The sequence below is a fragment of the Podarcis gaigeae genome (genome assembly GCF_964106915.1).
Source record: "Podarcis gaigeae genome assembly, chromosome: 11".
Classification (NCBI taxonomy): domain Eukaryota; kingdom Metazoa; phylum Chordata; class Lepidosauria; order Squamata; family Lacertidae; genus Podarcis; species Podarcis gaigeae.
This window is the reverse complement of record NC_139687.1, coordinates 50,543,439-50,651,544: the sequence shown is the minus strand read 5'-3', so window position 1 is coordinate 50,651,544 and position 108,106 is coordinate 50,543,439. Positions and strand designations below refer to the sequence as shown.

General features: G+C 45.3%; 1 protein-coding gene and 2 long non-coding RNA genes across 3 annotated transcripts; 2 read left to right on the top strand and 1 right to left on the bottom strand.

Moving 5' to 3' along the window:
- Positions 1-16,343: 16,343 nt before the first annotated feature.
- Positions 16,344-18,495, bottom strand: LOC310827232. The gene is made up of 2 exons (XR_014556239.1): positions 18,067-18,495; positions 16,344-17,314 (listed from the first exon to the last, which is right to left on the bottom strand). It is a non-coding gene; the product is annotated as an uncharacterized lncRNA (long non-coding RNA).
- A 3,932-nt stretch (positions 18,496-22,427) lies between these two features.
- On the top strand, positions 22,428-95,054 carry ONECUT2 (one cut homeobox 2). Its single transcript, XM_083702835.1, has 2 exons — positions 22,428-24,150; positions 92,497-95,054. Exons 1-2 carry the CDS (start codon positions 22,923-22,925, stop codon positions 92,781-92,783), a joined length of 1,515 nt encoding a protein of 504 aa, XP_083558961.1. The 5' UTR covers positions 22,428-22,922; the 3' UTR covers positions 92,784-95,054.
- Positions 95,055-97,742: 2,688 nt separating this feature from the next.
- On the top strand, positions 97,743-107,869 carry LOC310827244. The gene is made up of 2 exons (XR_014556251.1): positions 97,743-98,684; positions 98,715-107,869. It is a non-coding gene; the product is annotated as an uncharacterized lncRNA (long non-coding RNA).
- Positions 107,870-108,106: the final 237 nt, after the last annotated feature.

The window sequence follows — 108,106 nt, the reverse complement described above, 5'->3', positions numbered from 1 at the left end:
AGAAGTGTGACTGGCCCAAGGTCACCCAGCAGCTGCATGTGGAGGAGCGGGGAATCAAACCCGGTTCACCAGATTACAAGTCCACCGCTCTTAACCACTAAACCACACAATGGCTCATGAGTGAGTTTGGAGTTGCCTAGCTTAGATGCCTTTCCCCTATTTGACAGAGAGGTGGCCCTGATATATGAGTCTGCTTGCCCTGTTTTGTGCTCTTGTCTTTCAAATAATAATAATAATAATTTATTTATTTATACCCCAGCCACTCTGGGTGGCTCCCAAAAGAATATTAAAAACACGATAAAACATCAAACATTAAAAACTTCGCCACAAGTTCCTAGGACAGGTTACAATAAAAAAACTCTAAAATTATAAAACAAATAAAGCAATTTTTTTTAGGGGGAGAAAGGTGCCAGTACTCGCCATGAAGATGTTGAAATAAGTGCCATATTTTTAACATTTGAGTACCCAAAGAAAAAAGCACTGGTTGCAACCATAAAACAAGTGGGGAGGGGATTACAAGTATAGAGACAATTCTGTCCAGTGCTATTTTTCTCGAAAAAGAGGTGCCGGAACTCACCACGAACTTCTTCCTTGTTGTATTAGAACAACTATGGCGCCCACCTGAGAGGACTGGGGCTGGGGGGAAAGCCCTGGTTATGTCACACCCTTACAGCAGCCATTTTGTGCTATAACACAGACTCCCCCGCCCCAGCAGCCATCTTCTAGCAGGCAACCACGGTAGTGTGCAGGCCAAAAAAAATATCAGTGGCTCTGGTTAGGTCTTGCTGGCTACTTTTGAGAGAAGTGGTGCTGTTATTAAGACTTGACACCATTGGTCTGGGTGCTCTCCCATGCCATACTATCTCATATCACAAAAGCACAATCTGTTATAGTACAGTATATCCTGAAAGTATCTGCACCACATAGCAAACATTTTTATTTAAATATTTCTACTCCAGCATTCCAAAATTGTGTAAGCAGATTATATATATATATATATATATATATATATATATATATATGTATATGTATATATATATATATATATGCAGGTTTTGGTGTCCTCGGGTGTCTTCCCGTGTAAAAGTTGGGGTGTCTAGGCGACGTTTCGACGAGGTCTCACTCGTCATCTTCAGGCTGGTGCTTTCGGCTTCTTGTTACTGGAACAGAGTAACTCTGTTACTCTGTTCCAGTAACAAGAAGCCGAAAGCACCAGCCTGAAGATGACGAGTGAGACCTCGTCGAAACGTCGCCTAGACACCCCAACTTTTACACGGGAAGACACCCGAGGACACCAAAACCTGCATTCCTGTACCCGTGAAAATCTACGAAAGCAATATATATATATATATATATATATATATATATATATATATATATATATAAACTGTAAGACAGAGCTATTCCACCTGGCCTTTAATTTGAATTCAGCCTGATCCTTTATTCCCCTTCTCCTCCCCTTTTATGAAGATCACCTGCTCTGAGACCCCACAGCTAATTCTCCCCTGGCCTCCTCGCTGGCCCAAATAGGACTAATTCAGCCAGCTAGCCCTGGTGACTATCTGATGCTTATTAGATGGATTTCCCCCAAATTGATTTCTGAACTTTGAATTTCATTGTTATTCATGTTTTTATACTGTATTTTATGCTGCTTCTACTATTAGGTGTTTTAAATTTGTTGTTCGCAGCCCTGAGCCCAGTTTTCTGAACCGGGAAGGGCGGGGTATAAATTAAAAAATATTTTTATTTATTTATTTATTTATTTATTATTATTATTATTATTATTATTATTATTATTATTATTATTATTATTATTATTATTATCCCTCAAATATTCCACAATCCAATTTCCAAGAGGCCAGTCCAAAATCAATGAATCTGTAAGCAAGCGGCTTCACACATTTTCACCCCATTTTCTGCAGGTGCTTCCTCATAGGCTGGGTAGATAACTCATGTTGCCTGGAACAGATCCACTTCCATAAAGAAAAGAGGGTAAGTGTCAAAGACAGGTGGTGAGGTAGATTGTCCTTCACAGGAGGACAAAAAGGAGACTATGAGGAAGGTGTGGATGGAAGGCCAACCCAAGACCTTCCAGCTCTGAAGCATTCTTCCCTAACCCAGTATTGCTACCCAAAGACAGAAGCGTTCCTATGTGGAAAAAGGCCTGCCTGCATATTGACTCGACTCTACTAAAGAAAAGCTCTGTGAATATGCTGATGACACAGTTTTACCTGCACTTTGCCTGGTTTTATCGTGATTCCCTTTCCCACAAGAATTGCAAGCAGGCTAGCAAATCCCTACACCCCAAACTACCCACAATTCTTCAGGGGAAACCACATCTGGAGACAGACAGTTAAGTCATGTATCCACATCAATGTCCAGAGGAGAAATGACCACTGGGAGGAGCGCAGAGAGAAGAAACGTTGTGGTGCATCTCTAACAGCAAAACTGGATGTCTTCATCTTCCCCATTTGCAATAACTAAAACATATCTTCCCCATATAAGTCCCCATGGCCACAGCAGTCACTGTAATTCTCCTACGCTACAACTTTACCTCTGATGGCACACTCTTCCATTATCTCTCGAGACAGACAGATGCCAACAAGGACGACTAGAACCACAGTGGCAAGACCTCCATGCTTCTCCCATCTTGGAGGTGCCTAAGCCATTTGAACTATTTGAAAAGCAATTGTAATAAACAGATTACGCTAGTAGGATTGCAAGAAGTTTTGTCAGGAGGAATATTGCAGAGAAGATTATGAAGAGAATTGTTAGTTAAGGATAATTAAAAGTAATAAGGAAATTATGAAATGTAGATTAAGTGATAATGACTGAAGAAATCTTCAGAAGTGGTTGATGGAAGTCCAAAACACTGTGTAAGATAAGAAACTGTGTTATATGATTGTTGGGAATGATATGTAAAAAATAATGAAAATATATATTTAAAAAATGAAATAAAAACTATTGGTTGTTATTCTGTTTTATTTATGCACCTGCGGATCAGAAAAACCTCAGGGAGCTTTTTCTAGTGGAGGAAGACAAACTAAACAAGATTGCAATTACTTATTTTTCTCTTTACCCCAACCCGTTCCTAAATTCCTTTGCACAGCCCTATTTATTTCTTCATTAATATAAGACGGAGAACACCTGGCTTACCAGTGGTACATGGGAAAAGCTTAACATGAGTCAACAGTGTGATGCAACAGCATAAAAAAAAGCTAGTGCTATTCTGGGCTGCACCAGCAGAAGTATAGTGTCCAGGTCAAGGGAAGGAATGGTTCCTCACCATCCTGGCAAAAAATGACAAGTGGAGTGCCACAGGGTTCTGTCCTGGGCCAGTTGTTGTTCAAAGTCTTTATAAATGTCTTGGATGAAAGAATTGAGGGGATGCTCATCAAATTTGCAGATGACACCAAACTGGGAGGGGTAGCTAATGCTGCAGAAGACAGAATCAGAATTCAAAATGACCTTAACAGATTGGAGAACTGGGCACAAGCTAACAAAATGAATTTCAATAGGGACAAATGTAAGGTTCTGCACTTAGACAGGAAGAGCCAGATGCACAAATATAGGATGGGGGACACCTGGCTTACAAGCAGTACATGTGAAAAGGATCTAGGAGTCTTGGTGGACCATAAGCTTAACGTGTGGTGCAGCAAAAGAAAGCTAATGCTCTTCTAGGCTGCATCAACAGAAGTAGTGTCCAGATCAAGGGAAGTAATAGTACCATTCTATTCTGCCTTGGTCAGACCACACCTGGAATACTGTGTCCAATTCTGGGTATCACAATTTAAGAAGGATGTTGACAAGCTGGAACATGTGCAGAGGAGGGCAACCAAGATGATCAAGAGTCTAGAAACTAATCCTTATGAGGAGCGCTTGAAGGAGCTGGATATGCTTAGCCTGGAAAAGAGGAGACTGAGAGGAGATATGACAGCCATCTTCAAATATCTTAAGGGCTGTTACATGGAAGATGGAGCAAGCTTGTTTTCTCCGGCTCTGGAGGGTAGGACTCGAGGCAATGGCCCCAAGTTACAAAAAAGAAGATTCCGACTAAAGATCAGGAAGAACTTTCTGACAGTAAGAACTGCTTGACAGAGAGGAACTACCTCAGAAGATGGTGGACTCTCCTTTCTTTGAGTTTTTTTAAGCAGAGTTTGGATGACCATCTGTCATGGATGTGTTAGTGAAGATTTCTGCGCTGCAAGTTGGGCTAGATGACCCAAAAACACAAGGTCCAAGGTTTTGCCAGCCCTTCAACCAGTTCTGATTACTGCAGTCTTCTCTTACACAAAGAATCTTTTCCAGGTGCTTTTTCAGAGCATGTCCCAACCACATTTTAGCCTTTTCAAAGTGGTCCCATATTGGAACAATATATGGCAGGCTTCCTCAGCCCTCCAGATGTTTTGAGACTACAATTCCCATCGTCCCTGACCACTGGTCCTGCTAGCTAGGGATCATGGGAGTTGTAGGCCAAAAACATCTGGAGGGCCAACGTTGAGGAAGCCTGATATATGGTCTATAGAGGGGGGAATCTTTTCTGCTGGTGATTTAGGGCATTATCTTGGACCAGTCACGAAACATAGATCCTATTCTGTAAAAATTTCAAGCAGTAACCTACTTTGCAGGACCGTTGTGAAGATGAAACACAAAAAAACCTTTGTACATATTAAAACTGCTAGCTTTTTCTTGCGTCTCTGATGGTTTCAGTCACAGTTTTATATTTCTGTATATCTTGAAAGTCAACACTACTTGTTCTCTCTTAATTCTTATGACTGTACTCTCCACTTACCTGTTTGTAGCTCATCACAAATATCCATATAACCAGCTATATTATTTCCCCTTGTGAATGTGATATCCCATGCCAGCCTTGGTTTTCTTTGGTTTGGTTTTTATGTGTTAGTCTCATGGTGTTCTATTTTGTCATCGGGGTTATATGGTTAAGTTCAATAAAAATAAAAATAAAGAATTTCCCCAATGAACAAGTGCAAGAATTGCTGAGTTTGGCCATAAATGTGTGAATTTTAAAGGAGTTGTATTTTGCTACAAAAGAAGAGGTCGTTCATGAGGACTGTGATATGAAGAAAAACATTAAAGCTATATGGAAGAAATGAATGGAGATGCAGCATTGTAAAATAGAACAGATTGTGATCAAGGAGAGATCATCCCATGTAGATCATTCAGTCCCCCCCCCCCCTTTTTGTATAGTTGTTTGGTATAATACAGTGCACAACTTCCAAAACTGAATATCTTACAGATTAACTTTGTAATAAAGTGGTACCCCAGGTTAAGTACTTAATTCGTTCTGGAGGTCCGTACTTAACCTGAAACTGTTCTTAACCTGAAGCACCACTTTAGCTAATGAGGCCTCCTGCTGCCACCGCGCCGCCGCCGCACGATTTCTGTTCTCATCCTGAATCAAAGTTCTTAACCCGAGGTAATATTTCTGGGTTGGCGGAGTCTGTAACCTGAAGCGTATGTAACCTGAAGCGTATGTAACCCAAGGTACCACTGTACAAGAATACGCTGTTCTTTTCCATGTATAAGACTAGGTTTTATTCTTTAAAAATTATGCTTAAAAGTGGGGGTCGTAGTATACATGGATAGTACACAGGGTGGACATTTGATTGGTTGCTGCCATGGCTGTCGGTGGCTATTGTGTGTGTTATTGGTTGCTGTGTCAAGGGCTGCTGTTGATTTGCTGATGTTGCGGCAATTGGGTGAGGGGACATATGAGAGGCGGATTTTGTGCTGTGTGCCACTGAGCGATTTTTGGCAATCCCCCTTTAAAAAGCTCAATAGGGGGCATATTATACATGGGGGCATCTTATACACAGAAAAGTATGGTATTTTTACTCTAGGGTTGGTGCGATTATAATGAACAGCATGCATCAACACAGACAAATGGGCACTTTTGCACAGAGACATAGGGAACCCACACAATCCACAACGGATTTCAGTTACTGCCCCGTCGATATGGAGAATTACAGTACCAACTGATAGCAGACAATGTGAAGACTGAAGAAGTTTCGTGCATCACATGACCAGTATGCATACTCCCGAAGTCGGGGATCCAAACAGTGACCAGACCATATACACATGCGCCAATTTTTGTTGTTAACTTGTGCACATTCTTCAACATCACATGGAAACTCTGCATTTTATCATTAGTTATTGTGTTTATTTGTGTCCCAGTATGTTTCCGAGCACAATTCAAAGTGTTGGTGCTGACCTTTAAAGCCCTAAATAGCCTCAGCCCAGTATGCCTGAAGGAGCATCTCCATCCCCATCGTTCTGCCTGGACACTGAGGTCCAGCACTGAGGGCCTTCTGGTGGTTCCCTCACTGCAAGAAGTCAAGTTACAGGGAACCAGGCAGAGGGCCTTCTCTGTAGTGGCACCTGCACTGTGGAACGCCCTCCCACCAGATGTCAAAGAGAACAACAACTACCAGACTTTTAGAAGACATCTAAAGGCAGCCCTGTTTAGGGAATCTTTTAATGTTTGATGTATTACATTATTTTAATGTTTTTGGAAGCCGCCCAGAGTGGCTGGGGAAACCCAGCCAGATGGGCGGGGTATAAATAATAAAATTATTATTATTATTATTATTATTATTATTATTATTATTATTATTATTGAACCACTGTGCAACAGAGTCCTCTGAGCAAATCACAAATAATATATCGGTTTAGCAAAATTATAGAATGCAATCAAACAAGCACTGAATGCCAATGACCAAGGCAGCTTCGTGACCAGGAAGTGTGCAAAATTCTCCGTTTGTGCTGTCAGTTTGTGTGCGTTCTCTGTTCCTTCAATAGAACGCACACCACTATTAGTGTCCTTTTACCATTGATTGCAATGCGTGCATGAATGTGCATGCGTCCAGGAGAATCCCTGCCTTAGCTCGCCCTGAATTAGATCACACCATTTCCTTTCTTTCGACCCACTGCTCTTTGAAACGAAAAGGCCTATGCTAATAGAAAGGACCTCGCTTGGCCAGGCCTGAAGGTGCTGACCTTTGCTTGCCTGTGCCCTGGGAGGCAAAGGGTGGGGTGAAATCAGGCTGTCTATGGATAAAGGCAGCTCATTAGATCATCACCTCTGAGATGCTGCATTGAAAGTGCAGTAGGCTGTATCGAGGACTTCCTAATGCCAGTCTCCTTAAGGCAGAAGCCATTTGTATCCTGTGACAGTGGGGCAATCTCATATAAAAGGTCAGCCTCAAGTAGAGTTACCAAGTGACCAGGAAGTCAGAGGAGGGGGGCGGCATCCTGAGCCCTTAACTGCAGAAATAAGCAGGTGAATCCTTTTTTTCCTAGCAGGAAGAAATAGACACAACCCATTGTTAATACTTGCCTGTTGAAGTCGCAAGTACCATAGGGCCGCAGAAAAATTGGCAATTCTCAAACTGTCATCTGTGCAGCATAAGTCCAGTTCTGCTGGGAAGATTTTTGAACAGTGAAGAATATCTGTATTTGGTCTTGTGATTTTCTGATAGTGGCAGTTTTAACGAGAGGCAGATGATCAAACAGACTAGCAAAACTCTGGGCCTAGGAACCATGGTTTTCATAATATGTCACTGGTTTTGATGAAATGCACCCAAAAAAGTATGGGATTTCTCTTTTGGAATCATAGGAACAAAATCCAAAAACTAATGTACAGGATACTTTTGAAAAAGGAAGCCAGGTGGATTCTGAGGTTGACATCGTGGCCCTTTTAGGCTTTAATAAGACTCTGAGGTGATTACCATAACTTTGAGATACAGCTATTTTGAATTTGGAGTAGTTGGGGTGGTATATTTGGCCCTAGTTGCTTGATTTAGCATAACATAAAGATACAACACATTTAAATGTCGAATCATTATTTCACCAAGCAAGTAATCAGTCTTAACATTCATTTTCAATCTAGTATAATAAGTATTAGAATACTTTTTCTTGATCACTGTGTATTTCGCTTTCTGAAAAAGATCAATGTAGGGTGTTAGTTGCTCATGTGCTCCTTTTAAAGTCAATTATGGTTTTATATACTTTACATCGTATCTATAGACTTATATCATAGGACACTATTCAGCTCTGAAGTTTAATATAGATTCTTAAAACAGTTTGGATTTCCCTGTCAAAGAACCAGCGGGGTCTGAAACATGCTAAATTAGCATGTTTTGTCTACCTGCTGGTTTTTGTTCCTGCTTCCAACTGGTTTTGGTGATGATGATGATGATGATGATGATGATGATGATGATGATGGAAAAACAAGTTTATTAAATGCTAAACCAAGACCCACAGCAATTCTCAAGGAATACAGACACAAACCACTTGAGGACCCCTGCTTTGGTTTGAAGGAACAGGGGCTGGGCAGGGAGCAGGAGATAGCATGTATGGGGACAACCTTTTTCAAATATCTCACATTGGCACACCACAGAAAATGCCCATGTACAGACACATAGGTTTTGGGTGATTTCTTCCACTGTAAGAAAACAGTCAGATATGAAATGGTTATAGCTTTCTCCTCAACCAGCTCCTGGAAATCTTGCGGAATCAATCAGGAAATAACCCTTGCAGGACACCCTGTTCCAGGACTTCAACTGGGTGAATGTACAGAATGGGAGGGAAGTAATCTGACCAGACTGTTGCGATCAGTTCAATAAACCAATAGAGAAAAATCTGGATTCACACAAGCCAGCACCAGATAGATGGCAACAGCATTCCACATTTACACAGCAAGCTTGGAGTGTTGTAATCATTTCACATATATTATCTTGGCTAAACTTATGACAGTCCCATAAATTGGGCCAGTATTGTTGCCTACATATGGGTAACTCGCAACTTACCCGCATTTAACTTGCATGCATTCAGCTTTACATCCTTGGCAATCAAAATTTTAATAGGGGTCAGAAGAGGGGTGGGCATCAGGGGGAAAAGACTTCGGCAACCCCACTCACCATAGACCCCAATGCTTTTTGACACTGTGTGTTAATGGCTTTACGCACTAACCCTGGAAAATAACCCCAGCATAAGTTGAGCGTTGCCTCTATTGCAAGTGAGGACTGAGGGACAGTGACTTATCCACAGCCCTCCTCTTTAAATTCCTGGCATGGGCAATAAATAAAAATAACAAATTGTAAAGTTGGCATGGGCAAAATTCAACCTAAGATCTTCCTGGCCATTGTGCTCTAGATAAACTGATTGTTTGGAAGTAACATAGGTTTTAATTGAGGGCCATGCTGTATCTCAACAACAACAGCTGCGTCTAGTCCACAACTGGATCTTAGTTAGGTTGGGATATTTCATTCCAGTGGACAACTCCACTTCTCTTTGGAACGTATTACGGACAGTGTGGTTCCATGGAGAGCAAGCTGCCTCAAAGCCATTGCTATCTGCAGCTTCTCACAAAGAAAGCCTTGGGAAGACCAAATATAAACCTGCAGTCCAGAAAGTTTTAGGTTATCTCTCTGTAACTCAACATACTTATATGTACCTACCCAACTGAAGTGTTTGGTGATATTATCTACCAGGGCAGAAAAAAGACTAAGATAAAAGTTCAAACTATGTAGAAACATTTAGGCAGTCATTCTACTCCATTGAAACCAAGGGGGAGTTTTGCTGATGACTCCAGCAGTAAAAGGATTTCAGCACTGCAACACACCACCTGTTTATACTCTGAAGCAGGCAGGGCTCAGTGCAAGAGGGACTCTGAACCCTACCTGAGTGCAGAAAGGAGGCCTAATGCTGTTTGCTCAGAAGTAAATTCTACTGAGTTCAGCTTGGCTTAGTCCAGGAAAAGTATGCAGAGGAGGACTCTGCATCTTCCATTATGGGAACAGGGAGGGATATGAAAGTGTTTTCAGATGTTTGCCAGAGTGTGTTTATTGCACTGACCTAAACTGCCTGCTAGATTCTTCCTCCTTCAGTTGAAAAGCTAAAACAGCCAAGAACCTTAAATAAACAGATTTATTGTGGCATTCGCTTTCCTGGACTGCGGTTTCTCCTCCTTTCTGAGTTTCTCCCGAAGCCGCTTGTCAGAGAATCCCAAACCAGCCAAGGATGAAGAATCTTCCGCAGGGAGGGTCTCCTTTTCCGTGGCTGCTTCAAGGGGCGGGGGCTCCGCGGGAAGAGAGAAAGAGGTGGGACTTGGGGTCCCAAATTTGTCCTCTGGTCTCCTTCGCCCACTGCTTGCAGCCGAGATGAAAACCTTTCCTTGGGAAATGCCAATTGTGTACTGTTGGCGGGGGGGGGGTCCTTATTTGGCACGGGAGCCCTCCTTCTGCCTGGCCGATTCCGGGTATTCCTGAAAAGTTTTAAACTATACATTTGCCTACAAAAATAGCATCTTCCGAACGGATGGGAGGGCGCCCACAAAAATCACAATTCTGGATGGGTTGTTTCTTTTTTGACACCCCTCCTCCATTTTTCCTTTCAGCTTCCCATCTCCAGGACACGTCTTTTCTAACATTTCTGACACTCTTAGTAGACAGCTAGATCTCTCTTAAAACCAGAAATTTCCAGGAAAAGTTGGGACAGCCATATATATATTTATATGGCTAGTCTTTTGTGCAATTAATAAATGTCTGAGAGATAGATATACACATTTTAATCTATGTGTAAACATAAAGCATGCATGAATTATATTTCTAATTATTCATATTGCACCCTCCTCAACGCAGGCTGGCAGATTTAAATATATCTATATATCTATATATCTATAGCTATATATATATATATATATATATATATATATATATATTTAAAGTCAGCGAATGGAAAACGAAGAATTAGACTCAGCTAAGTCACCGCATCAAAAATAAAAAAATAAAAAGTTTTCCATATCGCCGACCACACCGAGGTCCAAATCCAGCCGGAATTGCCGAGTAGGTTTTCCTTGTGCGTTGGATTTAGATGGATCTCTGAGCCGATTTGAACTGAATTCCGCTCGAGTGCTTTCCGGATCGAGCTGCAGGAAAGCTCACGAGCCGGTTTACAAGGCTTTGATTTGCTCGATTAATTGGAAGTTTACTGCTTTCAGCAAAAGTTACTACCGAGGAGTTGAGGGAAGTGCTTTCGTGATCTTGGGCAGGTGTTTGCGTGGAGCGCGAGGCCGTGAAGAAATTGGTTGGATGTCAGGAAAACTCTTCAAGCAAACACCCGGGAGTTTAAAAAATATATATACAAATTTCCTTTGTTCCCATACCGGCTTAGAAAGATATTTCCAAAAATATAGTTTTTCGGGCACCTTCCACCGTAAAGAGCTGAAACCTAGTAAATTTTTCATGCTATTCTTAAAGTTTCCGAAGACCTCAGATCCAAGCAGGCTTTCCTATAGCTCAGAACAGTCTCTGCCTGTAGATTTCTCGTTTCCAACAAGTGGGAAACTTTCCCCTAAAGTAAAAAAGAAAGAAAGGAAATTATTTATAGCTCAAACTTCTCGGGTTTAAAATTCATATGTCCTCCTCTCCCTCTCCTTCCCTTAAACTTCAGAAAGAGAGACGTCGGCTGGATTTCTCTTTTGGATTTCTCACAAGTAAACGTGAAATGTCCTCGACGAGCGAGAGAGTCCGCCCCAAAGTGGCGATAAATTAAAAAAACGCGGCCCGAGTTTCTCCTCCGAAGCCAGCTTCCGCTTTCGGAGAGTTAAATTTGTCCCTTTGACAATCAACAGCAACTTTTGCCTTCCTTTTGAAAGCGCAACAAAAAGATTTCACGCCCAACTTGAGCGGAACAAAGAGACCTCGCGCCGCTTTGCTTCGGGACCCCCCTGCCGCCCCGCCCGCCTCCTCCTCCCGTGTTAAACGGAGGGTGAGTCGCTTGTTAGGGGGGATGAGAGGAGAAGACTCAATTTTATACATACTTTCTTATTTGAGGGAAGGGTGTCCCTGAGTTGTAATCAGGAGAGGACTGCGGGCTTGAAAGGAAAAGGAAAATTCGGGATCTCTCCATAAAGTACGTTAAAAGCTTTCAGTCTCATTGGATTTTTTATTTAATTTTTTTTTTTTTACTAAAATGTTCAGAAAGAAAGAAAGAAAGAAAGAAAGAAAGAAAGAAAGAAAGAAAGAAAGAAAGGTTATAAAATAAGCCACGTAGATAAATAAAGTATAATTAAACAATCCATATGCAGAAAGTATATAGAAATAAAATGTAGACAGAGGTATGTATAAGAATTTATAAAAGGACGTACACATATAAAGTCTAGTTGTACAGTCTCACAAATAAAGCATGCAGAAGATAAAATTGGGTATGTTTAAGAAAGGTACTGCGTAAGATGTAAGAATGGGAAGGTTCTGTAGCTGGGTTAAAGTGGCCTTTGAATTTAAATAACTAAAACGTATCGTATTGTATTGTATTGTATTGCTACCACCAACTTGCGTGTGCTCCTCGGGAGTCTGGTGTATGAATGCATACATGCAGGTCAGCACAGGGGTACACACACCTCGCGTACACAAGCCTCACACGGTGGGGTCAGCATCCCAGTTAAACCAAATTCTTTGGCGTTCAGCCGGATGGAGTCCTCTTGGAAATACAAACAGCACCGGAATCGAATCAAGAGGACGATGGAAACGGCAGCCTGCTGAACTCCTGGGGTGTCTTCAGTTTAATGGGAGGGACAGGGGCAAAATGTCGCCTCTCTTTCACCATACACCCCCTCCCATTTCCCCCTTTGAGGCTTTCAATTGGGAAGTTTTCCTCTGTTCAAAAAGGGAGTCCGCTGCCCGCCCCCCTGCTCTTGCGCCCAAAAGCGGCAATCGTATTAGCCACCAGTACTGTACTGTAAATCGCATTTTTCCCTTTCCAAAGGTCTACGGGGTTGACGCCAGACTTAAGGTCATACTTCGAGTTAGACTCGTGGGTTTTAATGGGACTTAAGTAAGCCATGCCTAACTTACTTTATGTGCGATTAAGTCTGGATCCAGCCCTAGAGCTTTCCTCTGCTTTCAAAGAAACCTGTGGCCTTTTCTTTTCTTTTTCTCCTTCCACGCTCAAAACCCAAAATAGTATAATTGAGCTATCTTGATGCAAGGATTTGGAAGGCTGCGCGCTCTCCCCTCTTTCTTTTCCCCTTCTTTATTTCTTTTCTGTCGAATTTGAAACTCTCCCTGATGTCCTCCTCGGTGGGTTAGAATAGAAACAGGATTAACTTTCTCTGACCTTAAAAGAAGGTGACGTTTCCATCTAGCGATTCCCAGCAGCAAGAAACAGATTCCTGGAGGAGGGGGGGGCCGGGTTGGTGGGGTTGGTTGAAGGGGTTGAAAGGGGTGGAGAGGGTGAATTGAAAAGAGGGCAGCTTTAACAAAACAAAAGATGGCCACAGGGTTGCCAGAGATAAGATTGTCCCGCCAAACAAGTAGAGAGAGAGACACACAGAGAGAACTCCTTTCGAAGTTACTGATTAAAACTGGGAGGTGGGAAATAAGGGGGTGTTGGACGGAGAGAAAGAAGACCCTCACACACATACGAAAAAATAAGCCCTTTAAACCTCGAAGTGAAAAACGTGGTAAATTCAACAGTGGTTGCTATGTTAGTCTGTGGCAATTATTATATCATCATTATCAATTGGTCAACTGTACGGACGTTTTCCTGGACTGGAGCGTCAGCTTCCTTATAGGAAAAGCTGGTGGTGACTGACACCACAATAATGGGTTAGCCTTGCAGGTGTCACAGGACTCTTGGGTTGAGTTTCATCCCCCGAAATGTGCGATCTTTCCTGGCTAACTGACTTGACTTGCCAGCCTGTGAGTCAAGGAACTTCGAAGCTTTTGGGGGAGGTGGCTCTGTCCTCCCTTTTCTCTTGCGCCCATCTTGGTTCTTTGCACGCCCTCTTCTTTCCCACATCCATTTATTCCTCCCCCCCACCCCACCCAAGCTTTTTGGCGTGGAGAGAGAGGGGGGGAGATGGAGAGAGGAGGGCACCGTGCCCCAAATCCCGACAGGTGGCCAGTCTTAAGACTCACCAGTTTCAAGGCCACCATTGCCTTGATCATACCTTGAGGCCAGATTTGCAAACCACCTCATTTTGCACCAAGAAAAAAAGCTCCACCCAGAAAAGCGTTTCGCACTTCCAATCCTGCCTCCCTCTCTCCAACCCCAACTGCATTCGCCTTCAGTAGGAGCAGGATCCCTCCCTTGCCCAATCGCTTTCTTCCTTTCCTTTCTCCTTTTTGTTCCTCTGGCATTTACAGCCGCATAAATCTTGCAATTCGCACCCAACTCTTTCTGCCCCCATCTCCCCGCCTTTCTCCAACCAAGAAAGCTATGAAACTCTCAAACTCCACTTCGGGCACATTGCAAAACTTCTCCCTCTTGCCAGAAGAAGCGAGGATCTTCCTCACTTCCTTACCTAGATCATCTCCTAACGTTGACCCCTGGGGTGGTGGGCGGAAGTAATAGGATTTTAAAATTCATTCACTTTGAATTGGCACCCAAGATCTCAGCGCCTCTTTTGAGCCTTTCTAAAGGGGCGAGCTCGTTTCACCAGCCAAGAAACCCTTCTCCCCTTCGCGTTCACCGTCCGGACATTTCCCTGAGGTGCCTCTGCTTTAAATACAACCACAGAGAAAGCGAGTCCACCTCCTCTTCCAGATGTTAAACGCAGCGCCAGTATCTGGGCGGCATCACCCTAGGCCTTCCTGCAAAACTCCTTCCTGCTCTTAATTCGCCAGTATTATGATTATTATTCATGTTCCACGAAGTCAAATCGGAGAAGCTCGCCAAATGCAGGAAAGCCTGGTCTACGGCATTTCGGTCCTTTGTCGCCCCGCCAGCCCCCAGCTCCCCAAAACAAAATGTGAAGAAAAGGAGAGAGAGAGAGAGAGAGAGAGAGAGAGAGAGAGAGAGAGAGAGAGAGAGAGAGAGCGAGCATGACTTACCCCTGAATGGAGGTTGGAGTTGGGGCAAAGGGGAACCTGAAGGAAGAATCATAGGACTGTTTGGGAGCGGATCAGGGCAGGCAGATGCGCTTCCTAAGCAAAACTGATGGCCAGCAACGCTATAGATTAGCATGGGGTCACCAGCACACACGGATTTGATCAATACCCCCGCACTCACGTGCCAGATGGTTTTGGAAGAGGAGAAAGAAAAGGAAGAGAAGGAGGGGAGGGGGACAGGGGAAAAACCTTCCAAACTAAAAAAGAGAGAGAGAGTTCAGGTCCACCCCAACGCCTGCCTCCCTAGTATCCCACAGACCTGTGGAAGGGTTTTAAAAATAAATAAAAAGACATTTCAACCAACAAAAAATATCAGTGACACGTTATTCTTTGCTTCTTCACCTCCTAGAAAAAAATACTGCCTCTGCCCCCGGATTAAATGTTGAGATTTCACTCTCCCCCTCTGCAGCAAATACAAACTCGCTTAAAATATCTATTGCATGCGTGTATCTATTGGGCGGCGTGTTTAAACACGTGTACCCGAGGATTTAGTTTGTTTCAAAGGAGACCAAGGGGTTAAAAAAAAAATCAGAGGGCACCGATGGACCTTCACAGAGAATCATCAAGCACACCGTGTACAATTACCGGTAGGTTGTTCCCAACAGGAATGAAGGCTTTGCACACGAGGACACAGCCATTCGTGCTGCACACGTGCACACGTGTGTGTGTGAGAGAAAGCGGGGGGTGGGGTTCAGCCTGTGATCTTTCCACAAACCTCGCTCAGGACGCGAGCAAAAATACTACTAGATGCCTGAATGCCTATCAGATAAAAACATATACAATGTATGTCAACACATTCATCGAATAGCGTTAAATTGTGTGTGTGTGTTTAAACATTTCATTGTTTTCATTGGGGAGGGGGGGATGATGAATTGGTGGTTAAATCTCCCTCACTGGAATGAATGGGACTTGAGTGCTCAAATCTGACTTCAATCTGCCCACGATTGCTCCTCGAATATTGCACGCTGGTGTCATGATGACATAGATTTTTTAAGAGAGAGAGAGAGAGGTTAAGTATATTTGGAGAACACACACACACACCTTTTAATATAAAGGACTGAAGAGGAGAAAGGTTAAATTCTGGCACAAGCATGCAGGATTCCTCTTACAATTATAGAAAGACGCTGAAAATATTTGATATCAAAACAGTATTCGATATCCTTCCTCACGCTTGCTATTGGATGCGTAAAAACAGCTCCCTGCAAACCCACGTCTCCTATCATTGGTGTGCGTGCAATTTTTCTCAAATATTAATAAGGGGGGCAATTCCTGAGTCACTCTTATTTACTGCTTTTTTGGGGGGGGGAGAAAGAAATTAAAATAGCACGGTAAAAAGCAAAACACTTATGCAGGTCCAAGAGCATGTTTCCTTTTTTTAAACGAATAGTATTATTGCTGATAATAAAGGCATATATATATGGTGACGCTTACAGCTGAGGTTCCCAGGACTCCTGTGAGCAAGGCGTTTTATGTGTGTTTGTCAGTCATTTAATGCCCTGGATAGGAAACGATCCTAATCTGAAATAATCCTGTGTCGTGTGCCTCTTTCCCTACAAAAGGGGTGTTGGAGACTGTTTTCATTTCGCCTTCGAGATGCTCAGCGTGGAAATCCAGAGCCGAGTCAAAGGCATATTCAGTACACAAAGAGCCGCTTGTCTGCCTGATTCCATACAGAAAGCAGAGTATTGATCTGGAGGTGGGAACATGCAACACCTCACCTTTAAACTCTGGCCCACGTGACCAGGGAGCTCAGCAGCCAGAAAACAGGTTTATTTTTCCAGGTTGATTTTCTCCCACCCTAGAGAACCTCAACCCGCCATGCCCACCCCACCCCCCAGGTTAAGAGAATAGGGGCACTCACTGCTCCCCTTTTTCCCTACAGGAAAATGTAGATGAAAAAGGCCGCAGAGATCTTCAAAAAGTCAGCCTTGGGGGTTCCTGGGTGCCGCATGTTTACGCTTTGCTCCAAACAGGGGTTCTCTTCCCCCTCAAGCCTTACAAACGGATGGATCCTGATTTTGAGAGATTGGAAGCTGGCAGCGCTGTCTAATTCGTGCCTACTTAGAAGTAAGTCCTATTGAATGCAGTGGAGCTTACTCCCGGGTAAATTGGCGTTGCGGCCTGAGTAGCACAAAAGAGCAGGTGGAGCGATCTGCTGGGGCTTCGTCCGATTTAGCGCAGCGTCACGTGTGAATGGAAGCACCTTTTCGAGTAAGTCGGCTGGAGATCAGTTGGACTTAACTTTCCGGGAAAGGGGTTTAGAAGAGCGGAGTGCTGCTAATCCTAGTTAATCGTTTCGATGTGCGGTGGATCCCCCTGTTCTGAGGCGAGTCAGAGAGGCTTTCTTTCAGGAGCAAAGCGGATTCGCGCCCAGGAATTGCGATTGGCTCCTCTGGAGTCAGCTGTAAAAACACCTCCTTCTTAGTTTAAAACTGACACGTGGGTGGATTTCTCTATTTCTACCAAACAGGAGATTCTCCCTCTCAAGCCCCAAACTGAGCACGTTTCAAAAGTGTTCCTCCCACCCCCACCCCTTTTTATAGGATTTATTTTGTTGTCAGGATTAAGATTTTAATGGGGAGGGAGCTGAAATAATTCTAATGGCTTTTTATTCTGCTGTGACATACCAAAAACCAAACAAAAAATTTAGATTTTTTTTGCAAGAAATGTAGATGCGTGCCCATAAATTAATACACATTCCCTATCTAAAATGTGCATGGTGACGTTTCTATTCTTTCCTCGCTCCTTGGAGAAATCCCCGTTCCACCCTCTGTTTAACCTCATAATAACCGTGTGAGGTAGACTGGGCTGTGAGACGGTGCTCCACCAACAATTAAAAAATGCAGCAGGATGATTGGGTAAGGAACTGGACTCCTGACCCCCTGAACCCAACTCAGAAAGGTTGCATCTCAAAGTGACTTCCTTCAGTTTAATCCCTATTATTATTATTATTATTATTATTAATGGAAGGGGTTATACTACCCACATCAAGATACAGGTAATATTAGAGAGATTTATTTTAGCACAAAATATAATGTGTTTGTTTGTTTGCAAGCCTAATCCTATTTGATCATTTAATACCACAGAAATTTTAAAAAGGCTATCCGGAAGGACTGATACCCCAACGTCTATTGAGTTAACCTTGTTGCTTTACCTGAGAAGCTGGGACTTTCCTTCCCACCGCTGTCTAGGACTCTTGCACCCACGTAGGGCTTCAATTCTGAAAGCGACTGAACCTCTCTATCCTCAAATTATCCACTTATCATCATCTTCATTATTCCTATCACTACCGTTGTTAGCCTACGTTCAAGAGGACTACTCCAGAAGCGAGTGGTTTGAGAATTTACCGCTCCCGAGGCCAATACTGAATCAATTTCAGGTCCTTGCAGTCTTGATCCAAGGCATGTTTACTCAGGAATTAACCTCGTTGGGTTCAGTGGAGCCGCCTCCTAAGTAAGCGTGCATAGACTTGCAGCCTATGGCTTCCATTTCCAGCGAATTTAAGTGGGAGACACAGTCCCAACCCACGCAGGGTTTACTTCAGAATAAACACGCTTGGGTTCAGGCCATATGTATTCATACTAAGGGCTTTACGTACGAGTAACCCGCCCTCTCCCATACTAAACCTTACTTAGGGGCAAGTCCCATTCAAATAACAATCCCAGTGAAATCTTATTGAGTTCAATGGCCATTATTATTATTATTATTATTATTATTATTATTATTATTACTTTTGAGTAATCACGTCTCGTTCGAAGCCCTGTTTTTTGTTTTAGCATGAGTGTCTCAAGCGTCCTCGAGATTTGGGGGAGGGGCGCTACTATTCCCCCCCCCCTCCGTGTGTCCCCCCCCCTCAAAAGCCCCACAAGTCCATGTCACTGGTCCAAAGATTTATTTTGCAAGCTTTTCTCAAGTTTTTTTGTGTTTTTTTAAAGTGGGGCTTCTCTTTCTCCGCCCCCCCCCAAAACCACAATTGTTTTCCGAGCCAAGTTTTCTCTAACAGCTGGAAGTGGTTGGAAGGGACTGTCTTAAGAGACCCCCCGCTCTTCTTTTGACAGCTGATCAAAAGAAAATAGGTCACGCTTTTCAAACTTATGTCCCTCCTGCCCTTAATTACTGTCTCTTTAAACAAAGGCAACATCTGCGCAGCCTCAACCTGCTCTCTCCCCCCCCCCCCCCCGGAGAAGCTGTTACTTCTGGAAGGGGCTGCGCGCGCTCTCGTTCTCGCTCTCTCGGCGGCTGGCTAGTGCAAGGAGGCTGGCACAGAAAATGCGAGGGATGGATGTGTACTAGTGGGCGGGCGGGCAAGGGCTCTGGGAGGACCCCAAAGCTGCAATCCTAAATAAGCATCGCGACTGGAGCAGAAATACCAGGGCACTGAATGGGGTCTTAACTGGTGGGTCAATGCGCGTGGGATGTGACTGCAAGCAGCCTTGCTAGGGAGTAACCCTCGCCATGTCCAGCGAGGGAGGAAACATACATAGGATCCCACTGCGACGACGCTAGCTAGCCGAGCTGGATAGGGTTTACTTCCGAGTAAGCACGCTTAGGGCTGCACCTTCTCAGGTCCGGAATTGGCCCAACCCAATTCAGCGGAAGCCCTCAATTTCTGAATTTTTGGGGGGGAATGATTTGGGGCTGGGCCGCTTTCAAGATCGACTCCTTACTCAGGAGTAAATTCCTTAGACATCAATTTTACTTGATGTGGGTGATCTACAGGAACACTTCCCTTGGGTCAGCTTGCAAGCGCCATCCTATATGTTTACTCAGAAGTAAGTCCGACTGAGTCCAATGGGCCTTACAGGAGGTATACAGTATAGGACTGAAGTCTTCATTTATGTTTGAGTCTCGGTCCTTTCAATTGCCTTTTATTTTTCTTGTTTGAAGGCTTGCTTACTCAAAAACTGAGTTCAGTGAGGCTTACTCGCAAGTGAATGTACATTGGACGGTATTTTTTTAAAAAAAAAAAAAAAGTTCGGTGTAGAACGCGCAGAGGGATCTTAGACATATTTGCACTCAGAAAGGCAACCCACGAGCTTATTAGGGCTTACTCCAAAGTAAATCTGTAAAGGATTTGCTTGCACGAAGTACCGTAAATTTCCTCCTTGCAACCCTGGGCGAAGTGACCAGAGGAGGAAGCTCTGTCGAACTTAGGGAGAATTTGCCTGGGAGTAAATAAGCTAAGGTAAAGGTTCCATGTCTTGATATGAATCGGGCCAACTGCATCTCTTGGGGTTAATCTTCCGGAGTCTCTGTGTTTCTGGTTATTATGAGCTGTTTGGAAAATAACCACCAAAAGCACAGGTTTGTAATAATCATAATCACCATAAATTTGTATTTTCTTTATTACCTGCTAATTAAACTCGAAGGTGTTCAAGAGCAGGCCTTTGGCATTTGTTTTGACTCTCTCTCTCTCTCACACACACACACACACACACGAAATCTCATTAAGGTTCCTGAAGGCGCAGCTACTGCAAAGCTTCTGCCATGTTGAGGGTCCCTAACACAAGACAGCCAAGCGTCTTCTTGGATTTTCTCACATTAGTGAGGTTTACATTCGAGGAAACCGTGCTTTTTATAAGCTTGCCATCCTATCCTACGTCCGAAGTAGCTCCACTAAAATCAAGGCTCTTGCTTCCAAGGACAGCTAAGCGCATTGGCCACGATCCAGCCTAAATTAAATGCCTTGTAAGTCCCCATTGCAGGCGCTGATCTTTCCCATTGAAACCAATGGGCGTCTAAGCAGCGGCGCTTAGCTGCGGATGAATCTTGGCCGTTGGCTTCGCGACTGGATTGCCCTTGCAATACACGTCGATGTAAGAGCGCAGCTCCGACGCGTTCAGGAGCCGGTGTGCATGCATAGGATTGCGATACTTGCGCGCAAAAAGGCGACCTGGAAAATTTGTAAATTTAATGTTTCGTGCCCCCGGGGCAGAGACCTCTCTATTCCTTGCGTCAGTCTGCTTAAGCTCCATGCGCCCTAACAGTTTAAGGATCGAGATGCCAGTTTCATAGTCCATAATTGCAGGGCTCATTCGGCGCAGACTTCCACCGAAGCCTCTTTTTGGAAAGAGGCGAGGAGGAGGAGGAGACTGGGATGGAATGGCGAAGCAGCCCAGCTAGAGGCATTCTTGGGACTGCCGAGATCTCCATAAAGGGCCATCCCCTCTCCATAAATAGCGCATATATTATGCATATTCACACACACACCCCTTGTTGTTGTTTGTGGTTGCAACGAGGCAGGCGCCGCCGCTGCCGTCTACCTCGCGGGGAGCTGCAGCCTCGGCCGCCACGCTCCTCAGCGAAGATCAACCCGCCGCTAATGAGCGTGGCTGCTGCATAATGAAGCCAAGTTTGGCTAAGTTCTGTGGCGCTCCAGGAAGGCGGCGCGGGGTGAGGGGAGAAAGAAGGCTGAAAGATTCTCCGGATCCAAAGGCGATCGGCTAGGATCACAAGCTCTGTTCTCTTCCTCCCCAAGAGACAGCCGGTTTTATGCATTTATTATTATTGACGATTTTAATTTTTTTCTAAAAACCAGCCATCCAGCAAAGCCAGCCCAAATATTCCCAGTAAAAAAAAACCACAACCAGAACATCACCTTTGACGGACTTTGAGCTGCTGTAGAAAGGCAATGCTTGGGGAGGGGGCTGGGTGTTTGGTGACGAAGAGCCGGATCCTCTGGCTGTCTTACTCGAAGGAAACCCCCTAGGACTCCAGGGAGGCTCGCTTTCAGGCAGGCGCGCAGAGGCGTTGCAGCCCTGGATACCTGGGTTGGCGGTGGACGGGCTCCCTAAATAAAGACCGACCATAAAAATGGGGGGGGGGGGAGCAATCACTAACAGCGGGGAGCTACATAGACATTTCTGTGTGTCTTTGTGTGTGTGTGTGTGTGTGTGTGTGTGTGTGTGTGTTGTAGCCTTTAACGTTGACTAGCTGGTGCCTGTGCCTAACAGAAAGGAGAGCTGGAAAAGAGATTTCTGCCGGGCATCGCCACCCCTTTTAGGTACCCACTTAACCGCCTCTGATTAGTGTCTTGGCGGTACCCCGTTATTTTATTTTTATTTCCGAGAAGGGAGGCAGCTCCCGGGCGTGGCTCTCCTCTCCACCCCCCCCCCCAGCCATCTTCACAAGCTCCCTCTCCCGCGTTCCCTTTGTGCGCGCCGTGCGCCCTGCTTGCGCCTGGGCGCGGAGAGAGAGAAAGAGAAAAGCAGGGCTGGCCAGCTCCGTCTCGATACCCAAGGCAGGAGGACGCTGCATCTTTAAATTCTCTCTCTCTTTCATTCTCTCTCTCTGCCTCTCTCCTTGGCGTTTGATTCCAGTGCCTGGGAATCTTCAGGCAAGCTTGAAGCCTCCCGGCGCGTCGCTCCTCCTCCTCGCCTCTGCCATTGGCCGGGCTCCCGCAGACCTTGAGCCGGCTGGCTCGACGAGGCGTCCTGAGTGGGCGATCGCCTCGTCCATCCGCCCGCAGAGCCCGCCTTTTCCCCGGGGCTGGGCTAGGTTGATGGGAGGCGAGCCTCGATCGCAACTCTGGACAGCTCCAGCTACCCAAACAGACGACGTAAGAGCAGGAAAGGGCTCGGACATGGCGAGGCGGCTGCAGCGGCGCTGGCCAGGCTGACGGAGAGGCTGGTGGCTGCCCTCCCTTCTCTCTCTCTCTCTTTCTCTCCCCCACCCCCCCTTCTCTCTCTCTCGGCTCCCCTCCCGCCCCCCACACGCACTCACCACACAATTCACACACGCACACAACTGAGAGGCCTTATATCGACACCCCCCCGTCCAAAAAAAAAGAAAGGAAAGGAAAACCCAACACAGCAGGAGCGGCAGCAGCAGCAGCAGCATCCAGCATCTTCCTCTGGCGAAGCGCCGCGGCTGGAGCTTTTGATCCCCCCCACCTCCTCCCCTTCCCCAGAGCCAAGCGACCCCCGGAGCTCCGTCTGCCTGCCTGCCTTCCCCCTCTGCACCCAGCCCCGCGAAGCCCCCTGGTGCCGACCACCCCTCTCCATGGACTGAATGAAGACTGCGTGCACCTCCTATCGATGCCTAACCAAAGAGCTGGACAGCTGCGCCATGAACCCGGAGATGACAATGGAGACGCTGGGCCCCTTGCACGGGCCCTCGAGCCATGAGCAGGAGCTGATGGGCAGCCCCAGCCCCCACCACCACCCCAGCAGCCGGAGCGCCGGATCGCTCCGGGTCCACCCGCCGCCGCCGCCTCCGCCGCCTCCAGGCCCTCCGCCGCCGCCTTCCCACCAGGACTTGGCGTCCGCCTCGTCGCGTTCAGCCATGGTGACCAGCATGGCCTCGTTGCTGGACGGCGCGGGGGACTACCGCGCGGAGCTGTCCATCCCGTTGCACCACGCCATGAGCATGCCGTGCGACTCGTCTCCTCCGGGCATGAGCATGACCAGCACCTACACCACGCTGACGCCGCTGCAGCCCTTGCCCCCCATCTCCACCGTGTCGGATAAGTTCCACCACCCGCACGCGCACCACCACCCGCACCACCACCACCACCACCCGCACCACCACCCGCACGCGCACCACCACCACCACCAGCGCCTGTCGGGCAACGTGAGCGGCAGCTTCACCCTCATGCGCGACGAGAGGGGCCTCCCGGCCATGAACAACCTCTACAGCCCTTACAAGGAGATGCCCGGCATGGGCCAGAGCTTGTCCCCCTTGGGCGGCAGCCCTCTGGGCAACGGGCTGGGCTCCATCCACAACACCCAGCAGGGCCTGCAGAGCTACGGCCCCGCGGGCCACGAGAAGATGCTGAGCCCTAACTTCGACGCGCACACTGCCATGCTGGCCCGCGGGGAGCAGCACCTGTCGCGGGGCCTGGGCACCCCTCCGGCGCCTATGATGTCTCACCTCAACGGGATGCACCACCCCAGCCACCCCGGAGGCCACCCTCAGTCTCACGGGCCGGTCTTGGCCTCCGGCAGGGAGAGACCCCCGTCTTCTTCCTCGGGAACCCAGGTCAACAACTCCGGGCAGCTGGAAGAGATCAACACCAAAGAAGTGGCGCAGAGAATCACGGCCGAGCTGAAGCGCTACAGCATCCCCCAGGCCATTTTCGCCCAGAGGGTGCTGTGCCGTTCTCAGGGGACCCTTTCAGACCTTCTAAGGAACCCTAAACCTTGGAGTAAACTGAAATCGGGCAGGGAGACCTTCAGGAGAATGTGGAAATGGCTGCAGGAACCCGAGTTCCAGAGGATGTCAGCCTTAAGACTTGCTGGTAAGCCCTCCCACCCGTCCCTCTCGCTCTTCCCGGGTCTTTCCTTGTGTCACGGTGGGTCACCAGAATATTCGCTCTCCCAGGGAGACAGCGGCCAAGTCTGTTGGTCCTCGGGTCAAAACAGGTTGGAGGCTAGGGAGAGAGGTTACTTCGCCTGTGTGCGTGTGCGTGTGTGTGCATGTGTGTGTGTGTGTAGGGCCTGAGTGCTGCACAGGCTTTTGAACTTGGCTGATGGGTTGTCCCAAGAACCAGCCGCCTTGGTTTTCGGGAGAGGATGCTCGGGAGACAATGCCCAGGCCCTTTGCTCTCCTTCCCGCCTCCCTCCGCGCCCTTGCCGCCTTATTATTATTATTATTATTATTATTATTATTATTATTATTATTATTATTTTGGTGGTCTCGGTTTGGGTCTCTGTGGTTCTTCTAGATGGCGACACCTATAAACAGTCCCCGAGGTTTCAATCTTCTGGGCAGGAATGCTCCAAAATTAGACATCTTCTTTGGAGAGGGTTGTGTTGTTGTTGTTGTGGTGGTGGTTGTGTTGTGCCCCTTCTCTCTCAGGAAAGTTGCCTGGAAGATGGAGAAAAGGGAGCAGCTCTTCTCCCCTGACCAGCTTTTAGGATGCGCGGGGAGCGGGCGCGGGAGAAGGCAGCTACAGCTTTGTGTATGCTGTGAAACAGGGGTCGCCAACCTAGTGTCCCTTCGCCAGGTGATGCTGGACTTCATTGCTGACCCACTGACCATGCTGTCTGGGGCCAAGGGGAGTGCAAAAAGCATCTGGCGAGCGCCACGTTGACTATCCCAGCTTTGGGAAAGGACCGTGCCTTTCTCAGCTCCAATCACTGAGTGCTGTTTGTGAATTAATTCGTCTATTTATTACATTCGAAATGGAGCACAAAACCAAAGCCTTTCTTTTTGGAGTCTGCTAAGGTGTCTGCAAGATAAATAAAAGCGTGTGTGGTTGTGTCGAGGTGGAAATCTTCCATCCTCGCCTACCCCCACCCCCACCTTTCCCTTCAGATATGTGTGTGTATCATTTAAAAGTCATCATGAGTGGAAATGGAGAATTAAAACCCGGGTTCGCTCTGCGAAAAATGAGGCGCTGATATTGAAAGCTACCAGATGAACGCATCAGAAAGCTTGGGGACTCTTTTGGGAGGGAGGGAAAAAAGCAGGGAAAAGGGCGCTATTTTCTGCAGAACAGATTGGATATATTTGAGCGTGGGGGGAGGGGGAAGGAGAGAGAACAATCACATTTTTTTGGTATATTGTTCTTTTGATGTGTGCCGAGTTGTTTGCGGGCGCCCTCTAGTGGTCGTTAAGGGAAGCCTTCTACCCCTTCTATTGTTCTAAAGATGGCAAGGAATTTCGTCCATTTGTGCGTAATGAAAAAAATATTACAGTACGGATTGTTGACAAATGAATCAGCTGGATAAAGGTGGGCAGGGGGATCTGGTCGGCAGATCTTACTATGCAAACCACGCTGAATGGGCTGAAACTGGGAGACGCCAGAAGGGAATGTGTATAAATATATATATATTTCCATCCCATATAATGTATGCATCAGAAAGGGAAACTGATTGCACCATGGTTTTGACAGCTATTTTGCGGTGCAGCCTCGGGTATGAAAAGATAACCCTGCGCGGGGATTCGCCTCTCATCCTTTCATCACCCTTCATCACAAGGTAGTTAGATGCCCAAGGTTAGAGTCACAGAGGAGAGTGTTGAGTTCTGGTACATTGAGATCTATTGTTTCCTAGGCTTGCTCCAGCTGGGCATATTTAAACATTCTCACACATCTAACGCCCCCGTCCAATGTTTACAACCGCGTTTAATAAGAGGAATCCCTCCTCCTCCTCTATCCTTGACAATTGCCTCATTCACCTGTAGTTTGATTGATTCTGGACTGTTGCAATTAATCGTTGGCTGGTATTGATTAGCAGAGGGGAAAACTACTACACAGGGATACCTCCCCCCCCCCCAGGAGATGACTTCGCTTCCAAATTCTCCTCACCTCACCCCAATTTCCCACCCCACTCCATCCCCAAAATTACCCTCGCCTTTTACTATAGATATACCAAAGGACTGATCGATCCTTTGCAGGAGATTTCAAATCCATCTCCTTTGGGGAAGGGGCTCTAGGAGGGTGGGGAGTGGGTTTTTTTTCCCCTAACGCGTCTCCGGTGATTTATTAATAATTAGCATTCCTCCTCTCTTAATTATGAGCCGCGTTACCAGCTCGTGGGACACTAAGGCAGGAGAGGAAATTGAGTGTGTGAATGTTTTGCTTTCCTGGCGAGGCTGGGTGTGTGGCTACATCCTTTGTTCGTGTGTGTGTGTGTTGTCACGTCACTCTTTCCCTAACAAGACAGTTTGTGAACACCTCGTCTCCAAAGATGAGCTCCGCTTCCACCCGCTCCTTCCCTCCCTCTCGGCCCCCCTCCCCTTCCTCATTGGGTCTTACTGATGATAATTAACGTGAGAACCGTCTGAATTGGTCTATCGACCCGCCTTTTGCATGGTATTCCCCCTTTTAATAGCAAGGTTGTTTGCGGTAATAAAGCAAAGCGTTGGGAACGAAGGGAGGGGGGCAGAGAGAGTATTACGGTGGTGTTTTCCTCTTGGTTTAACGCGGCGTTATTTTAGACTGGGGTGCTGAGGGGGTCCCATATTTCTTTCTGGGTTTTTTGAGAAGAGATTTACGCAGAGCCGAAGGAATTTCAGGATGGGAGGAAAGCGCTGGAATGCACCCCCGAATCTCTTGCTTTTTAGGATTCAAGTCCTCAACGCCCTTCTTTGGAAGTAAACCCTATGGATTCCAATGGGACCGCACGCACATCTTGTGTCTAGAAGCTCATATTTCAAAGCATTAAAAAATATGCTGACCTTCAAAGCTGCCCGATTATAATCCAAAATCAGAGGTGCAAGGGTGACAATAGGTAGGAAATACATTCCTGTCCTGCCTATTAAATATCAGTAGGTTAAGATACTATTATGAACATTTTTGGCGTCGCGATCCCATTTAGGTTGCACTTTTAACTCCACAGCGACACTTACTTCCGAGTAAACATATAGAGGCTTGTGCTCTTAGGCTGCTTCCTTGCAGCTCCCCTCTGAATACACTACGCGAAAGTAGGGCTCATTGAAATCAACGAGCTTTCCTTCCATCAGGTGCGTTGAAGGTGCGGCTAGGAGTCAGTTTAAGAGGAGGAAAAACTTGATTGCTTGATAAGGTTTCTAGAACAGCCACAATCTCGTTCCCTTGTTACTTTCAACAGTATGCGGGTTGCACCTTTCGAAAAACCGCGTGTAGATACGCGCCGGCTACGTTTTGGATGTTGATCCGCCGTTTTATTCCGAGTAGCCCTGGCACACTTGTTGCAACGCAGCCTAAGGAGTTCTCCAAGGTGCGGGGATGGCCAATATTGCCATATTCACCACCGCAGCTTGTCTATTGGAGAAGTTGCTGGCATTGCTCGAAGAATCCAACGGAGGGAGGAGATATTACCACGGACTTTACGCGTAGCTGCAGACACCAGCAAAAGCGCGGGGGACGTGCGCAGAAGAAAAAGAACAAAAGCCCTCTTTCTATGAATTATTAAACTAAATCTGGGTGCTTATGGAGAGCCGGGGAAAATGGGGAATGCTTGGGGGTGGGGGGTGGATTGCGAAGCGCACTCCGGTTTGGGTTGGGGAGTCACAGAACCGGAGCCTTGGCAGCAAACCGAGGATGGAGGTTTCGGCGTATTTCAAGGGAGTGACAACGCACCGTTTGGTCCAGTCAATTTCACAGCTGCAACAGCAGCGACCTGTGCAGAGGGGTGGGGGAAGGTCTGGTCAATTTCAAGAGCCGCGTTTGAGTGATGATGGAAGGTGACTTGGTATAGTCTCTCCATCTTTCTCTCTCTGAGCTATTAAAAATTCATGCTCAAGCCCCACAGGGCGAGATGGGTCGCTGTGCCGGGGTGATTTCTTTACATATTTAATGTCTTTTTAGGCTGTTTGCTCAAGCAGAAAGCAGCCTGTAATAAAATAATAATAATAATAATAATAATAATAATAATAATAATAATAATAATAATAATAATAATAATATAGGCAGCCACTCGAAAAGAAGCGGCAGGAAGAGCCGACGGGTTTCACTGGTTCGAATCTTACCATTACAATTTATCCACACAGAGAGAAAAAGAAAGATGCAGAAGGCAGGCGTTTCTCCTATCAGCCTTTTCTGGGCTGGGCTGGTAGTGGTGCTCTCTCCCTTTAGCCGCGCGTAACCATCGCCAGGCCGGCCTGCCCTCTCTGGCAGAAGATCTGAACACGCTAGTTAATTGTTTTCACCTTTGCGATAAATATCACTTATGCAAAAGTCGCCCCGCCACTCTCTCCATCCACTTCCTCGGCGCCCCCTCCCCACCCCTAAATTTAACGATTTTCAATTAAGAGGAAGAAACATAACAGGAAGAGGGAGGGAGGGAGGGAGGGAGGGACAGAGGGGGAGAGAGGCCAGATAATCACTATAACGCATGCATTGATTATATTTGTGTATCTGTGTGTATCTACGCATATAACACACGCACACATTGCACTGGCTGGCCAGCAGTGCAAGCGGGAGACATTCCAAGGGATTTTATTTGCTCCACGCATATATATATTCCTTTTCCATTGCTGTGCGGCGCTGGTTATTAATGAGCGCCCACATTTTCCTCGAACGGCTAATATTAGTGCTATCAGGAAGCTATCGTTTCGATTAACACCCGGTGTTCCTTTAATTACCATTCGCTCATTTGCCCTCCCCGCCTTCCTCTGGGGAGGATTGCGGGGGGGAGAGAGAGACCTTCAGCCCCCGGCTGACATTTTCTCCTCTTGTTATGGCGAGTTCTGAATGCGCAATGGCCGTTGCGCAATTCCAGAGCATCAGATGTGCGCCTAATTGGCACAGGAGCACATGGTCAGGTTCCCACTCAGATCAATGCAAATGTTTCTGTTTGCAAACAGGAGGACTCTGTCCTCCGCAGCCTCGCCTCCCTTCCCAGAAGACACCTATTTCGTACAGAACATTTCCCTCCTTTAAAAAAAACCCAACAGCATTTATTTGTGTGAGCGTTTTAGGTTTTAGATTTCCCTTGCTGTCCTAAAGACATGTTAAATGATAATTTGTGGCTAGGGTAAGTAAGCACACTCATGGAGGGAAAACAAAACAAAAAACAATGGAATTTTGACTTCTGCCAGATGTTCTAAGCCACCCTAATGCCAAAGGAATAAGGGCATTGGCAGATGATTTGAGGGTGGTTAATTGTGGGATATGCAGATCGTGGAGTAATAGAGGGCACAATTATAGTGGCAATTAAGCACCTCTGAAGTCTCACTGAAATCGGTGAAAGCCTTTGTGTGCTTCAGTATCGCACTTAGGAATCAATGGGATCTGAGAGTGCTTAACAGTGGCTGAATCAGCCCTGTGTCTGCTTCGTTGAACACATGCTTGTTTATAGATCACTGCTATTTGCTTTATTCATTCATTTGTTTTGCTTGCTTGCTTTAATTGCAATTTTTGTGTTGCCTTGCGATTTCATGCCATGAGCTGGCTGAAGAGTCTTTGGCATCTGAATATGGGGTGTATATATTATATAAGAGAGGAGAGGCAGAGCAGACTGGGATTTTCTCCAGTGCAGACTGGGAACTGCACAAGAGTGGTGCAAGCATATTCATTATGAACCATACAGATTAGTGAATACAGCTGTAAGAGGTCAGGGAAATGGGGAACAACTTCGGCCTAATCACCATTGAAATAATTACACACCCCTTACACAGCTCTGACTTATATCTATGGAGCTTTTGCAGGACCATCTACCAGTGGATTATGTTCGTACATTGTGCATGATAGTTACAAAATAGGCTTACTCCCAATAATATATACCTGATTTCTGCAACCTGATTGAATTATCCCCCCCTCCAATTTAAACTGCAATGTACACACTACCAAAACCAGTGACCAAAACCCCCATTAAATTGTTGTGAAATTCACCCTGTACTAAGGAAACAGACCTAAACAGACTTGCTTTGGAGTCACCCCTGTTAAATTCATTGATACTTATTTCTGAGCAATTTTTAATTTTCCTTAAATACTCCTTAAACTTGTATCAATGGACACAACTCAAGAGAGTTTGGAGCATATTTAAAACCAGTGAACTTAAGCATGTGTAAGAGTTATAGTTCAGCAATATGTTTAGAATCAGAGTGCTATTATAATATACCAAAGCCAAAAGAATACAGTGTCAGCAATAATAAGCCAAGAATAATGTAATGCAAACCACTCTGTTAGTTGAATACTGCACGTTTTGGCTAATCTTTTAAAAACAAATTTATTCATCACAGTGTGCACATGTGTTGTGCTATCCTGGTGTAAAAATGGTGATGCGCATGTGAAAAGAATATTCTGCAAACAAATAATCATTTTGGATCCTGAGCATGAAATAGTGTGTTGTGCCGAAGGAGGGGGATAAACACTAAGTCATATTGCCATTGTCGAACAGATCATCAGTACTAATCTCCAGGACTGGTAAAGACATTTGTTTGGTCATGCCTATGGAATGAACACTTCCCAAACAAACTGAAATACATATTTTCTTCAATATTTGCTCGCATCCAAACTTAGCAATGCAGCTCTCCACCCCAAAAGTGCATACAAATTTGTACATATTAAGGGGAGATTGCACCAAAAATACCTATATTCACAAAAATAACAGACAAAAATGATGGGTGTGTATCTAAGTGGAAACTACTAGCAAAAATATCTATATTAGACAAGGTTGCATACAATAATGTGCGCAAGTGTTCATGCAAACTATTTTTTAAAGATAATAATAAAAAAATTGCAAATGGATATGGAAATGGAGAGACGTGACCTTAAGGCTGAAGAAATGAGAAATAGAAATTGACCAATCCATCCATTTTTACTTATCACATATAGATTCTATCTCTAGACTCAGAAGGTGGTGAGACCTGTCCAAAATACAGAACATAGTTTTGAATGCTATGGTTTGAGGGATTTTGAATGCTATGGTTTATACAGTCTTCAATTCTATGGTTTGTGCAATATGGTTTGTGGGGAGACAGGGGTGTCAGTACTTATATATAAAGCACTGCTTTGTGGCGGACTTTTTGAGTTCAGCAGTGTGTATGCAATATCTCTGATTGGTGCCTGCATGTATATTACATGTATTTTGCTTTATGCATTCATATTCCCACCCTTTTTAGCAATTCCAATGAGTACCTTCCAAAATTTGCCTGGGTTTGTTTACACATCACTCTCTGTTTATTCTGTAGCCTGTCACTGCAACATGCAGATATAATTAACGAAAACATGAGAGAGAGAGAGAAAAGATTTGGAGCACCTATTCATATCAAAGCCTTTATAACAAAACACACAGTTTCCCCTCTTCCAAAACAAAGCATCTTGCAATACCATAACATTCAATACTATGTTTTGTATTTTAGACAGGTTGTCACAATGCAATCTCTTTTTATTCATAGATATTGGTGGGCAAAATATTTGCGTGCACAGATACATTACGGAATATGCAGCAGTAGAGAATATGCAGCCAAGAATCATTTGACCTAAATCAAGATGCAAAATTCTGTCCCACACCTTTTCCCTCCATTTCCCTCCAGCCTAGCACACAAAGCCACCTCTGTCCCTGGAGTGTATGGGAAGTTTTACTTCTAGCCAGACCAACAATTTCTTGTTCCCTTACAGAAGCTGGACGGGGACTGTAAACATTCTGACAGTTTTTGAATGACTGGAACAGTGGCGTAGTGTGGGGGGTGCAGGGGGGCGGCCACACCGGGCGCAACATCTGGGGGTTAGGGTTAGGGGGCGCAAATCCACGGGTTAGGGGGTGCAAATTACTTGCCTTGCCCCGGGTGCTGACAACCCACGCTATGCCACTGGACTGGAATGCTTATGAGCATTCTTTGTCATAATAACAACCCAATCAACTGGTGTTAGAAAATTCCCGGTCACAAGTGGAATAATGATACTTAGCCACTGCTGTGTTTGAAACACGTGCATACACGATAACGATCATGTATTAATAATCTGCCTTTTAACCAATTCGTTGAATAAAATTTAAATAACTTACATACTACAAAAAAATGGAATATGTGGTTATTTTTCAGACCTTGAATAACTTGCAATTTACAGGGCAATCTATACACATCTACTCAACTAAACTCCACCAATTTCAGTAGGAATTACTCTTAGGTAAGTGTGTGCAGCGTTGCAGCCTTGAGAAACGAAAGCTACTTCCCATTGTTAGTACCATGGACATACTTACAGTACATGGTACCTTGGGTTAAGTACTTAATTCGTTCCGGAGGTCTGTACTTAACCTGAAACTGTTCTTAACCTGAAGCACCACTTTAGCTAATGGGGCCTCCCGCTGCCGCCGCGCCGCCAGAGCACGATTTCTGTTCTCATCCTGAAGTGAAGTTCTTAACCCAAGGTACTATTTCTGGGTTGGCGGAGTCTGTAACCTGAAGTGTATGTAACCCGAGGTGCCACTGTAATGTTATAATGTCCTTTGCTTGTTGCAGTAACACAGCAGAATTTTAAAAAAGGTGTATGGAGGGATAAACAGACACACCAACTCAAAAATTGGCTTCACCCTTTGAAATTAGCCCATTCCCAATCAATCAACTAGGGTCCAATCCAAGCACACTCGCTTGCAGAGAAATTATTACACTTAAGGCTTACTTCTGACTAAATATGCTTAGAACTGGTCTATAAAGGCTTGGTTGATTAATCTAATGATCAGACTGATTAAAGCTCGCTGTCCTTATATTACCAACATTTTAGCTAATTGAAAAAGTTTTGATCTACTGCATGTTGTTATCCGTCTTTCTTTGGAGGCAATGGAAAAGTGTCTCCCTTTGGGGGGTGAAGTCAAACTGTTGGAAGGTTGCAGCGTTTGCTGTGGCTGCAGAGACTGATACAGGAGAGACATGTGTTGTTGCAGCTGGGGCAGCTGAAGTTTCTCCTCTGGTCATGGCTATAAATGAATGACTTTGCTGTCTGTCTCCAGGCACTATAACCAAATCATATGTGTATACATTACAGTGGTACCTCGAGTTAAGTACTTAATTCGTTCCGGAGGTCCGTACTTAACCTGAAACTGTTCTTAACCTGAAGCACCACTTTAGCTAATGGAGCCTCCTGCTGCCGCCGCACTGCCAGAGCACAATTTCTGTTCTCATCCTGAAGCAAAGTTCTTAACCTGAAGCACTATTTCTGGGTTAGCGGAGTCTGTAACTTGAAGCGTATGTAACCGGAGGTACCACTGTATTCCATCTTGCCTACCACTGTGAGTACTTTCTGAAATGCAGTCTCTTGAGTCTCTGGTATGTTTCTGCATCAGGCTATGCCATGACATGTATGTGCACAGAACTACAGAGGGGCTATAACTTAGCAGGTATTTTGCATACAGGAAGTCTGAATTTTTATGCTTGGCATGTTCACTTAGAAAGGTCAGAAGTGTGGTAAGACTCAGAACAACTTATCCCTGAGATCTTGGAAAGCCATAGGCAGCAGTAGGCTTAGAAGAACCAATAGTCTAATTTGATTTTTTTTTTTACAAAGTTTTATGTTACACTCCTGTATTATGATAAGTCATGACATGCTGCACTAAATATTGCTTCCATAAAATTCACTCTAAAAATATGAGCATCCTAAGCTCAAGAGAGTGTGGTTCAGAAAAAAAAATGAGTATTCTAGATTCTAATTCTAATTCAGGAACTTGTTAGTCAGGACTGGGCCTGTTATTGTTTATAGGTTTGGGCAAGTTGTTCTTTTGACTTGCCCATCTGTAAAATGGGACCAATAATGAACTACCTAGAAGAGTCGTTGTGTGGCTCAAGAAGCTGTGTTTGTGTGTGTGTATCATGCTTGCTTTAATATGAATTTTCTTTCAAATAAAATAGTGTCACTTGGCTTGTTCTAAATTCATGTCCTCGTTGAACCCCTTACATGCCACCAAATTTTACACTGGGACCACAACATGAATGATTTCAATGTGTGGGGCTCAGCCCAGACAAATCTAAGCACATTTAATCCTCAGTTGCTTTAAATGGAAGAGATTTAAGCACATGTAACAGGTAAGGACGCGGGTGACGCTGTGGTCTAAACCACTGAGCCTAGGGCTTGCTGATCAGAAGGTTGGCGGTTCAAATCCCCGTGACGGGGTGAGCTCCCATTGTTCGGTCCCTGCTCCTACCCACCTAGCAGTTCAAAAGCATGTCAAAGTGCAAGTAGATAAATAGGTACTACTCCAGCGGGAAGGTAAACAGCGTTTCCGTGTGCTGCTCTGGTTCACCAGAAGCGGCTTAGTCATGCTGGCCACATGACCCGGAAGCTGTACACCGGCTCCCTCGGCCAGTAAAGCGAGATGAGCGCCGCAACCCCAGAGTCATCCGCCACTGGACCTAATGGTCAGGGGTCCCTTTACCTTTAACAGGTAAGGACTCTACTCTGCACCCCATGTACAAAAAAAGCAATCAAGACACATGTAGTAGGAACAGACCTTATCCTATAGCAGTGCCCATGTAACTTCCTTAAAAGGAATATGAACGAAGTGGCTCTAACACCACAGTTCTCTGGAAGTAAGTTTATGCATGGCATAAGCTCTGTCATTATGCTCTGTCATTCACTGCATGAGCAGAAGTCTCAGATCCCAAACAGTAATGGCACTGCTTCATTCTGTTTTGGTTAGATACCTCCTTGTTTGGAGATCTCCAGTCCTGGGCCCTTCAGTTTAAAGGCGAAGTGTCTCTGGAGGAGGACAACAGTGCATTGCAGGGGAATGGATCGGATGACCCTCAGAGCTAACAATCCTGTCATTCTTTTTCCTTGGAAGGAAAGCAGCTATTGTGGTTATTTTATGCCAAAGAATCCAGATAAGGCAGTCTCCAGTCTCATAAAACCAGAGGGGACAGGCGACCTAATTGAGTGGTATGGAACCAGGTGTTCTTGGGCTACAGCTCCCTGCCCACTGGCCATTCCAGCTGGGGCTGATGGGAGATGGAACCCAAGAACAGCTTGGGCACCAGAGGCTTCCCCCCACCCCCCTGATCCCTGTGCCTTGAGTTACTCCAAGTCCCACGGCCAAAGGAAAGGATGGAGCTCAGCGCTAGAGTATCTGGTGGCGAGAGCTCCTGCCAGTCCGTGCAGGAAGTACTGAACTAGATGGGCCAATGGTCTGACTTCATAGGAAGCAGCTTTCTATGTTCAGTTCGACTGTTCCCCTCACCCTCTGGACTGAATGTTGGAAAGTTGGGTAATAAATTGGTGGGGGTCTCATCTGACCAAAAGGCTTTCAGTTCTTGATCCATGTGCTATGAACCATAGAGTCATAGAATCAGAGAGTTGGAAGGGATCACAAGGAATCCTCTCAAGGAATCTCAATTAAAGCATCTATGACAGGTGACCATCCAACCTCTGCTTAAAAAGCTCCAAGGATGGAGAGTCCACCACCTCCTGAAGGAGACCATTCCACTGTCAAACAGCTCTTAATTTCAGAAAGTTCCTCCTGATGTTTAGTCGGAATCTCCTTTCTTGTAACTTGAAGCCATTGGTTCGAGTCCTACCCTCCAGAGTGGGAGAAAACAAGCTTGCTCCATCTCCCATGTGACAGCCCTTTAGATATTTGAAGAATATGATGCACTCACTGCTCTCCATGTTTCCTTTTTAGAGGAAATTCAGGCCCTTCTTCCACATTCTTTAGTGTGGTATACAACCAACCAGTCATGCTAGCATGTGGAATTTAACCTCCCTACCCTATCCCACCCTTGTACCCCCAGTGCCCCCTCTGCTCCAGAGGACTGAGGAGAAACACAGAGCAGATCTAGAGGGGACAGGGCAGTGTGGGGAGAAGAGGGAGGAGGAAGTTTCATTGCACAACTCAAAGGCATTGCACTAACATAACAGCCCAGTCTGTCATTCTTGTGTTTGCTTTATTCCCTGGGCCTTTGTCCCTCAACATAAATTTACTGGTTTGAAGTATCTGCATGCATTACTATATTATACTCAAACGAATGACCAGGAGGGCTGCCTTATGACAGTTTGATACAGTGGTACCTCGGGTTACATACGCTTCAGGTTACAGACTCCACTAACCCAGAAATAGTACCTTGGGTTAAGAACTTTGCTTCAGGATGAGAACAGAAATTGTGCTCTGGCGGTGCGGCGGCAGCAGCGGGAGACCCCATTAACTACAGAGGTGCTTCAGGTTAAGAACAATTTCAGGTTAAGAATGGACCTCCAGAACGAATTAAGTACTTAACCCGAGGTACCACTGTATTAGTGAAGTGATACACATGGTTCTCTGTAGAGGACAGAGGCCCTGTTAAGACCGTTTGGTCCAAAGTCTAAAATTACCTAACTTCACCTCTAAAGCAAATGGCCAAAAAACAACCACCACATCCTTCTCCATGCCAGTTTCATCCTTCGGTGTGACTGCCACTTCTGTCCCCTCAGTCTGTTCGCAGGTGGCTCTTGTAATAGCAGAGGGGCATGTGGGAACTGGAAAATGAGGCCCCGGCGAATTGCTCCATACATGTTTCCAGGAAAAGCTGTGGTCTGAATGCAGGCCATAGGTCGGTGGCAGAACACATCTGTACACAGAAGGCCCCCGTGATCCAGCTGTGCAGGGAAGGGCCTTAGCTCAGTGGTAGAGCAGCCGCTTTGCATACAGAAGGTCCCAGGTTCAATCCCCGGCAACTCCTGATATGGCTGGGAATGATTCCCAGTCCGGAAACCTGGAGAGCTGCTGCCAGTCAGTGTACGCAGTGCTGGGCAAGATGGGCCAGTGGTCAAAAGCAATTTCATATGAGTGTGTTAATTGCATGTTTTAAGTATGTTATTTCCCCAGTGGGAAACATCTTATCTGGAAGTAAATCTGGCTGTTTGCAGTAGGACTTTGCTTTTGTATAACTTAACCTGACCCAGCCAAGAGTGTTTGTATTGGCTCCTGTTCTTGCCTGGTTTTTCTGGATGCTGTTTAGAAGCCATAAACCACTTTCAGTTCTGAACTCATTACAGTACCTGGCCTTAGGCAAGCTGTTAGATCTTGGCTTGCAGCAACACGGGGTAGGGGGAAAACAGCAATGACCCGCCCCACAAGATCCTAGAAAGGACAAATAGAAGCATTTCATTTGGGCACTTAATGAAAGCCGTCTACAAATACCAGAGCATGAATGGGAATGACTGGGACTGATGGAAGTCCAACCACAGAGTAGCCATAGCTGGTGCGCAGGGTTGTAGCCTTATTGACTAAGAAACCCTCTTAGATCTGAGTAAGCATGCACAAGACTGGGTTGAAAATTTAATGGAACATACCTAACACCCATGAACTTTTGATTGCTTAGCAGCAATTGGTGCAGCAATTAAACTGCTAGCACATTTGCAAAGCTAAGCATGATTTCAAATTGGATGGGGGACACCGTGTCCTGGACTGGTTGGACGCAGAGGAACAGTGGGAAGAACCATCAAAGCAGCTTGGCGAGTGGTGGTGGGTTGACAATGAGTGGTCAGAGGGAGATGACTGGGAAGACCAGGTGGTGAGCTGGGAGAGTCCGTGGCAGAGAGAATTCAAGAATCAGAAGCTGGCGAGTGGGAGGAGAGAGACCGAGAGGCAGAGATTATTCAGGCCGGTGAAGAATCATGGGTATCTCTCCCTCCGGCTGTGACAATCTCCTCTCCCCACTGTATTCCAGAACCAGGAGAGGCATGCAAAGGGCGGAGGAGAGATTGACTGCCCCTATGTAGGCATAGTCTCCGATTGCTTGGAAAAAAGGAGATATAGACAGCTGTGGGGAGGGGAGGGATCTTCAGTCCCAGTAACTGATTTCCTGGAGGAAGACCCACCAGGAATGAACTGCTGTGCTAATAAAAGGTTAGCTCCAGCTTTGGACTGTGATTACTGACCAGCGCACTTTGTGACACCTCGTGTTGAGATTCCTGCATTGCAGGGGGTTGGACTAGATGACCCTTGGGATCCCTTCCAACTCTGAAATTCTGGGATTCTATGATTCATCAGTCCAGCCAAAGTTAAGCCTCCTAAGGATGCACCCTTATGAGCTTCCTAGTACGTGTGTACCAAATGGGGCAGCACTCCATTGATTTTATTGGCTGATATTTTTAGAAGTGTGTTTTTAATTCTCCCTTTGGAGTCAATGAGACCAGGTGGGTTGTGCTCACCATTTATTCTGATTCTCCACATTCCCAGTGCTTTGGCAGCCTTGAGACGGGAGCTAGGAGAGGAGAATGTAACTCAGTGATAGAGCACTAAGGTCCTGGGTTCAGTCCTTGCCTTCTATAGTTGGAAAAAGCCTGGTGATGTGAAAGACCTCTATGCTTGTGACCTGTCCTCTGATCTTTGTGTGTGCCAGTCTGCAGGCTGCATTAAGACTTTCAGAGGTCATAAACAGGAGAAAGGTTATGGTGCGCTCCCTGCATGTGCCATTCAAAACAAAAAGAACACTAAACTGTAAAAGAAAATATTATTTTTAAAAGTGACACAATAATAATAATAATTTATTATTTATACCCTGCCCATCTTGCTGGGTTTCCCCAGCCACTCTGGGCAGCTTCCAACAGAACACTAAAATACAATAACCTATTAAACATTAAAAGCTTCCCTAAACAGGGCTGCCTTCAGATGTCTTCCAAAAGTTTGGTAGTTATTTTTCTCTTTGACATCTGGTGGGAGGATGTTCCACAGGGCAGGCGCCACTACCGAGAAGGCCCTCTGCCTGGTTCCCTGTAACTTGGCTTCTCGCAGCGAGGGAACCGCCAGAAGGCCCTCGGTGCTGGACCTCAGTGTCCGGGCAGAACGATGGGGGTGGAGACGCTCCTTCAGGTATACTGGACTGAGGCCGTTTAGGGCTTTTAAGGTCAGCACCAACACTTTGAATTGTGCTCCGAAACGTACAAAACTTCTATGCATACAGACATTAAAACAGTTTTGTTCCTACAGTTTTGTTTGATTGCAAATTTATTTCCGAGAGAGATCCATCCTTCCTTCCTTTTGGTGCCCCTGCTTCGCTTGCCTCCTGACCGCTACTCCAGCGCTGCCAGTCTGAGCAGGCAGCAGGAGGCTACCTAGGCGAGCAGCCTGGCTGCCAGGTCTCTCAGGCAGCTTTTGCATGGGCGAAGCAGCTGTGTACGAGCGAGCACCTTGTCAACAAACCAACGGAGGTGTTCGATTTGGCGCAGGGCCATTGCAGACCCCCACCCCCCTCCTTCCCTCTGTACTTGGCGGCTCTTTCTTCCTCCCCCCTCCCCCTCCCCTCTATTTGTTTCTATTTATTCCCGCCTGCCTTCTCGCTCGCCCCTGTGGTTGTGTCACTTTCTCGAGCCGATGTGTATATGGAGCCGGATCGATGCTGATAATGTTGCGAAGATTAAAAGCGCATTAATGCTGCCAACGACGGCAGAGCGTGCGCGCCCGACTCGCCATTGATTGGCCCGGCAACTCGAGCCGGCGCCTTTCCAGGAACTGCGAGCTGGCGGCGCGCGCCTTTCCCAGCAGAGGCATCAAAGGCTGCCGCCCCCCCCTCACCCAGCACCCCCCCCCCACGCGTGCCCCCCTCCCCCGACTTTCCCAGCCTGGGTGGGTTTCTCGTCTGGCTCGGGCTGGCCGCCTCCCTCCCCTCTGGCTTCTCTACCTCCCCCCCCCCCGGGGCATCGCCCCCCTCCCCTCCTCTGCCTTTCCCAGTCTGGGTGAGATTTTTTGTCTGGCTTCCGCTCGCCCCTTCCCCACCCCCGGGCATCGCCCACCACTCTTTCCCCGAAGTCTGGGCCGTTGGTGGGGGTGGGAGGAGAGAAGGAGAGACAGAAGCTGGAACTGACAATGTGGACGACAAGGAAAGAGGGAGAGAGACGAAGCGAGCGCTCACTCCGAATTAAGCGCCCGCGCCGAACCCGAATTGGTCCCTTTTTCCAAAACAGTGTTTCCCATACTTAAGTCTCCAGCTCTTTTTGGACTAGTTGATAGGACTGGTAGTCAGGGATTATAGGAACTGTAGTCCAAAAACAGCTGGAGACCCAAATTCCAAAGCCTCCTCCCCCAATCGTTTTACAATCCAATCTCAAACCTACTTGGAACTCTATGGGAAGTATTTGCCGCCGCTTACTCGGAAGCAAGCCTCCCTGCATTGACCAGGGACCTGTTTCGGGCGCCTAGAATTGCAGTCTTGTTGCTTTCATTCGTTTGGGCTTTCTTTTAACCGGGGGACAGAGTTAAGGCGCTAGTCCCTTTGAAGTGGATGGGCAGTCGATGGGAATTTCGTCGATCCGGGTGTGGTTCGCCTTTACAAAATCCAGCGCCTCAATCGCCAACCGGTTTCCTTGGAAATAAATCCCTTTGGTTTCAGTGCAACAGGTTTCTAAATTCACGTGTTTTAAAGGGTGGCAGTTGGCTTAGCTGCCTTCTGGATCGCACCTGAAATCCAAGCACGGTGAACGGTAGCAGGCAAGGCAAAATAGGGAGCAGAATCCGTGAGCCATTTCCTCGGTTACCCATTTCCAGCCCAAACGCTGAGATGCAGAAATATGTATATATCGCTAGAGTTCTCTTTTTCCTTTGCAAGACAGGTCTGGAGCGTCGTTGCTGCTTTTAATCCAAGCCCACCATCCCGATCCTATGAATGTTTGACTCGGAAGCAGGGGCTGCAAAGTTGTGACCCCGATGATCAGTCGCTTAGATGCGTTCATTAAAAACCTCTCGGTCTATTAAAAAGCACCACCCGCTTAATCGAGCAACCGATTCCCCCTCCCCTCTAAATAATTTTAAGTAGAAATAAAATTGCAGATGGCAAAGTGTCAACTTAGAGGAGACCTCCCCCTTTTAAAAAAAATTCTCGCGCATCTATTTATTTATTTGCCACTAAGCGGTTTACACAATACTCAATAAAACAAGCCATCAAAATGAGGGGGGGGGGGAGTGAGGGAACGCCCCTTCTAAAATGGTGCTGGTTGTGACAGATCTGAGCATCCTGAAAATAAAATAAAATCTCACCACCTAAAATATGCCATTTCCTTCAAAACTGTTGCTTTTTCCACAGGCAGATCTATTTATTAATTGACTTGCTGTTGAAAACGCATACAGTTAATCGACTGAAGCCGCAATCCTATGCGCACAAGGAGACCTACTTCTGTGTAAACAAGACTAAGATTGGACTGTTCGGTGTTTTTTAGTCCGATGATGCTCGGAAGTAAATCCCACTAGGCTCAGCGGGGCTTACCTTCAAGTAAACGTCGTGTACAAAGACCTCAACTCTTTCTTGAGCGTTAACTGAATTGATTTCAGTGGTCTTTAGGCAGGTTTCAAACCTCAGCAGCACCCATCGGAGCGCAATTGTCACTGTATTCAAATGGAAACAAATTCCATGGGAATCAATGAGGTTTACTTCTGAGTAAAAGCACCTAGGATCAGGATGTTAAACCCCACCGGGTGAATAGAATAAAATCCTTCCTTAGGTGGTGACTTCCTGCTTGATCTGGTGTGTTTGGACTGCACTAAGGCAACTTGCCTAAGGACGCTTACTTGGGAGTAAGCCCCCATTGAACTCTGTGTGCAGATTTAAAGAAATCCTGCGGTCCCATCCTGTGCGTGTTTTCTGTGCACACATCGTATATTTAAGTCTTACCCCTCCCCCCAAAAAGAATCATTGGAATTATATTTTCTTAAGGGTGCTGGGAATTGTAGCACAGTGAGAGGTAAAGTAAAGTTCCCACGATTCTTTTTTTGGGGGTGGGGGTGCGGGTAAAGAAACGTGCTTTCAATACATGGGATGTATTGAAAAGTGATTCCCAATGCATGGCGATCACTTTCACCCTGGTCTACTTTACAAATCCCTATCAAATCGCTTCAGTGGAATGTAACTCTCGGTTTGTGAGTTTGAGGTCGCACCACAAATTTAAATACCCACCTAACAAAAGACTGAAAGAATTAATAGAAGAGGCCCCCGCCTGCAAAAGCCAGTCGCTGTCCACTTTAACGCTCAGCAGCGGACAATTCGGATTGCCCTGCGCCGAAAGACAGGGTCTAGGCTGGAAGCTATGGGGAGTCGGTCACTCTTATTTGCCAACACGCCGCTCCGATCTCTAAATTAAGGCTTGGTGCTGATGCATAGGGGCTCAGTCCCTCATCCCCCCCCCTCGCACGAAGGGAAGAGAGTCTCAGGGCATGCACAGAGCGCAGCTCACTGAAAAGCGCATCACCACGATCTTTATTGGGGACACATTTCGGCTTCCAAGGGGAATTGGTTGGGTCTCATTTTAGCAAGCAAATGTATGGACACCACCAGCCCGTCCTCAAGAGTGCTTTAGATGTTTAAACGAGTTAAATGCAAACTGCGCGGGTGTATATTAACAGAATAAGGCTAGAGATTTCCAGTCCAACGTGCCGCTTACTTTCTACATTCCGCCTCCTCCTAAAATGCATTCGCCGTTATCTCCTAATTGCTGCTTAAGAATTGCAGTGCGCTGCTTTACCGAGAGGACGGTAAGCAAGCCCGTTCCCCGCCCCCCCGCGTGCCCCCCCCCCCGTTAGCCCCTCCGGCCCCGCAACCCTTTGGAAGGTCAAATAGGTTGAGGAAGAGGAGCAGAGCGAGCGAGAGCTTTTGTAAATTTCATACTGCCCTTAGGAATTGATTTTTTTGGGGGGTGGGGGGAGGTTGTCACGTGACGCGACCGAGCCCAGTTAAGCATTCAGGTTTCCAGCCTTTGTTTCTGTTTGCTTTCTGGATCCACGCAGCTCCGAGCTGCGGTCTTGGATTTTGAAAATCGGTCGCCACACCAGTTGCTAAGGCTTCAAGCGAGAGAATAAGTCCCAGAGGCTCTTATTCATGAGCAAACATGGGGCAGGGAAGGGTGTTGAAAAGGCCTTTTGGTGGAAACGTAAGCACACGGCTTATTTCCCATTTATTTATATAGAGATTTCTGCTCTGCCCTTTTGGGGTGGCTTAGGGCAGATAACGCCGCAATAACACAACCTAATAACTGTGTTGGATAAATTGCATTGGGGTTCTGCTAAAAGTAGGTACTTCTTCACGTTGTTGTTGTTTAGTTGTTTAGTCGTTTCCGACTCTTTGTGATCCCATGGACCAGAGCACGCCAGGCACTCCTGTCTTCCACTGCTTCCCACAGTTTGGTCAGACTCATGCTGGTAGCTTCGAGAACACTGTCCAACCATCTCGTCCTCTGTCGTCCCCATCTTCTTGTGCCCTCCATCTTTCCCAACATCAGGGTCTTTTCCAGGGAGATTCTCTTCTCATGAGGTGGCCAAAGTATTGGAGCGTCAGCTTCAGGATCTGTCCTTCCAGTGAGCACTCAGGGCTGATTTCCTTCAGAATGGATAGGTTTGATATTCTTGCAGTCCATGGGACTCTCAAGAGTCTCCTCCAGCACCAGAATTCAAAAGCATCAATTCTTTGGCGATCAGCCTTCTTTATGGTCCAGCTCTCACTTCCATACATTACTACTGGGAAAACCATGGCTTTAACTATACGGACCTTTGTTGGCAAGCTATTCTTCACATAGCTTGGAGTTAACCTATGGAATTGTTTATATGCAGTTATTTAAAAAAAAACAACAACAAGCCACTTGAGTTATAAGAAGGACTGACACATTGAATCGTAGAGCTGTAGGGACCACAAGAGTCATCTAACCCCAATTCCCTGGGATGCAAGAATCTTTCGTCCAACATGGATGGTGGAAGCACATTTGCCTTCTCTTGCATCCAAACCAATTGGCAAGGAAGGAATTTTTGACTATAGGTTTGTGGCACAGTGTTTAGAGCACTGGACTAGGATCTGGGTGACCAGGGTTCAAGCCTTAACCCCATCAGGCTCACTGGGTGACTTTGGACCAGTCATGAGAATGAACATTCTCCTGGATCAGGCCAACAGCCTATTTAGTCCAACATCCTGTTTTCACTTTGGCCAACCCAAGGATGCCAACTTGAATAAAATATTGGGCAGAGGGACAGGTAAGCCCTGCCCCAAATAATCTATCACAAGACAAGGTACACACACACCATTTGAATGGCAACGTCTATCAACTTTGGGGGCCCTGGACTCCTCTCACATATTTTATTGGGGGGACCAAAGGGACCTCGACCCCTAGGAGTTGGCTCCTATGGACCAATTAGATGGCCATGGGAAGTCTTCAAGCAAGACCTCAGTTTAACAGCATTCTCCCCTCCTGTGGCTTCCAGCAACTGTTATTCAGAAGCATTAGTCTGCAAAAGTGGAAGGAGAACGCAGCCATCAGGTTTAGTCGCCGTCCAGAGTTTTATCCTCCATTAATTTGTCCAATCATCTTTTAAAGTTGGTGGCCAGGGACACAGGTTGCGCTATGGGTTAAACCACAGAGCCTAGGGCTTGTTGATCAGAAGGTCAGCGGTTCAAATCCCCGTGATGGGGTGAGCTCCCGTTGCTCTGTCCCTGCTCCTGCCAACCTAGCAGTTCGAAATCACGTCAAAGTGCAAGTAGATAAATAGGGAAGGTAAACGGTGTTTCCGTGTGCTGCTCTGGTTCGCCAGAAGTGGCTTAGTCATGCTGGCCACATGACCCAGAAGCTGTACACCGGCTTCTTCGGCCAATAAAGCGAGATGAGCACCGCAACCCCAGAGTCGTCCGCGACTGGACCTAATGGTCAGGGGTCCCTTTACCTTTACCTTAAGTTGGTGGCCATAATGATGCCCAACTGTTAGGCTGAGAGAGCCCTTTTCTCTCTGCCTAAACCTGGTCTCTTGGGTTGTTGCGAGGACAAAATGAAAAGGGGGAGAACCATGGTTGTTACTTTGTGCCCCTTGGAGAAGCTGGGATATGAATGTAGTTGTCATAGTGGTAGCGGTTCCACAGTGCAAGTTCGACTGCGGAACAGGCTGCCTTAGTTGTGGCGTCTCCACCTATCAGGGACCTGTAATATTAGTAGATTTCCTGTTTCAGCAGAGGGCTGAGCTAGATGATTTTTGCAGTCCCTTCCGATGCTACGACGATATGATGCCCTGTGCAATGATTAGGACCCGAGAACATCTTTTAAAATCTACAGCCTTAAGCACACTTACTAGAGGGAGGGAGTCTCATTGTAGGATTTCCATCAGAGCGCACTTGCTTAGAAGAAGTAAATTAGTAACACAAACTCTCTTTGAACCCGTGAGTAAGAGGGGGGAAATCTCATCAGGAGTGATATAATATCTCTTCTAAATTGTAGTAAAATCTCTTGATTGCTCATATCTCAGCAGTGATTTGCTTTGTTGATGTTTTATTTTTTTAAAAGAAACCCACATGCAGTATTTCTTACTTCTAATGGGGAGATAAGAAGCTCCCTCTATTACACAAGAGATTTGTTTAGCCCTATGCACATAGTTAAAACTCTTCCTTGGTTTTTAGCAGCATCCATTTCATGGGACCCCCTCATTCTATATTATCAGTTGACATGGCAGCTGCAGCAGGATGAGAACCACTTGCTATCGCAGTGACTAACATGCATTTTGCTAACTGTATGTTAAGGGCAGAGGAGGAAACTCAGCGAGGTCTTGCTGTTTTCAGCAAGTACTTATGATGTTCCTTGTCCGCCCTAAGGCAAATGCCTCAAGAATTCACAAAATAATGTGTGGAAACCAGACTGTTCAATGCACTTAGATCCTGCTGGTTTCAGTCCAACTAATGGGTGATGGATGGCTTAAGAAAATGAACTTAATGGTCCTTAATGGTCTGGAATCTCTCTCTCTGCCTTTGGGATGTCACACTCACCAGAGTTTCAGAAAGGGACCGAGAAATAGCTAGAAAAAGTTTCGTCATAGGGAATTGGAAATGTTACACTTGAATCAGATATGTGCAGGATTATTAGCACATGTGCTGCCTACAACAAGAGTCTGTTTGCTTCCACCATGTTCTCCTAATGCCCTATCATCCAACAGAAAGTAAACTCTATAGTGTTGTCCTTGACTCATCTACACTCAACTTGGTCTCCTGCCAGGAAAGTGGGAAGCCCAGAACAGCAATGCCATATGAACATGCAGCATGGTAGCATGTTCACATGTTCATCTTGTGCCAAGAAGATATCTGGAGAAAATTAAGCGCCATCCTGATGCCCTCTAGATATTTCAGAAGACAAGTGCAATATTGGTGCAATAGCACCAATGAGAATGCTGAGCTATAACACAAACTATTTTTCCTACTGTTTTAAGGTAGGGATAGGGGGTGAAATCAGATTCGGTTCTCATTGAATGGCAAACTTACCCACTTTTCATATTCCAAACTGAAACAAAGGCATCTTTCAAAATTGGTGCTTCTCCAAATTTTGCAGTGCAGCAAAAATGCACAACTAGGCTAAATTATGCATATAAATATACATATACCTACATACACACCAGTGACAATAGCAAACAAAACTGCATTATGTTGGAGAAAATCGCTTTGCAAAAGTGTGTACATTAGAAAAAAAAGTCTACTCCAAAATGCTGATAAATTTCCTGATGTTGAAATCTGGAGAAGTGAACATAAGATTGGAAAAACGAGAATCCAGAATTGACATATTCACCCAACCCTACTAAGGCATGAGGCACAGTGAGACGTGGCTGTCTCTATGGAGATATGAATAGATGTTAGCAAAATATGCCCTGGAACATCAAGTCAATTCCCATCCCTGCCCTGCCATTGGTTGTCCTAATCAGTCCCCAGGGATGCAGGAGGTTAATGGGAACACATTTCCTTTTCCCCTTAATGGTATAGCACACTGAAGGCTGCCTTTGACCTCTAGCCCAATATTGTCCACTCTGGATGGCAGAGGCTTTTCACATCATCTGCTGCCTGAGAGAGAGATCCTTGTTTAACTGGAGATGCAAGAGACTGAACCAAGGGACCTTCTGTATTCAAAGCAGCTGCTCTACCACTAAGCTGTCACCCTTTGCTTAAGACTGTGGTCCCCTCCATACGGTACCCAAAGCCTAGTACAGTGGTGCCCCGCAAGACGAACGCCTCGCAAGACGAAAAACCCGCTAGACGAAAGGGTTTTCCGTTTTGGAGGCGCTTCGCAAAACGAATTCCCCTATGGGGTTGCTTCGCAAGACGAAAAAAATCTTGCATCCCCCCGCGGGTTTTTTCCGCTTTTTTCGCCCTTTTCTTAAGCCTCTAAGCCGCTTATCAGCTGTTCCGCTGATAAGCCGCTTAACAGCTGATCGCTGGAAGCCGCTTGACAGCTGTAGCGCTAATCCGCTAAGCTGTCAATGGGCTTGCTTCGCAAGACGAAAAAACCGCTAGACGAAGAGAATCGCGGAACGAATTCTTTTCGTCTAGCGAGGCACCACTGTAGGTGGCTTTAGTAATCTGGAGCCACGTGCAATGCCAAATTCAATGCCTTGCATTACTACAACCCTCAGTCTGTGGCATACTGTGGTGTGGGTTATTTATGGGAAATGCATGTGTGAATGGTGGAGACATCACACCAGTCCCTTGAAAGTCCATAGGTCCCATCTTACAATACATGGAGGAATGCCCATGAATGCAGTTGCCCTCAGGAGGTCTTCCCCTGGCATCCATAAAGCATCTGAACCCCCGTTCTACACGTTCCCTTTCCCTCCCTTGAAAAACACATAGAGCTCAGACAGGAAGTTGGAAGAGTGGCACTCTTTCTCACTTCCTCTTTCAGCTCTATGTGCCGTTCAAGGCTCAGATTACTGTACAGTCATACCTCATGTTGCTTCTGCTTCATGCTATGTTCTTTCAGGATACGTCCCGTGGCGACCCAGAAGTACTAGAAAGGGTTATTTCCGGGTTTCGCCGCTCGCACATGCGCAAAAGCACAAAATGATGTCACGTGCATGCGCAGAAGCAGCGAATCGCAACCCGCGCGTGCGCAGATGCGCCACTGCGGGTTGCGTTCTTTTCATGTTGCAAACGGGCCTCCGGAACGGATCCCATTCGCAACCAGATGTACCACTGTATAGTGTAAAAATACAAAGAGCTGAGAGAGGAAGTTGGAAGAGTGGCACTCTTTCTCACTTCCTCTTTCAGCTCTATGTGCCTTTCAAGGCTCAGATTATAATGCACCTGACATTTTCCCTTGGAAAAGAGAGGTGTCCACGTGCACTCTCTGTCTCTTAGTGGGTAGCTGGTCTGATCGAGGGTGGGGCGAAAAGTAATTGGGTGGGGAGAGATGGTGTCCACAGCTCTCCCTCAAAAATCCAAATGTGTCTGTGAGTCTAAAAAGGTTGACGACCCCTGTAGTGCACTATAATAACATCTTTTATCCAGTCTTACTTTTACTTTTCAGTCTTTACTTTTATTCAGTCTACTTTTATTATCAAAAATGCATTTGATGTCTGTAGGCACCAAGCAGAAGATAACCCCACAACTCCTCAATCAGCCACTCCTGGTGTGTAATTTCAGGGCCGATCCAAACCAGGTCTCAGGTGCAGCGTGATAAAGGATGAAGATAAAGGAACGGGGAGAGGAAAGGGTTGCTTAGGGGGAGAGAATGAGAGGGAGAAAGTGAAATGAGCCCTGGAAGAATATTATATATCTGGGATATACTTCTTCACCTGACAGGTGAGTTAATTTATGGAATTCAGGGCCACAGATGTGGTATGGCAGGGCTTTAGATAAATTTAGGTAAAGATATTGTTAGAGACATTTCAATGCTCCGGTGATCTGTTGGGAAAGGACCTTGTGGCTCAGTGGTAGTGCTCTGCATGCATGACAGTAAGAGCTGTTTGACAGTGGAATTTGCTGCCAAGGAGTGTGGTGGAGTCTCCTTCTTTGGAGGTCTTTAAGCAGAGGCTTGACAACCATATGTCAGGAGTGCTCTGATGGTGTTTCCTGCTTGGCAGGGGGTTGGACTCGATGGCCCTTGTGGTCTCTTCCAACTCTATGATTCTAAGGTCCTGGAATCAAATTCAGGGATCTCCAGGCAGGACTTGGAAAGACCGCTGCCTGAAATATTCGAGAACTGCCACCAGTCATTGCAGACAAGGATCCAATGGTCTGATTTAGCTTCCTGTGTTTCTCAGTACAGATGAAGGACACATTGGTCCCAAGATGGCTGTGAGAACCTTGCAGGAAACAAGCAAGGTACCCTCACTGGGGATACTGTGCCCATTGTCTCTTCCAAAACACCTAATAAGTGCTTCACTTAAGTGGCTATCATTAAGGAAGATTGCTGTAGGATTGCACAAGTCTCACCTTGGTGCAGGATTTAAATGCAGAGTACAACTATCCCCAAGATTTGGCCATCCATCCTCTACTTCAATACCTTCACTGAAACACAGCCCACTACCTCCCCAGGCAATTTCTTTCATCATTGGACAGCTTTTACTGTTAGAAAGTTTCTCCAGTGTTCAGCCAAACAGTGCTTCCTTGCAATTTCCATCCATTAGTTCTAGCTCCTGCCCTCTGCGGTAAAAGGGGAGAAGTTGACTCCATTTTCTGCATGACAGCCCTTCAGGCGATTGAAGTTAGCTGTCAGGCCTCTCCTTAATCTTTGCTTCTCCAGACATGCCAAGCTACTTCAACTGTTCCTCACCGGTCTGCTTCCAAACCTTTTGCCATTTCGTCTTGGCCGCTCTTCTCAGTCAATGTCCTCCTTAAAATATGGTGCTCAGAGATGGATATAGTACTGTCCTGATATTCCATTCTCCACACCATTTGCCTTTAGGAATTAAGAAAACACTGGATGGGCCCGTTTTAAAGCTAGCATCTCCATTAGTTGGCCCCAAATTCTCAAGCCTCAGTGGCTAGGGTTGGTTGGTCAAAAGTCCAGAAGCAAGTTCTGCATTCAAAACCATCTCACTTTGGAAAAAACACACAAGGTATTTCCTATTGGTGGGGGTGTGGGAGACAGTGTGTAAAAGAAGTGCTATTGGTCATGTTTCACATTACAATGGCAGGGTTTTTCTTCAAACTTCAGGAAGAGTGAGGCAGGTACCCCAGGTAGCAGATTTGGAGAACTTGCAGTGGCAAGATGCTGGAGAAAAAGCCATCTGAATAATGTATCCTGACCTTCACCATCACCCCATTACATACTTTCTTAACTTCTTTGGACTCCCTCACATCTCCCGCTCCCACTTGCATCATTGTCAATTCTTGCCCGCAATTTATCATCTTGTTTACAATCTTGTGTCACATTCATTTAACTATAGTCTGTTAATTCTCCAATAGGTTTATAATTTTTCCTCAACTTACTTGTCATCTTAATTCCATCTAATTTAGTGGTGCGCAATTATTTATGATCTAGCATCCTTTCTTAACATTCAACCAAATTACAATGTTTTTTTAAATAAATCTTAAATTTCTTCCAGTCCTCTTCAACCCTCTCCTCTCCCAGGTCTCGGATTCTGCCAGTCATCTCGGCCAGTTCCATGTAGTCCATCAGTTGCATCTGCCACTCTTCCAGTGTGGGTAGATCTTGAGTTTTCCAATTCTTAGCGATGAGTATCCTTGCTGCCGTTGTTGCATACATTAAAAATGTTCGGTCCTTCTTTAACACCTTCTGGCCGACAATACCCAGAAGGAAAGCCTCTGGTTTCTTGGTGAAGGTATACTTAAATACCTTTTTCAACTCATTATATATCATTTCCCAGAAGGCCTTCACCCTAGGGCAAGTCCACCAGAGGTGAAAGAATGTTCCTTCATTTTCTTTACATTTCCAACATTTATTATCAGACAAATGGTATATCTTGGCAAGTTTAACTGGGCTCATGTACCATCTATATATCACACTCTGGCCAGCTTTCATCCATGGACTGGGGCACTATTTTATCCTTTGCCTCAGACAGCAGAATGTCTGCTCAGATTCTTTTGAAATGCATTGGCAAGGCAGCTAGGCAATGGCTCGTCTCTTCCAAAGGGTGTGGGAGAATGTGATGCTAATGTCCAATACCAAGATGAAGGTCTCCGAGGCTTGCGTGTTGAGCACACTGCTTTATGGAAGTGAGTCATGGGCAACTTACAACCACCAGGAGCAATGCCTCAGTGCCTCAACATATGCTGTTTCAGGAAGATTTTGGGCATCACATGACAGGACAGAGTCTCAAACAGAGATGTGCTCTCCCAAGACCTCATTCCCAGCATGTTCACACTCCTGTCTCAGTGATATCTACGCTGGCTTGGCCATGTCTGCAGAATGGAAGATGGCAGGGTCTTCAAGGACGTGCTCTGTAGGGAGCTGGCATTAGGCACCAGGCGAGTTGGCAGACCAACTCTGTGTTGCAAAGATGTCTGCAAACGTGACATTGTGGGGATGTTCAGGGTGGCAGGAGAGGATATATTGAATATCCTTCCTAACTTGCACTGGCAAATTCCTTTACTTAGCAAAGTTATATTCCCCTTTTACATGCACAGCAGATAGCTGGTTGCAGGCTCGTGTGAGCCTCTCGCTATTATACAATTCAGTCTGTCTTCAGATTGAATTGTACATTCCTGGTAAGTTCCCTTGATTCCTGCTTAAAAAGAATAAAGATGCCACAATCTTATTCAAAGTCAATAAAATAAGCTTACTTACATCAGTTCACAGTTGGATTCCTGAAGGCAGACTTAGTTACAAATATGTACATGGGGATTTACCCCATATGGGGGAATAATCCCAGTGCTTCTGCTATCTGAGAGCTAACAGAGCAGTCCTCGCTAAAAGCTGGTCAAACGAAGAAGGAAGTAAAAAAGAGAAAGGTTGCTACGTGACTTGTCCTTTTGTTACCTGAACAGGTTAGGTCACGCCCACCTTCTATCACATGAAAAAGGAAGGATGCTCCAGCCAGGAAGAACAGGAAGTTTCTACTGGCTAGACCAAACATTCCCTTGCATGCCTTCTCTAGCATTTCAAGGAATGTTGTACTTGACTGCCTCTCATGGATCACATCCCACAGACATGAAGGCTGGCAGCATCAAACCCACCCTTGCAGACAACAGCAGTGCCTGGAGACAAGTCAGTCAGGTTGTGTATCCACAGCAGTGACAAGAGGAGGAATCATTGCTGGGAGGAGCGAAGAAAGAAGAAATGCCCTGGTGCATCTGCAAAAGCACAACTGTCCCCAGCTGTAATAAAACATGTCTCTCCTCATTGGTCTCTACAGCCACAGCAGGCGCTGTAACTCTCCAAGGGTTTGATTTCACCCTCAAAGGCACACTCCTCCATTATCTCATTAGACAGACGGATGCCAGCAGCATATATAATTATGGTGGGTGGTGCTGTGGTCTAAACCACTGAGCCTCTAGGGCTTGCTGATTGGAAGGTCGGCGGTTTGAATCCCCACAATGGGGTGAGCTCCCGTTGCTCTGTCCCAGCTCCTGCCAGCCTAGCAGTTCGAAAGCATGCCAGTGCAAGTAGACAGGGACTGCTGTGCTCTGCTGCCCAGGAGGACTCTCCTGTGTGAGTGTCTGAGGGCCCTGCTCCTTCCTGCCACTCACCATCTGGCCTGGGGCGGGACCTGAAGCCTCATAAGGACTGCTGCGCTCTGCTGCCCAGGAGGACTCTCCTGTGTGAGTGTCTGAGGGCCCTGCTCTTGCCGCTTACCACCTACCTGGCCCAGGGCGGGGCCTGAAGCCTCATAAGGACTGCTGCGCTCTGCTGCCCAGGAGGACTCTCCTGTGTGAGTGTCTGAGGGCCCTGCTCCTTCCTGCCACTCACCATCTGGCCTGGGGCGGGACCTGAAGCCTCATAAGGTCTGCTGCGCTCTGCTGCCCAGGAGGACTCTCCTGTGTGAGTGTCTGAGGGCCCTGCTCTTGCCGCTTACCACCTACCTGGCCCAGGGCGGGGCCTGAAGCCTCATAAGGACTGCTGCGCTCTGCTGCCCAGGAGGACTCTCCTGTGTGAGTGTCTGAGGGCCCTGCTCCTTCCTGCCACTCACCATCTGGCCTGGGGCAGGACCTGAAGCCTCATAAGGACTGCTGCGCTCTGCTGCCCAGGAGGACTCTCCTGTGTGAGTGTCTGAGGGCCCTGCTCTTGCCGCTTACCACCTACCTGGCCCAGGGCGGGGCCTGAAGCCTCATAAGGACTGCTGCGCTCTGCTGCCCAGGAGGACTCTCCTGTGTGAGTGTCTGAGGGCCCTGCTCCTTCCTGCCACTCACCATCTGGCCTGGGGCGGGGCCTGAAGCCTCATAAGGACTGCTGCGCTCCGCTGCCCAGGAGGACTCTCCTGTGTGAGTGTCTGAGGGCCCTGCTCTTGCCGCTTACCATCTACCTGGCTTAGCGCGGGGCCTGAAGCCTCACAGGGAGTGCTGCGCTCTGCTGCCCAGGAGGACTCTCCTGTGCGAGTGTCTGGGGGCCCTGCTCCTTCCTGCCACTTACCACCTGGCCCAGGGCAGGGCCTGACGGGCCTCACTAGGACAGTTGCTGTTACTGCGGGATGGGTGCAGAGTGCTTTTAAAATGTTTTTAAAATTTTATTTTGAATTTTTGTATGTGGGGGGGTGGGGGTGGGATGGATGTTTATTGGGCCTGGGAATTTGTTTAATTTTATGTTTTTGTAATTTTTATTGTTTTTTGCTTGTATTGTTTTATTTGTTTTTGTTTTTTAAGGTGTAATTTTGTTCTTAAGGGGAGGGTTCAGGGCTGCTGGGGAGTAGGTCCCAGCCAACAAAATGGCTGGGGCATGTTCCACAGGGGGGGATGCACTGGGACAACCGATCTCAGTGATCACGGGTAGGAGGAGGAGTTACGCTAAGACCAGACCATGTCATTACAGAGGAGGCAGGTTTAGTCGTTGTCTGAGGATTATCACTGCCTCCGGGTCTGGTCCTGACCGGATGGATACTAGAATCAGCAAGGGATACCCACATGACCTGAAAGTGTTGCTGTGCAATGCCAGGTCAATGATTCATAAGACCACTGCCATCCATGACTTGATCATGGATGGAGGACTTGACCTGGCATGTGTAACAGAGACTTGGTTGGATGAAGCAGATGGGCCTGTCCTTGCCGCTGCTAGTCCACCAGGTTTCTCTTACGCACAGCAACCCAGGTCATGTGGGCGGGGAGGGGGGTTGCAGTGATTTTTAGGAAGTCATTAGTTTGCACCAGGCGTCCTATTGGGAAGACACGGTTTTCCGAGTGCATGTTCTGGAAGTTGGGCAATAGGGGCAGTACAGGATTCCTTTTGGTGTACCGACCTCCCTGCTGCACCAAGGATTCCCTGCCCGAGCTGCTTCAGGTCGTGGCGGATGTTCTCCTGGAGACACCTAGCTTGGTTGTCCTAGGGGATTTTAACATCCATGCCGACACGACCTTACAAGGGGCCGCTCGGGACTTCGTGGAAAGCATGGCCTCCATGGGGCTGTCCCTGAATAAGTCTGGCCCAACCCATAGCCGCGGACATGCCTTGGACCTGGTGTTTACCTCTATGGATGTTGGTGATCTGACACTAAGTAAAAGCGAAATGAAAGAAGTGCCATGGTCAGATCACTTCCTGGTGCAACTGGACTTCTCTGCGACCCATCCCCTCTGCAGGGAGGTGGGACTGATTCGGATGGTCCGCCCCCGCCACTTAATGGATCCAAATGGTTTCCAGAGAGTGGTAGGGGATGCTTTATCCCATGTTGATGGCCTTTCAGCCGATTCCCTGGTGGCCTGCTGGAATGTGGAGTTAACCAGGCCTATTGACTGTTTGGCTCCGAAGCGCCCTCTCCGATTGCATGGAGCCCGGAGAGCCGCGTGGTTTTCCACGGATCTGAGGGCAATGAAACAATCGTTGAGACGGCTAGAGCGCCGGTGGCGGATAACTCATTCCGAATCTGACCGGACACAGGTTAGAGCTCAACGTCGAGCCTACCAAGTGGCGATAGCGACGGCGAAGAAGACTTTCTTCACCGCCTCTATTGCATCTGCAGAAAACAGCAGCAGGAGACTTTTTCAGGTGGTTCACAATTTAGCGGAACCACCTGCAACATCAGGGCCCAGTACGGGCCACATGTTCTCCTGCAATGATTTTGCAAAGTTTTTTGCAGATAAAATCGCTCAGATTCGGGAAGAAGTAGACTCCACCGTGGGAGCAGGGCCGGGGCGGGAGAGTGCTAGAGTCCTGTCTAGTCAAGTTGTGTGTGATCAATTCCAATCTGTTACCTCCGAGGATGTGGACAGGCTGCTTGGACGAGTGAAGCCAACCACCTGTCTCCTGGATCCTTGCCCATCCTGGCTTATAAAAGCTAGCCGGGAAGGACTGGGCGATGGGCTTCGTGGGGTGGTGAATGCTTCCCTCTGTGAGGGAGCCTTCCCAGACCTGCTGAAAGAAGCGGTTATTAAACCGCTTCTTAAAAAAACATCTTTAGATGCGGCCACGATGGCCAATTATCGCCCAGTCTCAAACCTTCCATTCTTGGGCAAGGTGATTGAGCGAGTGGTTGCTGAACAACTCCAGGCACGCCTGGAAGAAGCGGACCATTTGGATCCCTTCCAGTCGGGATTCAGGCCTCATCATGGGACTGAAACTGCCTTGGTCGCACTGGTTGATGATCTCCGGCGGGCTAGGGACAAAGGTGAGAGCTGTTTCCTAGTTCTGCTGGATCTCTCAGCGACGTTTGATACCATCGACCATAACATCCTTCTGGACCGTCTTGAGGGGCTGGGAGCTGGGGGCACTGTCATACAGTGGTTCCGCTCCTTCCTCCTGGGCCGTGTTCAGAAAGTGGTGGGGGGGGGGACGAGTGTTCAGACCCCTGGGCTCTCACTTGTGGGGTGCCTCAGGGTTCTGTCCTCTCGCCCATGCTTTTCAACATTTACATGCAGCCACTGGGAGAGATCATCAGGAGGTTTGGGCTGGGTGTTCATCAGTATGCAGATGATACCCAGCTCTACCTCTCTTCTAAATCAGAACAGTGAAGGCGGTGAAGGTCCTGTGTGAGTGTCTGGAAGCGGTTGGAGGATGGATGGTGGCTAACAGATTGAGGTTGAATCCTGACAAGACAGAAGCACTGTTTTTGGGGGACAGGAGGCGGGCAGGTGTGGAGGATTCCCTGGTCCTGAATGGGGTAACTGTGCCCCTGAAGGACCAGGTGCACAGCCTGGGAGTCATTTTGGACTCACAGCTGTCCATGGAGGCACAGGTCAAATCTGTATCCAGGGCAGCTGTGTACCAGCTCCATCTGGTACATAGGCTGAGACCCTATCTGCCTGCAGACTGTCTCGCCAGAGTGGTACATGCTCTGGTTATCTCCCGCTTGGACTACTGCAATGCGCTCTACATGGGGCTACCTTTGAAGGTGACCCGGAAACTACAACTAATCCAGAATGCGGCAGCTAGACTGGTGACTGGGAGCGGCCGCCGAGACCATATAACACCGGTCTTGAAAGACCTACATTGGCTCCCAGTACATTTCCGAGCACAATTCAAAGTGTTGGTGCTGACCTTTAAAGCCCTAAACAGCCTCGGTCCAGTATATCTGAAGGAGCGTCTCCTCCCCCATCGTTCTGCCCGGACACTGAGGTCCAGCTCCGAGGGCCTTCTGGCAGTTCCCTCACTGCGAGAGGCCAAGTTACAGGGAACCAGGCAGAGGGCCTTCTCGGTAGTGGCGCCCGCCCTGTGGAACGCCCTCCCATCAGATGTCAAAGCGATAAACATCTACCTGACATTCAGAAGACATCTGAAGGCAGCCCTGTTCAGGGAAGTTTTTAATATGTGACATTTCAGTGTATCTTTTATCTTTGTTGGAAGCCGCCCAGAGTGGCTGGGGAAACCCAACCAGATGGGCGGGGTACAAATAATAAATTATTATTATTATTATTATTATTATTATTATTAATAGGTACCGCTGTGGCGGGAAGGTAAACGGCGTTTCCATGCGCTCTGGCTTCCATCACAGTGTTCCGTTGTGCCAGAAGCGGTTTAGTCATGCTGGCCACATGACCTGGAAAGCTGTCTGTGGACAAATGCCGGCTCCCTCCACCTGAAAGTGAGATGAGTGCCGCAACCCCATAGTCGCCTTTGCCTGGACTTAACCATGCAGGGGTCCTTTACCTTTACCTTTCTACCTTATAATTATGATTGTGGTAATTACAGAAGAGCACAAGGGGGGTGTTTCCAAATGATGATCTAACGGAAGTCCTGCAAAGCCTCTAATGTTTCATAAAATTCAACATGCACAATCTGAGCCAAATATTACTGTATTCAATAGTAGCATTTTCCCCAGGCACTGGAGCCATAGGCCAAAATACTAATACAGGCAGGGGAAATATTAGCATTCATTCCTTGCTGCACCGTATCATTTTAAAGATGAATTATTCTCATAGAAACAGGTTGGCTTTGTCGGGGTTATAAGCATACCTCGACCGTAATTTAATCACATTTGGACTTTGGCTCCAGTAATCGAATATACATACACATTCTCCTTCAGGAAGAGAATAATTTAAATGTATATAGCCAGTATTGACTTTGGAGCATGTCGTAAGTACTAATCATATGAAATCAGGATGGAGCAAAGTTACATTAAGAGGAACAAATAATTAAAGACATTTGGTAGAGGACAAATGGTATATATATATTTCCTAGAACATCTCCTCCAAACAACCTAGACCAGAATCTCTCTCAGCTTTTGCATTCTAGGTGTTTAAAATGAAAACAATAATACCTGGTGTATATTCCGAAAAAAACATGCAAACCAAAACACAGCTATCTTTTGAAACTCACACTTATCGGAATTTTGCAAAGCAGTTCTCCAGACAATGTTTACAAAAATGCATATATTAGAGGAATGTGCCCATAAAAATTAATATATCACAGTAAAAATAACATTGAAATGCATTATATCAGGGGGAATTGCTTGCAGTCAAAACTGTGTATAAATATGTGTCTAGTATGATAAATTCACGCTAAAATGCTGGTGAATTTTCATGAAGTTTTTTTTTAAAAAAAATGCAAATTGCTGCAAAATGTGGAGAACTGAACTGATTTATAGGATGAGAGACTGAGAGCACCATAATTGACAGATCCTTCCATCCACTCCTGGTGCTTACAGCCTTAAAAATCAAAATCCTTGGTTCAACCAAGGCTCTGCTTCCCACTTTCGGCACATTATACTTCCTCGTCCCACAATGCAACAGCATCATCCATTGTTTTGTGTGCTAAGAAGTTCAAGAGATATTCTTTTCCGGGAATAAAATCAAAATGGGAAATAAACTCCTGGAAATTTCTGGGGGAAATGAGTGGCCATTGACTAACGAATTCCCTAGTAAGTTTTCACAAAGGAATATTCTCCCCCCCCCCCCAATGTGTTTTAAAATAGATACATTTATGCCAGAAAAGCAAACCAAATCAACAGACAAACATACAATCAAATGAACAAACTATAAATTGACAATCAGACAGTAGCAATATATGAAAGAACACAATTCTCTTAACTAACATCCAATGATGTGAACGATTGTAAAACCTGTAAGACAAGAAATTAAAAATGACTTCCAAAGGAATATTCTTAACGTTAAGAAGACTTTGAACCAGCGCACACTGAAAATAATAATACAAGAGAGCAAATGCCCCCTTTTCAGCAGGAGCCGATCAGTGGGTGGGTGGGTGAAATAAAGTCAAACAACATCGGGGGAATAAATAAAGGCAGCACCACCACCCTAGGGGAGCGGGGTTGTATAATATGAGTGGAAAATGCAGTGAGGGGCAAAATAAAATGTGACAAAGGGTATTGATGTGCAGACAGCCTAAGGCAGAAAATCCCCACTCTGGTTGAACCACTGGGAATCTTGTTCAGCCAAACACAGCAGGATAAGGTCTGTTTAATAATTAAGGATCCATTTACATGGCGGGAGCTTTTCTTGCAAGACCTGACTGGCATGTTATCCTGGACAGCCAGATTGCTGACCGCTGCTTGCGTCTCGTCAATGTCATTCTCCTTCCATCAGGTTGGACGCTCTAGATACACCAGCTGCTGGGTTTGAAAAGTAGGATGAGTGGATGAAACCTGCCAAGGGGACCTCGTGGCCTTTTCAGTACTGGCCCCGACTTGGTGGAACACTCTGTCTCAAGAGACTAGGGCCCTGTGGGACCTGACATCTTTCCGCAGGACCTGCAAGACAGAGCTGTTCCGCCTGGCCTTTGGTTTGGACTCAGTCTGACCCTTATGTTTCCCTCCCCTTATGGTTTTGATCTATGGGCTACTTTTAAAATACACAAAATGAAACAAAATTACCGTGAAAATCCCTGAAACGAGAAGTAATCGACTATAGAATAACAATAATCAAAAAATAAACTAGAATTAAACAAAGACTTTACAAGATGCCGGCTACAAAGCTCATTTCACTGAACTGATCCGTTTCCTCAGAAGGAAATTATAAGATTTTAAGTGATATCAAACAAGTTCAAGAGCAGGGCTGAATATGCCTCCTCGAGTTTATAAAAAAGGTATGAAAACCTCAATGACAAGTTTTAAACATAGCCTTATTTAAGAGAATCCAACAGTAGTGATAAGAAATTGAAGTTTTAAAGTTTCAAACAAACTCAAAAAACCAGGCAGAAACTCAAAAAAGTTTTAAACATAACTATTTAAGAGAACCAAGCAGAAGTAATAAGAAATTGAGGTTTGAAGTTTCAAACAGACTCAGAAACAGGACTGAAGCACTCCTGACTGCTGATGTTAAAGACTGCTGCATTTTAAATTGCATTTTAACCTGTATTTTAAATTGGGGTGTTTTTTTTTTTTTTTTGCTGTTATGATTTTACTGTAATTTTACTGGTGTTAGCCGCCCTGAGCCCGGCTCTGGCTTGCGAGGGTGGGGTATAAATAAAATTTATTATTATTATTATGGGGCATGCAATATGCTTGACCACAGGGATGACACTGGGCGTGGTTCCCCTTGATGACTGATCTCCACCCTGGACCTAGCGGCAGAGCAAGCCAATCAGGCCCCTGGAGCAGTGCACATGCCTTGTGCCCAGGGGCGGGGCCAGCTGTCCACAGGGGCGAGGCCAGCCACCCATGGGGTGGGGCCAGCCAGGGCAGGATGCTCCGCGGGGCCACTGAGGAGTATGCCTGCCTCCTCCCACTCAGCTGCCCTACAGCTGGGGAGGAGGCAGTGAGCGGACCATTTGGGCAGCGTGGAGCCTGCGGGCACCCAAGCCACCACGTCACTCCCTGGAGAGACGTGTGGCTCAGGCGCGCTGCAGGCCGCGCGGTGAGTGCCACCCTGCATTTTGTCACCCCCCTCAGTGGTGACACCTGGGATTGTCCGCCTCCACCACACACCCCTTCCTCCGCACCTGCCAGGACCATAATGCTTGCAGGTTCCCACCACATGGATTTGGGGGCAGGGTTGCCATATTTTATTGCAACATGAAGGAAAAGTAGAAGGCATCGAAAGAGATCGGCATGGCTGTGCAAGGAGCTTTTGGAAGAGCTGTGGTTTTAAAGGGGCATGTATAAGAAATGGAAGAAGGGGCAAATCGCAAAGGAAGAGGATAAATGAGTAGCCAGCACTTTCAGAGAGAAGGTCAGGTGCAATGTAACTCTGAACAAGCTCAGGCTTGCAAGAGAAGATTAAAATGGCTTACCCCACCCCACCCCCCAGCTATGTTTGAAGCGGGACATGGGTGGCTCTGTGGTTTAACCACTAGGACTTGCCGATCAGAAGGTCGGTGGTTTGAATCCCCGCAACGGGGTGAGCTCCTGTTGCTCAGTCCCTGCTCCTGCCAACCTAGCAGTTCAAAAGCACGTCAAAGTGCAAGTAGATAAACAGGTACTGCTCCAGCGGGAAGGTAAATAGTGTTTCCACTTCACCAGAATCAGCTTAGTCATGCTGGCCACATGACCCGGAAGCTGTGCCGGCTCCCTCAGCCAGTAAAGCGAGATGAGCGCCGCAACCCCAGAGTCGTCCGCGACTGGACCTAATGGTCAGGGGTCCCTTTACCTTTATGTTTGAAGCAAGAAGAGGAACAAGGAAGCAATAGGTCCTCTGCATGGAGAAGACAGAGAAATGCTATTGGGTGACAGACAGAAGGCGGAAGTGCTCAATGCCTACTTTGCCTGTGTCTTCACCCAAAAGGAAAGCAGTGCTCAACTTGGTTATAATAGAACAAATGATGATGCAGAGACAGAGCTGTAGCCCAGGAGAAGGATCTGAAAGGGCTGTCACATTTAAGATGGAGCAAGCTTATTTTCTATTGCTTCAGAGGGTAGAACCTGAACCAATGGATTTAAGTTGCAAGAAAGGAGATTCCAACTAAACAGCAGGAAAAAAATTCTGATAGCAAGAGCTGTTCAACAGTGGAATGGTCTGCCTTGAAAGCCCTTGGAGGTTATTGCACATAGGTTCAATGGCCATCTGTCAGGGGTTCTTTAGCTGTGATTCCTGCATTGCTGCATTCCTACAATTCTATGATTCTATGAGAGCCACATGTTCCCCATTCTGTCCTAGACCACTGTAATTTTCTCGGCCCTCACTGTAGGCTTTTGAGAATGCACAGGCAAAAGTTCTACCCCTGTCCCCATCTTAGCTGTTACTCTGGACTGAAACTTGCAGTCCTGATTAGATGCAAAGAAGAGTTACTAAATGCAGTGGGAAATAGATTGCAGTACACAATTAGTACGTGGCACCAGGCGTCTATTTGAAAATCCAGCATCTCCTGTTTTCTTACTCTGCCATGTGGTGGTTCGTGGGGAGCTATGTTCTGTTGTGTGCAGAGGTGATAAAGAGACTGGGGGGGCGGGTAATGTATGCAAAATTATAAGGTCCCCACCACTGACACCGCACGGCCTATTCTTCATTTACTGGTGCTGTGGATGCAAAGCTCCCCTGCCTGCTTTGGCTGCTCTGTAAGGTTCTGTGTACGTTGATGGCGTTGCATAAATTATTGCAAGCATCTTTTTTAAAATCCAATTTGACTCTGTTGCCTGCCTAAGGTTTTGAAGATGGGTCGGGAGGCCTGTGCAGTGTTTAGCCTGCATCGTTCCTGCCGAATCCCCAAAGCCTATTTCCATGTTAAATGTAAGGGCACCTTCAATGTTTTCCATTTTATGTAAATTGGCCGTGACCCAGGGGTCTTTTGGCAGCTGTCCAGCACCATTGTCTTTGCTGGGTCTTGTCTGTCTTTCTTTCTTTCTTTCTTTCTTTCTTTCTTTCTTTCTTTCTTTCTTTCTTTCTTTCTTTCTTTCCATTGCCTTAAGTGATGGCATCCCCCAAGTCCAGTCTGTTAGCGGAATCTGTTGTAAACACACATCCATTGATTTGCATTTGTCAGGGAGGGAAGTTAAACCATCGAAAAAAGAAGGCTTCCGCCCGTTGTGTGTGTATGTGTGTGCATGCTTTATGCAGAGCCAGGGAAACCTTTTCTATTGATCCTATTGATCCAATCTTTCCCTTTAAGGAAACCGCATAGTTAAAAGGCACCCTTCCCCCCCCCCACTCCCGCCACCCAACACACCCATTTGATAGATTTATCCTTTATGTGCCTGCAACATTCTTTTAAGTGGTTTCGTCTGGGTAACAGCGGATGGTATTAAACAAGCGGACGAAATGGAAAGCAAGCTACTTCCGCCGAAGAAAGAGATCTCGGAATTATTAGCGGAAGCTCCCCGAAGATGCCCGTGCAATGGCCGGCTGCTATCCAAAATGCAGCAAGTTGTGTCACAAAAGGCATGGTAAAAAGAAGAAGAAGCAAGAATGAACATAATGCCTTTTGCCCTGGCTCTAGAATTAGCTAACCTGCAGCCACTGACCAAGGTTGATGGGAATTGGAGCCATAAACTTGTAGGAATCTTTTGCCTAACGTGGGGTTCAAACCTACGACCTTGAGACTAAAGCCTGCCCCCTTAATATTTAATTCAAGTTGACACCCCTGTTTCCAGGCCCCCCACACACACTGGTCCCAGGTTTGTGGGAGGGGAATTATTGGTTTGCTTCTGTATTTATTATGTATTTTGGGTTCTCGTTTCGTATTTTTATGCTGTGAACTGCCTTGTGATCCTTGGATGAAGGAGTACGAATTTAAACAGCAAAACCCACTCCAGATAGGGCTGGAAATTACTCTCCGCCTTAAATCCAGGGAGCCACTGCCAGTCAGTACAGAGCTAGATGTATTAATGGTCTGATTTGGCAGCTCCCTACATCCCTATGGTTTTATCAGAACTTGGATTATCTGAACATACTTCAGGCCAGAGTTACTCAATCTTGGGTCTTGATGTTGTTGGTCACCAGCTCCCATCAGCACCATCTTTGCCGATGGTCAGGAATGATAGGCATCGACGTCCAACAATATCTGAAGATCCTAGGTTGAAGAAGGTTGCCTCAGGCTATTTACACAATGAGGCATTCTGGATTACGCTCTCTTTCGAGTTCCTGTGTTCACATGCACCAGCTATTCCCCCATCCCATCCTGGCACCTGGGCCTACATTGCAAATGTCTGCAAGGAAGGGGACTTCGCACGTACACATCTAGTCTCCTTCCCTATAAATGTTCAGTTGTGAGGAGGTGGGGCCGGATGGCATGTCCTGTCGTGGTGAGGGGGTTACTTGGCGCAGGCGCACTTATGGGTTGGGACCTGAGTGAAACATCTGCATAGGGCTGTTGTGCATTTTTAGAACCCCATAGCTGATCTCATGAGCAGGAGGAGGGGTGGTGGTGGTGAGATTCAGCAGTGTCTGAGGGGAAAATATTTTAGGAACAGATAATTAAACAGTTGGCCTGTGAGCACATAGAAAAGGATGCTGTGATTACTCAGAGCCAACATGGGCTGGATGCAGGGCCGTCTTAAGCATATCCAGCGCCACGGTGCAAAGCTCCCTCCACCCCCAGTTTCCCAGAGTCTTTTAGGGAGGACGGCGCTGTCGGCGGGGTTGGAGGCGGCAGGCAGTGACTGGAGGGCGTCTCCTCCAGCAGGGAAGAGGTGGAGGCTGGACGCAGTACCTCCCAGCTCAGCTGGCTGCTTTGTGCTGCCGTGGCCACGGCAGACGGAGGCTCTAGGCACGGCACTGCTTTGGTGCAGCATGGTGGAGACGGGTGAGGGCGGCGAGCTGATGCCGGGAGGCGCCACGTCCAGCCTCTGCCTCTTCCCTGGCGCCTTCCAGAACTTGGCGCCCTGGCACCCTGCACCACTAGCCTCTATGGGTAAGATGCCCCTGGCTGGACGAGTTAACTGATTTTGGCTGATTTGTTGACTGACCGAACCCAAAGAGTGCTCACTAATAGTTCCTTGTCATCCTGGGGGGAAAGTGACAAGTGGGGTGCCACAGTGTTCTGTCCTGGGCCAATTGTTCTTCAACATCTGTATAAACAACTTGGATGAAGGTACTGAGTGGATGCTCATCAGATTTGCAGATGACACCAAACTGGGACGGGTAGCCAATGATGCTGAAGACATCCTTCTCAGACCAGATTCAGAGCAGCAAAGCCAATGACAAACAGAAACCCTTATGAACAGGGCAGCACAGCCAATGGCAGCCAGTGGCCCTCTCAGTAGCCCATGACAGGCAAGCCACTGAGCTAGCCTTCGCCAGAAGATCCTAGATCCCTGCCACCTCTTCCTGTTTTGGGATCTTTCCACAAACTGCACGGCTTTTTAGTTGATGCAACATCTTCTGGAAATCATTCTGGGGTAATTCTCATGGAAGGAAACATTAAGCTGGCTTCAGCTTTGGCTTTGCAGAGGCCCCATTGCCTTGTTAGGCTCAAGGTCCTTTGGTTGGATGAGAAGAAAGCAAGGAAGTGGGTGGGATGAAATTGTCAGGAAATGGTTCCACTGTCTGGTTAACAGGGCTGGTGTTTTTTTGTTTTAGAACCCAGCAAAACCAGTTCAACCAGGAACAGAAGAGCAACAGTCCTGGGGCTGATGGGAATTGTAGTCCAAAGTAGCTGGAGGACACTGGGCTGGGGAAAGCTGAGCAAAATCACCATTCAGAAGAGTTCAAAGGGCAGCGTTCAAACATGGTTCAGATTACAGTGGTACCTCGCAAGACGAATGCCTCGTAAGACGAAAAACTCGCAAAACGAAAGAGTTTTTCGTTTTTTGAGTTGCTTCGCAAGACGGATTTCCCTATGGGCTTGCTTCGCAAGATGAAAACGTCTTGCAAGTTTGTTTCCTTCGTCTTGCAAGTTTGTTTCCTTTTTCTTAAAACCATGCATTCACTTCGAGGAGCAACTCATAGCACGCGGTGTGGTAGCCTTTTTTGAGGTTTTTGAAGACTTTGGTGATTTTTGAAGCTTTTCCAAAGTTCGTGCTTCGCAAGACGAAAAAATCGCAAGACGAAAAAACTCGCGGAACGAATTAATTTCGTCTTGCGAGGCACCACTGTAATTGCCCACAAAGCCAGGCTCCTAGGGTCTGTGTACTCCTGAAAAGCAAGTTAAAAAAAATTTCAGACAGAGGTGCTGTATCATATCCAGGGTAGTCAAAGAGCTTTATTTCTGGGGCAGTGCCAGAAGAAATTCTGTTTACAGAAATGGAAGAGGTAAGACAGGCTCATGCTACTTGGTTATAAAATTTTGTTTTTTGTTTTGTTTGTAAAATACTTCTTATTCTTGTGGGTTTGAATCCCACATTGAGCAAAATATTCCTGCAAAATATTCCTGGACTAGATGACCGTTGTGGTCCCTTCCAATTCTACAGTTCTATAACTCTATGAATAAGAAGCAGGTTTTTCTTTTGCCGCTGGATAATTGGTATACTGGAACGACTGACGTGCAGAGGAGAGGCAGAACCTGGAGAGAGAGGGCAGACAGGGGGATACTCAGACCGATGAATAATAAAAAGTGTTTCTATTAGAATGGAGAGAGCCTTTTGTTTATGCAATTAGGGATTCCAGCAAGTGTCATTAGCCTGTTTCTCATTTGTTGGCTATTTGCAGAAGCCAGGGGTCAAGGGTCAAGTAGGCCTACTGTATAAACAATGATAGTCCATTGAAAGAGTCAAAGGCAACGAGACCGTCTTCTGCAATCTACAAACATTGCTGTCCTTCTGCATTTTCCCTCCCCTCAAGGTTGATGAGCAAAATGCTTGCATAAGTTAAATATGCATCCCAGTTGCTGAACCATGTGCTTTTAAAGTACATCTCAATAGATCGGGAAAGGGGAATTTGTGGCCCTGCAGGTTATCTCATCAACCTGCAGCCAGCTTGGCCAATAGGGATTATGAAAGGCATGGTCTGACAGCATCGGGGAGGGCGGGGCACAGGTAGAGATGGGGGAGAAAGAAATGTGTTCAGGTTGCAGGTTCATGCAAAACGACCCGATTCACATTTCCTGAGTAAGCAAGCAAACCGAAATGCAGTCATCCTGTGAGTATTGCACTCCTCCAAATTTTGTGATGCATTTCTTCAGCCAAAAAGTGTGCGCAAGGATGCATGCATTAGTGAAAATAATGTGTGAAGCTACATTCTAGTAGAGCCAGATGCGTGCAAAGCTGCATTTATGATTTGTGCGTTCTGTGCAAAAATGTCTATGGATCTTTGTCGGAATTTGTAAGAGAAAATGTTGCAAATGGATCCAGAAATGGGGGAAACTGAAAGTTCGCAAAATGAGAAATTGAAATGGGTTGATCTGTCCACAGGTCCCTCACCCCTGCTGACAGGAAAAGCTGGTGCAGCATCATGCCTAAGAATGGGAGCCAGGCAACTCCATGCCAAACATTACTAATAGTTTAGGAACACAGTTATGTTTATTTTCGGTGCGTTGCAACAAGATTTAGCAAGGTCCAAATTCCTACTTTTGGAGATGTTCAAGGTTAAACTGCAAGGGGGAGCGGTTAAGAGTATCATTGTGTGCCCATGTGTATGTTTGTGTATGCCGCAATAACCGTTGCAGCATTATTTACACAGCGCTCCCACTTTTGGTTTTGAGTCGTTGTTGGGCTGTCTATGTTTTTAAGAAATGGGATGGGTGGTTTTGGCGTGGCTAAACAAAAGCAAACAGCCCTGCTTCACAGTTTTCCTGTTGTATGCAAACCATGGCATTCAGTTCTTAAGTCTGATTAGCACAAACCAAGGTGGATCTGATCTACAGTGGTCTTTAAGGTATTCTATACATTTTTTCCACTCTTGACTAAAAAATTTTTATCATCTTGGTGGCTGATCTTCACTGTCATCTTTGCCATTTCAGCGTACAGTGGTACCTTGGTCCTCAAACTTAATCCATTCCGGAAGTCTGTTCCAAAACCAAAGCGTTCCAAAACCAAGGTGCACTTTCCCATAAAAAGTAATGTAAAATGGATTAATCTGTTCCAGACTTTTAAAAACAACCCCTAAAACAGCAATTTAACATGAATTTTACTATCTAATGAGACTATTGTTCCATAAAATGAAAGCAATAAACAATGTACTGCAGTCACACAATCAATCAATCAGTAGCTGAACTGGGTTCCACAAAGTCACAAAAACAAAAAAGAGCCACAAAAACACAAAATAAATAGCAAAAACAGGCAGAACTCAGCATAACACTCAAAACGGAAGCGTGGCACTCAAATCGGAAGCGTAACACTCAAAATGGAGTACCTTCAGCTTCCAAAAAAAGTTCACAAACCGGAACACTTAGTTCCGGGTTTGCAGTGTTTGGGTTCCAAGTTCCTCGAGTACAAAGGCGTCTGAGAACCAAGGTACCACTGTATTCCATCATCTTGGTTATCCACACTTCTTTGGCTGGGACTTCCTGCTTCCTTTGTTATTTTAGTGGTGTTCTTCTTTATGCTGATGTGGGCACTGATGCTAGGCACTGCCACTCGTAAACGTGTGCTCAGGACTGGGATCCTTTTTCCTTTCCTTTTTTTGCAATTTCAACAGGTTTCGCAAGTTTTCGTGTTTCACGTTGATTTGGTTCCACTGGAACAAATGCCATATTAACACTTTCTCAACATAGTTGGGTTTTTAAAAAAAATATTAAAAACAAACCCTCTGGCACTGGGAAAATGAAGAATCCTTTCACCTCGTTTTCCATATTGCACAGGGGTGCAGACGGGCAGCAGGCTGGCCAAGGGTATCTGAAGAAATGCACCTCCTAAAAGAGATGGAAATAAGAGTCCCCTGGGTTGAGGCAACATCCTTTGCAAAGAGAAGAGGGCAAGAAGGAAAGGACAAAAGGGCAATGAAGAACCCACTAGTTCCCCTCCCCTCACAGCGGTTGCAACCAGCCAGTTCCTGTGTTTAATTAATGGATAATATTTAGTCACTGCACACTTTGTGTATATTCAGTCAATCACAACCAGCAACACAGAGAATCACAGACCCTCCTAGTGTCCCTGTTTTCCAGGGACAGTCCCAGATTTACCGAAGCCCTTCCAGTTTCTCAGATGATCCTGGAATGTCCCGCTTTTCTTCAGGACATCACTATTTCCATCGGAGAAATGTTAGAAGGTATGGAAGACATCTGAGGGCAGCCTGTATAGGGAAGGTTTTTTAAAAAAAACGTTTAATGTTTTAGTATGTTTTTATATATTTTGAAAGTCACCCAGAGTGGCTGGGGCAACCCTGTCAGATTACAAATAATAAAATTATTATTATTATTATTATTATTATTATTATTATTATTATTATTATTGAATAGGACATACCTGTTTTCATTGGAGAAGTGTTGCAGGGTATGGAATCATTTGATGCTTTCTGCAGGTGGAGAGTAATTTTATCAGCTTTTTTCATGTATATCTTATATTTTCTTCAATTATGGACCCAGGTCGTCACACCGGAGCTGGTTTTAGGGCCCTGCCACTGGTTCAACCACAGTTGACATGCAGCCAAGGAGGGCATCTTCTCAAAGCCTAGTAAGCACTTGCCTGGCAGGGTCCTAGAGTCCTCCTACCTCCTTACTAAAGCTGGGCATTAACTTACCAGGCATTGGGAAGGAGGAGGCGAGGGGCTTCAGGACCCTGCCAGAGCCTCACACTTCTTTCTTAAAGCCTATCACTTACTCAGCTTTTATAGGGTGGGGCAAGGCTGGAGAGGGTGTCAAATTTTGGCTTTGCACAAGGTAAAACATCACTAAGGTCACATATCCAGGTATTGACTGGATCCAGACCCGCTTAGCTGGATCAAGGTGGTAGTTTCATTTGCTTTCAGGCTGTACCCTGGGACCTTGCATATCAGGGAGAAGATATTGGGGGGATCTGTCTAGGAATTCAACTGAGTTTACATTTACAGTGGTACCTCGGGTAAAGTACTTAATTCGTTCCGGAGGTCTGTTCTTAACCTGAAACTGTTCTTAACCTGAAGCACCACTTTAGCTAATGGGGCCTCCTGCTGCCGCCGTGCCACCAGAGCATGATTTCTGTTCTCACCCTGAAGCAAAATTCTTAACCCGAGGTACTATTTCTGAGTTAGCAGAGTCTGTAACCTGAAGTGTATGTAACCCGAGGTACCACTGTAAAGGTAAACCTACCTAATTCACAGTTTCCAAAGCCAACATGCTAACTGAAACTCGAAATGTGCACCCATCCCAATTTTGCAGTGCAGCCACTTAATGTGTACAAAACAAACGCATTTATGAGGACTTTTGTTTAAAAAAAAAGCCCTTGCAAACTAATAAGGAGGAAGTGAAATAAGAAACTGAAATCTTATGTTTATTTTCCATCAGCTCCACTTCCCCTCTGCAGGATCACCCCCTCTCCAAATAGACCCTGAAAAGCTGCTCCTGGGGGTTGGGGAGCCCTTCACAGCAGTATAGTGAGGAGGAAATGGGATCCCCCCCTCCCATCTTGGGAAAGTTGTTGTTTAGTCGTTTAGTCATGTCCAACTCTTTGTGACCCCATGGACCAGAGCACGCCAGGCACTCCTGTCTTCCACTGCCTCCCGCAGTTTGGTCAGACTCATGTTTGTAGCTTCGAGAACACTGTCCAACCATCTCGTCCTCTGTTGTCCCCTTCTCCTTGTGCCCTCCATCTTTCCCAACATCAGAGTCTTTTCCAGGGAGTCTTCTCTTCTCATGAGGTGGCCAAAGTATTGGAGCCTCAGCTTCAGGATCTGTCCTTCCAGTGAGCACTCAGGGCTGATTTCCTTAAGAATGGATAGGTTTGATCTTCTTGCAGTCCATGGAACTCTCAAGAGTCTCCTGCAGCACCATAATTCAAAACCTAATTCAAAACATAATTCTTGGGAAAGTAGAATTACTTTATATAACTGCAAAGCTGCTACAGTGGCACCTCGAGTTATGAACTTAATTCGTTCCGGAGGTCCATTCTTAACCCGAAACCGTATTTAACCTGAGGCGCGCTTTCACTAATGGGGCCTCCTGCTGCCGCCACACAATTTCTGTTCTCATCCTGGGGCATAGTTCTCAACCCGAGGTACTGCTTCCAGGTTAGCAGAGTTTGTAACCCGAGGTACCACTGTATTGGATGCAACCACGGATGCTTGAGAAATCAGTTCTTTGCCATTCTGATTCAAAGCGATTTAAACTGACCCAAGCTCCTTAGACTAATGTGTCGATCAGAACATAATCAGCATACCCTCCAACATTTCTCCGATGAAAGGGACATCCTAAGGAAAAGTGGGACATTTGACAAGAAGTCAAAAACATCACTGGGCACACATGCAGTGCCTCTTTTAATCCCATCCCTGAAAGTGCTTTAATCGTCCCCCTCCATCTTGCACCTCAAGGGAATCCAGGAGCTGTAAAGGGGGCAGGAAACTATTTATTATTATTATTATTACTTTTTCCCCAGCCACTTTGGGCGGCTCCCAACAGAATATTAAAAACACGATAAAACCTCAAACATTAAAAACTTTCCTAAACAGAGCTGCCTTCAGATGTCTTCTAAAATTCAGATACAGTCGTACCTTGGCTCCCGAACGAATCGGCTCCCAAACCATTAAAACCCAGAAGTGAGTGTTTCGGTTTTCGAATGATTTTCGGAAGCCAAACATCCGGTGCAGCTTCCATGGCTTCCAATGGGCTGCAGGATGTTCCTGCAGCCAATCAGAAGCCACACCTTGGTTTTTGAACAGTTCCGGGAGTCGAACAGATTCCTGGAACACATTCTGTTTGAGAACCAAGCTACAACTGTAGTTGTTTATTTCCTTGACATCTGATGGGTGTTCCACAGAGCAGACGCCACTGAGAAAGTCCTCTTCCTGGTTCCCTGTAACCTCACTTCTCGCAGTGAGGGAACCACCAGAAGGCCCTCGGCGCTGGACTTCAGTGTCTGGGCTAAACGATGGGGGTGGAGACGCTCCTTCAGGTATACTGGGCCAAGGCCGTTTAGGGCTTTAAAGGTCAGCATCAACACTTTGAATTGTGCTTGGAAACGTACTAGGAGATATGTATTCATAACAACAACATCATTCTTAGAATCTTCTGCAAAAGATAATATAGACTGAAGTCATGTCCATACACATGATGTAGGTCTCCAGACACAAGCTAGCTTACCCTTTTGTCAAAAAGAAAGAAAGAAAGAAAGAAAGATCCTTGTTCAGCGTTGCTCTGACAGAAGGGAATGCCATTCAAGTCCTGAAAGCAGAACAGGTTTGTGTGTCGAAGTGAAGGGTCTTTTGTCTAAGCCTGTTCCTGCCAGGTTGACCCCCCACCCCCACCCCACTCCTCCACCCCCGCTGCTTTCAGATCTCCAATTGATCTCTGGCAGAGATTTGCATGTGAAGAGTGTCTGGCACTGCACTCTCATTTGATAGTCAACCAGACTTTTCATTGATTTAAACTGTAAGAAGAATGATGGGCAGTTGAGAGATGGTGAGAGATACAGAATCAAGCTGCTGGGGTGTGAAAATATGAGGTAGCGAGAACATCAGGCCAGTGGTGATGTGCACATTGTGTCGAGGAGAGAGAGATAAAAGACAGATAGGGCATTTTGGGCAACCCAAGTTGCTCCATAGCTGCACAGAGCAAATAATAATAATAATAATAATAATAATAATAATAATAATAATAATAATAATAATAATAAATTATTTATACCCCGCCCATCTGGCTGGGCTTCCCCAGCCACTCTGGGCAGCTTCCAAAAAAATATTAAAATACTGTAATACATCAAACATTAAAAGCTTCCCTAAACAGGGCTGCCTTCAGCTGTCTTCTAAAAGTCTGGTAGTTGTTGTTCTCTTTGACATCTGGTGGGAGGGCGTTCCACAGGGGGGTGCCACTACCGAGAAGGCCCTCTGCCTGGTTCCCTGTAACTTGGCTTCTCGCAGTGAGGGAACCGCCAGAAGGCCCTCGGCGCTGGACCTCAGTGTCCGGGGAGAACGATGGGGGTGGAGACGCTCCTTCAGATATACTGGACCAAGGCTTTGAGAACAGCTTTGGACACTCCAGAATGGAAATGGAAGAATAAGCTTAATCTACTCTCTCCTCTCACTTCTTTTGAGCACGTTCAGAATGGCACCAGATAACCTTCATCTCAGGAACAGTGAATGTTGTTTTGGATTCAGGGCCTTAACTTACAACCGTCTTTGCAAACCTGGTTCCCTGTGGAATATTTTGACTGCAGCTTCCATTTATGGTCCATTCATGTTTGCTGGGAGTTGTGGTCCAAAACATCTGGAGGGCTCCAGGCTGGCAGTGGCTCTCCAGCAATTCAGAAAGGGACATCTAACTAAGCCCCTCGTAGTTAGAGCACATGCACTGCATGCAGACGATCCTTGGTTCAATTCCTTACACCTCTAAGTAGGAAATATCCCTGTCTGAAGTCCTGGAAAATCGCTGCCCATCAGCATAGACAGGTTTGAGCTATTTGGACCAATGGTCAGTACAAGGCAACTTCCTGTGTATCCCTTCCGGCTAGGAGAAGACACCTCAGAGACCCTCTGCTACTCAATGTAGGCACGACTGAGCTTGATGGACCATTTGGTAGCTTCCAGAGTTCCTGATAGATGTGGCTGGACTCCAGCTCCCATAATCCCTGACCATTGGCCCTGTTGGCCAGCAGGGGCAGATCTACTATGAAACGAATGAAGCTTAAGCTTCAAGGCCCCTAATCCAGGAAGGGCCCCAGAAGCAACTTTCATCTACATTGTTTTAAAAAAATTAGGTCCAGTAGACCCAATTTGAGTTGTATGACTGTATATATGTCAAAAATCCCAAAGTTGAGTCAGTAGCACTTGTATAAAAGTGGAATGTCATGGTAAGAGTGCTTAAATTCTTTATTCCTATTGTCCCTAGAAAATGATATTGCAAGGAAACTCTCGTAGGATGAAACAGTACGTGAATAGATTGCTAGAAAAATCAGAAAAGGTGTATTTTGTAGAATGTGCTTCACATAATGTGCGATAATTCAATATAGCAATTTTAATCAAAATTTGAAGTGTGTTTCCCCACCCAAAAATTGTGGTGTTGTGGAACAACCCCACTGAAGAAGACAACAGTGGTTACTCAGACCTTGTTGCTGGTTGCAAAGAGACCCCATAACAGTTCAAGCTTCAGGGCCCAAAAAATGTAGGTCTGCCACCGCTGGCCAGAGCTAATGGAAGGTGGAGTCAGTCCTTTGAGAACTGCAGGTTCCCCACCCTTGGACTAAACTGGCAAATCTTCAGATGTAGCACAACACAGTTTCCTATAAGACAGATGGGGAGCAGCATCTGGCTGGCACCTCTGCAGTCTTGCTTGAAATTAGACACCTGAACCAGCAATGCCCTCTATTTTATTTAGCATTGCATTTATACCCCATGTTACCCCCAAGGAGTTCAAGGTGGCATAAATGGTACATGGGTTATCCTCACAACACTGCAAGGCAGACTGAGAGACAGTGACTGGATGAAATTCACCCATTGAGCTTCATAGCCAGGTGTGCATCTGAGCTCTGGTCCCCTATATCCTAGCACAGCACTCGAATTACTACACCTCAAGGGGCAATGGGGAGGGAGAGAGGCGATTGTGGTGTAAAAATCTCCCCAAAACTAGCATACAGTAATGAGGTATAAAGGCCTAGATCAGTAGGGAATAGTGGGGCAGTGGACCTGGTAGGAGGAGAATTTTTTATTTCTACAACAACTTTGCCCCCCAAAAAGTTCAAGTTTGAAACATGGCAACCCTACTGGGAAGTAGAAGAGTATGATGTTCTCCATAATATAGTAGGTCATTCAGATGTATGGCTATGCTCCACGTAGCCTTGTCTAGTGAGACTGGTTTATGCTTTCATTATATTTTATCTCATTCTGTTATCTTGCATAAGATACACAAAGGAGGTTGCTACAACAAAACATTGTGATATATTTTTGCCTCCTAAGAACAGCTCCTCCAAGTGTCCCTATTTTCCAGGGACAGTCCCTGATTTACAGAAGCCATCCCAGTTTCTGATTTGATCCTGGAATGTCCCACTTTTCCTTAGGACGCCCCTATTTTCATCAGAGAAATGTTGGAGGGTACGGAGTTATGAGCCCCACGAACGGAGGAGATAAGTAGCTGTATAACATTTACAAGACATCTGAAGAGAGCCCTGGATAGGGAAGTTTTTTTAAATGTTGGAAGCCACTGGGGCAGCCCAGTCTGATTGGTGGGATGTTATTGTTGTTGTTATTATTGTTGTTGACGTCCCTATTTTCATCAGGAAAGTGTTGGAGGGTATGTAAGCAGCGTGCTCCTGATCAGGGTTCCAGCCAGCCAATCCATGGCAACTCCCACTTGGTTTTCCATTTCTCTTTGCCTATGAACACCCAACATACCAAAGCTAGACTACTGAGCATGCTCAGTCTATATTTTGAAAACCATGAGTATACTGATGCCACTCCTTAGTTTCTCTGTCGTCCAGTTTGGGCTTCTTTTTTAGTCTGCACTTGCCACCTGAGTTTGCTCTTATAAGCTGCCTTTGGTGGGCTTTTCACCGAGAAAGATGGAATATGCATTTTAATAATGAAAGAATGACTGGATGAAATATTTGTGGCTAACTTTACACACACACACTCCACTTGGAGATCTTGGAAAATTCCTGTGGAAATGGAAACAGGAGCGGGAACGGTCAGTGTTTGCATATTCATCCCATGCCCAGCGAATAAGATTTCTATTTGCTGTTGCTTCTGCTTTCGGTCTGTAAATGTTACATAATAGATTATGTTCCACCCCACTGGCATTTCCTTTCCTTGTTTGCATTGGTACAAATGCAATGGAGTAACGTAACAACATAATTTAGGCAATTAAATGATGTAACCTATGTAATTTCACCACAGTGGACAGCGAGACGAATGATGTAGTATTGGGTGGCAGGTGAACTGCAGTGCACTAGAAACAGCGCTGCATGCGGTAGAATGGGAAAACGATTTACACCCCTGGCGCTGGTGTGTGAAAGTACCTATGCAATCTGGGTGGCCCATATGATAGGAAACTTCTCTTGTCACCAGTGCAACTTGAGCTGACCTTGGCATGGCAGCCACACTCGCTAGGGCAATGTCTGAACTGGGCTTACAGTCTCCCAGTGATCACCAAATCAGCTTGAAGTTCCAGCACCCACCAGGGATGGGAAATGTCTATGCCGGTAGGAGTACTGCTGACTTGACTAACGGCTTCCGAATGCCTGTTTTACAGTGATATGTAAAGTGTCTTTAGAGGGTATTCCTAAGGTTAAAAATAACAGGCAGGCTTAATGGGCAACTACCTGGCGGAAATAAGCAGATAAATATGTTTACCGTCCTAGCCTCCCCCCTTACGCTATGTTTATTTGTGTCTTCATTCCAATTGTTCCCTGTTACATAATGGTTTTGTACACAGCGGAGTACTTAACCTAATTTATATCGATCTCAATTGCTCTCATTTGTGCATACTTAATTCAGAGAGGTAATCAAATTGATTTCTGGGGCCTACTTTTTAAGAGATTGTACTAACACAGATATACAAGAGGTTGCTGTAACTAAATTAGAGGGAAAAAGGAAAACATTTTAAACCTTTGGAAGCCCCTTTTTGACAGTCATTTCATTGTGTTCAGCATTACGGACGTAATTGAATTTCTCTTCACATTGAGGTCTGTTTGAAATCAAATTGAGAAACTGCTTCTTCTTCTTCTTTTTTAGTTCCATTGGGCAGATAACTCGGCTGAGCTAGATGCACTCTGCACACGCAGAAAACAATGCATAATAAACCAATATGCAAGCCTTTCCCTTGCAAAAAATGCAGAGTGACTTAGGAATTTATTGGCTATGGATATGATCCAGCCGAGGGTCAATGGGTTTTAGGCATATGGGTAAGGCTGCACTCCACACGATACTTCAAAAGCGGTTCGCTGGGTGGAGGGTGTTGCTGTGATAGAGTCCCAGTGAATGGGTTACTGTTGCTTACCAGTGTGGTGTAGTGGTTAAGAGCAGTGGACTCGTAATCCGGTGAACTGGGTTCGCGTCTCCGCTCCTCCACATGCAGCTGCTGGGTGACCTTGGGCCAGTCACACTTCTCTGAAGTCTCTCAGCCTCACACACCTCACAGAGTGTTTGTTGTGGGGGAGGAAGGGAAAGGAGAATGTTAGCTGCTTTGAGACTCCTTCGGGGAGTGATAAAGTGGGATATCAAATCTAAACTCCTCCTCCTCCTCTTCTTCTTCTTCTTCTTACCAGGAAGGAAAAGGGGGGAGGAGGGCTGAGGTGGTGGGGAGGTCAGCATGGTGCAAATGCACCAGCAGGAACACCAGATGGGCATAGCACTTCACAAACTGCTGCGATCACACTGGCTTTGTTCACACACCACTTTAAACTACACTTTAAGCTTAACTATGGTTTTAAGGTGAACATGCAGCATGCTGGGTCATGGGGAGAAAATTGCAGCCACTTTGCTGTCCCACCCTCTTCTGCTGTTACCAAGAGCTAAAACCATGGTTTCGCTTGGCATTCTATCCAAGCCCGGGGTTGTGCTTTGCTTATCTCCAGAACTGGTGAGCTAGCTTTGGTTATAGCCTGTGCTTTGTTTGGAGAGAGGCAAACCATAAACCTGGGTTTGGACATCATGCTGAGCCAAGCCATGGCTTAACTCCTGCTAGCACAGAAGGAAAGAGGGAAGAGGCTGTGGCTTTCCCCCTGTGCACCTGTGTGCTGCACTTTCGCCTGTAAACCATAGTTAGGCGTAACTGTGGTTTTAAGTGATGTGCGAACCAACCCGATGAATGCTTCATTCCTAGGTCTCTGCCCTGGATGTTTCTATCTTAGTTGTTTTTAGTTTTATGCTTATAAATTGCCTTGAGGCTTATGTGATTCCTTTCTTGCGAGGAATCCTATTCGGAATAAGGGAATTTCCCTTTTAAAAAGGGAAACGTTGACAGCTATGGCAGGCACCCAAGCCATCGCGTCACTCCCAGGAGAGACGCGTGGCTCGGGCGCGCTGCAGGCCCCGCGGTGAATGCCGCTGGTATTTCTTTGGCAGTGACATAAACGCATATACACATAAGAGATAAACGCATATACAGTCATACCTCATGTTACGTTTGCTTCAGGTTGAGCGTTTTCAGTTTGTGTCCCGCGGTGACCCGGAAGTACCGGAAAGGGTTACTTCTGGGTTTCGCAGCTCGCGCATGCGCAGATGCGCAAAATGATGTCACGCGGATGCGCAGAAGCGGCGAATCACACGCAGACGCAGGTTGCATTCTGCTCATGTTGCAGATCCGGAACGGATCCCGTTCGCAACCAGAGGTACCACTGTACACATAAAGACCTAAAATTTGGGCTACCATACAAATTGGCCCTACCACCATGGAGGCTGACTTTGATTGTTTTCCCAGTGAACTAATTTGTTTTAGGGGGTGGTCTGCGCCTGCAAATCTGCGCACAGAATCTGGTAACCATCCAGGTCGTCTTGTGGTCTTTGCCTAAGTGGAGAAAATTGAGTTTAGACTTATCCGAAAGGTTAGCAAACCTCTCCAGCTGAGGGTCAATGGTATCTCTGCATGTCTCGTCATAAAAGGTACATCTAAAAAATAAATGCTCAGGGCTTCCTATTTCCCCTAATGGGCAGGTGCAAAGTCTCTGAGCATGTGGGACTTTTCCAAATGCTCCTTTCCAAAACTGGCAAGGGCAAGGCTGGGCTTCTGGCTAGAGTAAAGGCCCTTCTTGTGTTTCTTGATGCGAGAAAATAGAGGTATGCTGCTGGGGCCGCAACATTATCTCTTGACAACAGCACTAATAGATCATTGACTGTGGTACAGATCCGGCTCTGGCAAGGCCCCTGATCTCCAAATAATCTGGGCTGTAGGTAACAAATAATGTGGGCTGTAGGCTCACCCAGTGGTGAATTCACCAAAAGCAGATTGCGACTTTCTGAGCATATTGGAACTTGGCGGCTTGAATGCAGACTTGAGACATGACCTGCGGCAGTAGGAAATTGTATAAGATGTGAGCTTGTTAACAAAGAAACAAAAGGTGTAGAATGTTGTTTTAGTGTGAGTGAGCGAGTGCTTAAAAAAATAAATGGGGCGAGCAAAAGTGGTGTCTTTTAAAAGCACTTGCTATTGTTGCTTTTTAAAGCTTCATAATAATTGGTTGAAAGGTGATGAACCAAGAGTCACCACAGCCACTCCTTGTACCGAGGATATGTGTCCATTTAATTGTTTGTAGAGATAGCCACTTAATGTGTCGAACCAGTGAAATATCCATGCTGCTGAGGAATGATCACATCAGAAACAAGGGAAAGGGAGGGCGCTGCTTCCCCTCTGTCCTCCTTAAATGATGCCCCGGTTTCCACGCAGGGATTTCCTTTTACTGGATCAGGGGAATTGCATGTGTAAGCAGCTCCAGCTCCAGACAGCTCCAACAGATAGCTTAAGACAGCTTGAACTTCCCTGCCCTCCATTAATCTTGCAACAGGATCAACTAAAATGCTAACACTTTTAATGTCAGCATTAAGTGCGAATATTTTTAGTATTCTGCATCGGGCAGGCTTGCAAGCCTGTTTCATTAAGGATCTCACGCTAATTGAACGAGCTTTCCAGTTCATACATATAGAGTGATTCATTAATCACTCTTCCTCATTACAGATCTGATCACTTCTCCATAATGCATCCAAGGGGACATTATGATGCTTTGCTCAGAGTTAAGAAATGGATTGCACAATTAGTTGAACACAGTCACCCTGACTTGCTGCAAAGAGATATGCAGCTGCTTCCTCCTGCGTCCCTGGCAAACCTGCTGTCACGCCTCTTAGTCAATGGGGGTGTTTGCCATTGACTTGCTCGTGTGCATGACTTGCTGACTACAACATCAAGTGATGGCTTACAACAAGAGTGAGAAACCTTGGGGCTCATTGACAAATGCATGTACATCACCTGATGACTGCAGCATCAAGTGATGGCTTGCATCAGGCATGGGATACTCTTTAGGTGTTGTTGTACTACAGCTCCCATCAGCTCCTGCCAGCTGATGTTGGCCAGGGATGATGGGCGTTGTAGTCCAGTGGCATAAGGAGGACCACAAGTTCAGGTCTCCTGGCATGAAGAATAGGCCACAGGTAGAAGTTTCAGATCAACCCAACACTTTTCAGTGCCTGCCATTCAAGTGCACTGAACAGGAATTTAACAACTGTGGCTGCCCTGGTTGAAATGTACCCAAACCTATTGCGGTGCCTTATATGCCAAAATGGCACCTGAGCATTTTACACCTATAATTAAAATATGCAATAACAATTCCACTGGAGTATTGAAACATCCTTAATTAAAGCGTATAATAAAACACACAAAGCACGGCAGTTTAAACAGATAAAAGGACCAGTTACAACAATAAAACCAGGAGAATGCTTGCCTTTAAAAGTTTGCTTTCAGGAGCCGGCGGAATGCCAATGTTGATGGGGCATCTCGTATTTTAGCAGGGAGGGCACTCCACAGCACTTCATCGTGTGCGAACTAGCCTAAGGATGAAGCAATTAAAAATAATAATTAGAAGTGATGCGAAATAATATGAGAACACAACTGCATTTGGAGCAGTGTGTGTAGTTCTGACCATCTCACCTCAAAACGGATATTGTAGAGTTGAAAAAGGTTCAGAAAAGGGAAGCCAAAATGACCGTGTGGGATTAAAAAAAACTCCCCTATGTGGAAAAGTTGCAGCATCTGGAACTTTTCGGTTTAGAGGAATGCAAGTTAGAGAAGACATGATTTATTGTTGTTTAGTCATTTAGTCGTGTCCGACTCTTCGTGACCCCATGGACCAGAGCACGCCAGGCACTCCAGTCTTACACTGCCTCCCGCAGTTTGGTCAAACTCATGCTGGTAGCTTCGAGAGCACTGTCCAACCATCTCGTCCTCTGTCATCCCCTTCTCCTTGTGCCCTCAATCTTTCCCAACATCAGGGTCTTTTCCAGGGAGTCTTCTCTTCTCATGAGGTGGCCAAAGTATTGGAGCCTCAGCTTCAGGATCTGTCCTTCCAGTGAACACTCAGGGCTGATTTCCTTAAGAATGGATAGGTTTGACCTTCTTGCAGTCCATGGGACTCTCAAGAGTCTCCTCCAGCACCATAATTCAAAAGCATCCATTCTTCAGCGATCAGCCTTCTTTATGGTCCAGCTCTCACTTTCATACATCACTACTGGGAAAACCAAAGCTTCAACTATACGGACTTTGTCGGCAAGGTGATGTCTCTGCTTTTTAAGATGCTGTCTAGGTTTGTCACTGCTTTTCTCCCAAGAAGCAGGCGTCTTTTAATTTCTTGACTGCTGTCACATCTGCAGTGATCATGGAGCCCAAGAAGGTAAAATCTCTCACTGCCTTCATTTCTTCCCCTTCTATTTGCCAGGAGGTGATGGGACCAGTGGCCATGATCTTCATTTTTTTGAAGACATGATAGGGGTACACAAAATGTTGCATCTCTCTCTCTCTCTCTCTCTCTCTCTCTCTCTCTCTCTCTCTGGCAGCAAAAATACAAAAAGAAAGTGAAGTTACTAACAATTTGCTGCTCTTTTATGACACCCAAAGTTGTGGCTGCTTCACTCTGCGTGCGCTGCTTGTAAAGAAACTCAGATGAGTCAGATTAAGGTTTTTGCTTGGGACATTTGGGTCAAACCAGTGGTATAGCATGGGTTGTCAGCACCCGGGGCAAGGCAAGTAATTTGTGCCCCCTAACCCGTGGATTGCGCCCCCTAAGCCGTGGATTTGCGCCCCCTAACCCTAACCCCCAGATGTTGCGCCCGGTGCGGCTGGCACCCCCGGCACCCCCCACGCTACGCCACTGGGTCAAACCCAAATCTGGCCAGCAGAGTTCTCAGATCCAAATTTTAGGTCAAAGCAGATTGCAGAAGCCATTCAACACACTTGCAGCTTTACTGAGAAATCCAAAATGGGACCTGTACTCCCTGGCATGAAAATCCAGCTGCTTCTGTGGAAGGAATGCAGGTCTCTCAGTCCCCTTCTCTCCTTCCAAGGCCTTGAGTTAGCAGGTGGGGTAGGTCACAAACAAGGTCCCCATTGCAAGAAGCAATGCCTGCCACTCTGAACAGAGACTAATCTTGACAGCCAATTCTGCCTTATACACATGCAGAGGCGCACACACATTATACCAGTTAACATGGCGTGAAAGCTTTCCAAAATCTTCCCAGCCTGCAAAAATGGCTCAATATGCAGAATGCATATGTTGCAAGTTTGGGGGAACATACCAGATTCTGTTTCAATTCTCCTGGCAGTGGGCTCTCCATATCATCACTCATCTTTGCAGCCGGTCTCTTGTCCTCTAGTTACCAGAGTCTGCATTGTTAGATGTCTGGTAAGAACTAAAAATGTTCTTGTTTGACATGACTTTTCCTTTCTTTTTTTCTATCTCTCGAGGCTTTTGCTTCTGAGAAATCACCTGATGCAATGGCAGCTTCCTTCTCTGGCTGTGAATGCTAATGATTTTGCTGAGTGCCTCACCAGAGCGTCCCTCCGAGCCTTTCGGAGATTTCCTCAACAACGTTTTCCAAATTTCCCTGGCAAGTAGCTGACATTTCCTTATTCCCTTCCAGGGACAGCCTCAAGACAATCCATCCCAGAGACAGCTCAGCTCAGCAGTGATAGTCCAAGACATTTTGCTTCCTGAACCAAAGCGCCAAGCCGTGCCCCTTGCCCACCCCCCTCCATAGAAAGGCCAATCCTTTCACACATCAATGCCCACCTTCATCTGTCTCCTTCATCTGGCTTGCTTCCTTGGAACAAGGATTTAACAACTGCGGCTGCCCGGGTTGAAATGTACCCAAATGATGTTACTCTAAGCAACTCGCTTCACTTGGTGCTATGGTAGAGCTGGCCCTATAACCCACAAATTACAAATAGATTAAATTAATCAAACCACAGAGCCTAGGACTTGCCGATCAGAAGGTCGGCAGTTCGAATCCCCACAACGGAGTGAGCTCCCTTTGCTCGGTCCCTGCTCCTGCCAACCTAGCAGTTCGAAAGCACTTCAAAGTGCAAGTAGATAAATAGGTACCGCTCTGGTGGGAAGGTAAATGGTGTTTCTGTGCGCTGCTCTGGTTTGCCAGAAGTGGCTTAGTCATGCTAGCCACATGACCCAGAAGCTGTACGCCGGCTCCCTCGGCCAGTAAAGTGAGATGAGCGCCGCAATCCCAGAGTCGTCCATGACTGGACCTAAAGCTCAGGGGTCCCTTTACCTTTACCTATGATTATGATTATACCCCACACACCTGGCTGGGTTGCCTAAGCCACTCTGGGCAGCTTCCAACACATATAAAAACATAATAAAACATCAACCATTAAAAATCTCCTGATACAGGACTGCCTTCAGATGTCTTCTAAAAGTTGTATAGTTATTTATCTCCTTGACATCTGATGGGAGGGCAATCCACAGGGCAGGAGCCACTACCAAGAAGACCCTCTACCTGGTTTCCTGTAAGGTCACTTCTTGCAGTGAGGGAACCGCCAGAAGACCATTGGAGCTGGACCTCAGTGTCCGGGCTAAACGATGGAGTTATGCAGGACCACGTCCGAAAAGGGCTTTACAGGTCAGCACCAACACTTTGAATTGTGCTTGGAAGCCAGTGTATGACTGGTCCACACACACTCAAGAGTGCTTAAAGCAGGAATTGCCAATCTGTTTAGATCCATGGGCACATGTGGATTTCTGGGTGAATGTGCGTTCAGTGGAACCTTGGGTTACATACCGTCCTCCTTATGAATGCTTTGGGTAACGAGCTCTGCTAACCCGGAAGTAGATCCCTCTACAGTGGTACTTCAGGTTACAGACGCTTCAGGTTACAGACTCCGCAAACCCAGAAATAGTACCTCGGGTTAAGAACTTTGCTTCAGGATGAGAACAGAAATTGTACGGCGGCAGCAGGAGGCCCCATTAACTAAAGTGGTGCTTCAGGTTAAGAACAGTTTCAGGTTAAGAACGGACCTCCGGAATGAATTAAGTACTTAACCCGAGGTACCACTGTAGTTGCAAACTTAGCCCAGGAGCGGAAGTCGTGCATCGGCAGCAACGCAGCAACGGGAGACACCATTAGCAAAAGTGTGCCTCATGTTAAGAACAGTTTCGGCTTAAGAACAGACCTCCAGAACAAATTAAGTTCGTAACCGGAGGTACCACTGTAATGATAAAAACAATTTAAAATATCTAAAAACATATAAATGGAGGAATTAAATGTAGCGCTACGGCAATCGTTCTATCAGTGCAAGCATTTTACTTTGCCGGACAGGACAATCTCCCCTGTCCTCCCCCTGCACAACATTCTGGGGGTTCTCCCAAGATAATTTTGTGGGGCGTATGGGGAGAAGAGAGCAGGGGACAGCCCCACTTCTGCTTAGCAGGACTCATTAGTTGAATCCTGCCCAAAATGCTTTTAAAATGATTTGAATGGCAAAGTTGTTATGAAACCACAATCTAAAAATATTATGAGGAAGGAAGGAAGCTGATAGGGCTATGTCCATTGCAGTACATTTTAATACTTGGTAAATGCTTGTCAGCATCTTCAAACCTCAGTCAAATGCAGCTGTGCGATACACATATAAAAATAACCACCCTCCCCATTTAATAGGAGGGAGCATAAAGGGGGACGGGCATGCAAAGTAGCTATGTGTATACTGCAGCAAGTTATGCCTTGGGACGATGGTTGTCTGCACTCAGAGCTGTCTGCAATAATACAGGGAAGGGCCATAGCTCAATGGCAGAACATCTCCTTTGCAACATGCAGAAGGTTGCAGGTTCTTGTTTTTTTTTAAAAAAAGTTTTTATTAACAATTTCAACATAACAAATTATCAAAACATATCATATTCATTATTTCTCCCCCTTTTCCCCACTCCCCCTTCAAACCCTCCCTCAGCTCCTCTCTCTGATTTCTCAGCACATATTACTCTCTGCATGTTATAAAGCTATACATATCCTTACATTATCTATCTATCATGTTATCAACTAATAAATTTGTGTATTCAAAACCTGCCAAGAAGTCCAATTCATTCTGTTGTTTTTTTTAGATAAATTGTGAAAAGCTCCCATTCTTCCTTAAAGTCACAGTTGTCCTTGTCCCACAATTTGTATGTCAATTTAGCCACCTCTGCGTAGCTCATCAATTTTTCTTGCCACTGTTCTTTCGTTGGGATTTCGCATTCTTCCATCCTTGTGCTATCAAGACTCTTGCTGCTGTTGTAGCATAAATAAATAAGTTATTTGTTTTTCTTGGCAGGTCTTGTCCTACAATCCCTAACAGAAATACTTCTGGTTTTTTTACAAATGTCATTTTAAACATTTTTTTTCAATTCATTATATATCATTTCCAAAAAAAAAAATAACTTCTCTACATTCCTACCGGGACGCAGGTGGCACTGTGGGTTAAACCACAGAGCCTAGGACTTGCCGATCAGAAGGTGGGCGGTTCGAATCCCTGCAACGGGGTGAGCTCCTGTTGCTCGGTCCCTGCTCCTGCCAACCTAGCAGTTCGAAAGCACGTCAAAGTACAAGTAGATAAATAGGTACCACTCCGGCGGGAAGGTAAACGGCGTTTCTGTGCACTGCTCTGGTTCACCAGAAGTGGCTTAGTCATGCTGGCCACATGACCTGGAAGCTGTACACCGGCTCCCTCGGCCAGTAAAGCGAGATGAGCGCCGCAACCCCAGAGTCGGCCACGACTGAACCTAATGGTCAGGGGTCCCACCATTCCCACCACATATGATAAAAAATCCCTTCTTTCTCTTTACATTTCCAACATATGTTTGACCCGGTTTTGTGCATTTTTGCTATCTGTACTGGTGTAATATACCATCAGAAGATTGCAGGTTCATTCCTCCAGCATCTCCTGGTAGGGCTGGGAGGGACTCCTGCCTGAAACTTTGGAGACCTGCTGTCAGTCAGTTGTGGACAATACTATGTGTGTTAGGCTCACCACAAGGTAATTTATTGTGCTTCTATCCTCAAACATTCCTGCCTCAATCCCAGCGCACTCTACAGTCTGCCCGGAAACAAACCCTCAAGATTCCTCGTGCAAATTTCACACGCTTCGCTGAACATGTATTTCTGGTGTGTAGCGTGGCACTGGGTTTTGTTGTTGTTGTTGTTGTTTTGCAGCTATGAGATGTGATTTCAAATTCAGTGATTGGGGCAAGGGGAGATGAGGAGGGCAGAGAAGACCCCCCACAATTCCTTTTCCAGAGCAAACTTAACAGCTGGAGGAAAGTATTTACCGAATCGCATGGAGACGCATTCAGCCTTTGCATTATTTATTGTTCGCTACTGAGAAGGATAAGGCCATGAATTAGTGATGTGATAAAATAACCTCCCAAAAAACCTTTTAGGAACTACAGTGAAAAGGTAAGAGCTCCTGATCATATTCCGTAACTTCTCTTGGCTTTTTGCGGGACCATATTGGAGACAGGCATCATAAATAAATAACCTAAGTGAAGCAAAAAGAAATGGGGGGGGGGAGTGTTGAGGTTGGGGAAGAAATCTCATACGACTCTAGTAAACCAATAATTATTCCACATACACACAGTTTAAGACTTGGGGGGGGGGTATTAAAACCTTTAAAAAAGCCTCTCTTAGTTCCTGCCTAGTGAAAAGTACAACTAGGAACAATGACAATGGAGCAAGGTCTTTTTCAGTGGTGGCCCCTCATTTTGCAATGTCAGGCTCATCTGACACTTTCAGGTGCCTGGTGAATACCTTTTTTATTTTCCCAGGCCTTTTAAATCCATTTTAGACTTGAGCCATTTTTTCTCTTAGCAAAAGAGTATATTGCTGCTGCCATTTGTTGAGGGTTGGGGTTTTAGACTAGACGGCCCTTTGAGTCCCTCCCAACTCGATGTGGGTTTTGTGACTTTTAGGTTGTTTTATTTCTTCTTGTGGACTGCTCCGAGAACTTTGTAAGGCAGTCCCACTGTAAGTAAAATAAAATAAAAATGAAACTTGATAAAAGCCACAACGTTGTCATTTAGGATGTATTTGCTTAGCGGTGCAGGCAAGGTGCTCTTCATATGCTCAGAGGTACTCTTGCCTTCAGTAGGACTTCACATGTTTGAAACCTGAGTTGACAGGTGAGGAACAGGCGATTGGTGGCATTCACGAATTGGAGAATCCGATGGGTGATTGGGTGGGTGATTGGTGGCTGCGGCAAGGCCTGCTGACGATTGGCTGCTGCTGCGGCAATTGTGTGTGTGATTGGTGGCTGATGGCGGCAAGTTGGCAGACAATTGGTCGCCTTGTCAAGGTGTGCAATTTGCAGTGGCGGTCAGGCGGGTGAGGGATTGTCAGCAATCCCACCCCAAAAAAAGGGGTGTCTTACACACGGAAAAATCCGGTAGTTTCCAGAGAGACAAAGGCAGGTATTGGTGTGGTTACATGAGAATAATAATAGACTGGCTTACTTTACAAGGGTAACTGTAAGGGTAACTGAAATAATGTTTGTGATGATAGTGATTTAGTAGTAACACCCGTTTGTAGGAATGTGTCTTGAAATGAAGCCACAAATACAGGCCATCATTATAATGGTGCTGGGGACTGCTGGCTGCTGTTTCTCTCTGCGTGCACTCATTCTTGGCCATTTGCTTCCAGCCCCTGACTTTGCTTTGTCCGGCACTGGCTGCCTTTTCCCTCTCATCAGGAAAACAGCAACTAAGCATGAGATGAGGGCTGAGATTGGCTTGGTGGCTGCTGATGTCGTATTATTGGTTATCAGCAGTGATTTGTTCCAGTAGGAAATGGGTATTTTGGAAAGGGGAAAGGTTGCAAAGTATCCTGAGCAGCTTGTTCCCTTCTCTCTCTCATCTTTCTCCTTCCCAAGGCAGAAAAGAAGTTTAGGAGAATGTGAACAGAAACTCTCCTAAGTTTGCAGGGCTATTCATACTACTGATACTACTATTAGTAGTTGCTAGTAGCAGCGGTGGAGCAAACTGATCGGGGGCCTGGGGTGGCACATGTACCCTGCTCCCAGGAGCAGGGCCAGCCAGGGCAGGATGCTCCGCGGGGCCTCCAAGGAGTCTACTACTAGTACTAGTAAAGGCAAAGGGACCCCTGACCATTAGGTCCAGTCGTGGCTGACTCTGGGGTTGCGGCGCTCATCTCGCTTTATTGGCTGAGGGAGCCGGTGTACAGCTTCCGGGTCATGTGGCCAGCAGGACTAAGCCACTTCTGGCCAACCAGAGCAGCGCATGGAAACACTGTTTACCTTCCCACTGGAGCGGTACCTATTTATCTACTTGCACTTTGACGTGCTTTCGAACTGCTAGGTTGGCAGGAGCAGGGACCGAGAAACGGGAGCTCACCCCGTCGCGGGGATTCCAACTGCCGACCTTCTGATCGGCAAGTCCTAGGCTCTATGGTGTAACCACAGTCCCGGTGGGAATGTAGAGAAGTTAATTTGGGGGGGCAAGTCCTAGGCTCTGTGGTTTAACCCACAGTGCCACCCCCGTCCCACTAGTACTAGTAGTTACCATTATTATTACTACTAGTACTATTCCTATTCCACTTATTATAGTTGTTGCTGTTGTTATTATTCCTAAGGTCTGGAGTCATAAGAGTCATAGAACTGAGTTTTATCAAGGGATGAGGATGCATATATTTTGGTGCCAAGATCTCACAGGAGCCAGCTGACTCACATAAGAGCTTGGCATCAAAACTAGGACATCCAATCAGGAGCCAGGATGGTGAAATTGGGATTGTTGACGGGCATGTTATTCCTATCCAGGTAGGGTCAACATGCATAATAATAATAATAATAATAATAATAATAATAATGTAGAAACAATCTGCCTTGGGCCCGTTTCTATCTGGGTGAGGAATCCTGCATCTAAACACTTGCTGCAGACATGCTTCTTCCACCTGATTCAGCCCTTCATATGCCCAATCAGTCACTGCAGGGGAAGACCTCCTGCAGATCTTATCACAAGATTCATTCCATAAAATATAGGAACCAGGCCTTTAGTGTTGTGGCATCTACTGCCCTTGGAATCCCCTCCCCTTGAATATTAGAAAGACGCTATCTGTTGTCTTTTTGGCATCTGCTGAAGAGTTTCAACAAGCAGCCTAAGGCTGCATTCAGACAGCATTCATTCCATTTCCCCAGTGTTTCCACATCTGATGTTTTCTGCCTGTTATGTGATATTTCGCACACTCCTTGAAATCTAGCAGATGTGTTGCACTCATTTTCATGATGATTGCTTCCAGAAAAGAAAAAGAAAGGTTTGTAACCTCGTTAAGCCAGAAGGTTGTAGGATTTCCATGGTGTAATTTCCCCACATTTGTCATACATCATACCATTGGGCACAATTTGGGATGGCATTCCAGCAGACAGTTCTTTCCTGCCATTTTCATGGATAAATCATGTGGGAACGGAAGCACCCATGCGTATAAAAGGCACATGATGTCAGAAGGCTAACACCCAACAGAGGAACACTTTAACCCAATCCAAACCAACCCCAGCCATGTGCAAATGAGGTTTGGTTTGCCCTGCTAGTGTCTAAACTGAACCTAAACAGTTTATCAAAGGGCATTGTTTTGTTTTGTTTTGAAATACATGTAGATCAGGCATGGCCAAACTTGGCCCTCCAGCTGTTTTGGGACTACAACTCCCATCATCCCTAGCTAACAGGACCAGTGGTCAGGGATGATGGGAACTGTAGTCCCAAAACAGCTGGAGGGCCAAGTTTGGCCATGGCTGATGTAGATGTTCCACACGGGCTTTCCACATTTCATCCAGGGAACTTCAGTTCTGCAAATGTGCATTTGGCAAGGCCTTTCCATGCTCAAAACAAGGAGGGGAGGAGAATTATGTTGGCTCAGCTTTGTCTCCAACCATGTGCATTAACTTAGCAGATTAATGTTGCATTTACTCAGCATAGTACTGCCGAGCGGAGCAGGAAATATAGTACTGTAGAGTTCATGGGAGTAGATATAAAATATTAGGTCAAGATTGTCTGACCCGCTATGCTAAAAGAGTTATTTGTTCTGGATTCATTTCACAGCCGTTTTCACTTGCTTCAAGAATATGCTATATTTTGCCTGCCAGATTATCGCTATTTTGTAGGAGGGATTCGAGAGCATACTAGGTTTGTGCAATTAAAGCACTTTAAAGTGCTCTGGGGCTCTAGTGCAACAGATTCACTACTATTTAAAAAGCATGCTTTTTTTAGCTTAGAAAAATGATGAATGAAGGATGAACAGGAAGGCGTACGAACACCTTGCAAGCAAATCAGGATAGCCACTTCTCATTGTCATGTAACTGCTCTGCAAACAAATCAGAGTAAATGCTCAGTAATTACCATAGTCTAACCTCTGCATAAGCTTTCTGCAAGCAAATCTGCATGAATGCCCAATAAACAGATCGTCTGGAGGAGCCCCGAGGCTGCCAATTCTAACCACAGCAAGTCACAAGTAAGTCCTGTTGAACAGGGACGTGGGTGGCACTGAGCCTCTTGGGCTTGCCATTCAGAAGGTTGGCGGTTCGAATCCCTGCAACAAAGTGAGCTCCCATTGATCTGTCCCAGCTCCTGCTAACCTAGCAGTTTGAAAGCACGCCAGTGCAAGCAGATAAATAGGTACCACTGCGGTGGGAAGGTAAACAGTGTTTCTGTGCACCCTGGTTTCCGTCACGGTGTTCCGTTGCGCCAAAAGCGGTATAATCATGCTGGCAACATGACCCGGAAAGCTGTCTGTGGACAAACATTGGCTCCCTCGGCCTGAAAGCGAGATGAGCACCGCAACCCTATAATCACCTTTGACTGGACTGAACCGTCCAGGGGTCCTTTACCTTTTACCTGTTGAATTCAGTGGGGCTTACTCCTGAGTAAGTGGCATTAGGATTGCAGCCTAACACAGGGCTGGATTTGAGGGACAGCAAACCCACAGCTGTAGGAATCAGGCAGAGAAGCATGTCTGCTGAAGAGACCCTGTAGGAAAAGAGCGAAATGCTTCCATTTGGGAATATATCCTACAGCGTTCGGATAATCAGGTCTCTTAATTTGGGGGGCGGAGGAGGGAATCAGTAGTGTTAGCCAACACTAATAGCTATATCTTTTGTAAATACAATGATTTAACTGTGTCTGCGGTAATTCTTCCCAAGGGATTAACACAATCCATTGTAAGACCTGCATTTCACTTTGTTTTGAACGTAGATTTCTCCGTGTTCGTTTCCATGAATCTGTGAATGCCCAGCTTTCATTTAGGATTGTGAGGAAGATGTGAATCTGTCCATAGAAATCAGTGATTGGGATTTAACACACTTTTAAATGTGTCGGGGGGCAGGTTGAGTTAATGTTTTTGTTTGCATGTGTTTTTATGTCTTTATATGTTATGTGTTTTTATGTTGCAAGCTGCCCTATGAGGGCAGTATATATATTTCATTTTAAATGCTAATGCTATTTTAGGATGCATCAATGGAAGTGCAGGGGCTAGATCAAGGGATGTAATAGTCCCACTCTATTCTGCCTTGTTCAGACCCAACCTGGAGAACAGCGTCCAACTTTGGGCACTACAATTTAAATAGGATATTGACAAACTGGAACATGTGCAGAGGAAGGCAACCAAGCTGGTTAAGGGTCTGGAAACCAAGTTTTATGAGGAATGTTGAGAGAGTTGGGTATGTTTAGTCTGGGTAAGAGGAAACTGAGAGGTTACAGGCACAAAATATCTTAAGGGCTGTCACATGGGGGATGAAACAAGCTTGTTTGGAAGGAGGAATTTTGATTTGGCTCACATGTAAAGGTGGACCTTTTAAATTCGCACTTTCTGAATCAATACACAAAACTGAAATGCAGCCGCCCTTCAAAATTCACACTGCTCCCAATTTTGCAATGCAGCTCTCCAGCCAAGTAATGTGTACAAAATTCACATACTGGGGAGAAGTGTGGGGAGACATGCACATATTGGTGAAAAGGACGTGTAGAATGCATTACATTAGGGGAAATGGGATAAGAATGGGCACATTAGGGAAAAAATACAGTGGTACCTTGGCTTACCTTAATCCATTCTGTAGGTCCGTTTGTAAACCAAAACAGGTTGTAACCCAAGGCGCGCTTTCGCCAATGAGGCCTCCAAATTTTTTTTGTCGTAATCCCCCCCCCAAAAAAATGGGTTGTAATCCCCAAAAAAGTTTACAAACCGGGACACGCACTACCGGGTTTGACGTGTTTGTAATCCAAAATGTATGCAAACCAGACTGTTTGCAAACCAAGGTACTAAAATGCTGTTGAATTTTCACAATGACTTTTAAAAAAAAACCAAAACCAAACCAACCACAAACTAATGTGCAAATCTGGATAACTGAACTTGAGGCTGGAAAAATGAGAAACTGAAATGGTGCGATTCATCAAATTTGCCTAATATACACATTTCTGCAATGTAGTTTCCCCGAAAACAATTCACTTTTGTATGTTATTTTGATATGCTTCTTGTACACATTACTTCTCCTGCCAATCTAGCAGTTCGAAAGCACATCAAATCGCAAGTAGATAAATGGCGGGAAGGTAAACGGCGTTTCCGTGCGCTGCTCTGGTTTGCCAGAACCGACTTAGTCATGCTGGCCACATGACCCGGAAGCTGTACACCAGCTCCCTCAGCCAATAAAGCGAGATGAGCGCTGCAACCCCAGAGTTGGTCACGACTGGACCTAATGGTCAGGGGCCCCTTTACACATTACTTGGCTGGAGAATTCACTGCTGCAAAATTCAGAGGCGTGCAAATTCCGAAGGATGGCTATTTGCGTATTGTTTTGGATAGTACAGAATAGGGTAGGTTCCCTTTGAAATGTGAGCAGTTTCTCCTCCATTCCTAGGGGCAGAGCCATGGTAGTCTGCCTATATGCTAATGCCAACCCGGTTAATTACACACTCTGTATTAACGGAGATGGTTTTTACTATGCACTTCGCCTGCATTAGTCACTCCCAGTCAGAAAAGATGGGCCTGGGCAGGTTGGATATTGACGTTTCTGCAATTTGCACAATAAAAGTTTAACAGTTGACATCTACTCTACAGCTTCATCAATGTTTTCAATGTATCACCTGCTCAGTTGACTGGTACTTATGCATGCATTGATTCTCTTTTTCTCTCTCTCCTCTCTCTGTTTCTCTTTCCTAAGCATGCAAACGCAAAGAACAAGAACCAAACAAAGATAGGAACAACTCCCAGAAGAAATCTCGTCTGGTTTTCACTGATCTCCAACGCAGAACACTTTTTGCCATCTTCAAAGAGAACAAACGTCCGTCCAAAGAAATGCAGATCACCATCTCTCAGCAGCTGGGCTTGGAACTTACCACTGTCAGTAACTTCTTCATGAATGCTAGGAGGCGGAGCCTCGAGAAATGGCAGGATGATCTGAGCACCGGGGGGCCCTCCTCAACCTCCACCACTTGTACCAAAGCATGATCGAAAATCAGAATCTAAATTGGGCACAACTCAACTAATATATATATGAAAAGGAATGGATTCTTCCTGGGGCCCTTCACTGGTGATATGAAAGCACAAACCTCTTAAAACAGTAATACTGATTTACAACACAGGGCATTTTTATTTTATTTAAATGGTTTTTTAGGGTTTTCTTCTTTTAAAAAAAATATATGTGCAGGTCAAAAATACATTGAAAGGCAAGACTAAGCATGTCTGAAACAGACGTAGGTCGTGCATGACCCAAATTAATCCAGGGTTATCATGACAGAGCCAACGGAAGCTGAAAATATTCATCAGCTTCGAGGGCCAAGGAATCGGTCAACAAGACAGCATCAACTTTGCTAAGATTTGTTCACCAAAGGAAATCCAAAGACACTGGACCTATTTTGTTTCCAACATGCTTAGTTTCTCCACACTACTATACCAAAGCTCACAAGCATTGAAACATACAAGTACTGAGCACAAACTTAATCTAGACCTAAGAACATGGGGGGGTTATTTTAGAAACTCAGGCATTGTTACATTAAACATTTTCAGAACTATCCGACTTGCTTTCTCTTAAGGGGGGGGGATGTCAATGGAGATAAGGTCTTGGATCAGTACGATTCGGTTCCCTTGAACCCAAACTATCAAGCACAAAGACACCAGAAAACAGGAACAGCTCTGGACTCTTTGCCTGTTCTTACAAGACGTGCTCGGAGTTAGGGGGTGTTAGCGAACACATTGGTTTCAAGCACACTTTAGCAGGTCTTCACAATTTCTATTTGTACATAGTGCAGACACACACTCAGGAAGCCAGATTAAGATGCTACCACAGATAGAGCAAATGCAACACTTGAAACGCTCTAGACTTTATTTTATATTTTTAAAAAAACCACTAATGGTGAATATGTCCTAAACAGTTATGAGACATCCAATTTCATCCCGTCACTTATTTATTTAATTATTATTATTATTATTTTGGCCACATCCATTCTGTGTTTGAGTTAGTTGGTGTTTCCAGGCAGGAAAATAAAGCCAATGCCTTCATAACTTCACTGACCACTGGAGCACTTACTCCAAGTCTCTTCCATGGATAAAAAGCATCCCACCCACCACTTCATGTAAGAATGCAACACACCAAAGATGCAGGATATTGCAAGCCAAAGACCATTATAACTTGCCATTTCCCAACGTCATCGTCATCGCCATTGTCCTTGTCATCAGTGTAGTCAGGTTTTGAATATGTTAGAAGTAAACACCAGTCAATGTACGGCTCTATTCCAGTTCACCTGTCCAGTGAGCTGAAAGAGACAGTGTTCTCAAGTGAAGCATCAAAGATAACTTTTATTCTCACTAAGGTACAGTGTTCACCTAAGGATACCCACACACAACACACACCATCATTCTCATCAGAATTGCTATGGTCACTCAATGTGCATATTCACCAGTGAATAGCCCCCCATTCCTTGGAACACCACTTGAGTGTTCAAAAGCAAGCCAAATGCTGTAACGAAACTTTAAAGACACTTGAGACTCTTTTATGTACTACTTAATCGAAACCAAAGAAACTTTTTCTGCACCTACTTCTTCTGCAACAAACTGTTCCATTTAGGGGGGGGGGGGATAAAGAAATGAATAATAATTTAAATAAAAAATAAAAAAAACCAAACCAAGGAAGCACGTCAGGAAACAAACCAATGCTAACACACTGTGTTTTGACAGACATCTTGGGACATTTTTAGGAAGCAGAGTTCAAAGAAAGGGTTGACAAGAAAGGAAACGAATGGAAAAGCCAATGGGGATTGCTGCTTCATTTTGACAACTCAGTAATCTTAAAGTTGAAGATTGTCTTTAATTTGTGCCTATGCAGTTTTTTCAAAAGAACAAGGAACAGAGCAACCGAGACCTCAACAGCTACAATACCAAAGATGAGGATTTCTCACGACTTTTAGTTCAGTTCATTCTTCCCCCCCTTGCACAGCTAATATGCGTATAGCACGATTGATCTGTGCAAAGGTAAATTGATTCTGTTTCTTTTGAGCAACAAAAAACAAACACACAAAAAGGATGATATTTTTCTTTTTAATATTAAAAAGTTCTTTTCTTTTCTTTTTCCAATTTCTGCTCTCACGTGGAATCTCCCAAAGGATTCCATGGGCTCCAAGTATAAGATGTTGGGATACTAAGCTAATGGATCTTCTCCAACCCGATGTTGTGCGTGTGTGGAGTGGAGAAGCATCTTACTCTTTAAATGATAATTTTGGCTCAGTGGGTTTGCATATGTTATGTGATTTTTAAATGGTAACCTAGGAGACAGGGGTCAGAGGACAACTTTTGTGAATGCAAATGAATGGTATGTGTTCTTGTTTCATACTTGAGGAATCTCATACTGTTGGAAAGGAGCCTGACACATATAATCCAGGCAGTGAATAGTTAGTTCTTTCTCAGATCTTTGGGCAGTTTAACTTCACTATCCAGTGTCCTGCACATGGCCATTAAGTCTTGACCACTCAGGTCCAGATCTTCCCACCAGACCAGTGTTTCTCAAATTAGAAAATCATAGACCTTCTAGACCTTCTAGCTCTTTGGTCCCCACACCACCAAGCAGGCCCAAACAATCCTATGCCTAGCTCCTGCTCACACAGTATACAGCTCTGATTCATCCACAGTTCTACAGCTTCTTCCCTCAGATTCATATACATTCACTCTTCCTGGGAGACCTCCCTCTCTGAACTCAGGAACTGGACATACAACATCAGAGATGCATGACTCTACCCTTCTCAGTCATCAATGTGAGTGGAGTGGTAATCCTTCCTTTGGAGAACCCAGAATATTGAAAGCGTATTAAGTAATAACACACCACCACCCTGGTTGAGAAACACTGTTCTTGGTGACTTTTTAAATATTGCGGACCCACCAATGGTATTCTGTCTCCATCGAGAGCCTGCGTTCTGTTAATTCGAGCTAGTAATGAAATTTTCATAACGGCTATATGCAAAATCCACCTTCAGTCACCCCACTTCAAAGGGGAACCACCTGTAAGACACCTCCAACTCCTCTGTGGGGTGTTGATTTGCTGTTTGGGAATCAATACCTTAAGCCGGATGAGGAGCTGGCGATGTTGACTTGCAGGTATCATCCACACCCATTAAAATTGTTGCTAGTATTGCCAGACTTTGGTAGCAAAACTCTCCCCTTCTTTTTAAAAAAACAATTATGGACTAAGCTCTCAGCTCAGATCCATCACTATAACAATAACAGGGTGGTTATGATTAACTTCATTGTAGGAAAGGATTTGGAACTGTTTCACCTGTAGAACAAACTTGGATTCTTCCATGAGAAAGAGTTCAAGATGAAACGTCTTTTCAAATCCTAACCTGAAGATCTAAAGGAAAAGCACCCAAAATTCATTCCAAAGTGCTGTGGTGTGAGAGGTGGATTTTGCTTATATCAGAAGGGAGTGTTGGCCCTAAAAGTCTTGGAGCCAAAAACCTAAATTTCCCCTTCTAATTATTTTAAGAATTGCCATGGCAGAAACTGAAAGCCTGGCTTGAGATCCAACCATTGCCACAGTGGCTTCTCAATGGTCACAGAACATCAACACTGAGTGAGTTTTGCAAAGCCTCTTGTGCAAATGAAAAGGGTCACGAGGTCCATGTGAAAGTCCGGGTATGGTCAGATCCAGGCATCGGCAGATCCCTCCAAAATAAGATACACACTTTGCATCTTGGGTCATGTTCTATTCAAGAATGTTCACTTATGCAATGCTGTCGATTCATTCTTGCATTTGATTTGCTCATATGTCTCAGACGTCTACTTGGGATGAACATGGTACTTCAGCTGAAGGGCAAAAGGTCATTTCCAACCTCTTCAAATACTGCTCTCTGTTTTTCCTTTGCTTGCCAGGGAGAGATGGGTGATTCTGGGGGACTTCCTAGGCAGCACAGTCAGATCAAGCAGCTCACTGGCCAAGACTGTCAGGCCTCACTCTTGCCCTGCATGAACTGAGAGTGTGCCCTATATTACAGCAGCCCCTTCCCCTGTGGCTGTGTGTACATTGCAGGGAAACATTAGCAGCGATAAGCAAGCTGTCTTTCTCGGAATGCTTGTGTGCCATGCTGGCTGATCTTAGGTATCCAGGAAGCCCTGATAAGACCCCAGGAACTCTAGAGTGACACAGATTGAATGCCGTTGATCTAGAATCCATTTATATTGCCTTTTTTCCAGCTGTTGGTGAATGTGGGATTTTTTATATATATATCCAGGTGCTCACACCATCAGACGCACTCTGGACTGCAGAAGATGTTTCTAGATCATTTTTTAAGGGAGCACGGCCAGCGCTCCAATCCTGTCAATTGATACCATAGATCAGGCATCCCCGTAGATCAGTCCAGATGTTTTGGGACTACAGTCCCCATCATCCCTGACCACTGGTCTTGTTAGATAGGGATGATGGGAGTTGTAGTCCCAAAACATCTGGAGGGCTGAGTTTGGGGATGACTGCCATAGATGCTACAGGGAAAAGGTTTCGTTACACTCAGTCACTTGCAGAGTCTTTGCAGAAGTGTAAACGGCTGCAACAGGAGGGATTTCCTAAATTGCAGAAGTCCGCCTTTGTCCAAAGAGTATCTTGCATTGGTGTTACAAACTTTCAAGCAAAGGGGTAGGGAGTTTCCTTCCACATTTACCTGCTCCCACCCCACGCACTGGCATGACAGTACACACACATAACTGGTAAGGCAGGGATAACTAAGTTCTCCCCTATTCCTTGAGCTAGAACAGGGTTTCCCAGGCTTGGCCCTCCAGCTGTTTTTGGACTACAACTCCCATCATCCCTAGCTAGCAGGTCAGGGATGATGGGGAATGCATTCCCAAAACATCTGGAGACCAAAGTTTGGAAAACCCTGAGCTAGAACTACCCACTGAGACAGTATCAGAACAAATCCCGCCATCTATGGAAAGGCTAGACAACATTATAAACATCTCAGTGCTAAGATTGCTGTCCAAAGAGGCTTGTAATCTATGCGAGTCACAAGTCATGAAAGACCCCACACCCCATTTCTGTTATATGCAGGCAAAGAAGTCACAGTCAACGGCAACAGGAAATCTAGTTTAAAAACAAGAAATGTGGAAGACACAGATTTTGCATGTTAAGGGGAGTGGAATTCAGTTTTATCCAAGCACTTAGAGGCACCAGGGCTCAGGATAATTGCTGGTATTGTACTGAGCAACAGACCAGTACAAACGATACACTTGATGCAAGAGCTCTGCATTTTGACTGACTATGTTCTTCTTAACTAGGACCTCCCTTTCTACCCAAGCAAAATCCGCGTGAAAATATTTTACATGGCAAAAGGTTTAGGCTGCAATCCTACATTCGCCTACTTGGGAGAAAGTGCCATTTAACTCAGTGTGACTTACTTTTGAGTAGATGTGTATAGGATTGCACTGGCAAAGCAGTCAGCCAGAAATGGGAAACATGTGGCCCTGCAGCTATTGTGAGAAATCCATCACTCCCATCCAGCAAAACTGAGGCTCCCCATCCCTGCAGTAAGGCATACCTACATTACAAATTTATAGTGGGCTTCCCCTAAAAATCCCATGAAAGGTAGTTTGGGAAAATGCAGAGAAACTTCCTTTAGAGATCCTTAGCCCCCTGCTACCTGGGGACAAGTCAGAAATGTGGCTTTTGCTTATCATCACACATTAGGTCTTCCATTTACTCCAGGTTTGAGAGAGAGAGAGAGAGGGAGGGAGAGAGAGAGAGAGATTAAACTCAGAACAGTAGAGCATGTATCTCATTGGGTTTTTTCACATAGTCCGAAACATCAAAAGTATTCATCAGCATTGAACTGCATTCCTGAGGTCAGCACTGGCATTATGTGTGTGTGCACATGTGTACAAACACACACACAGACACACACACAGACACACACACACACACACACACACGGCAAGCCCTGGAAGGCAAAGCAACAGAACAGGAATCCCTAGGGATGAGGAGAAAGAGTTCCTGTGGAGAGCAGATTCATTGCACACAATCAAGGTGTGCTTTGCTAGGATTGGAGTGCCCAAGTGTTGATAAAATATACCTTATGCATAATTATGTTTTCGTGTGTGTGTGTGTGTGTGTGTGTGTGTGTACCCATTGCACATGGATATATACATATATAGACACACACATTCAGACTTACCTGCGGTCTTACTCTAAAGAGAACTCTGACAGCATTTCTGGCGTAATGGTCATATTGGTGAAAAGGGATAATCTCCGACTGTCAAATCCTGTCATCTGGTATATCTACTCAGGCATGAGACGCATATTCTGTTTTAATTATATGAATACGAAAGAAAGTGGTTAATGTTTGACATGCCATTTGCAGCTCCACCAATGGCTGCCAACAGTTTAGCTGGTGATTTCTACTCAACGTATAACACACATTCTTCCTTCTCTGAAGTTTTCCAGTGTCTCTGTTCCCATTACTTCTGTTCCTAACCTCTTGTGGTCTTATTTTGACTTGTCCCAGCCGTATTTCCTTCGTTGCAGTTGCACTGTTGGTAAACATTTATGTAACTTTGCCACCTGCCATTCACCGAATGACAAGGGCATCTTGGAGACATGGCAGCCATTGTTAAGATTTTAATTTTTTTTAATGTCTTGGCTTAAACTTCTGTATAATTGCATTGAGTACTGCTCATTTTGTGTGTTCTGCTCCACCAAATAATAGCGATATAGTATCCCAACATCTTCCTTACCTTTTATACTTGGAGTTTTTTTTTCATGGGCACATCCAAGATGAATTCAACTTTCAAGAAACCTTGGATATTGTTTAATCATCTGTGGAGGAACAAAGAATGTGCTTGATTACTTCGGTTGAATAGCTTTATACTGGATCTCTCTTAACTAAAGCTAAATCCAAAGACCTACGGAGGACAAAAACCAGCAAAACGTAAAGCTCAGACCGACTTACGGGAATAGCAACCTCCTTTTTTTTTACCCAAAAAAAAGAGGAGAAGGGGCAATGACATAGCTATGGGGGAACAAAAATTCTGATGTTTTTCTTGCTTGTCACCATATTTAAGTATTTTGTGATTTTTTTATATAGATTATGCTTGGCCTACTCTATATTTATTATGGGAATTATTATTTTTGCTATTGTTTAAAAGTTACGCCAGTCATCTTCAAAGCCTTTATTTCTTTCCTGATAATGTTGGGGCTATATTGGTGGTTATCGATCGTAAGATTTGCTTTGATGAGATCAAGACCTAAGCCGAAAGCCTTAGCTCCAGTTAAATTTTCCTTCCGACCAAAGCTTCTGTTGGTTCCAATGGAGCCAGTGCGCCATCTTGGATTTTCGGATGCGACTTTAGCTGGAGCTAAAACGGTAGGGTCAGATTTCTGTTGATTACCCTTTTTGTGATTATTTTGATGACGTTGCTGGTTATTTTGGTCGCGGCCCACTTGGATGTGCTCACAAACATGTCCCACTGAAATGAACCAAAGTTGTGCAGGAGCATGGATGCATGCTACTGCCGCAGATTTCAATGGGTCGTGTGCAAGAGCCTTTCCTGCTGGGCTGGGCCTTTTTGTTAGACTTAATTTGCTCTCCCCCCCCCCTTTATTTATCAACCCTAGAATCGTAGTGCATCCTAGATGCAAATCTGAGGTTAGCACATAAATTTAATGGGGAGGAAGGGAGGGAGTATTAGTAAAGTTCTGTTACAGACATGGGGGGGGGGCGGGGAGACAAGGTACCAAAAATATTAAAGAGTCCCCAACCCCTCTCCCCAAACTGCAGCATGCTTTATTTCTTATAATCAATCTCAATGGTTTTATAAAATGATTGACCCTTAAGTTATTTAATTTAATTCCTCCTCAAAATAATGAAACCAAAAAAACCCAGTGAGGGATACCTTTTTAATTATTATTATTATGGTACATAAGAGCCTTCATAATATAACTTATTTATTTAACTTATTCAGCATCTACTGCAGGTGCCCTTGTATAGTTTATATTTTTATTTTTTTTATGAAATCAACTTAAAGCACTACAACTTATTTGCTGTCAGAACAACAGAGTGATGATGATTTTTCTTTTTTCCTTTTCTCTTTTTGGACAAGCAAGGAATATTTTGTCTAAACCATGCATTCAGGAACAACAGGGGATTTTTTAAAGAAAAAAAAAACCAAGACACTGCAACACTTTGCCTGAACTTTGTGGCTTTTTAAAAACTTAAGCTGGGGGAAAAAATATAAAATAACAACAAGCAAAAAATAATAATAATAATAAACGAATAAAAAAACCTAAAAAGAGAGAAACCCTTAAAGTAGCTGCTTCCAAGAATGAACTTTGTGTGTGTGTAAAAAAAAAATAATTAAAAGGATTAAAAAAAACTGAAAAAGGAAAAAAAAAACTTTCTATTTCTAGTGAGAACCAAAGAGGCTACCTCACTGACTTTTTCCATTTGTAATTTTAATCGTGTTGATGATACCAAAGATACCAAAGATTTCTTTCTCTGTGCGGTCTGCATTTTGCTTGTGCTCTTTATAGTTTTAACTTTTCCTCCTTTACCTCCAGTATGTACAGCTGCAACTTAGATGCCCCGTCCTCTGTCCCGACAAACACCGTTATCAGAGGGAACTGCTAATTCTGACAAAGTCATTTTCTGTGTTTTATCCTTCTGCCACCCCCTCTTCCCCCTGCCCCAGTCCCTACCCACTGCCTCCCAAAAAAATGAGACCCACAGCTTGATCTCAGGCACAGTTGCCTTCTTACAGCAAGAATGATCCACATGCAGAAAAGAGAGGGGTGTGGGTGTAGCTGATGGAATTGCCCAGCAATTTTTGCATCATGACGCTCACACTTGCAACTCTGAAGGGTGGCAGCATGCATGCCTTTCTGGAATGACCTGAATCAGAAAGACGTACAAAATCTATCATCGCGCTCCCTGGAGCGGGCTCTCCAAGTGCCCCTGTTTTCCAGGGACAGTCCCTGATTTACAGAAGCCATCCCAGTTTCTGAATGTCCTTCATTTTCCTTAGGACACCCCCATTTTCATCAGATAAATGTTGGGGGGTATGGAGTTACATGACCTCCAAGCCAAGGAGATACGCAACTGCACAATCTTTAGAAGACATCTGAAGGCAGCCCTGTATAGGGAAGTTAAAAAAAGGACGAAGTTTTATTATGTTTTTATATATGTTGGAGTGGGTGGAGCAACACAGTCAGATGGGCGAGGGTATAAATGGTAAAATTATTATTGTGGGATAGGACATCCCTGTTTTCATCAGAGAAATGTTGGGTGCTCTCCTGGAGTGGCCTTAGCCAGCTGAATGGGAATGTGAGTCCCTTTATGGAATCTAGTTAAGTTTCCTGGATCTAGTTGCCCATGACTGCAACTTCATTGGGACTATGGCCTGGGACTGATGGGGAGAGACAGTCGCTTGGTGCTAGGACACAGGCTATGCACCCAGAAGGGCGCAGGTTCAACCACTGCCTTCGCCCATTAAAATTAAATAATGTATCGCTGCTGAAGGAAGCATGAGATACACTACAACGATTACTGTGGATTACAATTGATGGGTAACAGGTGGTAGCAGCTTAACTCCTGAGAGAATGCAGCTCTTGAAGACCAAAATTGTTGCCCGCTACTAGCTAGCTGGACCGGACCAATGGTCTGACACAGCATAATTTTGCTTGGTTTGTTCATAGACATGCAGCAAGTGCACCAGTTTTAAGGGGACTCGCATTAACTTGAGGGGAGCATTCAGACTCTGTGTAAGACTGTGATTATAGATTCCCATCCTTGGATGTAAGTTCCACTGAGATCAATGCAATTTCCAAGCAGGTGAGTTTAGGGTCCGGGTCAAATAAATAAATGTGCTAATCATACCCTTAAAGCAGGCTTTGCCTAACCCGGCATCCTCCCAGTGTTTTGGACTACGATTCCCATCATCCCCAGATGGCCGGGGATGATGGGAATTGTAGTCCAAAACATTGGGAGGGTGGGCAGGTTGGTGAAGGATGCCCTAAATTATACCCTTCCTTGGAAGTAAATCCAACTAACACCAGTGGTGCCTACTTCAGAGCAACTGTGGCTGGACCATCAACCTATGCATTTGTTTAACTTCAGTTTGCCCAGTGTTCTTCTGGCTTGTGGCCATTTGGAGGTGGAGCTCCAGCCATGTGGGCTTCTGTGCATGCACAAACTTCCAGAACGATCATGTTTCATTTCAGCAGAAGCTCAGCAAGGCATCTCTTCAAATGCAAGGAACAGCCACTTCATTGAAGAGCTTGATTCTCATGCAAGCTTCTGCACAAGGATCAGGGTAGATGTGTTTGAGATCAAGCTGTGGGGATCTACAAAGTAAAGAAGGCAAATGTGTTGAACATGAGTCATATTTTATTGCTATTCTTGTTGTTCCTAGGAAATTACCTCAGCCGTTGTTGTTTCTCCTTCTGCTAGCTGCTAAATACTTGTTGGAAATATCTGAGGGACTTCACCCAAGATTTGTTGACACCATTTGATTCTGGCATACTCAGGTTGTCTGTGTGTCTTAGTTTACAATACATAGTCATTTATTTCAGGACAGTCCTCTACTAGAAATCCAGTTTAAAGGGATAAGAAAAGAGAGTAAACAAAAAATCACAAATATGCATCTTTTGATTATTATTATTATTATTATTATTATTTGAAAAAGAAAACCACAGGCAGATTAAATCAGTATAGTTCAAATGGTAAATGGAGCAATGGCCTGCCCCAGTGTAAGGCAACTTCCTGTACTCCAAAATATTCAAAAGACCTTGTGAAATGTGCTTTCAGAAGTTCCTCACAAACTCTGAGGAGAACTTGCTTCCAGGTTTTTCCTGGGCTCAGAATTCCATAAAAATGACGCAGGAGAAGACCCTTTCCAAGCCATCACCAATTTGGCCTCCCCAAAAAGAACACCTGGAGCAGGAACTCACTGTCCCGGGGGGGGGGGGGAAACCTGCTTCTTAGAATACTGTTTAAACCATCTCTATTCTGCCATTTCCCAGCCTAAAAATTTGCAAAGCTCATTTTACCTATTCCCAGAGTTTAACCATCAACCTCACCCTGGAAACAATAGCCCTGTGAGGCGAAAAGGGGTGGGATGGGGGAAGCCGTGGCTGTTTATAATAGTATATTAATGTATAGTGCAGATGAGACCTTGGTTTAGTTTAGTTATTATTATTATTATTATTATTATTATTATTATTATTAATGCCTATTTCTAAGAAAGATCCAAGGCATCTTACAGCAGATTAAAATATACAAAAAGTAAAATGAGACAATATTATATACAAATGTAATTAATAATAATAACAATGGTTCCTCTCCCATCTTCCACTTTGCTTTTTTCCAACAAGGTTTTAGCAGATCGGCATAGATTTTTTGACGTGCAAACTGTGCCCTTCGTCAGTTCAACACAACGAAACCCCAATCCTGTCACAGATTCCTTTTTGCCTTCGCATCCTTCCTTTCCCCTCCTTCCTCCCATCCCCTCCATATGATGTACTTCACCCCCCTCCCACCGCCACCAGTTTCTTGACTCCTATTGTGTAAAGTTTTCTACATTGCGTATGGCGATATGCCTTCAACATAGAGCTATAATAATTCTCAGGATGCCTTCCATGTGTGGAAGACAATGATTGATCCTTTGTGTTGAGCCCTTCCCGGCCGGGCCCTCCATCGACCTCTCGCCCTGCAAGGGAACGTCGAAGGAAGTCCCAGAGCCTGGACACAGAAAATGATGCAAAATTGGCAGGGTCCTTTGATGGCAAACCACATTTCCTATCAGACTCATGCTTCACGTGCAAAGTGTGAACTTACCACAGGATGAGTGCCTTGCTTGAACCAAAGCAACGATTTTGCCAGTCTAGACCTCTCTGTGCTTTTTTTTTAATTCTTCCTGTGAATACCTCAGCGTCAACTGGGCCGCCATATTGTAACTGGTGGGCTTATTGTACTGTGGTGCTTTGCAATGCAACCCTGCAAAGAACATGACTTGTAATAATAATACCAAAGGTCCTTTCCTTTTCTTCTTCTTCTCCTCCTCCTCCTTTTCCCTCCTTCTCTTCCTCTCCTCTCTCTTTCTTCATGGTTCCAAAGCTTTAAAATATAACCATGGGCATGTTGGCAACGCAGACCGCTCAATTCCTTACCGAATTTTCTCAGATATACCTCATAGATGATAGTGTTTAGAGTAATGTTATTATAGCGTATGTAATAAATTATTCACTTGTTTCATTTTGGTAACTGTGATTTAAAAGAAATAAAAAAAGCTTTATACGTTTTAGGTTGTGCTTTTGTAATAGACAGGAAAAAAAAGGTGCGCTTAAAGTTGTATGTCCGTCTTTCTTCCCTTTGGATTTTTATTTATTCTGGATTGGGAAAAGTTGCAGAATGAGCCCAAAGTTTACAGTTTTTCATATTTTGCTGAAGAAACAATCTGTGTTAATTTGCTCTGTTGAAGAAGAAAAAAAAGTATGATTTATTTTCTACATTTGTGCTACTTGGTCTGAACAATTAATTGTTCTGTGTTAACGGTGTAGTATTATAATTAGCAACTGCTATAATTTCAGTGCTATAATTTTGATGCATGAGGCAAAAGAAAAAAAACTTAGCAGTGTAATGCATTGTGGTTCTTAATAGCAATTTCTTTTTCATTTGGAAATAGATGTTTCCCTTTCATTTGATGAAATTTATTTATGCATGAGAGCCTGTTATCCGTTAGCGGTTGTGAAACAGTTTGTGTATACATTGCATTTAGACTGTGAAAAATGTGCACAGTTCTGTCTCATACAGTTGAAATATTGGTTTGCAAAGTGAAGGTATTTCCATTCTAATATGCATTTAGATCAGTGCACATTGGGGAGAGAGAAAAAACCCACACCCAGTCCAAATTAGATTCAAATTATAATGTTAACAAGAAAGATTGGCCAGTCGGCAGTTCCCTGTTTCTAAGACAAATGTCACTTATATGTGGGTACTTTGACACCTCTTAATTGGAAATATGAGTCAGCTGTGCATTGTTTTCCAATACAAAAGGAGTTCCTTTGGCTTTATGGTTAAAAAATAAAATAAAATAAATCTCCAGCAATACATGAAATATTATAGCAAATTTATATAGTGATTCTGAGAAGATGAAGAAGAAAGAGCAGCAATTTCCCCCTTAGCTCTGCTGGGAATGAACACCATACAGATGGTCCAGTGCTTTATTTCTCTTGGGGTGTATACAAGGTGGTCAATGTTTGGCATAAGCCAAACCCCACCGGAATTAGCAGGGTCTGTTCAAGTCTTGTTGTCTGCTGTGACTGACAACAGGCTCTTTTGGTAGTTCAGTCTTTAAAAAAAATTCAATTAAAAAAAACACACCCAACACGGTTATAATAGCTACTCATCTACCTTGCCTATGCAACTGTATTTCACTTTTCAAGTGTGTCCGAAGGGTGTTTGTCCGTTTTGTTTTGTACCTCACCAAAAAAAAAGAGAAAGAAAGAAAATGGGGACAGCCTTCTTTAGAGGACAAAGTAGGGCGCCACGGCTTATATTTACGAAGGTATATTTTGGAGACAGGTCAAGAATGCTGTGCACTCTATTCTGACTCGGTCCTTTCAGAAGCATTTTGCTAAGGAGGGTGGGCAGCAATAGATTTTGGTCCTTGGTTAGGACACCTTCGCTGATTCCAACCACGAACGCAAAAATTGGACACCCACAAGATCTGGTCCAGCATTTTGGAATCAAAGGCTGCCTCAACCATATAGGCAGGGTAGACCTTGGGCCTGCCATTATCAGATGTCAAACACGGGTTCTTGCATCTGTCTCAGCCAGCTCCTTGCAAGAGTGCTTTGCAGAATCCTTGTGGTTTAACAAGAATGATGGGGTACACTCTCAGGCTATGAGAGGAATTCCTTTTGGCCCAATCCCTGCAGCACACTCTCCTGTTAAGGGTAGCACACAATACTTGAACCAGCCTTGACCAAATTAAAACAAAACCAAAACCATAGTATGTGGCAGAACTGGCCTGTCATTAGCACACCGGATCTCCTTTGGGTTCGTTACTGGTCCCATTTGCAAACTTTCTGCCTCAACCCATCCACCCGGCCACACCATAAAGCCAAAAAAACTGCTAAGTACACTTTACTATGTTTAGGAGAGTGCCACTTAGGAAATAGGCCGTGTGTGGGAAACGGCAGTCTGCTATACAAGACGACGTCCAACATTAACATCCGTAGTGTGTTTCTATGTCTTTTGTCATTAAGAATATATTGGACGTGTGCTTTACATTAGTGCAAAGGAACATATTTTTTATTTGGCCTTATAAAAGTAGATTGTGATAAACGAAAGCTTTGTACTATAGTCTGTTTATTTTTGTTTTCCTATTTATCTGCCAAAGATGGTACTGGATACAAGGATTTTAAATAGGTTTTTTTGTAAGACAGTTAATGATTGTAATAGTGTTTAAAAAGAAAAAGAAAAAAAACTTCCCAAAAGCTTTATATGTTCTTCCGCAATAAGCCGAACCAAATATCTGTTTCAAGGGAATTCCAGTCATGCTAACAGATTCACAAACCATAGTTACCCAAAATGCAGCCGTTTGTTGTAATGTTTGCATAACACTCAAATGCATTTATTTTATTTTATTTTTTTCTTTCGATCCAAAGGAAATAAGGGGTATGTGAGAGAATGGCAATGCCAGCTGCTGTTTCGCCAAACAGCAGGTGGTCCAGCTTACTAAGTTTTGCCAAGAATACTTGTAATTTAAGGTATATTTTATAACGCCATTATATGTCTTGGGTTTTCGTTTTCGTTTTTTTGGTTTTTCTTTTGTGAAGGTGATATGTTAAATCGAGTGTTCCAGACAAATAAAAGTAGCTACAGAATGAATGTTATTTTATTATTAAATGGTTTTTACTCAATTATTTGTGCCAACAGACATCCTTTACCTTAATAACAAATTACTGTATATGTGTCAAAGTCTTAATTTATAGTTCTTGATGTGAAAATAAAGAGAAAAACACGTATGGTTTGTCAAAGTTGAATAAATGAAGAATGCCTACTCTTTTTTATTTTTTATTTTACTTTACTTTTATTTTGTTGCATCCCCTTGCACAAGACACACCTTGTTCCATGGACAAAAAGAGAGCGATTGCCTGAAACCCTGCATAGCCTCTGCCAATCATTGTAGACACTGAGTTATGCCCAAATGTTGTGAGTGGTTAAGAGCAGTAGACTCATAATCTGGTGAACCGGGTTCGCTTCCCCGCTCCTCCACATGCAGCTGCTGGGTGACCTTGGGCC

What these genes read in the sequence shown, in the direction of transcription:
- ONECUT2 (XM_083702835.1), top strand. Translation starts at nt 22,923, where the DNA reads ATGAAGACTGCGTGCACCTCCTATCGATGCCTAACCAAAGAGCTGGAC. An exon ending in GTCAGCCTTAAGACTTGCTG is followed by an intron (nt 24,151 to 92,496) that starts GTAAGCCCTCCC and finishes CTCTTTCCTAAG; the next exon opens with CATGCAAACGCAAAGAACAA.